Below are 144,179 nucleotides of genomic sequence, written 5' to 3'. Positions count from 1 at the left end.
TCATTCTCTGCTATGACATGCAGACTGATTCTCTGCTGACATGAAGACAGATTCTCTGTTACGGGACCTCCCTCCTCTGCCTGGGTGCTGGGCCTAAATATATGCCAATGGACTGTTGCAGTGGTGGCTGACGTGAAGCCTCATTCTCTGCTATGACATGCAGACTAATTCTCTGCTGACATGAAGCCAGATTGTCTGTTACGGGACCTCTCTCCTCTGCCTGGGTGCTGGGCCTAAATATATGCCAATGGACTGTTGCAGTGGTGGCTGACGTGAAGCCTCATTCTCTGCTATGACATGCAGACTGATTCTCTGCTGACATGAAGCCAGATTGTCTGTTACGGGACCTCTCTCCTCTGCCTGGGTGCTGGGTAGTGTTGAGCGCGAATATTCGAAAAGCAAATTTTTTTCGCGAATATCGCAACTTCGCGATTTCGCGAATATTTCGAATATAGTGCTATATATTCGTAAAAACGAATATTCGTTTTTTGTTTTTCCCCCCCCCCCACAAAATTACAGTACACATATAATTGATTGTTTCCCAAAGGTCCAACAGCTCAGATCTTACTCACATTGCCTAGAAAGTGATTGAGGCGCGAATCTTCGTAAGGCGATTTTATTAGCGCACATGCGAATATCGGCACGTCCCAGAACAGAGGCAAAGGGCTTTGCATTCATACATTAGTGAATTGAGTTGCGAATCTTCGTAAGGCGATTTTATTAGCGCACATGCGAATATCTACACTTGTCCCAGAACAGAGGCAAAGGGCTTTGCATTCATACATTAGTGATTGAATTGAGCTGCGAATCTTCGTAAGGCGATTTTATTAACGCAAATGCAAATATCTACACTTGTCCCCAGAACAGAGAGGCAAAGGCCTGTGCATTCATATAGTATAGCACCATATTCGCGAATACGTAGAACTTCGTAAAATTCGATTTACGAATATTCGTATTTTTTATTTTACTTTCCACCTTACAGATTACATTGATCTGTACTCTGTCAACTACTGTCATCACCCCCCACTGTATCTCGATTGATTCCCAAAAGTCTCACATTCCCTAGAAAGTGATTGAGGTGCGAATCTTCGTAAGGCGATTTTATTAGCGCACATGCGAATATCTACACTTGTCCCAGAACAGAGGCAAAGGGCATTGCATTCATACATTAGTGATTGAATTGAGTTGCGAATCTTCGTAAGGCGATTTCATTAGCGCACATGTGAATTTTGCATAGCATATGTATTATGCGATGCGAAAATTCGAATTATCGCATATGCGAAATAATAACGAATTTGAATAATCGCGAATATTTTACGAATATTCTTTCGAATATTTACAAAATTTCGCGAATTCGAATATGGGACATGCCGCTCAACACTAGTGCTGGGCCTAAATTTATGACAATGGACTGTTGCAGTGGTGGGTGACGTGAAGCCTGATTCTCTGCTATGACATGCAGACTGATTCTCTGCTGACATGAAGCCAGATTGTCTGTTACGGGACCTCTCTCCTCTGCCTGGGTGCTGGGCCTAAATATATGCCAATGGACTGTTGCAGTGGTGGCTGACGTGAAGCCTCATTCTCTGCTATGACATGCAGACTAATTCTCTGCTGACATGAAGACAGATTCTCTGTTACGGGACCTCTCTCCTCTGCCTGGGTGCCGGGGCCTAAATATCTGAGAATGGACTGTTCCAGTGGTGGGTGACGGGAAGCCAGATTCTCTGCTATGGAACCTCTCTCCAATTGATTTTGGTTAATTTTTATTTATTTAATTTTTATTTTAATTCATTTCCCTATCCACATTTGTTTGCAGGGGATTTACCTCCATGTTGCTGCCTTTTGCAGCCCTCTAGCTCTTTCCTGGGCTGTTTTACAGCCTTTTTAGTGCCGAAAAGTTCGGGTCCCCATTGACTTCAATGGGGTTCGGGTTCGGGACGAAGTTCGGATCGGGTTCGGATCCCGAACCCGAACATTTCCGGGATGTTCGGCCGAACTTCTCGAACCCGAACATCCAGGTGTTCGCTCAACTCTAGTTAGAATAAATCCCAGTGCCTCACCAATGAATTCACAGAACATACGGCTCTTTCCCAAATTGGTCACGATGTCAAGGACCGCCTCTACACCAGAAGCATGAGGTATGCGGGTGTAGAGGCTTTCCACATCGAGGGACACCAACTGTTGGATACTGGGTCCCCCCGTTCCCTTTCATAAGTGCGTACATCCCCCAGTTGCCTGAGGGCTTCACTCACATAGTATTCCCTTGACATTAGTACCACATTGCCCCCCTTGTCCGCCGGTTTCACCACTATAGCACTCTTAGAGCTAAGCCAATGCAAGGCTTTCTGCTCCTCATAACTAATGTTAACCTGAGCTTTAGAATATATAACAGCCCGAACATCTCTCATGACCTGATGTTGAAAGATATCAATGCTACTACTGGGGGGCAAACAGTGGACTTAACACCACCTTTGAATGGCTCTCCCAGATCACTCATTGGACAATCCCCAGTGAGTATATTCCCAGTGAGGAATTCCAAACAAGCCAACTCCTCATCAAACTTCGTCGATATATTGAAGCCGACAGGATTAGGGCATAATGGTATCTCCCCCTGAGTTCGGGGAACAACTGATTGTGGCGTGTCCTTAAACATTTTGTGAAGTTGAAGCTTTCTAGTTGCTTTAAACAAATCGATTTCAAACGTTACAGGGTCAAACTTCTCAGTCAGGCTGTATCCGAGCCCTCGACTAAGGACTGGGATGCAGCCCGGTGGCAGGACATAACCCGTAAGATTCACCACCAAGTTCGCATTCAACGGCATGGGGGTAGTTATCTCCTCCAGGACACTTGTTTCTTTGCCCTCTCTGATTTTCTGACTCCTTTTCGTCTTGGCTTTTCTGCGGCCCCTTCTAATGTGTTTCCTAAAGGGTCACTTGCCTCTTTTGTAACATCAGTTGCCACTTGGTTAGGTTCATCTGACACGCTTGAGTCTGTCATCCAATAATCACTATTTTGGCGACGGCTCGGTTTTCTTTTCTGTTGTCTCACTCTCCTGCCAATATTCCAGTCAAAGATGTGCCCCGACTCATAATCTAGTTTGTTTCTCACAAATTTATCTTTCTTTCTCTCCTTCACTTCGGCTTGGACCACAATTCCAGGATTGCAAGTTCACTGAATAAAGCATCAAGTCAAAACTACACACTGGTGAATGCCGCTGATTATTTTCTCCTTCGATATACTTTTTATAATATCAGCGGTGGCACAAAAGTCTATTCTACAAGAATAATTATCCCCCAACCCACCCTCTCAGAGACTCTTTTAAAAAAAAAATATTTTTGTGTTCCCCATGGATTGGATCAATGCCTCCCTACAAAAAGAACGTAAGGTCCAGGATTTCTATACTTTGGGAGTCCTTTATATAAATGCCACCTCCTAGAATAAAGAACAAATTAAGTACCTGCTTTTAGTTTACCACCTGGTATTGGGAACAGTCTCTTAGACCTGATCCACCAGTATGATTATAATTTTTTTCTGTCCTTAGAGTAAAGCATCATTCATACCCCAGTATTCCACATACAGTATGTGTGCCGTACATGTTCTCCACAGACAAGTACCCATTCATTTTAACGTTTGTATTCAGACATCAGTTTTTTACCACAGTCTGTGGGTCCGTGTTTTTAGCACGCATACTGTACATGCTCTATTATGTCCGTGTTCACAGATCCATCATGCCCATTATAGTCTATAGGTCCATGAAAACCATGGATGCCATCCGTGTTTAATGGATCATTACGAAGAGATGCTTTGAAAATTATTTTTCAGCTGTGCAGTGTCAGTGAAACACGGATGACACACGGACAGCAAAAAAACGGACACACGGATCCATCACGGACATCTTCACAGAGGCATCACTGACGGTCTTTTCACAGATTTTAGCACAAACGTGTGAATGAGGCTTAATACTTGGTGTCTATTAACTGCCAAATCCACTAGCCATAAAGGTTCTGTTTTTTGTACCCTCCTCACCTTTCCCCCCTATCCCCTGATTCCTTTTCCCATCCCCAGAAATTTGGCGATACTGCAAATCTTAGACTTTTGTCGCTTTCACTTTTGTTTTATTGCTATTGTATGAATATGTCTTTTAGATCTTTAGACCATTCTGGACTGATACTCCATTTGACAAGTTCCTGAATTCTGTGAGTCCTTGTGCTAGAAGTTAGTAGGTCTGAGTTCCTGAAGTCTGTCTGTCGACTGCCAGTGCTCCTTGTTTTGTCTCTTGCCTGTAATTTGTGTGTGCCTTGGATTTGCCTGTATTCTGCATGGTTCATAGTATCATAGAATGTGTCGGCAGATAAGAACCATTTGGCCCATCTAGTCTGCCCAATAAACAGGGTTCCGTATTAGTTCCATGCCCGTGTCTCTGGTGTTTTCACTAGTGTCTCTGACCTCAGTTGGTCAGCTGCCAAGTACAGCGAGAACAAAGCAAACTAGGGCGGCGGGAATAATAAATAACTAAAACATAACTTTTAATAGATCAGTGATAAAATCCAGCAAAAAAGGCACTCAATGACAGGTACTCAATAATAGGCAACCCCCTGTTTAGCATAGCAAAAACAAGGGGGATACAACATAGATGGGTCTTATCAGTTAAGCCGTGTCAGTGATCGTTGTGCCTGGTAAGACCAAAATATCCAGATGAGGTTGGATGTATCTTATAGAATCCAAGGCTGGGACGCAGGGGTTACAGTGATGCTGGAAGGCAAATAAATTGAGGTGTTATTATACCTATTGCACCTTAAAAGATTGTAGGGGAAGGGGCTTGTAACACCCTGCCTAACAATTACAGAGCATCCGCCCCCGATAGGGGCGACCCTGTCAGAATCCTGACCCTCATGCGACCGTATCCCTAAACTAGTCCCTCACACCTTTCCCAACATGGCTTTTTTTATTCCATAAATTGGGAATCATCTGAGGATCATAGGTGTCTATTGGAGACAAACAAATAAACAGTATCCAGTAGTGTGTAACAGCTAAAGGAATATCTCGGCCAGTAAGCAATAGAAGATGCAAATTCATAATTTAGTTACCCTTTGTCAGATAGCTAAAGGCCTATGTCCAGGAGCTGACCAGGAGAACCGTGATTCCCTCACCAACAGCTGTGGCGGTTCCATGTGGTAAACACCGATTATCACGTGGAACAGCCGCCACTATTAGCCATAGGCCGACAAAGGGAAACTGAAATGATCATAGATTTATTTATTATACTCATTTATTTAGCGCTGACATATTCCGCAGCGCTTTACAGACATTAGCATCATGCTGTCTCCAATGGGGCTCACAATCTATGCTCCCGATCAGTATGTCTTTGAAGTGTGGGAAGAAACCGGAGAACCGGGAGGAAACCCACTCCAACACGGGGAGAACATACAAACTCCATGCAGATGTTGTCCTTGGCACCAGTGCTAACCACTCAAAGTTATGTTTTAGTTATTTTCTATTCCAGCCCCCTAGTTGATTTCTTTTGATTTTTGGTCTGGGGGGATATTCCACCTTTTATACTTTGGACATGGTACCCTTTGGTTAATAAAAGTACAGGGAGACCATCCCAGGAGGTAGCGGTCTTGTTGCTAACCCGCATTGAAGTCCACATCCCTGTACAGAGGTCAAAGAGGGAATACCAGGGAGGTGCCAGAATAATGTCCCTAGGGTTTAGCCCAACGTCAAACTGGTTACGTCGTACAGTGGTTCCACATCTATTGTCCATAACAGTTCTACCATGTTCCAGTGTAGTGCATGAAATAACGGTAAAATTCTGCTCGCAGTCACCACTAGGGGGAGCTTAGAAGCTCACTGCATTTTGTTTATACATTAACCTAGTCATGCCATAGTTTTTTGTTTGTTTTGTTTTTTTTCTATCCGATTTCCGAGAGCCATAACTATTTTGCTTTTCGATTCAAGTCATATAGGGTTTTATGATCAAGACATATGAGAACATGGTTCGATCCCAGTCATTTAATCCACTCAGATTCCATAGTTAACTGCGACCACTGCATCTCAGAGGTTAGTAAGAGATAGGGGACTACCTCTGACATCTCATTTGGCACCTCCCCCCCTTACCGCCATGGCAAGTAGTAGGGTGCTGTGGCAGCGTAGACCCTTGTGAAGGCTCTCATGTCTGCCATAGAAAACTGCCTATTAAACCCTGCCAGCAGCAATGCTTAACAGGTAAGGGCTCATGCACACAAATGTATTTGTTTTTCCGCGTTTGTTCCGTTTTTTTGCGTCCTGTATGTGGAACCATTCACTTAGATGGGGGTGCAAAAAAACGAAAAAACATAGAACATGTCCTATTATTGTCCACATTATGGACAAGGATAAGACTGTTCTAGTAGAGTTATCCATGTTTTGCAGATCTGCAATTTGGGGACCGCAAAACATCCAATGGTCATGTGCATGAGCCCTAACCTTGTTAAAATTTCATAGATAGTACGCTATCACAATCTATGGAATAACGATCAAATGATTGTCTTCGGGGGACTAAAAACAGTAAAAAAAAAATTGGAAATATTTTCAAAAACTATTTAAAAAATGCAAGAGAATTAAAAATACAAACCATCCTCTTCACTATTTTTGTACATAAAAATATGTAAACTATAAAAATAAAGATCATGTCCATTATTAAAATATAAAGATTTTATCCGATATGATGAAAGCAGTAACAGGAAAAAAAAAATCTAAATGCCCAAATTTCCATTTTTGGTCACCTTGTCCCCGGAATTTTTTTTTTTAACAAAAAGTGATCAAAAAGTTGTATGCACTCAAAATGGTGCGAATGCAAACTACAGCTCACCCTGCCAAAAAATGAGCCCTCATCCTATGAGAAAGTTTGGATGTCAGAATATGGCGATGAAAAAAAATAAATATAAAAATGTGAGTTCTTCAAAGATTTTAATTTTCTTAAACGTAGTGAAACACAATAAGGCTACTTTCACACCTGCGTTCAGGTGTCCGCTCGTGAGCTCCGTTTGAAGGGGCGCACGAGCGGCCCTGAACGCAGCCGTCTGGCCCTAATGCATTCTCAGTGGAGACGGATCCACTGAGAATGCATCCGCCTGCCAGCGCTCAGCCTCCGCTCCGCTCAGTGAGCGGACACCTGAACGCTGCAAGCAGCGTTCGGGTGTCCGCCTGGCCGTGCGGAGGCGAGCGGATCCGTTCCGACTTACAATGTAAGTCAATGGGGACGGATCCGCTTGAAGATGACACCATATGGCTTAATCTTCAAGCGGATCCGTCCCCCATTGACTTTCAATGTAAAGTCGGAACGGATCCGCTCAGGCTACTTTCACACTTAGAAAATTTTTCTAAGTTCTAATGCAGACGGATCCGTTCTGAACGGAGCCACCGTCTGCATTAATATGAGCGGATCCGTTCAGAACGGATCCGATCGAACGCAGGTGTGAAAGTAGCCTAAAAACAAAATACGCTTGGTATCACTGTAATGGTACCGACCCACAGAATAAGATTATCAAGTCATTTGTGCACTTTTGGATTAGTGGGTCTCGCAGACCATGGGACAGGTCAGGTAAGGCACCTCATTCTAAAGGGCTCATGCACACGACCGTACTGGCCCCTAACGGAACAGTCCTATCCTTGTCCGTTATGCATACAATGATAGAAAATGTTCTGTTTTCTTGCGGAACGGACATGCGGACATATGGAAATGGAATGCACACTGAGTAACCTCCATTTTTTTGCGCGGACCCATTGAAATGAATGGTTTCGCAAAAAAAAATGGAACGGACACGAAAATAAATTACATTCGTACAGTATGTGCAACAGAAAAGGTACTACCAGTGGTCCCTTAAAGTGAAATAGTTCCTTGCCTGTTGGGACGCCACTTGGTTTGCAGCGGGCGGTTGCCAGCGTTTAAGAAGTTTTTACGATATGTCCCTCTGATAAAGCAAGTTGTCGTAACGCCAGTTGCATTTCAGCAACGAGGACATGGAGTCCCCTTTAAGTATAGTGGTGTTGGTACCCAAATGTTGGATTACCAGAGTGGTGTAAAGTGACCTACAATCTCCCTGAAGGTGTTGTATGCACGTGTCATGGTGCTCCTACCTGAATATCCTTGGATCCCAGACGTGGTCGTCCGAAGCAGTGCAAAAGGGGTGATTAACTCGGATGATGAATATAGTTCCTATGCAGCTTTACTTGAATAAATGTGTTCCAAAACAATCCACAGAACTCATCTTGGTTCCCAATATGTTTTAACATGGATTTGGCAAGCAAACAACTTCTGCAACAAACTTCTCTACGCTGTACCTTTAGTGAGTAGCTTTTTCAGCTCTGCTCTGTCAACTATATTAGATAGGAATCTTTTCCTTTTGCTTGCTTTCTGTTGCATCTTTTAACTTATCTGTAGTCTGACACTCACTATAACTTCTTCCTGGCTTCAAGCTTCCTCAGCTTGGATTTAGGCAATGCGAGCTCAGGAGGGGACATGCAACAATTTAGAACTCACAGGCAGGGCCTGTCCAGTAGGGACAAGGCCTGATTCCATTCCCTAGCAGGGGGGGTAAGCTAGACACACAACCTCTCCCCAGGAGGGGTAGGCTGGAACTGAAAGAAGATTCCATCCTCTGCTAACCAGCACTGCCAAGTGTGGCTGCCACCTACTGGTGAACCAGGAACATTACACTTTAACAGTTATTTGCAAGGAAATATATATACACATTATGCAGGAAATGGTATTACATATTCGAGATGACACAGGGTGCACCATTAAAGATAGTGGGGGCCAGACAAAGGTGGTAAGACCACTCTGGGGCGTTACATATGCATGAACCCTAATGAATGGTTGGAGTGGAGTCCCAAGGGTGGAGCCCCCAGCAATCAGACATTTATCACCTATCCTGTGCTTCTTGACGGCTATTATAAATTGATCCGGCCAGCACATGAGCCGTGTACGGACAGGACGCAGAAAATAGAGGGAGTCTGCAGAGAGCAGTAGAGATGAACGAAGTGTACAAAAATTAGATTTGGTTGCTTCGCTGAATTTCACAAAGAAATTTGCATTGTGACAAATTACTTCATCATGAAGCGCATTTCTTTGCCACTCCCTGTCATTGTACCCGTCAGATGCCGTGTTCAGTGCTGATCGCTGCATCTGAGATGAAAGATGAGGGCTTTCAGGGGTTAGTCAGTAAAAAAAAAATATATACTCACCTTATGCATTTGAGCACGAAGAGGCCGCCGCGGCCATATTAATTGAAGATCCCATGCGAAGTCTCACATGGTGCACGATGACGTCATCACACTTGGCCAGTGTGGTGACGTAATATGTTACGGCACACAAGATTTCTTTTTTGTACCGCTGTGAGTTGGGGAAACAGCTCACATTGAAAATTGTGTTTGTTTAAATGAAGTTAAATGTTCTGGACTGACGTTCTACTGTTTGGCCATAAGATGCTGCCGTTTCCCAGGCACAGCTGACTTACTGCATATATATTTCCATATTCATAAGTGGTGTGGTTTGAGAACTTGCTAGAGGAAGCTGTCGCCATCTTGGGAGAGCTGAGAAGCCGTGTGTGAGCAGAAAAGCTAATCGATCCAAGAGTGAGAGGACCTTCTCTGTGACCACAGCTGCAGCTGAGTGAAGCTGATTGTCGTCCAAGACCCATTGCCTGTCCAGGGAGAGGAGGATTGTTTACAGGAAGGCTGACAAGATCTAAAGAACAAGCTGCATACCCTGTGGGAACTCGTGTTTGCTGGAGAGACTGGTTGTTTGGTTCAAAGACATCAGTGGATAAAGAGCAAACCCGGGTCGGTAAGATCGTGCACGCATCTCACTGCAGTTTGGCGCCTAGAGACTTAAACCAAACCTGTAGTTAGATAGTTAGGGTCTCTGCTTTGTGTCAGGCCTAGAGAGTTGCTACAGTACTACACGGTCTCTATTACTAAAAGGGACATTGCACATTTGGGAGCTGATAAACACCCCCTTGAATTCTATACAGTACAGAGTTTTGCTCAGGAGTAATAATCAGGCACGTGCTGCCTGACTAGTTGTGGGAGGGGGAATAATATAGAGCACAGTAAGATTGTGAACTGCTGTGTTGTACCGCAGGCCAGCCTGTACTAAGCACCCAACCAATTGTTCGTGTTTGTTTCAGGGTAATAATAGGTACGGTGAGGCAGTTTTAGTTGTGCCGGCCAGTAGGTAAATTACCGCAAAATTTCAGCTGGCATCCATCAGGGGGCGCCTTGCTGTGCAACACAGGGGTCTCAGCCTTTGGGCTGGGTGTATGTACATTTATTTAATGTTCTCAGCATTTGTGGTTGTGTTTATTATCACGTGTTAGTAAAAATTCAGTTTTTTAAAAGCTGGTGTCAGAGTTGCTTTCTTCGTTCGTGACTTCGCTGTATCCTGGGGAGCCCACCCCGGTACAAGGCTTACACTGCCATTTAAATGAAAAGTGAGTCGTTACCATTACCACAAATAATGAGGTAATTCAGCTTCTCAGCGAACTGAATTTTCCCTGAAATTCGGATCGAAGTTCACTTCAGATACTTCGATTCGCCAAAGATTAGAGAGCAGCCCGGGCAGAAAGCAGCTTTTTCTTCTGCTCACCAAAGCTCCTCTCCACTCCAGGGATGAGACAGATAGCTCATATAGCAGCACTTTATATTTATGCAGTATAGTTTATGTATGTTTCATTATATTTCATGGAGATTAGGGTCATCGTTTTCCTTTAGGGAAGAAATGCCTGCATTGGGTGCTGCACTATAAAGATCACTAGCAATGACACCTTCTGGCATCCTCTGGGCATATGACTGGTAAATCAGTTTATTCCATTGGCACTGCAGGCATTTTTCTTTTTTTCTTTTTTTACCTTTTTCCTTCCACATCGCTGTATGAGAGTTTTTTTCTTTTCTGGGAGACAAGTTGTATATTTTTAACTATTTTACAATAATTTTACAAATTTTTTTATGTATTGAAATAGTTACACATTTTTGGGGTGAAAACAGTAAAAAGTTCTTCTGCCATAGTTTGTAGGGGTTTGCTTTTTAGGCTGCTTCCACACTTGCGCTTAACTTTTCCGGTATTAAGATCTGGCAGAGGATCTCAATAGCGGAGAAAAGCGCTTCCGTTCGGTCCCTATTCATTCTCAATGGGGACAAAACTGAACTGGACAGAACGAAATGCTCCAAAATGCATTCCGTTCCGTTTGGTTGCATTCTCATACCGGAGAGCAAACTGCAGCATGCTGTGGTTTTCTTTCTGCGATGGGATGCGGAGCAAAACGAATCCGGCTTGACCCACAATGTGTCACGAATGTAGTAGGGGAGAAACACCAATAAGACAACAAGAGGGAGGGGGAAAGACACTAGGCCTAACCGCTAGGCAAGGAAAAGGGTCACCACCTATAAAACCCTGTTCCTGGCCCTAACTCCTATCCGTATGGGCACTCTTTGATGGTAGAGATGCCCATACACTGGAACCTAGAAAACCCTGAAGACCCTCGAATGCCCTAAAGGTAATGACAGGGCAGAGACAATCCGCTCCTTTCCAGGTGAAGGAGCCAGCGTCTCGCTGAGGACTAGTAAACAACAACCAGGGGGATAAGACAAAACACAACAAGCGAAACACTTAACTTCAAAGGATGATGGATGAACAGGACTTCAATGAGCTCCACACTTCAGCTCTTCCAAGACCAACTGAAACTATCCAGAGCAAGGATAGATGGGTAAAGTCAGACTAAATAGGGGGAGGTAAAGGTCACATGATCCACACCTGAACAGGAGGTTTGGACATAGCAACACACAGACAAAGTGAAACCTTAAGAGGCTTTCAGATCACTAATGTGCAGTCCAATCAGTCTTTCAGACCTTCTAACACCTGTCACAGGTGTGACACAATGCAAGTCACCCCGCAGTCCTTCAGTGGTGGTCCTGCTTGCACACTATAGGAAAAATGCGTCGGCCTCTCTGGTGGCCGGAACCATGGGAGCTGGCATAGGCTAGTGCTTTTTCCTATAGTGTGCAAGCACGACCACTGTTACTGGATTGCAGGGTGGTCTGTAACCATGGAAACGGGCAGTGTCTAATGTGATGGGGAAAAAATCCAGCAAGCAAATAAGGCAATATGGACAATTACAATACATTAGTAAGTGCATTGTATTAACTTTCTCTACATGATAAATGCCACTTGCTGAAGTGAGACAATCCCTTTAAGCCTGCTTTATAACCTCTTCTGGCATTATGGGGCAAATGTGTCTAAGATGTTGCGAAAGAGATAATAATAATAAAAATGCTATTGCATGGAAGAAAACTGAATAAGTCAGGTGACTCCTCCCACATACAATTATATATCTGAGCCAAATTTAGTTTCAATCTGAAAGAATCTCACAGGTTTTCAGGTAAGAGGTCCTATAGTGTGCAGCAGGGCTGGGGTAAGGGGTAAACCGGGGGTGAGTGCAATTTACAGGTTACAAAATGCTCCTCAGCTGTGAAACCAATTGATTCTGTGTCTATATATAACATATGAGAGGTGAAGGAAAAAGGCTGCAGGCTCCGGGGTCCTTTTATAAGCTGCTACGGTGTGGAGAGTAATGAGGGGTAGGTGTTGGGGTATATTCACAAGTGGCAGACTGGTTGCAGATAATTCTGCTCCATACATGTGAATGCGGTTGTTTCTGCAGCAGTTGAATGCATTTCTGCAAACCCCATCCAGATGACTAGGAGAGAAGCAGAAATGTCTTCAATCCTTGTAGATAACAAGAATAAGGACTGTGGGGGAAAAGGGGCAACTAAACCAAGTGAAAGGGGGCAAATTGAATCCCCTGCTCTGGGCACTGAGAGAACTTCCCTACCCCTGGGCTCCAGCACCTTTAGTCCATATGATGTCTCCTAATATTCTTTAAATTGACCATATCTATATTTAGGAATATACCATATAGAAAACTGTGAAGCATTAGGATTTTTTCACTTTGTATTATCGTCTGTCAATGTTGTAGTTGTTGTTGAAAAAAAGGGTTGCTAATCCAAAATGAGTCCCTGTACAGCAAGGGTGCACAACGTTTTCTGGTTGGGGACCACATTTGCCAGACTGAACCAATTGCGAGGGCCAAAGATAACATTTAAAGGGTATGAACAACTGAAATACTGTATTTATGTCATATGGAATATGGAATACTCGCTTTAATGAGCAGTCATACATAGGTGTGGCGAGTAACCTCTTCCACTCCTGGGGTCTCCCTTACTCCTTTCTTACACCCCAATACAGGGGAAGGAGAGAGGGGGGAGAATTCAGGTAAGGTCACACATGAAACTGCTATCAGGAGTTAGGTGTGACGAGTGACCTCCTTCACTTCTGGGGTCTCCCCTTGTTCTTTTCTTACACCCCTAAGCGGGGGACAGAGAAAGGGGAGGAATGCACATAAGGTTACACACACACAACTGCTATCGGGAGGTAGGTGTGGAGATTGTATAAAGTTGTATTGAGGGGCTCACACTAAGACGTGATGGGTCACCCAGTCCCAGTATGTAAAGAATTATAAAAATGAGAAAAAAGGTTACCTACCAACCTTTTTCTCAGGTGTCGAGATTGACCTCTTCCACTCCCGGGGTCTCCCCTTACTCCATACTTACACCCTAATATGGGGGAAGAGAGGGGGGAGAATGCATGTAAGGTCACACACGCAACTGCTATCGGGAGGTAGGTGTAGCGAGTGACCTCTTCCACTCCTGGGGTGTCCCCTTACTCTTTTCCTACACCACAATATGGGGGAAGGAGGGGGGGATGCACGTAAGGTCACACACACAACTGCTTTCGGGAGTTGGTGTGGCGTAGACCTCTTCCACTCCTGAGGTTTTCCCTTGCTCCTTTCTTACACCCCCAAGCGGGGGAAGGAGAATGAGGATAAAGTACAGACAGATAACACATACACACTCCTATCAGAACTTATGTGTGGAAAAAGACCTCTTCCACTACTGGGGTCTCCCTTTGCTCCTTTCTTACACCCCTAAACGGGGGAAGAAGAAAGGGGGAGAATGTACACGCACTTCTATCAGGAGGTAGATCCTGTAGGTCTGTTAGTTAGCAAGCACTAACCCATGCCAGAGGTGAAATAGTGGTTCCCTTCCTAAAATAAGATTATCAACCCACTTATTAAGTCCCCTTTAGGGACCCTTTTTCCAAAGGTTCTTTTGTAGTTATTTTTTTATTTTTTTTGTCGGATATTTTTTTGCCATATTAGTTGGCTACATATACATTAAAATGGTACAAGCATCTCATTTGTATTTTCTATAAGTGATACTCGGATTCCTTGGCTCTGTATATGTTTTTTTATTGTATTTGGAAAAATATTAACCCTAGTATACCGGAGGTTTTTGCGTTTTAATTTTTCTTCCCTTGAGCCATAACTTTTTTATATTTTCGTTCACATAGCTGTATGAGGGCTTATTTTTTTCCAGGACAAGTTGTACTTCCCAAAGCCACCATTAATTATGGCATACAATGTAGTGGGAAGCGGTAAAAATATTCCAAATGGGGTGAAATTCGAAAAAAAAAAAGCAATTCCTCACTCGTTTTACAGGTTTTGTTCCCACGGCATTCCATTTGCGGCAAAACTGACCCATGCCCTTCATTCTCTGGATCAGTACAATTAGAACGATGCCCCATATGTATAGGTTTTCATGTCTAAATACTGTAAAAAACAAATTGAAACTTTGAATATTTTTTTTTTTTTTACATCATCATATTCTGACCTCTATAACTTTTTTTATAGTTATATCTACTGAGCTGTGTGGGGGGGGCTTAGTTTTTAGCGGGATAATCTGTAGTTTTTATTCATACCATTTTGGAGTGTGTGACTTTTTGATCACATTTTATAAAAAAAATGTGGGTAAGAGAAGCAATGAAAAAATGGCAAATTGGCCATTTTGACCCTTTTTTCCGTTACGCCATTGGCCATATTGGAAAAATATTTTTATATTTTAATAGTACGGGTGTTTTTGGTCACGGTAATACCCATGATGTTTATATTTTTTGTTATTTAGGTGTTTATTTTTTTATTATACGGAAAGGGAGGTGATTTAAACTTTCATATTTTTTTAATATTTAAAAAAATTTTTTTTTTGCTTTTTTGTAATGATTTTAAAGCTCATACATGAGCATGCAAAATCCATATTTTTTTTTTGAACAATCAGGGATTTTTAAAATGCATTTATTACTGACTATTGCTCAGTTCTTATGTTGACCTAATATGCGCATTTAAATGAATTACCAGCATCCTCATTGGCCACTGAGGATGCCGGTAACAAGCCTGGAAACGCGAGCTTCCGGGTTTTTGACCCTTTAGATGCCGTGATCTCACTTGATCACGGCATCTAAAGGCTTTAATTACGGTGATTGGCATTATTGAAACAGCAGAGACCTACCAGCCATGACGCCCGCTGCATGTTCAAGCAGGCAGCGCTGTACATGTACGGCGCTGGTAGCGAAATGGTTAATAAAAATTACAGTTCTATAAAAAAAATTATCGAACAAGCAAACGAAATGCAACAGGTATCATTTGTGCCCATCCACCGCAGCAAGGTGATCCCACTCTGGATTGGAACTTACTGTTGTAGTTTCGGCCTCGTGCACCTCTGCATCTACTTCATTTTACAGGGTGTGCTGTATACGTTAGAATATAAAGCCCCACCTAGTGGCACCGCAGTATTCTAATTATATTATATTTGCTGTACTTACAGATTGTCTCGTCCAGTACAGTTATCACCTGTCTCCCTTTTTGTGGGCACAATGTTAATCTATCTACTGGTCCTCCTTAGTTTAGGTAAGTACTGACGTTATCTAATATTCTTTTGCAAACTGCACAGATGTAAATACCTTGCAGAAGATGACAGGTAAGTACAGAAACATAGGATCATAGAAATGCCTTATTCCTTGTAAACTAATTCACTACAGTAGAAAACTTAGGTCAGCTTAAAGAGGCTCTGTCAGCATGATCAACCCTATTAAACCATACCATATTGCCTGGTAGGGATCATCAGGCTGATTAAAACAATACCTTTCTTTTGCCTGTATGCTATACAGCTGCAGAGATATCTGTGTTTTATTCATATGCAAATGAGCAAGTTGGAACCCCAGGGGGTGGAGCTGAATCCTCGGAGCACTGCTTTTGTAACACCCTTGTGCTCTGCACACTTTCTCCTCCCCTTGATTGACAGGGATATACATCAGTAAGCTGAGGACAGAGGTGTGTCCTAGCAGGTAACTATCATATACACTACTTACTGTAACCATACCACAGGCACAATATATGATTTTAATGAAACCAGTCGTATGTATTAGCTTTCTAAGTATAGAAAACACAGTCCTCAATATGATAAGGCTGTAGCCTGAAGGTAAGTGGTCAGCTTTGCATGTAGAGATCATAGGTTTGAATATTAAGAGAGACTTTCAGAGTTTTTTTCTTCTTCATTTAACCCATAATGTCTATAGCCTTATCATATAAGTATTGTTAATAATATTTTCATGCTTAAAAAGCTAATATATATTGCTGGAATCTTTATAATCCTATATTGTGCCTGTGAGTGCCTGTGAATAAACCAGTAATATGTTGTAGGTTTCTAAGCATAAAAACACTATTCTTGATATAGTAAGGCTATAGCCTTTTATTATGGGCTAAATGAGAGAGAGAAAAAATAATACAAAAAAAACATATATAAGTCTCTCTTGGGACTTGAACTTAGGCTCTCTATATACAAGGCTGACCACTTATCACCAAGATATAGCCTTACAACATAGAGATAATTTTTCTTTCTATAGTTAGAAAGCTAATACATATTATTTGTATCTTTATAATTATATATTGTGCTTTTGAATTTAGCAGTAATATGTATTAGCTTTCTAAACATAGAAATCCACTCTCGTTGGGTAAGGCTATAGTGCATATCAAATACAAAGTATATGATAGGACACAGCTTTGCCCTCAGCATGCTGATATCTAGCTCTGTCACTTAAGGGGAGAGGGAGTGCGCAGAGCACCGGGGGTGTTACAAAAGCAGTGCTCCAAGAATTCAGCCCTGCCTGATGGTGCTCCAATTTGCTCATTTGCATATGAATAAAAACACAGATATCTCTGCAGCTGTTTAGCATATAGACAAAACAAAGGTATTATTTTAATCAGTATCATGAGCCCTACCAGGCAGTATGCTATGTTTAATAGGGTTGATCATGCTGACAGAGGCTCTTTAATATATCTGTAATAGGTATATCCACATGGGACATGTACTGGAATTACACCCAGAAAGACTGCATACTTTTACAGTAGCAACAAAGTGATCACCCAGTGATCACACGAATGGGGGCTCTGTATCCTGCAGTGCCCCCAGAAATGAATGGAGCTGCAGGTTCAGCAAGTGCACTGCAGCTTCATTCATCTCTATGGGACTTACTGGAAATAATCTTCTGCAGTTCCATGATGAATGGAGAGACAGTTGATCAACATGTTGCTCTGTTCATTTCAGGGAACTTGAAATTACTTGAATACCCCTTTAACCAAGCCTCATCCACATGCTGCCATAAAAAGTGCAGCATAAATTGACATGTGGCATGGATATTAAATGAGCAGTATGCCAATTTATGCTGTGGATTTCACCTTTTCCTGACCAGCTCTGAACTAGTATGCCACTGGCCGGGTAATTTAACACGACCATGACTATTGACCACGGCATCCAAACGTGCGAAAACGAGGAAGCACGCACTTCCAGGTATGCTCCGTCTCCCTCCAGCGGCGATCTGAGAAACTGAAGAGTGTTTGCAGCAGCCCCTATCATTGAGAATGACAGGAGGCTACTGCATAGTGTTTCCTATGGCGCCCCAGCCGGTAGCAGGGCTCCATAGGAAACTAGAAAATCTCTCATAGACTCCAATGACAATTTAAAAGAATAGCAATCTAATGATCCTATGGGCACTATAAAAAAAAAAGTGCAAAAAAATTAATTATATAAAAATTCAAATCACTCTCCCCCCCCCCCCCCCAAAAAAATAAAAAATACACATCATGGGTATCACCACGTGCGAAAACGCCTATACTATAAAAATATAATAATATTTTCCCCATATGGCAAAAGGCAAAATGTGATGGTGGGAGCACATGGCCGGGGCCTGCATATTGCAGACCTGCTGTTTGCGGACTTCAATACGACCACGGCCGGGCAACGGCCGTGTGCATGAGGCCTCAAAAAGCAAGAAAAACGACACATATAAAGGTGTCGCCAGATTTGTGCTGACCTGGAAAATGAAAATGGTCGGTTTTATTTCATATTGAATATCGTAAATAAGAAAAACATGTAAAACTGTGGAGGAATTGCTTTTTTTTTTCCAATTCCACCCCAATTGGAATTTTTTTTCCTGCTTGCCACTACATCCTATGCAATAATAAATTGTGGCATTGGAAAGTACAACTTGTGCCACAAAAAACAAGCCTTAATACGGCTATGTGGGAAGGCAGAGAACGCAAAATGAAAACGCAAAAACGAAAAAACCTCCGGGGTAGAAAGGGTTCAAATCTGCTGCAAATTCACAGAATTTAGGCAACAATATCTGCTAGGTTTGGTGCATATTTTGTCATCGAGGCTTCCGGTCACATAATCTGCAGATTCTCCATTGTCGCTTGATACCAACCATATAGGGAATCTTAAAGGGGTTGAATCCGGACATACCCATATTTTCACCCAGGCAGCCCTCCTGATGTTAACATCGGAGCATCTCATGTCCGATGCGCTCCCTTGCCCTGCACTAGATCGCGCAGGGCACGGGCTCTGATGGGCGTGCTTTAGCGCTGCCCTAGCCGTTTTACAGGCTAGGGCAGCGCTAAAGCCCGCCCATCATTGCCGGTGTCGTCACGGGGCTTCCTGGCAGCCCCATGGAGAGCCCCGGTACGTCACCGGAACGGAACTCCAAAAAATGCCTTAGCCCTGTGCGATTTAGCGCAGGGCAAAGGAGAGCATCGGAGAATGAACTGCTCCAATGCACAAGTCAGGGGGGCTGCCGGGGGGAAAATGGGGGTATATCCGGGTTCAACTCTGAACCTGGACAACCCCTTTAAAGATTTCTAGTTCTGTACATGGTGCCAATGTCCTTCTCTAATACTTGACTTTTTGGTAATAGGAATATAACAGAGGAAAACTCCTTAATTCAGATATTAGGCTACATTGTGACTGCGCCGGCTGCCATTAGGAAGTCTCAGTGTCACATACGAGACATTGCTGAATTCTCTTTTTTTTAGTATCTGCAGAGGGACTAAGTAATTTGGAAGGCATGGTTTATGCGGTGTTGAAAAGACGGTACTCCGATTTTAACTTCTATGGCTGCCAGTGTGGAATACTGGTATATGGTGAACAGATTGTGGATGAAATTGATAGGTAAGTGGCCTGATGTCCTATCATAGAAGATTATATGTATATGTGGATATGTAGAACAGCCGAAAATGTAACACCGCAGATAACACAGTGATAATTCTCTGAGTACAGAGAATGTAGTAGATGTCACCTGCAGTCCTATGTAACACCACAGATAACACAGTGATAACTCTCTGAGTACAGAGAATGTAGTAGATGTCACCTGCAGTCCTATGTAACACCACAGATAATAAAGTGATAACTCTCTGAATATAGATAATGTACATGTCACCTGCAGTCCTATGTAACACCACAGATAACAACAGTGATAGCTCTCTAAGTACAGATAATGTAGTAGATGTCACCTGCAGTCCTATGTAACACCACAGATAACACAGTGATAACTCTCTGAGAACAGATAATGTAGTAGATGTCACCTGCAGTCCTATGTAACACCACAGATAACACAGCAATTACTCTCTGACTACAGATAATGTAGTATATATCACTTGCAGTCCTATGTAACACCACAGTTAACACAGTGATAACGCTCTGAGTACAAATAATGTAGTAGATGTCACCTGCAGTCCCATGTAACACCAGAGATAATAAAGTGATATCTCTCTGAATATAGATAATGTAGATGTCACCTGCAGTCCTGTGTAACACCACAGATAACAACAGTGATAGCTCTCTAAGTACAGATAATGTAGTAGATGTCACCTGCAGTCCTATGTAACACCACAGATAACACAGTGATAACTCTCTGAGTACAGATAATGTAGTAGTCACCTGCAGTCCTATGTAACACCACAGATAACACAGTGATAACTCTCTGAGTACAGATAATGTAGTAGATGTCACCTGCAGTCCCATGTAACACCAGAGATAATAAAGTGATAACTCTCTGAATATAGATAATGTACATGTCACCTGCAGTCCTATGTAACACCACAGATAACAACAGTGATATCTCTCTAAGTACAGATAATGTAGTAGATGTCACCTGCAGTCCCATGTAACACCACAGATAACACAGTGATAACTCTCTGAGTACAGATAATGTAGTAGATGTCACCTGCAGTCCTATGTAACACCACAGATAACAAAGCAATTACTCTCTGACTACAGATAATGTAGTATATATCACTTGCAGTAATATGTAACACCACAGTTAACACAGTGATAGCGCTCTGAGTACAAATAATGTAGTAGATGTCACCTGCAGTCCCATGTAACACCAGAGATAATAAAGTAATAACTCTCTGAATATAGATAATGTAGATGTCACCTGCAGTCCTATGTAACACCACAGATAACAACAGTGATAGCTCTCTGAGTACAGATAATGTAGTAGATGTCACCTGCAGTCCTATGTAACAGGCACTTTCAGTACTCTCACCTTGTCTCTTTCCCTCAGGTGCTGTTATGAACATTATTGCGGCTATAAACGGATCCGGAGTCAGACCTGTCACCCATGGTCAGTAGGTTACTATTTCACGTACAGTAATGGGACCATCACTTGTGGTGAGTCTGGAGCTTTTCCCTCAGGACATTTGGTAACTTTTTACTAAGAACTTTTTTGGGGGTTTCTCTGTGTTGTATGAATGACGTGAAGCAGGACACAGCTGAGCACGTTTAGTGGGGCTCATTTATTAGGACCGTCATTGTTTGACAACCTTTTTACTACCATTTACACCGGCGTTGCTACTAGAAGATGCTCCTAATTCAAGACGGGGCGTGCACCTCATCAGAGATTAGACGCATCTTTGGTAGTCCGTGTGTCTGGAGTGAGAACTACTCCAGGCCCTGGGTGTCGTTTTTCGGCAAAGTTTACGCCTTTTTTCTGGCTTGGTGACAGCCACGCCCCAACAATCACCACTCCGTCGACACTCCGTTGTGCCGAAGGTGGCGTAAAAATTTACATTTAAAAAGTTACAAAAAAGGGGTCATGTAAAGATTTAACTCCAAAAAAGGGTGTAAAACTGTTAGTAAATGATCCCCACTGACCGTGTAAAGCGGCCCGACATAAACCGCAGAGATCTGGAACATGGCGAGAAACTGATAAAACTTCTGCATTCAACATGGAAACCGTTCTTATCTCGGACGTGTTATTCCGTAGACCTCCTGTCGGTGGTGAGGCTCCTGGGTCTCACGTATCGCACTGATTGCTCATGGATGATAAATGACGCATTTTTCTGTTTTTCCCTCAGATAATAACGAGTTCAACTGCGCCAGACAAACCTGTGAGTGCGACCGGCAAACCGTGCTCTGTTTCATGAGCCATCCCTTTATAAGGGCATATGCAAAATATAAACTTCGGGGAAAGTGTAAGGGAAGACAACCGCCCTGCCAAATCTGAGTGCACCTCTACAGTAAACGAATCCCCAACACATGCTTGAGCCGTTCTCTTGTGCACCTCCCCGATACTGAGCCACTTCTCAGCTGGGAAAGCTGAGTGATAACCAAGTCTTACTTACCCTGTACTGATCCTGGGATATATCCTACATTATACTCCAGAGCTAAATTCACTATTCTGCTGGTGGCATACAATCCTCATCAAACATATTAGAAAGGTTATCTGACATAATTTGAGGTGTTTATTAAATCTATTACTTCTAAGTAGATCGTTTTCTGGACATCTTCTGTTTTTCACGTATAATTAAACATGATCTGAGCATTATTATTTTTTTGAGTGTCACAAAATTCTTTGACTTCTTTGATATTAAAAGACTGACAAGTCCTTTGCGGACACCTACTGTACTCAAGAGTGCAGACCACATTTCTCTTCAGCTATTCTGCTGGTGCAGTCACTGTGTACATACATTACTTATCCTGTACTGATCCTGAGTTATATCCTGTATTATACTCCAGAGCTGCACTCACTATTCTGCTGGTGGAGTCACTGTGTACATACATTACTTATCCTGTACTGATCCTGAGTCACATCCTGTATTATACTCCAGAGCTGCACTCACTATTCTGCTGGTGCAGTCACTGTGAGCATACATACATTACTTATCCTGTACTGATCCTGAGTTATATCCTGTATTATACTCCAGAGCTGCACTCACTATTCTGCTGGTGGAGTCACTGTGTACATACATTACTTATCCTGTACTGATCCTGAGTCACATCCTGTATTATACTCCAGAGCTGCACTCACTATTCTGCTGGTGCAGTCACTGTGTACATACATTACTTATCCTGTACTGATCCTGAGTCACATCCTGTATTATACTCCAGAGCTGCACTCACTATTCTGCTGGTGGAGTCACTGTGTACATACATTACTTATCCTGTACTGATCCTGAGTTACATCCAGTATTATACTCCAGAGCTGCACTCACTATTCTGCTGGTGCAGTCACTGTGTACATACATTACTTATCCTGTACTGATCCTGAGTTACATCCTGTATTATACCCCAGAGCTGCGCTCACTATTCTGCTGGTGCAGTCACTGTGTACATACATTACATTACTTATCCTGTACTGATCCTGAGTTACATCCTGTATTATACTCCGGAGCTGCACTCACTATTCTGCTGGTGCAGTCACTGTGTACATACATTACTTATCCTGTACTGATCCTGAGTCACATCCTGTATTATACTCCAGAGCTGCACTCACTATTCTGCTGGTGGAGTCACTGTGTACATACATTACTTATCCTGTACTGATCCTGAGTTACATCCAGTATTATACTCCAGAGCTGCACTCACTATTCTGCTGGTGCAGTCACTGTGTACATACATTACTTATCCTGTACTGATCCTGAGTTACATCCTGTATTATACCCCAGAGCTGCGCTCACTATTCTGCTGGTGCAGTCACTGTGTACATACATTACATTACTTATCCTGTACTGATCCTGAGTTACATCCTGTATTATACTCCAGAGCTGCACTCACTATTCTGCTGGTGCAGTCACTGTATACATACATTACATTACTTATCCTGTACTGATCCTGAGTTACATCCTGTATTATATTCCAGAGCTGCACTCACTATTCTGCTGGTGCAGTCACTGTGTACATACATTACATTACTTATCCTGTACTGATCCTGAGTTACATCCTGTATTATACTCCAGAGCTGCACTCACTATTCTGCTGGTGCAGTCACTGTATACATACATTACATTACTTATCCTGTACTGATCCTGAGTTACATCCTGTATTATACTCCAGAGCTGCACTCACTATTCTGCTGGTGCAGTCACTGTGTACATACATTACATTACTTATCCTGTACTGATCCTGAGTTACATCCTGTATTATACCCCAGAGCTGCACTCACTATTCTGCTGGTGCAGTCACTGTGTACATACATTACATTACTTATCCTGCACTGATCCTGAGTTACATCCTGTATTATACTCCAGAGCTGCACTCACTATTCTGCTGGTGCAGTCACTGTGTGCATACATTACATTGCTTATCCTGTACTGATCCTAAGTTACACCCTGTATTATACTCCAGAGCTGCATTCACTATTCTGCTGGTGCAGTCACTGTGTACATACATTACTTATCCTGTACTGATCCTGAGTTACATCCTGTATTATACTCCAGAGCTGCACTCACTATTCTGCTGGTGCAGTCACTGTGTACATACATTACATTACTTATCCTGTACTGATCCTGAGTTACATCCTGTATTATACCCCAGAGCTGCACTCACTATTCTGCTGGTGCAGTCACTGTGTACATACATTACATTACTTATCCTGCACTGATCCTGAGTTACATCCTGTATTATACTCCAGAGCTGCACTCACTATTCTGCTGGTGGAGTCACTGTGTACATACATTACTTATCCTGTACTGATCCTCAGTTACATCCTGTATTAATACTCCAGAGCTGCACTCACTATTCTGCTGGTGCAGTCACTGTGTGCATACATTACATTGCTTATCCTGTACTGATCCTGAGTTACATCCTGTATTATACTCCAGAGCTGCACTCACTATTCTGCTGGTGCAGTCACTGTGTACATACATTACATTACTTATCCTGTGTTACATCCTGTATTATACTCCAGAGCTGCACTCACTATTCTGCTGGTGCAGTCACTGTGTACATACATTACATTACTTATCCTGCACTGATCCTGAGTTACATCCTGTATTATACCCCAGAGCTGCACTCACTATTCTGCTGGTGCAGTCACTGTGTACATACATTACATTACTTATCCTGCACTGATCCTGAGTTATCTCCTGTATTATACTCCAGAGCTGCACTCACTATTCTGCTGGTGCAGTCACTGTGTACATACATTACATTACTTATCCTGTACTGATCCTGAGTTACATCCTGTATTATACTCCACAGCTGCACTCACTATTCTGCTGGTGCAGTCACTGTGTACATACATTACTTATCCTGTACTGATCCTGAGTTACATCCTGTATTATACTCCGGAGCTGCACTCACTATTCTGCTGGTGGAGTCACTATGTACATACATTACTTATCCTGTACTGATCCTGAGTTACATCCTGTATTATACTCCGGAGCTGCACTCACTATTCTGCTGGTGCAGTCACTGTGTACATACATTACTTATCCTCTACTGATCCTGAGTTACATCCTGTATTATACTCCAGAGCTGCACTCACTATTCTGCTGGTGCAGTCACTGTGTACATACATTACATTACTTATCCTGTGTTACATCCTGTATTATACTCCAGAGCTGCACTCACTATTCTGCTGGTGCAGTCACTGTGTACATTCATTACATTACTTATCCTGTACTGATCCTGAGTTACATCCTGTATTATACGCCACAGCTGCACTCACTATTCTGCTGGTGCAGTCACTGTACATACATTACTTATCCTATACTGATCCTGAGTTACATCCTGTATTATACTCCGGAGCTGCACTCACTATTCTGCTGGTGGAGTCACTATGTACATACATTACTTATCCTGTACTGATCCTGAGTTACATCCTGTATTATACTCCGGAGCTGCACTCACTATTCTGCTGGTGCAGTCACTGTGTACATACATTACTTATCCTCTCTGATCCTGAGTTATATCCTGTATTATACTCCAGAGCTGCACTCACTGTTCTGCTGGTGGAGTCACTGTGTACATAGATTACATTACTTATCCTGTACTGATCCTGAGTTACACCCTGTATTATGCTCCAGAGCTGCACTCACTATTCTGCTGGTGCAGTCACTGTGTACATACATTACTTATCCTGTACTGATCCTGAGTTACATCCTGTATTATACTCCAGAGCTGCACTCACTATTCTGCTGGTGCAGTCACTGTGTACATACATTACTTATCCTGTACTGACCCTGAGTTACATCCTATATTATACTCTAGAGCTGCACTCACTATTCTGCTGGTGGAGTCACTGTGTACATACATTACTTATCCTGTACTGATCCTGAGTTACATCCTGTATTATACTCCAGAGCTGCACTCACTATTCTGCTGGTGGAGTCACTGTGTACATACATTACTTATCCTGTACTGATCCTGAGTTACATCCTGTATTATGCTCCAGAGCTGCACTCACTATTCTGCTGGTGCAGTCACTGTGTACATACATTACTTATCCTGTACTGATCCTGAGTTACATCCTGTATTATACTCCAGAGCTGCACTCACTATTCTGCTGGTGCAGTCACTGTGTACATACATTACTTATCCTGTACTGATCCTGAGTTACATCCTGTATTATGCTATGGCGAAATACAGATACAAATGCAATCGCACTCTGCAACCAGCACTCTGCCCTGCCTCTATGCTGGATGTTGAATACGGCATTGGTGTACATTTTGGCCAAAGCGTAATAAGCCATTCACCACGTCAAGGTTGCCTTCATGTACTGATCCTGAGTTACATCCTGTATTATACTCCAGAGCTGCACTCACTATTCTGCTGGTGCAGTCACTGTGTACATACATTACATTGCTTATCCTGTAATGATCCTGTGTTACATCCTGTATTATACTCCAGAGCTGCACTCACTATTCTGCTGGTGCAGTCACTGTGTACATTCATTACATTACTTATCCTGTACTGATCCTGAGTTACATCCTGTATTATACTCCACAGCTGCACTCACTATTCTGCTGGTGCAGTCACTGTGTACATACATTACTTATCCTGTACTGATCCTGAGTTACATCCTGTATTATACTCCGGAGCTGCACTCACTATTCTGCTGGTGGAGTCACTATGTACATACATTACTTATCCTGTACTGATCCTGAGTTACATCCTGTATTATACTCCGGAGCTGCACTCACTATTCTGCTGGTGCAGTCACTGTGTACATACATTACTTATCCTCTACTGATCCTGAGTTATATCCTGTATTATACTCCAGAGCTGCACTCACTGTTCTGCTGGTGGAGTCACTATGTACATACATTACATTACTTATCCTGTACTGATCCTGAGTTACATCCTGTATTATACTCCAGAGCTGCACTCACTATTCTGCTGGTGCAGTCACTGTGTACATACATTACATTACTTATCCTGTGTTACATCCTGTATTATACTCCAGAGCTGCACTCACTATTCTGCTGGTGCAGTCACTGTGTACATACATTACATTACTTATCCTGTACTGATCCTGAGTTACATCCTGTATTATACGCCACAGCTGCACTCGCTATTCTGCTGGTGCAGTCACTGTGTACATACATTACTTATCCTATACTGATCCTGAGTTACATCCTGTATTATACTCCGGAGCTGCACTCACTATTCTGCTGGTGGAGTCACTATGTACATACATTACTTATCCTGTACTGATCCTAAATTACATCCTGTATTATACTCCGGAGCTGCACTCACTATTCTGCTGGTGCAGTCACTGTGTACATACATTACTTATCCTCTACTGATCCTGAGTTATATCCTGTATTATACTCCAGAGCTGCACTCACTGTTCTGCTGGTGGAGTCACTGTGTACATACATTACATTACTTATCCTGTACTGATCCTGAGTTACACCCTGTATTATGCTCCAGAGCTGCACTCACTATTCTGCTGGTGCAGTCACTGTGTACATACATTACTTATCCTGTACTGATCCTGAGTTACATCCTGTATTATACTCCAGAGCTGCACTCACTATTCTGCTGGTGCAGTCACTGTGTACATACATTACTTATCCTGTACTGATCCTGAGTTACATCCTGTATTATGCTCCAGAGCTGCACTCACTATTCTGCTGGTGCAGTCACTGTGTACATACATTACTTATCCTGTACTGATCCTGAGTTACATCCTGTATTATGCTCCAGAGCTGCACTCACTATTCTGCTGGTGCAGTCACTGTGTACATACATTACTTATCCTGTACTGATCCTGAGTTACATCCTGTATTATGCTCCAGAGCTGCACTCACTATTCTGCTGGTGCAGTCACTGTGTACATACATTACATTACTTACCCTGTACTGATCCTTAGTTACATCCTGTATTATACTCCAGAGCTGCACTCACTATTCTGCTGGTGCAGTCACTGTGTACATACATTACATTACTTATCCTGTACTGATCCTGAGTTACATCCTCTATTATACTCCAGAGCTGCACTCACTATTCTGCTGGTGGAGTCACTGTGTACATACATGACTTATCCTGTACTGATCCTGAGTTACATCCTGTATTATACTCCAGAGCTGCACTCACTATTCTGCTGGTGCAGTCACTGTGTACATACATTACATTACTTATCCTGTACTGATCCTGAGTTACATCCTGTATTATACTCCAGAGCTGCACTCACTATTCTGCTGGTGCAGTCACAGTGTACATACATTACATTACTTATCCTGTACTGATCCTGAGTTACATCCTGTATTAATACTCCAGAGCTGCACTCACTATTCTGCTGGTGGAGTCACTGTGTACATACATTACTTATCCTGTACTGATCCTTAGTTTTACAGCAAGACACGGAGGCTTCGTATTGCTATCTCCTTCTTTACTTAACCACCAATAGCAGCAAAGAGCACAAAAATTTACATACAAGGAACCATAGCAACCAAGGTCCCTCCCCACTGGCCCCTATAATAGGCCGCTCTTCCTCTGTAACTTCCTCTTTCTTTGCTGCTGCCACCAAGTTAAGTACATCTTCTTTTATGCTTGTGTCATTGATATTTGGTGTCTTTGCGCTGTTTACCCCAGGGTGACTAACCCTGCGTGCTCGCAGCGCTCCCCTTTGCCTCATGCGTTCGGCTTATTGCTGGGGTGGATTGTTTTATTTGCATTGTTTTATTTGCATTGCGCTTATCACCGCGCTGGGTTGTTTCGGTTGCCGTTTCCTGCGTCCCCCCCCCCCACCCCCCTTAGTTTCCCCTCACCCTTAGCTCCGGGGGGGTTCTCTGCCCTAGCCAGTGGTTTTTTTGGCACTTTGAGAGCCCTACCCTTTGATCGCTTAGGTCCCCGGCATCTGGTGGGCGGATCCTCCGTCCCTGTTGATGGCAGCTTCGTTCCTGGTGCTTGCTGTGCGGTGGGACAGCGAGATCTCGCGAGATCTCGGCGGCCATCTTGCGATTGGCTGCCGCGATTCGCTGGCTTTTGGGGGCGGAGCTACAGCGTCTCCTGCTCCTTCCGGCCAGTCGCTTTCTACTTACAGCACGGTCGGCGGCTCCTGCTGCTCCCTCTGCCTTTCTAGCATCCAGCGTTCTCCTCAGGCATCTCCGCTCTTGACAGTGAGTTACTTTCACCGGGTAGCACTTTAGCCAGGCCAGTTGCAGTTATGTCTGTACCTACTTCCCCTCAGTCTGCCGGCAGGCCCCCCTCCCCCCCTGAGAGATCCGGCCCCTCTCATGTGGATGCTCAGGCGCTGGCTCTACAGCGATCAGTGTCGGATGCGATCATGGCAGCCATGGGCTCCATGTCATCCATCCTTTCTCAGACCATTACCCAGGCCCTATCCGTCCCACCTTCCAATGTACCTTTGCAGGACCCCATTGCCACTCCGCAGCCTACCTCAAATGACTCTCCTATTGCAGAGGAGGTTTTGACTGGTGCGCATATTGCCACCCCAGAGACCGTGCTTAGACCACGGAAGAGGGCCCTTTCCCGCCGGGCAGAACGGGCGCGGACATGGAAAAGCGCAAGAGCGCAATCTCCGGAATTGTCTGGCTCTGACAGAGCTTCAGACGAGGAGGCATTCGCGGATATGGATTATGAGGCGGAGGAGGATGTCACCCCCCCAGTTCAGGGCCCCTCGGCTGCCGTTGCAGCTACCTCCTCTGCCAGGGATGTGGTGTCCCCTTGTACCGCTTCCCAATCTGTGGCGGTTCTGGATGATTCGGGAGAACCTATGTTTGACCCCGAATCTTTGCACCACCCGCGTTCGGCGGAATGGCTCCCCTCCCCTCATGTAGGGGCTTATTTGGAGCACTGGGTGCGTCACTCGCTTTCCCGCGAATCACGCAACAAACTCAGGGCTGAGTGTCCCAGGCCATTGGTTCCTAATAAGGTGTGCGAGACCCCAATAGTGGATCCCAAGATGGCTCAGTTTCTGGCCAAAACTGGCTGGAACTCTAAAAAGGGTCTGGATTCAGCTCTTCGCAGCTGCCAGGACAAGGATTCTAGATGTCCTCGGCCCACTGACCAAGATCTTGGAGATGGCCGAATCAGCCAGGAGTGAGGGATCCCCAATAGACCACGAGGAGTTACGGGGCTGGGCCCAGAGGGCCATTTGCCTTACCGGCAACGCCAATACTTCAGTGGCGATTGAGAGGCGCAAGTCTATCCTATTCAAGATAGACCCTAAGTTAGCTAACTTGGCGCTCACTGAGGCGGGAAAGGTAGCCCAGGGCCTCCTTTTCGGTGAGTCCTTCATTAAGGACATGGGCCGTTTTGTGGGCACCTTTACTGCGCTTGACAAGGCCCAGAGTTCGATGCGCAGGGTGTTTCACGGACGGGTCTCTCATCAGGCCGGCAGTGGTAGGGGCCGCCTGTCCGGCCGTGCTAGTTTCCAGGCCCGCGGAGCAAATAGAGGTGCCGGTGGACAAAGACCACCTTTCCAGGACCAACGTAATCCGTCTCCCTTCTTCGCATCCAGAGGACATCAGTGGCGTTCTCGCTCCTTCCGGGGCAACCCAAGCCATCGCAGACCCCTGGGTAAGTCTTCCCCGCATCGGGGATTCTACGGTACCTTGTGTAGGGGGCCGACTCCGGCTCTTTTTTCATGTTTGGGGCCTCATCACCTCAGATCCGTGGGTGCTGACCACGGTCAGGGGATTTCGCATAGAACTCACGGGGTCTCCCTACCTTGTTCCCTCCCCCCCCCGCTAATCCCCCTGTCGCGCACGGATTGCGCCCTGGTGGACGCGGAGCTACGCTCCCTCAGACAAAAGTGGGCTATCGAAAGAGCGTCCCCGGCGCAGGGGGCTGTGATCAGCAATATATTCCTCGTTCAAAAGAAAGGCGGGCAGATGAGGCCAGTCATCAATCTTCGCGCGCTGAATGCGGTGGTTCGCTACCGTCATTTCAAGATGGAGGGGATCCATCTCCTACGGGACTTACTAGTGCCTGGGGACTGGATGGTAAAGCTCGACCTGAAGGATGCTTACCTGACGGTCCCAGTGGCCAATTGTTCCAGGGACTTGCTCCAGTTCAAGTGGAATGGAGAGGTCTGGAGGTTCACTTGTCTGCCATTCGGTCTGTCGTCAGCTCCTTGGTGCTTCACCAAGTTGCTGCGTCCGGTCGTGTCCTGGTTGAGGACTCGGGGCGTCCGCCTCATCATTTACCTGGACGACATCCTTCTGATGCACGAATCCAGGGTGGGGTTACTGGAACATCTCCAGTGGACGTCAGATTTGCTGTTGGATCTCGGATTCCTCCTCAACTGTAGAAAAGTCCTGCCTCATCCCGGCTCAGAGGATAGAGTTCCTGGGATTCACGGTGGACTCGCTCTCGGAGTCCCTCAGTCTGCCGACGGCGAAGTTGCGGACGATCCGCAGGGAATTGAGGCATGCGCTCCGCTTGCCCCATCTCTCATTACGCCACCTGGCCCGCATCATTGGGCTTTTGGCCTCGTCCATTCAGGCGGTGTTTCCGGCTCCGTTACATTACCGGGCGCTCCAACGACTGAAGATCGCCCATCTTCGGACCGGTGCTTCTTTTGCGGACGCGGTGCTTCTGGACGCGGAGGCCCGGGAGGAGTTGCGTTGGTGGATTGCCAATCTGGAGGCGTGGAACGGCAGAGCGATCTTCGGTTTCTTGCCGGAGCTGACGATAGAATCAGATGCGAGCCTCCAGGGTTGGGGTGCCCATTGCAATGGCGTTTCCACGGGGGGCCCCTGGTCGGCGGAGGAGTCCCTCTTACACATCAATGCGTTGGAGCTCCTTGCGGGATCCTTTGCGGTCAGGAGTTTCTCCAACGGGATCGCCAACGCGTGCATCAAGCTACGGATGGACAATATATCGGCAGTCCAGTATGTCAACCGGTTGGGAGGTACCCGCTCGGCTACTTTAGCTCGTTTGGCCAAGGATTTTTGGTCCTTTTGCTTGGCCAGGGACATCATGGTGCAGGCGGAGTATTTGCCGGGGCTGAACAACGTCCAGGCGGATTGGAATTCGCGCTACCTGTCGGATGGCAGCGATTGGCGGTTGGATCCTCGGGTCTTCTCAGCAATTTCGGAATTGTGGGGTCCGATGTCCATCGATCTATTCGCATCACGTCTGAACAGACAGCTCACCCAGTTTTTCAGCTGGCGTCCGGATCCGGAGGCTTTAGCAGTGGATGCGTTTCTTCAGGATTGGTCGGTGTCCCGCCTGTACGCGTTTCCTCCTTTCTCGATGATCCCGAGGACACTCTTGCAGGTGATTCGTCATCAGGCGGACCTGGTTCTGGTGGTCCCATTCTGGGGGTCTCAGGTCTGGTTCCCCTCGCTGCTGAGGATTCTGGTGGAGATCCCTGTTCTTCTCCCGACCCGGTCGGATCTCCTCCGCAACCCTCTGGGTCTACAACACCCCCTTCTACTGGACGGATCCCTGCGGCTGCTGGCAGTGCCGGATCTCAGGACACCTGGATCGTTCGAGGGAGTTTCGGCAGCAACTCGACAGCTATTGGACAGTGCATGGGCTCCCGGCACCAGGAAGTCGTATCGGGCGGCCTGGAGAACTTGGGCTAACTGGTGCGTGGAACGGGACTTGGATCCCGTTTCGGCTCCTGTAGGCCACTTGCTAGATTTTCTCACCTCTCTTTTTGAGGCGGGTAAGGCATATCGGACCATTAACCTTTTCAGGTCCGCTATTTCCTCTACCCACGCGGGCTTTGAGGGCGTCGCGGCTGGCCAACACCCTTCGGTGTCCCGCCTCTTGCGGGGGGCTCGCTTGTCTCGTCCCCCGCGGCCTCGTTTTTCTACTACGTGGGACGTTTCCCTGGTTCTTACCTTCTTGGCCTCTTGGCCCGGGAATTCTGATCTCACACTTAGGCAATTGTCAGCGAAACTGTTGGCGTTGTTTTGCCTCATTTCATGCAAGAGGGTCTCGGATGTGAGGGCGCTTGATCATGATGCACGTTCCTTTACCCCGGAGGGGGTTACCTTTAACATCTCGCGTCGCAACAAGACAAGCATCCGTTTTGTATCCTATCCCAGTTTCCCTTCCTCTCCGGTCTTATGCCCAGTGTTGTGCCTTAAGGAATACGAGTCCAGGACTCTGGCACATCGGTCTCCGACCAGTTCTCAGTTGTTCATTTCTGTACGTCATCCGTTTGGACCGGTTTCTAGCCCTACGCTAGCACGTTGGCTTAAATGGGTTATGTCGTTGGCGGGTGTTGACGTTTCTGTCTTCACGGCCCATTCTGCGCGTGGGGCCTCTGCCACCGCCTTGGCAGTTTCGGGGGCCAGATTGGAGGATGTTATGCGTCTGGCTGATTGGTCCAATGTTACCACGTTCAGGGAGTTCTATTTTCGTCCTCCACCTAATTTGTTTTCTTCAATCATAGACAGGGCTTTGAACTTGCAATACGAAGCCTCCGTGTCTTGCTGTAAAACTAAATGATTTTCCTATTTCATGACGTAAAGTCATAGTTTTATTAAAGACACGGAGGACGAGTATTGCCCACCCTATTCCCTCCCTTGGGGTTTTGATTACGGGGGTCATGTATCATTGCCTCTAGGTATTATTGTCCTTTACATTGTTTTACTTAGGTTTTTATTGTCCTAATGTTTCTGTCATTGCCATTGTATAGCATGTTATTTATTACAATTCTTATTGTTCTCTGTACTTGGTCGCCTGTTGACTCAGTGGCGTAAATGGCGTCCGGACATTCTGTCCTGATATGTTGTTTCACCTAGGCCTATGGTCTGTTTTATTTTCCAGGATGAAGTCGTTACGTGTCAAGATGCCGTATTACCGGTGGATGTGTTCTACAGTTTAGCCAGGTTGGCTTGTTGATTGCGCTTCATGGGCGTTGGACTTTCCGTTCCAGTTAAAGTTTGGAGTTATCGTTGGGATGTTCGGGATGTCAGCACCAGAGTGTCAAAGAAAGAGGAAGTTACAGAGGAAGAGCGGCCTATTATAAGGGCCAGTGGGGAGGGACCTTGGTTGCTATGGTTCCTTGTATGTAAATTTTTGTGCTCTTTGCTGCTATTGGTGGTTAAGTAAAGAAGGAGATAGCAATACTCGCCCCGTGTCTTTAATAAAACTATGACTTTACGTCATGAAATAGGAAAATCATTAAGTTACATCCTGTATTATACTCCAGAGCTGCACTCACTATTCTGCTGGTGCAGTCACTGTGTACATACATTACTTATTCTGTACTGATCCTCAGTTACATCCTCTATTATACTCCAGAGCTGCACTCACTATTCTGCTGGTGCAGTCACTGTGTACATACATTACTTATCCTGTACTGATCCTGAGTTACATCCTGTATTATGCTCCAGAGCTGCACTCACTATTCTGCTGGTGCAGTCACTGTGTACATACATTACTTATCCTGTACTGATCCTGAGTTACATCCTGTATTATGCTCCAGAGCTGCACTCACTATTCTGCTGGTGCAGTCACTGTGTACATACATTACTTATCCTGTACTGATCCTGAGTTACATCCTGTATTATGCTATGGCGAAATACAGATACAAACGCAAAAACACAAATGCAATCGCACTCTGCAACCAGCACTCTGCCCTGCCTTTATGCTGGATGTTGAATAAGGCATTGGTGTACATTTTGGCCAAAGCGTAATAAGCCACTCACCACGTCAAGGTCGCCTTAATCAGTGGTCCCTAACACTAGTTCCTACCTTTTATGGGCCACGACAGCCACACAAAGTCCAGGGAGCGCAGGTACAGTATGCACGCCAAGCACTTTCTGCTTTTAACCCCGTCCGGTGCCATTACAGCTTTCATCGGATGCAGGGATGCAAGTACCAACATGCATGCTGAGCCCACTATATACTTCTCCTGGAGCCAAATGGCTACTGGTAGGTGCTATATAAGCAGACTCAGTTTTATACTGACTTTAAAACCAGCCTCCAGGGCAGATTAACTGGTCAGGTGTGCATGACTGCATGGAGATCGCCACACCTCCAATATATACTACAAAGAAAAAATATGGGGGATTCAGCCCGCACAACCCTATGCAGGTGCAGATTGCTATGGCAAAATACAGATACAAACGCAAAAACACAAATGCAATCGCACTCTGCAACCAGCACTCTGCCCTGCCTCTATGCTGGATGTTGAATAAGGCATTGGTGTACATTTTGGCCAAAGCGTAATAAGCCACTCACCACGTCAAGGTTGCCTTCATGTACTGATCCTGAGTTACATCCTGTATTATACTCCAGAGCTGTACTCACTATTCTGCTGGTGCAGTCACTGTGTACATACATTACATTACTTATTCTATACTGATCCTGAGTTACATCCTGTATTATACTCCAGAGCTGCACTCACTATTCTGCTGGTGCAGTCACTGTGTACATACATTACTTATCCTGTACTGATCCTGAGTTACATCCTGTATTATACTCCAGAGCTGCACTCACTATTCTGCTGGTGGAGTCACTGTGTACATACATTACTTATCCTGTACTGATCCTGAGTTACATCCTGTATTATACTCCAGAGCTGCACTCACTATTCTGCTGGTGCAGTCACTGTGTACATACATTACATTACTTATCCTGTACTGATCCTGAGTTTTACAGCAAGACACGGAGGCGAGTATTGCTATCTCCTTCTTTACTTTCCACCAATAGCAGCAAAGAAGAAATTTACATAATCATAACAATAAAGGACCCTCCCCTGATAGATCCTATAATAAGCAGTGTCCTCTTTATCAACTTCCTCTTTCTTTGCTGCTCCACCAAGATAAGTAACCTCTATTTGCTATATGCTTATTGCTTGTTTGCTGTAGTTATAGGATTGATTTTTCTGGGCTTTAGTTCGCTCAGAATTCCATATTGTATGCGCTTTGCTTATTGGGATTCTTGTCCCATGGCCCTTATCTTATTTTATCTTATCTTATTTTATTTGTCTTGGGGCCTTGTATCTTTCTGGTCCTTCTAGGCCAGTTTTGCCTCCTTGGGGGGTCCCCCCCCCCTTTTTACCCATCCTTGTTTTCTCCCCTATCTTGGGGTGCCGGTTCCTCCGGCTGTGATTTGTGTCTGACGGTTCCCCCGTTTGTCGCTCCGCTTGCCTGTGGCCGGGTCCTGTGTTCGGAAGTGCTCCCCAGGCCCTGGTATTTACCCCTCTTACCTGCTGCGTTCCACGGCTTTGCGTTGCTCGGCACAGGTCCCGATTTGTTTTCCCGCGGCCGCGAGATCTCACGAGATCTCGGCGGCCATTTTGGGTGTGCTCCGTGCGTACTCTCGCGGGATTTCGGCTCTGCATCGGCTACGGACGGCAGCGCTTCCTTCTCCCTGCGGCTCCTGGGGTGACTAACCCCTCGTCGATTAGTTGCGGTTTGTTTAGCATCCCCTTGCTCCAATTAGGTTCCCCTTAGCTTCGCAGGGTGCCTTATTGTCATTTTACAACTATCATGTCATCCGACCGTTCCCCATCTGGGCCTACCCCTCCCCCATCTGGGGACCCTGGAAGGTCTGATACGAGCATGCAGGCCCTAGAATTACAGCGCTCTGTATCCAGCGCAATCATTGAGGCCATGGGATCCATGTCATCCATGATTTCCCAAACAATTGCCCAGGCCTTATCTGCCCATGCCCCTGGCCCCTCTAGTCTGTCGCCTATAACCCATCCGCAGCCTGCCGCTGGTGAGACTCCTCATGTACAGGAGAAACAGACCGGTGTGATCTCAGCCACCATTGATAGCGCGCATAGATCGCGCAAAAGAGCCTTGCCGCGCCAGGCAGAAAGGGCGCGTACATGGAAAAGTGCTAGAGCACTACTCAGTGATATAGAATCAGAGTTGGATTCTGATGCGGAGGCTAACGCGGAGGCGAGCGGCCACTCTGAGGAGGAGATGGATTATGACATCCCTGGCACTACTGACCCTGTGCCTTCCACCTCTGGGTCTGCGGCTCCTGCCGCCACCGCCCCTAGGGCGGCTCCTTCCCTGGTGGATCCCTCTGGCAACCCCTTGTTTGACCCTGATGCCCTTCACCACCCCAGGTCATCAGAATGGCTGCCAACGGCCCACGTGAGCACCTATCTGGAGCACTGGGTGCGTCGTCCTCTCAGTAAGGAGGGGCGCAGTAAGCTTAGGTCCGAATGTCCCAGACCCTTAGTACCAAGCAAGGTCTGTGAGACGCCTTCGGTGGATCCGAAGATGACCCAGTTCCTGGCCAAAACCGGCTGGAATCCCCGTAAAGGGTTAGATTCAGCGCTGAGGAGTTGCCAGGACAAGCTCCTAGACATCTTTGGTCCTCTGGCCAAAATTTTTGAAATGGCCGAATCGGCCAGAATTGACGGTTCTCCAATAGACCCGGAGGAGCTTTCCGGGTGGATACAGAGAGCCATCTGTATCGCGGGCAGCTCTAACTCATCCCTGGCCATTGAACGGCGCAAAGCCATACTTTTTAAGATCGACCCGAAACTGGCTAATCTGGCTCTTACCGAGGCAGGAAAGGACGCTAATGGTCTACTTTTCGGGGACTCCTTTATCAAGGACCTCGGTAGATATGTGGGGGCATTTACGGCACTGGACAAGGCCCAATCCTCCATGCGTAGGGTGTTCCGGGGTCGGGTCTCCACCAGGGCCGGCAGTGGTAGGGGCCGTCTGTCCGGCCGTTCAGCATTCCAAGCCCGCAGTTCGGGCAGAGGCTCCTATTCGCAAGGACGACCTTTCCAGGAGCAGAGAAGCCCTCCTCCTCCATTTTTCCCGGCCAGAGGCGGCCAATGGCGATCAAGGTCGTTTCGAGGAAACCAGAACCCTCGCAAATCCTTTGGTAAGTCTATCCCCAGTGGGGATTTCTTTGGATTCTTGTGTCGGGGGCAGACTCCGTCATTTTTCCCATGTTTGGTCCACGGTTACGTCAGACCCATGGGTACTGACTACGGTGAGGGGGTTTCACATAGAGCTCACAGACTCCCCAGGGCTCATCCTTCCTCCCCCGCCACTGGGTCTGGCCCAACCACACAGAGAACTCGTAGACATCGAGCTCCGGTCCCTTTTCCAAAAGAGGGCAATAGAGAGGGCTCCCCCTACCTCCGGGGGTGTCCTCAGCAGCATTTTTCTGGTCCAGAAAAAGGGCGGCCAGATGCGTCCTGTGATAAATCTCCGCGCCCTGAACTCTGTGGTGCGATATCGCCATTTCAAAATGGAGGGGATTCACCTCCTTCGGGACTTATTAGTTCCAGGGGACTGGATGGTAAAATTGGACCTCAAGGATGCGTACCTGACGGTCCCGATTGCCGCGGCATCCAGAGATCTCCTGCGTTTCCGTTGGGGGGACGACGTGTGGCGTTTCACGTGCCTCCCGTTCGGCCTGTCGTCAGCACCTTGGTGCTTTACCAAACTGTTGCGTCCGGTCATGGCCTGGCTGCGGTGTCGGGGTGTGCGTCTAATCGTCTATCTGGACGACATCCTCGTTATGCATCAATGTCACTCGACACTGCTGCAACACCTTCAGTGGACCTCACAACTCTTGACAGACCTGGGTTTCCTGCTGAACCCCGAGAAGTCGATCCTCACGCCATCTCGTCAGATGGATTTCCTGGGCTTTACAGTGGACTCGGTTTCGGAGTCCCTCAGCCTCCCGATGGCGAAATTGCGGGCGATCCGCAAGGAGTTGAGACATGCTCTCGCGGCTACCTCCCTGTCGCTGCGCCATCTGGCCCGCATCATTGGCCTGTTGGCATCTTCGATCCAAGCGGTGTTCCCGGCGCCTCTCTACTATCGGGCTCTACAACGACTGAAGATCGCCCATCTTCGGGCCGGTGCCACCTTTGCGGATCTGTGGTCATGGATCAGGAGGCTCGGGAGGAGCTCCGGTGGTGGATAGAGAACTTGGAGGCGTGGAACGGCAGATCGGTCTTCGGTTTCCAACCGGATTTCGTGGTGGAATCGGACGCGAGTCTCAAGGGCTGGGGTGCCCACTGCCAAGGCATTTCCACGGGTGGTCGATGGTCAGAGGAAGAGAGCCGTCTTCACATCAACGCGTTGGAACTTCTGGCGGGTTCGTTCGCAATCCGGAGTTTCTCCAATGGCATGGCCCATGCGTGTATCCGTTTGCGCATGGACAATGTGTCGGCGGTCCGCTATGTCAATCACCTGGGCGGCACTCAGTCGGCTACTTTGGCTCGCCTCGCGAAGGAATTCTGGTCCTACTGTCTCTCCAGGGACCTCATGGTGCAGGCGGAATATCTCCCGGGTCTTCACAACTACAGAGCGGATTGGAGTTCCCGGTACTTCACGGACGGCAGCGACTGGAGGCTCGCTCCAGAGACGTTCTGCTCGATTTCGGCCATCTGGGGCCCTTGCACCATAGACCTCTTTGCGTCGCGGCTCAATACCCACCTTCCCAGGTTCTTCAGCTGGCGCCCGGATCCGGAAGCGGAGGCGGTGGATGCGTTTCTCCAGGACTGGACTTCGGCTCTGCACTATGCGTTTCCACCCTTTGCCATGATCCCGAGGATGCTGCTTCAGACTCGTCGTCAGATGGCGGAGTTGGTAGTGGTGGTCCCCTTCTGGGGGACTCAGGCCTGGTACCCGATGCTCCTGGAACTCCTGGTGGATGTACCTCTCCTCCTCCCGGGTCGGACGGATCTCCTCCAGGGCCCTCTGGGCGTGCCCCACCCCCTACTGGTCGACGGATCCCATCAGCATCTGGCGTGCCGGATCTCGGGTCTCCCGGAGAGGTCGTGGGAGTTTCGGAGGCGACTAGACGCCTCCTGGATAACGCTTGGGCTCCCGGCACCCGAAAATCTTACCGGGCAGCTTGGCGATCTTGGGTTAACTGGTGCGTGGAACGGAACCTTGATCCCGTTTCGGCGCCTGTGACCCATTTATTGCAGTTCCTTACGTCTCTTTTTGAGGCGGGAAAGGCGTATCGGACCATTAATCTGTTCCGTTCTGCAATTTCTTCGACCCACTTGGGTTTTGATGGTGTTCCGGCGGGTCAGCACCCTTTGGTGTCGCGCTTGCTGCGTGGGTCTCGTTTGGCTCGGCCTCCTCGGCCGCGCTTCACTACCACTTGGGACGTTTCGCTGATCCTCTCTTTCCTCACTGCGTGGCCTGAGAACGCGTCTCTTTCCCTCCGTCAGCTTTCGGCCAAGTTGTTGACCCTCTTTTGCCTTATTTCCTGTAAGCGGGTTTCTGACGTCAGGGCTCTGGACCATGATGCTCGGTCCTTTTCTCCTGAGGGCGTCACCTTTAACATTACGCGGCGCACCAAGACCAATATTCGGTCTGTCTCTTATCCCTGTTTCCCGTCTTCCCCGGCGCTATGTCCTGTGGCTTGCTTGCGTGAATATGAGTTGCGCACGCGAGCTCACCGCTCTGTGGCCGTTCCACAGTTGTTCCTCTCTATTCGCCATCCTTTTGGCCCTGTGTCTAGCCCCACTTTGGCGCGCTGGATGAAGTGGGTCATGTCCCTTGCTGGGATTGATACTACGGTATTTACCGCTCATTCGGCCAGGGGCGCGGCTGCCACCGCCCTGGCGGTTTCGGGGGCTCGTTTGGAGGACATTTTGCGTTTGGCGGATTGGTCTAGGGCCTCCACATTTCGGGAATTTTATTTCCGACCACCTCCTCATGTGTTCTCCTCCATTATTGGTCAACTTTGAACTTGCAATATGAGCCTCCGTGTCTTGATGTAAAACTAAATGATTTTCCTATTTCATGACGTAAAGTCATAGTTTTATTAAAGACACGGAGGCGAGTATTGCCCGCCCTGGATTTCTTCTGCCCGCCCTTTTTTGTGGGGTGTTATTGTTGGACTGTTTACATTGTCTTTAGTTGATATTTATGTATATATATATTTGATGTATATCATGTATTATTTATTGTCCTATGTTTTTCACCGACCTGGCTGTGTGCTTCTGTTTCCAGGGTCGTTTTCGTTCATTACCTGACCAGTTTCTCACACTGGCTATATTGTTTGCTCTGTTTCAGGCTGAATTCTCCACGGTGTTTGGTCTGTTCCATGGTTCCAGGTTTCCTGAGGTGTTAGCCCGGTTGGCTTGATCCTGCTGTTCGGGGATCCCGTTGATCGCAGTTCTCGGGTCCAGTTCCGGTTCCGGTTCCAGTTGCAGTTGGTGTCGCGGTTGTCAAGAAAGAGGAAGTTGATAAAGAGGACACTGCTTATTATAGGATCTATCAGGGGAGGGTCCTTTATTGTTATGATTATGTAAATTTCTTCTTTGCTGCTATTGGTGGAAAGTAAAGAAGGAGATAGCAATACTCGCCTCCGTGTCTTTAATAAAACTATGACTTTACGTCATGAAATAGGAAAATCATTTAGTTACATCCTGTATTATACTCCAGAGCTGCACTCACTATTCTGCTGGTGCAGTCACAGTGTACATACATTACATTACTTATCCTGTACTGATCCTGAGTTACATCCTGTATTATACTCCAGAGCTGCACTCACTATTCTGCTGGTGCAGTCACTGTGTACATACATTACATTACTTATCCTGTACTGATACTTAGTTACATCCTGTATTAAACTCCAGAGGTGCACTCACTATTCTGCTGGTGCAGTCACTGTGTACATACATTACATTACTTATCCTGTACTGATCCTGAGTTACATCCTCTATTATACTCCAGAGCTGCACTCACTATTCTGCTGGTGGAGTCACTGTGTACATACATTACTTATCCTGTACTGATCCTGAGTTACATCCAATATTATACTCCAGAGCTGCACTCACTATTCTGCTGGTGCAGTCACTGTGTACATACACTACTTATCCTGTACTGATCCTGAGTTACATCCTGTATTATACTCCAGAGCTGCACTCACTATTCTGCTGGTGCAGTCACTGTGTACATACATTACTTATCCTGTACTGATCCTCAGTTACATCCTGTATTATACTCCAGAGCTGCACTCACTATTCTGCTGGTGCAGTCACTGTGTACATACATTACTTGTGGTCGTGGCAACCAAGTACGTGTCTGTCCTACCTGGGCTACCCTACCCCTAGGCGGTCAGAGTTGTGCCGTGACCGTGTCGTGGAGGGACGCCTGAAAGAGGGCATCCCCTTTGAGAGTAACAGGAGAAAGGGGTGGGTGGGAGGACTCTGCACTACGTACGCTTGTGGGAGGGCGCCGGCCGTTGAAGTAGGTGGCCAAGCCCCTCCCACAAATACAGGCCAATGAATCGGCCTTTACACTTGTGGTCGTGGCAACCAAGTACGTGTCTGTCCTACCTGGGCTACCCTACCCCTAGGCGGTCAGAGTTGTGCCGTGACCGTGTCGTGGAGGGACGCCTGAAAGAGGGCAAAAGACATACGGGTAGGCAGAAGTAATTTATTGCAAAGTCGTTACAAAGCTAAAGTTTGAAAGGCTGCCGACATCTCGGTTTCGGGGTGTGGTATGTAACGGTTGAAACAAGACGAGTGCAAACGCCCCAGTTTCTGAATGACATGCGCAGGTACTCTGTTCTTAGAGGCCGCGGATGCCGCGCCTATGCGGAACGAATGGCCCGAAATGGTGGCAGGGTCGCCGCCCGTGCTGGCCACTAGTGACCTTACGTGGGATATGAACTGCTGGGTGGTGAGCGGAACCACCCCGAAGGGTAACAAAGGACTGTTCGGTCCGGCCCCGGACAAGGCGGACCGTAACCGACGAAGCACCGTGACGGGACACCATTGATGTGCTGTGGGAAAGTAGGATACCTGGACAGGGGGTCCCAACTGGGAGGTCTTAGACGTCTTGAGCAGTAATGTGAACCCGTCGGAGTTTTGGACCAGTTGGTTGACCGTGAGGAAACTGTTGCTGCCTGGCGAACAGGTAAACTCCCCAGGTCTCAGGAAGCCGTAGAAGGCTAAGTAGATGGCGGATTTAAGTACCAAGCTGGCCAAAACCCCGAAAAGATTACCGTCCAAGGCGTCGGACAGTTTGCGGAAAAGAGGGCCGGTGACCGGCTGCCTGCGTACTTGGCTTTGAGGCCCGCACTTGCTCAAACCCTTGAGGGCGGCTTTGACAGCGTGTATGGTGAACACTGATGCTAGTTCGGGATGGCTAACGGAGAGGAAGTGTTGCACTCCCGCCAGGTACGACCTCACTGTAGCGTGGGAGAGCTTGCGTACTGAGTGGCAATAACCAATGAACGCCAGGATGTAATCTGGAAAACTGGAGTCCTCCTGAGGACATTCTCTTCGAAACCTGCAGAACGTCTTCCACCCGGTGTTGTATGCCCTGGTCGTGTTAGGCGAGAGGGAATGGCGTATTAGAGCGTGGGCCGTCTCAAGGTGGTCGGTTACACTAGCCTTAAGGACTCGAGAGGAGGGATGGTGGCGCCTGTCGCATCTGCCTCTGGCATGATCTGGAAAAAACGGGAGAAGTTAGCCCTCGACAAGGCGTCAGCAGCCCCGTTTTGCGCACCTGGCACATGCGCACTAAAGACATGAAAGTGGTGTAGCAGGGAGAGCTGCACTAACCGTCTGAGAAAACACATGACTGGGCTAGATTTCGACAGCCCACTGTTGAGAATGTCCACTACAGCTGTGTTGTCAGTAACGAACAGAACAGACTGACGTGCCCAAAATTTGCCCCAAATGTGGGCGGCCACCACGATGGGGTACAGCTCGAACAGCGCCGAGGTCTGGAGGAAGCCCGGGATTTGTCCCACCTCGGCAGGCCATGCGTCTGCCACCCAGTGGGTGCCAAAAATGGCGGCAAACCCTGAGCCCGCAGCTGCATCTGAGAAGACTGTAGGCGACTGACACGACAGCTCGGGTACAAATAAGGAGACCCCGTTCCACTGGCTCAGGAAATGGTCCCACATGTGGAGGTCCGCTAGGGCTAGACTGTCCAAGCACACCGGGCTGTCCTGTTCTGGGGCGGAACTCAAGAGCGCGAGTAGGCGGGATATGAACGCTCTGCCCTGCGGGATGATGCGCATGGCGAAGTTCAACATGCCTAGTAGAGACTGGAGGTCAGCCTTAGTGACCACGGTCGTGACCGTGAACCTGTGAATGACTCCTCTGATCCTAGTTAACTTGTCTGCCGGCAATCTAGCTAGCATATGCTGGGAGTCTAACTCGATGCCCAGAAAGGTGATGACTGTGGCCGGGCCTTCTACTTTCTTGGGGGACACCGGGACATCTAACTGGGAAAAGCACCTGAGTAACTTGCCCAGCCCTAGGGGGAGTGCCCCTGGCCTCTCAATCAGCAGGAAGTCATCCAAGTAGTGGATGACAAACTCACAGAGGACTACGTGTTCCAAGATCCAGTGGAGTGCCTGAGCCAACTGATCGAAGAGCCAGGGGCTACTCTTGGAACCGAAGGTGAGCTTAGTGGAGAAATAGTACAGTCCTTTCCACTTGATGCCGTGCCACTGCCAGAGGGCTGGCATGATGGGAAGCAACTTGAAGGCATCCGATATGTCGGCTTTGGATAACCAGGACCCTGGGCCCGTTTTCATGATGTTAGCGATAGCCTGGTCGATCGAAGCATATCTCATGCCCACTTCCTCCGAAGGAATGAGGGAGTTGAGGCTGGGGACCTGGGAGCCGTGTGGGGCCGACAAGTCAATGATGAGTCTTTCCTTCCCGCTGAACTTGCCTGTGACTACCCCTACGGGACTGACTCTCCAGCGTTGAAAGGGGGGCACACCAAAGGGACCGATTAGGAACCCCTTGCTCAACTCGGCTTCTATTAGTGCGTCTACCGAGGCGGGATTTCTTTCGGCTGACTGAAGGTTTTTGCACTCGTGTGTGGACTCTGGAGTCGTGATCAGTCCCGTGTGGAAGCCCTCGTGAAATCCTGTCACCAGGAACTGTACAAACCCAGGGTTGTGGTGACCTTGCAAGGAATTCTTGTAGACGGCTGATATTGACCACACTCATGTAATTTCTTACCGATTTTAATGAGCATGCTACTCGGGGGTGGGCCCTAAAACAATTGGTACAGATATGCAACAACCGGCACTGCCCAAAATTACAAGAGGCGTAATTAAAGTTGTTGCATATCTGTGCCCTTCCTAGCTGAATGATGGGCCGACCCAGCTTGTCTACTGAGCTGGGGGGCCTGAAGACCTCCAGAGGACCAGCTGTGGAGCTGGAGGGGTAGGACGCCGTGCTGACGGCGGACTTATCGCACCACTCGACCGAGTGGAAGATAGACTGACAGGCGGAACAGGAGGGAGCCTTCAGACCTGCAAAGTGTCTGCAGAAAAGCTCAGTGTCCAGGTTGGACCAGTCAGTGACGTGTTGGAACTGGGAGAGAGCCGCTGCCGCTGCGAACGAACAGTGGTAGTCGTAGAACGCGGTTCCTCCATACCTATGACCCAACTCTGTGACCCTTAAGAGATAAAGGTCTAGTTCCTCCCTCCTGTCCGGCCTGGCAGTGCAAATGACATCCCTGAAAAGACTAAATGCCATGACGAATTCTGGGATGGACAATTTGCGGTTGAGCCGGTGGTCAATGCTCCTTAGTACCACTGACACTTCCCCACAGGCTATAACCTTGTTGTCAGAAAGGTCCCTGGAGGCTATGAGTAGAGACGCAAGATTGACATCCCTACCCTCTAGGATGTCCTTCCTGATGATTGAGCGGGACATAGTGGGAGGGAGTCACGTTAGGGACGGACTGGGCAGAACGAATGTCTGCTATGGCAGAGGTGGAGGCGACCGGAACCTCGAGGGAGGAAACTGGTGCGACTGTGCTGCTGAGCCTCGATGGACTCCAACCTCGCCTGCATGGATGTGACAGCCGACGTCAGACTGTTTAGCATGACGTGTATCTGAGTCAGCGATGTTTGCATCGTAGTTGCAGGGGGATCATTGGCGCTGGGTGCCAGGGAGTCTCTCCACAGCCGATATAGCTCTGCTTTCCTGGCGGTTGCCGGAAAAGGGACGCCCCGCTTTGTCAACTCCGCCATCAGCCTAGGAATTGTCCAAGCACGTAGGGACGGTGTACTGCCCCTTTCGGACGTCTGTGCTACGACCTCGTCCACCGACGCGTCGACAATGTCCGATGCACGTGACATTGCGGCTGTGGAAACAGTAACGTAACATGACCGACTAGCCTGGATAATCGCTGGCACCCGTGCAGCTGTCTAGCCACGTAATGAAAAAAGGTGAACAATTCCCGTGAGGTATGCACACTGAACCAGAAGAGCCGTGAAGTAATGGCCAGGAACCGCCACCCGGAAGTCCATGCAAGGAGACCTGACGTACTTACCAACTGAGAATCCCTATGCACTGACTTCCACGGAAGTAAAATGAAATGAAAATGACCTGTACGTTAAAAAAAACCATGAGACCCCAGCCTGAAGGCAGCCACTTCCCATCCCCCGACGTGTACCTCACTACCTTGGTAGCCAAGGAAAATCAATTGAGATCCCACCAACTTCTCTCAGACTAACCACTGTATAGAACCTGGAAAACAACAACGGAACAAATGCAAAAGAACCAGTCAATGCGTGAGGCTCAATTACCAGGACGTGTTCGTGAGGGGAGGTATGGTGACTAGCGGGAGTGGGTGTTTTTTTTTTGTTTTTTTGTTTTTTTTTGACCAGTGCCTGACGTTGACGATGGAAACCCCTACCTATCTAGGCGGCACGGCGGCCCGTGCCAGACTTTAATGTGGGCGAGGAGCGAGCTGTTGCATGCGCCGCCGTGCTCCATGGTAACCGCGTGGGGAACGCGGAGTTCCCTGGTATCATGAACCACGTGGGGATGGATTTTGGCAACGGCTGACACTCCCCGCAAACATGAGACGAGTGCCACGTGGAGAGCTGACGCATGTCCCTGACAGGGTGCTCAGTGCGGGGCCCTCTCTGTCCCAGGGTGGCGCCGTCCGCCGGCTGAGCACTACTGCCGCGTGGGGAGCAGCGCAGCCCTCTGGCATGAGGTCGGCCCAGGGGGGCCCCCGGCGACGAGGGCCCCATCTTGCCGAGACTAAGAGTGCCGCGTGGGGGGCCTCACTGGTCCCTGATGGGGCGCCCAGTGCGGGGGTGCCCCCCCTACTCCACGGGGGGCCGCCTCCCACCGGCTGGGCACCTCCACCGCGTGGGGAAACGGAGCTGCCCCCCTGGCATAGGGGGAGGCCTAATCAGACATGCCTCCCCCCTTCTGTGTGGGACGTGCCACGTGGGGGGCCACCACTCCCTGATGGGGTGCCCAGTGCGGGGGTGCCCCCCTACTCGACGAGGGGCCGCCCCCCGCCGGCTGGGCACCTCCACCGCGTGGGGAGAAAATGTGCCCCCTGGCAGTTTCGGGAAGTGAGGGTTGCCGGCCAGGCGAGGGAGCGAGGCAGGCGCAGGCTGTGTACCGGCCGAGAAGAGGGGGGCGGAAGCGGGCGGGGAGGCGGGGAGGCGGGCGGGGGGTTTGGCCGTCATGTGACCACTGGCTCCGCCCCCCGCCGGAGAGCGGTGCCGGGCGCGAGCCTGGGCGGTGGAGGAGGGGGGTGCCATGTTGGCTCCATGTATCCCCCTTCCAGAGGCTGACGAGGTGCCGCTTGTGAAGCGGGCAGGAGGGGTGAAATCAGGCGCAGCGTATGGCGGCCCCTACGCACCAAAGGGCCGACCACTGCACGCACGCCTGTGCACTTACCCGATCCACCGAAGGAACAGCCAGGTACGAGCGCGCTTCCAAAGGACTCTGCACTACGTACGCTTGTGGGAGGGCGCCGGCCGTTAAAGTAGTAGGTGGCCAAGCCCCTCCCACAAATACAGGCCAATGAATCGGCCTTTACACTTATCCTGTACTGATCCTCAGTTACATCCTGTATTATACTCCAGAGCTGCACTCACTATTCTGCTGGTGCAGTCACTGTGTACATACATTACTTATCCTGTACTGATCCTCAGTTACATCCTGTATTATACTCCAGAGCTGCACTCACTATTCTGCTGGTGCAGTCACTGTGTACACACATTACATTACTTATCCTGTACTGATCCTGAGTTACATACTGTATTATACTCCAGAGCTGCACTCACTATTCTGCTGGTGCAGTCACTGTGTACATACATTACTTATCCTGTACTGATCCTCAGTTACATCCTGTATTATACTCCAGAGCTGCACTCACTATTCTGCTGGTGCAGTCACTGTGTACACACATTACATTACTTATCCTGTACTGATCCTGAGTTACATACTGTATTATACTCCAGAGCTGCACTCACTATTCTGCTGGTGCAGTCACTGTGTACATACATTACTTATCCTGTACTGATCCTCAGTTACATCCTGTATTATACTCCAGAGCTGCACTCACTATTCTGCTGGTGCAGTCACTGTGTACACACATTACATTACTTATCCTGTACTGATCCTGAGTTACATCCTGTATTATACTCCAGAGCTGCCAGTGATGCCACCATCCTATGTCTGGTTCTGCTCTCTCCGTGTGGGGCATGCATGGTACCCACTGTTCAAGCACAGGATTCTGCTCTCATCATGGGATCTCAATGTATCCTGTGCATGTGCTGTTGCGAGATCTTGCTTGAGACCCAGCAATTTAAGCCTATTTTGGGGGCACATATACAGTATTAATTACATTTATTAATGCTTTATGGGAGGGAAAGGGAAAAAACAGGCATTCAACGATTGATTTCATGTTTTAAATGTTGTGCTGTTCATTGTGCAGCATTGTTCTGTCTCTTCTATGGATCAGTATCGGTACGATTATAACTAGGGATGAGCGAATTGACTTCGGATAAAACGTGAAACAAGTCTTGCGAGACTTCGCATACTAACTTCAGAAAATGATTTATACTGTAAAAAACTATTTCCCGAAGTCGATTCGCTCATCCCTAATTATAACTATAACAAATACTTTTAGTTTTTCTTATCTTTATTACTTTTGCGCCAAAATAGTACATCAGACAAAATTATTATTATTTTTTTGTCCTGCCATTCCAAGAGGATTTACTTTTCTATCTTTCAGTTGCTATAGCCATATTAGGGCTTCTTTTTTTGCAGGACGAATTGTATTTTTTGTGACAACATTTTGACATACAGATAAATTATTAACTTTTTGGGGGAAGGTAATAGGGAAAAAAATCTATTCCACCATATATTTTAGAATTTTAAATTTTATGGGCATTTCATGTGGCATAACATAATCATGTTACTTTTATTCTGTAGATCAGTACAATTACAACAATATCAAATCTGTCTAGTTGTATTAGTTTCCATACTAGTTTTGCACAATTATAGCACATCCCATGCAAAAAAAAAATTAATATTTTTTTTTTGTGTTGCTGCATTCCCCACATTTTTTGGTCGATATAGGCCTCCAGCTGCCATGGCAATCCAGTGGCACCCCACAATTATATTCATAAGGGGGAGGAGGGGGCTATGAGGCATAGGGAGAGTCAACTGCCTATATACTTAGATGCCATGATTGCAATTGACCGCAGCATCTAGGTGGTTAAACATCAGGGATTGGAGTCGTCTCCAATCCCTGTCTTCTAAGCAGGAACCTAGCTGTCAGACAGGGCAGGGCTCTCGCTGCAATAATTTGGTCGTAGCTTGTGTGCCTGCATGATCACCATGTAACTGCAAATCATGGAGGCTTAATGGCTTTATAAGCTTTGGTGTCTCCTCTATTGTTGATGTCCACCTCCGGGCAGGACAGTGGCATAAGAAAAAGGAAAGATAAGCTCAGAGGGGGACATTTATCAACCCCTTTATGCCAGAAAACAGGTGTCAGAAAGTATAATAGCCAAAATTTTGCAACTTTTTGGTGGGGTTTAGCACCAGACTTGCCACTTTTTAAAAAAGTGGGTGTAGCACAGTGGAGAGTTGGTGGTGCAGAGCGGGGCATAACAAGTCTGCTGGTGTAGATTTAAGTCCTAGTCCTTTCCCTTTATACCCTCCTATTTACAGTAGTGTTGGATACCTATATACAGTGCTGGCCATAATTATTCATACCCCTGGCAAATTTTGACTTGAAATTACTTTGATTCAACCAGCAAGTAATTTTTTGACGAGAAATGACATAGGTGTCTCCCAAAAGATATCAAGACGATGTACAAGAGGCAATATTGTGGAAAACAAATAAAAATTCTCAGCTTTTATTTACATTTGAGCAAAAAATACAAGATGTTCCGCACTGTGGAAAATCTCAGAGGACGTGGTCGGAAGCCAAAAGTGACACCTGTGCTGGCCAGGAGGATAGTTAGAGAGGTGAAAAGGAATCCAAGCATCACCACCAAGGCCATCCTGGTGAACCTGGGCTCTGCTGGTGGCAATGTCTCAAGGCAGACAATCCAACAGAAACTGTACAATGCAGACCAAGGACGCCACTTCTCCAGATAAGGCACACAAAAGCTCGCTTGGCCTTTGCAAAAGCTCATCTGGACAAAGAAGAAGACTTCTGGTCTCCTGTGTTATGGTCAGATGAAGCAAAAATTTAATTGTTTTTGGTCACAATGATGTTTCCTTCATTTGGCGTAAAAAAGGAGAAGCCTTCAACCCAAAGAACACCATCCCCACTGTCAAACATGGTGGTGGGAACCTAATGCTTTGGGGGTGTTTTTCAGCCAATGGACCAGGGAACCTAATCACAGTAAATGGCACCATGAAAAAAGAGCGATACTTGAGGATTCTCAACGACAACATCAGGCAGTCTGCAGAGAAACTTGGCCTTGGGCACCAGTGGACATTTCAGCAGGACAATGACCCAAAACACACAGCAAAAGTGGTGAAGAAATGGTTAGCAGACAACAACATTAACGTTTTGGAGAGGCCCAGCCAGAGTCCAGACTTGGATCCAATTGAGAATCTGTGGAGGGAGCTAAAGATCAGGGTGATGGCAAGAAGACCCTCCAACCGGAAAGATTTGGAGCTCATTGCTAAAGATGAATGGGCAAAAATACCTGTGGAGACATGCAAAAAGCTGGTCTGCAATTATAGCAAGCGTCTGATCGCTGTAATATCCAATAAAGGCTTTCCTATTAATTATTGAGAAGGGTCTGAATAATTTTGGATCTAGGAGGATGTCTAGGGCGGCTCTCCCTCTGGTTGGAGATGGCAAGGTGCTCCAAACTGATGTCACACTCTGTTCACCAAAATCAAATAGTACAAAAGGAAGTGAGTGGGCACTCTTACAAGTGGATTCACATAGACTCAATATATAATGTATCACTAAAATGTATTTATTAAATGGATGTAAATATAAAATATAGCTAGAAATATATAAAATATATATAAAATGTCCGGACAGATATCTCCAAGAAAAATATAAACAAAAAAGGAGAATATATCTAGAGTAAATCAATAGCAGCACCGCGGTTATTCAGTAGAGTATGGATATCAGCTGTAGAACTTGTAGAATAGCTGCTAAAATGCGGGTTCTAAGATCAGGGCAGAGTTCATTCCAGTCTCAAGCAGAAATAGTCTAATAGATCATAAAAGTAATGTCCTGAACAAAAATCCTTATGGCAACATTGTGTAAAAAATATTGTGTAAAAAAATATATAATGTGCCAAATGAAAGAAGGCAAATGCAGGTATCAAAGGTAAATGGGTGAATGAATCCACAAAGTCCAACCAATGTAGAAAATACAATAAATATAAAAATGCAAAGTGTTGCAAAAATAATACAGAGGGTGCAACGAAAATAGAGGTGATATTTCTCTAAAGTGCAGCCGTGCTCATGGAGAAGAAATAGTCAAAGTGACGATATGGACATGCTGCCAAATATATGAAGGAACTCCGCAATAATAATATCAAAGTTATTTCCCTGAAGAGTGTAACTTATAGTTACTAATTAATGTTCATATACAATATTGCAGTCTGGGACTTGGATTCACCGTGTGCTCAAAGTAGGTCAGTGATACACAGTGCAGTTTGCCGAGGGTTATTCCAGTACTCACATGAATGTCGGTGGTGTCCTATTCGTGGCGTCCCACGTGGGGTGAGTTTAGGGTAAGCTTACCTCTGACTTTAGTCTATAGCGGTCTCTATTAGCAGGCTTCACTAGTACCTCACTGCAGCCGATGTAGTCTGTTATGACTGGTAAATGGAGCTTTGCTGTATAACGTAGTTCTTCTTAAGTGGTCCCAGAGTCGGCTCGTGGTGGGGCTCCCTGTAGGTCTTTGGGGTCCCTCGTGTTTCCGACGGTGCCTGTACAGGTAATGGAGCTCAGCTAGCTTCCTGCCACTTCCTGTAGCACGCCAATCACTGCCGTCATTTCTGGGCTCTTTTTGCTTGAAAGCGCTTTCTTTAACATCCGCTAGAAGAGCGATGCTGGATGTCCAGTTGCCGGGTATTATCGTGCCAGATCAAATATATCTTATCTTATACGCCAGACGCGTTTCGAAGACTCTGCTGTCTTCTTCCTCAGTGGCTCTTGTATAGCTGTCTTCCTAAAGGGCTCTGTGGTAAATCTGAAATGGATCTAGTGATGTTAAATAGGATTCTTGTTGGATTGCGGTTCCATTGCGTTTTGTATGCGTCTTTTCGGCACTGATGCGTTAAAAAAAAAAAGGCATCTCTGGTTCTTGTAGAGAGCCTTCTATAGATTATTTTGAACCAGACTCATTGCACTCTTGTTCAATATTAACAATTCTTAGGGAGATATGAAAAAAAAAAAATATATATAAAAAGATATATATATAAAAAATATATATGTAAAAAATAAATGCACATATATCAAAGAGTATAAAAAATATATATAAAAGTTTGGCAGAGTATATAGATATAGGAAGGTGCAGAAACACTCCCACAACAATGATGAAAGTATATATCAGGAGTAAGATATCTCTGTATTGTTTTCTTGCAGAATCAGAACTATATTTCTTATTACAGGAACCTACATCAATATTTGCAATACAGATAATCGTATAGATGTTAGCGTGCCTGACATTGATTTATGCAGCCCTTCTGTTCCTCTTACATTCCCTAAATGCTCATATAGTCATGTGATTACATCAGAGGGTTTGTGGAATAATATTTTCAATGCACAGTAGTGTTCATAGTATGAGTGTATAGGGAATTAACTCTGATACATAAGCAGATCACGTCTGCGCTTCGTTGGGAACTTTTCGCTGTTGTGTGTGCTATATAGAGTATATGTTCTCTATGTATATCTTGGGAACTATCTTCTTTTAATATGTGTCACTCCTAAACCGTCTTATCAAAGAATTATAATTCCATAGGATGTCATGGCCCAGACTGTTGGGGCCAACGTATATATGCATCCCTCAAAATGCCGGCAGATGTTGTCAAAGGGTAGGTGGAATAGGGATGGAGGCCCCCAGGCCAGGGGAGGTCCTAGTGCTGGTAAACAGCCGGACTAGGACCCCTCGTGAGCCGGAGGCATCCACCCCGTTAAAGGAACCCAAAATTTTGTAATTCGGCATTTAGCCCCCCTGGTGCCAGGCTACCAAAGTTGAATATCCTTCTAGATTCGGCTCTGGAGATTCGTGCGATATGGTTGCCTTCCCTCCAATGGCGTTCTATCTGTTCAAATGCTGCAAATGTCAGATATTTAGGATCTTGATTATGAGTTTGTTTAAAATGCTTGGACAGGGAGTGTTTTTCGTATCCTTTTTTTTTATATTGTTTATATGTTCAGCTATTCTGGTCTTGAGGGGTCTTTTGGTTCTACCGATATATTGTTTGGCACATGTACATTCAATGATATAGATGACATTAGAGCTATTACAAGTGAGAAGGTTTTTAATTTCAAAAGAGAACGTGTTTTGTGTTGAATTAATACGTGTAGTCTTCTTAGGGAATGATGTGTTTTTACAATTTATGCCGCATTCACACCTATGGAACCCACTCCTTTTGAGCCATTTGTTGATGGATAAGTTATTCTTTGTACAATGTTTGATAGAGGGGGCTATTTACAGACCTAAATTAGGGGCCTTGGTATAGACTATCTCTGGGAGTGTGGGAATAAGGGGTCCTATGATCTTATCTTTCTGGACCAAATGCCAATGTTTTTTTATAATTTGCTTGATTTTTTTTGTATTGTGCATTATACAGTAGTATTATGCGGAATCTGTCTTCTCCTTGTTTTATCTTATCCTCGATTGGATTTGTTGTGAAAAACTGATTCCTGTCCATTTCTCTAACTTTTTTTAAAGCCTTTTCAATCACATTATCCGGATAATTTTTAGACTGAAATTGTGTTTGCATTTTGATAGCCTCTTCTTCAAAGTTTTCTCCACTTGTGCAGTTCCTCTTGATTCTACGGAACTGCCCCACAGGTATATTCAACAGCCAAGAGGGTAAGTGGCAGCTGGAGAAGAGGATAAAACTATTTCTTGCCACCGTTTTCTAGTAAGTGTTGCATATATATTGGTCTTGTTGGGTAGTAATAAGTATATCTAAAAATTCTGTACAGTCTTGGTTAATATTAGAGGAGAAATGGAGATTGTATGAGTTATGGTTGATTTCTTCTAAAAAAGTATGCAATTGTGTTTCTTCCCCCTGCCAGATAAAGATGACGTCGTCTACGTACCGTTGCCAGAGCACCAGATCCGTCCCCAGCTTGGGTATGATGGTCTCTAGTTCCCCACCTTCCCTTTGACAACATCTGCCGGCATTTTGAGAGATACATATACGTTGTTCCCAACAGTCTGGGCCATGACATCCTATGGAATTATAATTCTTTGATAAGACGGTTTAGGAGTGACACATATTAAAAGAAGATAGTTCCCAAGATATACATAGAGAACATATACTCTATATAGCACACACAACAGCGAAAAGTTCCCAACGAAGCGCAGACGTGATCTGCTTATGTATCAGAGTTAATTCCCTATACACTCATACTATGAACACTACTGTGCATCGAAAATATTATTCCACAAACCCTCTGATGTAATCACATGACTATATGAGCATTTAGGGAATGTAAGAGGAACAGAAGGGCTGCATAAATCAATGTCAGGCACGCTAACATCTATACGATTATCTGTATTGCAAATATTGATGTAGGTTCCTGTAATAAGAAATATAGTTCTGATTCTGCAAGAAAACAATACAGAGATATCTTACTCCTGATCTATACTTTCATCATTGTTGTGGGACTGTTTCTGCACCTTCCTATATCTATATACTCTGCCAAACTTTTATATATATTTTTTTATACTCTTTGATATATGTGCATTTCTTTTTTATATATATATCTTTTTTTTTTTCATATCTCCTTAAGAATTGTTCATATTGAACAAGAGTGCAATGAGTCTGGTTCAAAATAATCTATAGAAGGCTCTCTACAAGAACCAGAGATGCCTATTTGTAAAAAACGCATCAGTGCCGAAAAGACGCATACAAAAAGCAATGGAACCGCAATCCAGCAAGAATCCTATTTAACATCACTCGATCCATTTCAGATTTACCACAGAGCCCTTTAGGAAGACAGCTATACAAGAGCCGGTTTGCCAGACAGATCAAATAGAGCCACTGAGGAAGAAGACAGCAGAGTCTTCGAAACGCGTCTCGCGTATAAGATAACCGGCAACTGGATATCCAGCATCGCTCTTCTAGCGGATGTTAAAGAAAGCGCTTTCAAGCAAAAAGAGCCCAGAAATGACGGCAGTGATTGGCGTGCTACAGGAAGTGGCAGGAAGCTAGCTGAGCTCCATTACCTGTACAGGCACCGCCGGAAACACGAGGGACGCCAAAGACCTACAGGGAGCCCCACTATAAGCCGACTCTGGGACCACTTAAGAAGAACTACGTTATACAGCAAAGCTCCATTTACCAGTCATAACAGACTACATCGGCTGCAGTGAGGTACTAGTGAAGCCTGCTAATAGAGACCGCTATAGACTAAAGTCAGAGGTAAGCTTACCCTAAACTCACCCCACGTGGGACGCCACGAACAGGACACCACCGACATTCATGTGAGTACTGGAATAACCCTCGGCAAACTGCACTGTGTATCACTGACCTACTTTGAGCACGCGGTGAATCCAAGTCCCAGACTGCAGCATTGTATATGAACATTAATTAGTAACTATAAGTTACACTCTTCAGGGAAATAACTTTAAAATTATCATTGCGGAGTTTCTTCATATATTTGGCAGCATGTCCATATCGTCACTTTGACTATGTTTTCTCCATGAGCACGGCTGCACTTTAGAGAAATATCACCTCTATTTTTGTTGCACCATTTTTTTACACAATATTGCCATAAGGATATTTGTTCAGGACATTACTTTTATGATCTATTAGACTATTTCTGCTTGAGACTGGAATGAACTCTGCCCTGATCTTAGAACCCGCATTTTATCAGCTATTCTACAGGTTCTACAGCTGATATCCATACTCTACTGAATAACCGCGGTGCTGCTATTGATTTACTCTAGATACATTCTCCTTTTTTGTTTATATTTTTCTTGGAGATATCTGTCCGGACATTCTATATATATTTTATATATTTCTAGCTATATTTTATATTTACATCCATTTAATAAATACATTTTAGTGATACATTATATATTGAGCCTATGAGAGTGCCCACTCACTTCCTTTTGTACTATGAATAATTTTGGACTGGACACTTTTTGCTCAAATGTAAATAAAAGCTGAGAAATGTTTTTTCCCCACAATAATGCCTCTTGTACATCGTCTTATTATCTTTTGGGAGACACCCATGTCATTTCCCATCAAAAAAATTACTTGCTGGTTGAATAAAAGTAACTTTAAGTCAAAATTTGCCAGGGGTATGAATAATTATGGGCAGCACTGTAAGTCACCATACACATATTGCAATTTTCCCGTGGGAGGGTCCACAGGAAATATTGTACATCACTATTCTCATATTGTTAATTTTTCACATATTTCCATTATATAGTACATATTGTGCTAATAATTTGATGTGAATGATGGTCCGGTCCAGTCTTTTATTTTTTCTAGTTAATTAGTCCGGTCCAGATTTTAGATGAAGAGGTGAACTCAATATAAGGAGTAATCTGTGCCTTTTTTAAAAAAAAATACCACTGAGGAAGAAACCAGTATAGGTTTCGAAACTCGTATGGTGACATTGGCGGCAACACATTGGAATCCAAGTGGAAAAAGAACCCCTGAATTAAACAACAAAGATACTGATATACAGCTAATCGGGCGTCTCGGAACTCTCAGTCCGCCTACGCGATGAAGTAAGTGTCAACACTAGCGCTGAAGACCAGCTACGAGACGAAGCAGCTGTGTCAGACGCGCAGCCACGTATGTATCAGAACACCATATGAACGGGTCCACACGCTGGAAAGCGAGACTACTATTACAAGTGACTCTTGTGGTCAACTGCAAATACAGTGAAGGAGTTTAAGCATGCATGGGATAGGCATAAGGCCATCCTTCATATAAGATAGGGCCAGGGGCTATCCATAGTATTCAGTATATTGGGCAGACTAGATGGGCCAAATGGTTCTTATCTGCCGACACATTCTATGTTTCTATGTGTATACTGATTGATAATATATTGTGTGAAAACTGCACATGCTTGCACACACAGTGGCAATATTATTGGAGGTATCTTAACATCTCGAGGGACTACATTAATCATCCCACAACAGGACATGAAATACTGCAATTGCAGGATTGTCCATGTATATAAGACTGCCATATAAAGAGTAAAAGTAGCTGCATGAGCTCTGCAGAAGCTAGGAGAAAGGGACCGTGACTATCATTCAATGACAGGATTTAAATTGTTTTTATATGTAATCCAAGCCTCGGACCGAGCCAAAGTGGCTTTTCTTATGTCACACCTTTCTGGAGAGGCACTGGCCTGCATCAACCCTCTCTGGGAAAGGAATGACCCGGTCATAATGGATCTACAGGCCTTCCTAGAAGCATTCCGCAGGGTGTTCAACGAGCCAGGACGCACCACCTCAGCCGCATCCTCTATACTGCGGTTGTGTCAAGGTAGTCAATCCGTGGGCCAGTATGCAGTCCAGTTCCGTACGCTGGCCTCTGAACTAGGCTGGAATTATGAGGCACTCGTGGCTCATTTTTGGGAAGGTCTTTGTGGGAAAATTAAGGACGAGCTGGCCGGTCAGGATGTTCCTTCTACCTTGGATGACCTCATCTCCCTGGCTACTCAAATTGATATGTGGTTCCAGCATTGTGCCAGAGAGGTGGCACGTGAGGGGAGACCTTTTCGCCTGGCATCTTCCCTTCAGCAAGCTCCTACCCCTCAGCTTTCCATGTTGTCTGCAGTTCCAGAGCCCATGCAGGTCAACCGAGTCAGGCTGACTGAACAGGAACGTGATCACCGCCATGCTAAAGGACTTTGTTTCTATTGTGGTTCTGATAATTTTCTCCGTGCTTGTCCCCTGAAGCCGGGAAACTCCCGAGCCTAGGGTCTGTTGGAGAGGCGGCCCTAGGTGAAGATAATTCCTCTCTACTGCTGACTCTGCCGGCAACTTTGTCGTTTGGAGATAATCAGTTCACAGAGACGGCTCTTCTGGATTCTGGATCGGCAGGAAACTTCCTGCAGCAAGCCATAGTGGATCGATATTGCATTCCAGTCCGACGCCTGCAGAGACCATTGGTGTCATCTGTCGATGGAAGGGCTCTATCTGAGTCCGTAAAATTTTCTACTGAACCTGTGAAACTACAGGTGGGAGCTCTCCATACGGAAGAAATTTCGTTCTTGATTCTTCCAAGTGTGTCTCATCCTCTTCTTTTGGGGCTACCATGGCTCCGTATCAATGAACCTGTTCTTGATTGGAAGTCCGGAAAATGTCTTTCTCCTGTTCAGCCTGCTCAGTTACCTCGGGTACCACCAAATCTTGAAGATCTGCCTGCAGCATATCACGCCTATGCCGACGTCTTCAATAAAAAGGAGGCTGAGACGTTACCTCCACACAGGCCCTATGATTGTCTTATTGACCTGGTTCCTCGTTCTTCACCTCCCCGTTGTCGTATTTATCCCCTATCGCCAGCAGAGACACAAACCATGTCTGATTATATTAAAGAAAATCTTGATAGAGGATTTATCCAGAAATAATCTTCTCCGGCTGGCGCTGGCTTCTTCTTTGTGAAGAAAAAAGACGGTTCTCTCCAGCCATGCATCGATTAGGGGTCTAAATAAAATCATAGTCAAGAACAAATACCCTCTTTCCCTTATTCCAGAGTTGTTTGACCGCCTCAGAGGAGCTAAGATCTTCTCCAAATTAGATCTGCGTGGGGCCTACAACTTGATCCGAATTCGTCAAGGGGACGAGTGGAAGACCGCCTTTAACACCCATGATGGTCACTATGAATATCTGGTGATGCCCTGCGGGCTAAGCAATGCCCCAGCGGTATTTCAAGAATTCATCAATATCTTCAGAGACTTACTCTATTCCAGTGTTGTGGTCTATTTTGATGATATTCTAATATTCTCTCCCGATTTGGCTACTCACCGGAGGCAGGTTCGTCTGGTTCTTCAAAGACTAAGAGAGAATAATCTGTACGACAAATTAGAAAAATATATCATCGAACACTTGTCGCTTCCATTATTGGGGTACATTATATCTGATACTGGCCTGCAGATGGAGCCTGAGAAGCTGTCTGCGATTTTGAAGTGGCCTCGTCCTTCTGGTTTAAAGGCAATTCAACGTTTCCTGGGATTCACCAACTACTACCGCCTAGACGCGCAAAGGGGCGAATCGCAAAAGTTGGACTGCTGAGGCTGAATCCGCCTTTCAAGCCTTGAAGCAGGCCTTCTCTACGGCTCCAGTACTCCATTCGTCCTGATGCCAGTAAGCAATATTTCTGGAGGTGGATGCATCGTCTATTGGAGCTGGGGTGGTGCTTTTGCAAGGGACTGGGGGATCCGTTGGTTTCCATCCCAGCGTCTGGGGTATCCCTTACCCTTTAAGAGGTTTTTACGATATGTGTCCCTCTGATAGAGCAAGTTGTTGTGACGCCAGTTGCATTTCAGCAACAAGGACATGGAGTCCCCTTTAAGTATAGTGGTGTTGGTACCTAGATGTAGGACTGCCAGAGTGGTGTAAGGGTTGCCTAAAGTGTCCCTTGGGTGTGGCTTTTGCACTTGTTACGGTGCTCCTACCTAGATATCCTTGGATCCCAGACATGGTTGTCCGAAGCAGTGGTAAAAGGGGGTGATTAACTTGGATAGTGAAGGAGTAATGAAGTCGAGACTTTATTAACGTTGAACACAGCTTTACTTGGCATAAACTTGCATAAAGGAACAATCTTCCAACTTTATCTTGGTCATCAGCAGGTTTTGGCATTAGTTTTGGCAGGCAAACACTCTTAGCTCTGCTATATGTGCTCTCTCTCAGCTCTGCTATGTCGGCTGGATTAAATAGTAACTTCTTCTCTTCTGCTGGAAATTAGTTTTGTTGTAGTCTGTCTCTCACTATAATCCTAGGAAGACTTCTTCCTGGCTTCAAGCTTACTTAGCTTGGCTTTAGGCAATGCAAGCCCATGAGGGGACATGCAACAATTGAGAACTCACAGGCAGGGGGGCATGGCCTGGCACGGCATGTAAGAGGACGCTGATACTCGCGCTCCCGGACGAGAATCCTGCAAATCCTCCTGCATCCACACAACATCGTACAGAACGAGTCCCTTGAACGACGATATTGAGTACGGGAAACCGGAGCAGCCAGGAACGAGCAGTATGATGCGCCAGAGTAGGAAGGAGAAGAAGGAGAGGGAGAGCGGACCTGCAGTGCGGGCGAGGCAAGATGGCGCTGGAGCGGGGATAAGGGCAGCAGAGGTGGCAGTGCGACTGGAGAAGTTTGCTAGAGTGGCTCCTGCAGATGCCCCATGTGTCCCTAAGAAATCACAGAGGAGAGACACTGGCCTTTTGGTGCATCCCCCTCTTACCAACTGCAATAACAGTCCAGAAAGTACAGGGGGCCAGGTGGCAGATGACGAGGCCACAATAAATATGGTGGCTGCTGAGGGAGCCAATAGTGCAGTACCAGCACAAGAAGTAACTGAACCCACAATTGCAGATGTCTTCAAAGCTGTCACCAACTGCGGCGCTGCGCTTGTTTCCCTCAATACTTCAATTGGGGAACTTACAAGAGAATATGTGATTATATTAATTCTGAGAGAATTAAAAAAGTAGAAGACCGGGTCAGCTGCTTGGAAGATGCAGTACCTCCTCTAAGAAAAGACCTAGGAAAAGTCGCCCACGATGTTTCATATCTGCTAAGCAAGGCTGATGATCTAGAAAACAGACTCCACAGGAATAATCTGCACCAGAAAAAGCAAAGGGAACAAACGCTGTGGTCTTTTTTGAGCAGTGGCTGACCGCAAAGTTTGGAAAAGACTCTCTGTCTAATATGTTTGCTATTGAAAGAGCTCACAGAGTGACCTTCTGGTCACCATTACCAGGGGCTCCTCCAAGACCGATCCTGATCAAGCTGCTGCATTTCAAAGATAGAGACACCATTCTGCGTAAATCCAAGGATCACGTGGATTTATTGATAGATGGCAGAAAAGTATTCATCTTCCAAGATTTCTCAGCAGAGGTACAAAGGAAAAGAGCAAAATATGTAGAAGTGAAATGTCGTCTGAGGGAACGCCAGCTACCATACTCGATGCTGTACCCATCTAAGCTGAGGGTCGTGGCGGAAGGAAATATCCGCGTCTTTGATACGGCCAACGCTGCGGTGCAATGGCTAGAGTGAACAATCTCGCCTCCATATTCTGCGCCATCTTCTGGATGATCTCCTGATAACTGGAGAATGAGCGGGACTGAATCTGCTGGCGGGGATACCGCTACATCAGATGCTAAGTAACCCAGGGAGAATGTGTCTGAGGGGTTAGGAGGTCTGGGATTCTGCAGTGCAAGTACTAGGAGTCCACATAGTGAAGGGGGAAGAAAGAAAATACAGTAAGAAAGCATTATGTTATATAGAATAGGATGCATATATGCTACTTATATAAAACAAATCAGGGAGAAGAGTGAAATGGAAGGGGAATAGCCTGAGATTGTTTTTTTCCTTTTTATTTCTCCATTATAGGTCTTATATAAGTTCAAGTTGCCCACGGTTGTTGGGCATACTCTAGTTTGTTATTTAGCCCTAATCCCCATGTTGAAAGGGCAATGTGCTTCGTTGATTGTATTCTGTTTGTATGTTCATGAACACACCAGTATCTATTCTTGTGCTACGGGAATGTTCCATAGTTATGTGCCAAAACAGAAGGATATGAGAGATGGGGGGGGGGGGGAGTGTTAAGGAAAATTTATTTCTAGGTTTTGATGATGGCGGTTAATGTGTTAGCCTGGAATGTGAGGGGTCTCGGGGACGCATCCAGGAGATATGCTGTACTTAATTCGATGCAGCAATTTCAACCTGCCATTGTATGCTTATCAGAAACACATATGACAAAGGAATCCATGGGCACTCTCAACCGTTCATGGATAGGATATGCATATCACTCCACGTATTCTACTCATGCTAGGGGGTCAGTGTGCTTATACATAAACAGCTTCCATTTCAGTGTTCTAAGACAAGTATAGACCCTTATGGTAGGGATGTATGCCTGCAATGTACGATATTTCAGACAAAAATTTTAATTGTGGCGATATACTGTACATCCCTCCCCCATACACAGGAGAGGTGTTAAAAACAAGTGACAGTATTTATGGCTGCGTCTCCGGGTGCCCCTACACTTATTTTAAAATGGTGTTTGATTGCAATTGGATCGACACCGGGAGGTTACAAACACGGAAGAGGTTCTGTTATCAAGCATGCCAAAAACACTCATGGAAGCAGAGCTCAGTGACATATGGAGGATGCGTAATCCTAAAGTCAAACAATACTCGTGCTATTCTAGTTCCCATAACACACTGTCCCGAATTGACCTAGCAGTAGGCAACTAGCAGGTAATGAGACTTGTACAAACAATTGAGTATTTACCCAGAAGTATCTCTGACCACTCTCCTTTAAGGGTAGAATTTTGCCTAAATCCTAAAAGCCGTGAGAAACAGAGGCCTATGGAGGTTAAACCCTTTCTGGCTGACAATCTTGAAGGATCCTTTGGGAGTAATGGCAGAAATGCAGGAATTTATGTCCTTTGATATTGGGTCGACATCTCTGATACTAGTCTGGGATGCCTTTAAAGCTTTTGTTAGGGTTTTTTTCATTAAACGTATTGAAAGGCACAAATCTAAAATTAGGGAACTGTTGCAGGATCTGCAGTCCAGAGTCACTGTCACTGAGTGTAAATATATAGAAAACCCCACAGAAGTAAATCGGTCTAATTGGGTTGAGGCACAACTGCTGTATAGAGAACATCAGTTGGAGGTAGCAGATCACAAGAGGTTCTTTTGGAAACAAAAGTACTTTGAGGAGGGAGAAAGTGTGGGACACATGCTGGCTACTATTATTAGGGCTCAACAGGGTTCTTTCTATATAGGGTGTAGCCGAGATACGATGGTTGATTTGATAACGGAAAGTCCAGGCATACTCAAGGTATTCAGTGATTACTATAAACAATTATATTCCACTAGATTGTAACGTAGTGAAAGTGAGATTCAGAACTTTCTCGCGCCTCTGAGACTGCCAGTACTGACAGAAGAACAGAGAGCAAGCCTTGAAGAACCGCTAAGCTTAGAAGAGCTTGAGATGGGGGTGAAGGAACTTCCATATGAGAAGACTCCAGGGTCAGAATTCCTAAAGAAATATAAGGATTTTGTATTGCCACAACTTTTGGCAGTATTTAAACAGGCAAAAACAATAGGCAAATCACCTGACTCCATGGAAGAGGCAATAATAATAGTGTTGCCTAAACCTGGTAAAGATCCTACCTTTCCGGACTCCTATCGGCCCATATCCTTGCTATGTACAGATGTCAAACTTTTGGCCAAAGTCTTGGCTAATAGATTAGTGAGAGCGATCCTTAACCTGGTTCATGGTGATCAAACTGGCTTTATGCCGGGTAAGTCTACAGCCATTAATATCAGGAGACTATATCTCAATCTGCAGATGTCTAGAAGTGAGATAGGGGGACGCGCCATTTTTTCATGGCGTTTGACAGGGTCAAGTGGAAGTTCTTGTGGGGGGTGATGGAGGTGATGGGTTTTGGCCCTAAATTTATTTCTTGGATACAATTGTCGTATGGCCAACCAAGAGCCCGTATACGAACAAACGGGTTGTCCCTTGTCACCCATGCTCTTTGCGCTGGCTATAGAACCCTTGGTCCAGATGATACGTATGGATCCCAAAGTGATGGGTCTAACATATGGAAGTATAAAGGAAAAAATAGCGCTTTATGCTGACGACATGTTGCTATTCTTAGGTAATGTAAAACAATCACTGCCACATGTAATAAAACTAATTAAGGTTTATGGTACTTATTCTGGCTTAAACATAAATTGGGACAAATCAGTGATGCTACCTTTAGACCCTGTGACTGAATCATTCAAAGAGAAGATAGCCCCCTTACAAATAGATACAACCTTCTAAATATTAAGGGGTGCAGGTATCGTCTAGACTGCAAGATTATATTAATATGAACTTGCTTCCATTACTTGACAGAAGCACTAAGAAAGTAGCCAGTTGGTGTAAACTGCAGCTCTCAGTCATTGGACGAGCAAACTTGGTTAAGATGGTGCTGATGCCAGGTGTTCCTCTACATACTACATAATAGTCCTGTGTGGATACCTATGCGCCATTTTTATAAAATTCTGGGTTTGTTTAGATCCCTGATATGGAACAAAAAATCTCAAAGAATCCGTTTAGAAACTCTACAAAGAGATAAGGACAATGGGGGGTTAGCGATTCCTAACCCATGGTTGTACTTTCTAGTGGCACAAGCCCAACAGTGTAAAACTTGAGGTCAACTGGACAGCCTGGGTCCAGTGGGCGAGTTGGTGTCTTATTTATTTGATGGGAGGGAGGCCACCTGGATATACTACAAATTGGCTCGGTAATATGTCCCACCGACAATATCCCAAGTATACATCTCATCTGCAAAGTTTGGCAGAAATTGAAAGACATCACAAAACTTTTGGGATGTCATGCCCTTACTCCACTCTGGAATAATCAAAACTTATCAGAATTAAAGGGATTAACTGGTTTTGGTACTTGGGAGAAAAAAGGAATATATTGGATGTCACAGTTGTACATTAATGGGGCAATTAAAAGTTTTGAGCAAATAAAAGCTGAGTTTGATCTCCCAACCTCTGTTTTCTACCAATAACTACAACTTTGACATGCCTTAACAACACAGAGTAAGGTAACTGACCTTACCATACATACTTCTATGTTGGCAGAACAAATTAGAAGAGGGGAGAAACTAAAGGGGTGATCTATGTTTTTTATAAACTACTGCTGTCGTTTCACCAGGAACGTTTCCCATTATCAGTACGGGAGAAGTGGTCTCGAGATCTGGGTCCCTTAACTGATTCACAGTGGTCGGAGGTGCTATTTATGAGCCACTCGTTATCATTGTGTAAGACACACAGGCTATCACAACTATATTTGATACACAGAGTCTATAAGACGCCCATGTTCCTTCATAGGTTGAGTAGACGTGACACATCTAACTGCCCTAAATGTGGTATTCCTGAGGCACATATAATGCATATGCTTTGGGAATGTACTGCCCTGGGCATTTTCTGGAGTGCAGTACTGGATGTTATTTTTGAGGTATATAAAATAAGACTCTCGGCTGAACCGTTAATATGTATACTGGGCCTACTACAAGAGGATTCCTCAGAGGGACCTAGCATTAGCATAAGTAGACTACTATATCAGGCTAGGAAATTAATAGCCAAATATTGGATTAGTAACACCATACCAACCAAAGAGGAGTTCATAGCGCGTATGACTGTGATAATAGGGCTAGAGAGAGGAGTATACTATAAAAGAGGCACTATTAAAAAGTTTGACTCCATATGGGGACCATGGTTTATGGTACCGGGAATGCCATCCAGACGCCTTCTTTCCTATCAAATAGAGGGGAGTACTAGTAGGTAAAGGTAAGATGGTGATATTCTAGCTTTGTTGGAATGTGGGACTTAACTGTGGCAGGCTGTATATTATTGCAGGTCGAAAAAGTAGGGGAGAGGGTATGTGTGTGGTATGGTGCTGTCCAGGGGAGGGTTTAGTTTATTTTATAAGTTCTGTTTTTGACAATTGCTGTACCCAACTGAGTATATATTTATCTTTACAAATGACAATGTGCTACTGTATTATTATTATTTTTTTGTTTATGTATAAAATGAAGAAAATAAATAAAAATTATTTGATTTAAAGAACTCACAGGCAGGGCCTGTCCGGCAGGGATGAGGCCTGCTGCTTCCCCTTACAGGGGGTAACCTAGACTCCGCACAACCTGTCCCCAAGGAGGGGAAGGCTAGACTCACTACCTCTCCCTTAGGAGGGTAGACTAGACATCCTTCACTAGTTAACTTCTCCCTCTCTAGAGAGGGCTGGAGGGAACTAGAAGGTTCCTCTCCAGGTAAACTAACTCTGCAAAGATTGCCGCCATCTGCTGGTGAACCAGGAACAATACACTTTAACAGTTACAAAATCAGGAAATACATACACATTATGCAGGACATGGCAATAAATATATATGAGATGACACAGGATGCACCATTGAAGATAGTGGGGGCTAGAAAAAGGTGGCAATGCCACTCTGGGGTATTACATTCCCCGGCACTTAAGAACCAAGCCGCCCTCGGCTTGTGTTTAGGGTATACATAAGTACCAATATATGCTCTTAGGGTACCAACAAATAATACAAAGTGCTGCATGAAAATGCATACAAAGACTGACATTAAGACGGCTACCACAAGGTCTTTCTGCCCGTATGAGTAGCCTCTCAGGTATTTCTGCCCGTATGAGTAGGGTGTCCGAAAACAGTTTCCCTCTCAGGTATAACCAGAGAACCAAACGATGTGCACAGAGCACTCATTCCTGACTTTACTGTTGAGTATCGGGCCACTAATACCAAAGAAAGCGTGTGGGTGTTTCTACTCTGTATTCCCACCACTATGCAATGAAACGCCTGCAAACAGAAGGGTGGCTTTATCCTGTATTCCCTTCCAACAACAAGGTCTAATTATGCTTTACGTTTCATCACCTTGATGAGTAAAACAGGTAGCTAAACACTTTTCCTTAAGGCGGTGCGCAAAGCCTTAGGACACACTCAACCTTGGCTAAACCAAAGTTCCACTCAAAGCTCTCCAATAAAGACTATTTTAGGAGGAGGAGCCTTTTCTCCTACCACTCCAAACACATATAATAGCAGCTGGTTACCCTTAACGGTGTTAGATCTGCTTGGCACATAACAACTCGGTTCCTTTAAAGATAAGGACCGTTAGTTTTTTTATTGTACTCAGAGGCGATCCATAATGAGCAAGGCGATGTTAGATCTACTTGGAACGTACCATAGATAAACTTCCCAGATTGGAGATGGAAGTTTATCTATGGCTGGATTGCAGGAAGTATTTAAAGGTGCTTCATACCACAGGAAGATGCCTGAGCAACTCATGGTCACTAGCTTGCCTAGTTCCAAGTGTGAAGGTGGTTTTCAAGTTCTGCTTTGCTGTGTACCAGACCCCGCTTTTGTAATTATCGGATTTTGCCTGTTTGCCGCCTGCCTCTGACCTCGGACATCGTTTACACACCTTGCTTGTTTTCCGCCTGCCTCTGACCTCGGACATCGTTTACACACCTTGCTTGTTTTCCGCCTGCCTCTGACCTCGGACTTCGTTTACGGATGTTGCTTGATTTCTGCCTGCCCTGACCACGTACTTACCTTCAGTGCTTGCACCGGTATCTCTGACCCCCTGGTCAGCTGCCACTGACTCGGGGACTGCTCTGGAGTGGCACCTGGCAACTACCCTAACGGCCCAAGCCTATCCTCACCATCAGAGGCTCTAGTCTCTAGGTAGTGGCTTAGTCATGCCCCTCCAGAATATAGCTAGTCAGTGGCGCAGTGGGTCCACACCCGCTTGCATAACAGCTAGATATCAAAATAAATGAGGGAGATTTAAGTCATGGCCTGAAAATACCTCCTCTTTCAAGAGAAAACCAGGCATCCAGAAATCACAGGACTTATGATGCTATCTTGGTCAGACCTCAGGTCGGAGGAAAGCTGAGACTATTCTCTTCCATCTGGTATCAGTTTTCCTCAGACACAGTGGTGTCCTCAACCATTCAGAAAAGACTGGCTCTAGAATTGAGAATTTCCCCTGGAAAAACTTCTCATCAATCAAGCATGTTCCATTATTCTTCATCTCTTACCGAAAATTATAAACATAGGGGCACATTTATTAAGACCGGCATTTTAGACACCGGTCTTTATAAAGCCCCATAGCTGGTGGTGTTTCTGCTGAAGTTATGGAGAGGTACAGGCCTCTCCATAAATTCAGTGCATCGAGCACCAGTTCTAAATGTAAGACAGCTCCCTAAACCATTTTCTACTCCTAAAACAGGTGTAGAAAATGGTAAATGAGATGGGCCTGCCATCCCGTCCCCTTCCCCGCCCACAACTTTAGAACTGGCGTGAGTGGGGCGAAGTCACAGGTAGCACCGCAACTAACCGCTGCGCCGCTATCTGCGCCTTTTATAACGCCTAAGGGTGTGTTCACATTTGCATTCTGGATTCTGTTTATAAAATGGTTATAACAGAAAATAACGGAATCCATAAGACGGAAGGACGGATCCGTTATGCTGCCCTAGACTTGTATTATGACGGAATGCAAAATGGAAGCCTTTAAAAGGCATTCCGTTTTGCTTTCAGTCTTAATAGAAGTCTATGGGGAAGCATAACGGATCCGTCTGGTTTCTGTTATGCAGAACGGAGAAAAATGTCCTGTCGACGAAACTTTGTTTTCCGTCTTGCATAACGGGACCCGGATGGATCTGTTATGATTCTCATAGACTTCTATTAAGATGGATCAAAACGGAATGCCTCTAAAGGCTTCCGTTTTGACTTCCGTCTTATGAATTCTGTTATTTTACGTTATAACCATGTTATAACGGAAAGCCATAACGGAATCCAGATCGCAGATGTGAATCCACCCTAATTTAGGCATTTTTAAGCTCAGTAAAATACCCTCTAAGTGTCAGGATCACAGACTTAGGTCACGCTGGACCTCCCCTCTTTCAGAACTCCGTTATCCGAAACGAACCAATCTTGGCTGCCACCGCTCGTCATATCAGGCTGATGAGACACCTTGTTTTAAGTAACGCCCGTGTACACTCTACAACTGCTAGCATTCACAAGTTATTACCACACTATAGATAATGCTTCTTCTAAGGTCATGGAATCGTTAGAACACAAGTAGGCTCCTCTCTGAATATTTGACCCCACCTTTTATATTATTTCATTATTTGATGCAATTTGGATTTTAGAAATGTCAATATTCAGATAATTGTGCACTAAGAAGACTATTAAAGTTTATAAATATACAGTAAAAATGGACTCTTACACAATGAACCATAAGGCTAGAGTTACTCGGCAAACTGGATTTCTTGCAACTGTTGCGAAGATCCCATTCATTCTATGGGATCACTGTCGCGCCACCTGTGTCGCCGTGTAGTCCTAGCCTAAGTGTCCCTCTTTGATCGTCTGAAAATTTGGGAGGTATGCTTAATACGTTATGCGACGGTTAAGTCCGGTTGCCCGGGGAAGCAGAAATATTGCTTAGTACATCCAGCTAGTGATCACCAAGAAATGACAGTTTCCTTTTCGCCATACATGTTTTAAAAAAGGGTCTGTAGATTCTCCCATAACCCCTACCCTCCACCTGTCATGTCAGAGGTGGACAGGGAGTATGGTAATAATGACCTTTTATGACCATTTAATGTAAACCGGGTATGCCTCAAAATGTATTTTGTATTTAAATATATTTTTAGGCATTTATCCAAGCAACTTCATATTACCTCCATCCACTGTGTCCTAATGTCCCTCACAGGTGCGTACCAAACATGCCCGAGGTAATGGCAGGATGGCTTGAGTTATCAACTTGCTCCCGGTTACTGAGCTGGGATCGATTTGATTTTGATACCGTAGACGCATATACTGAGTTCTCAGAAGAAAGCTTGTGGCCCAAATATGTATATCATGTGTGATCTCGCTGGAAAAGACGCTAGCCTTTTCCTGACCCCTCTAACGGTTCTGGTCTGTGTAAAGCTAGTATATGACCCTCACGCTATCTTTCCATTTTATTATAGGGGTCTCGGATCTCTGTGAAGTGGTTCCATCTTAATGATTTTATGGCTACAATCTCCTGACCTGGCTCCGGGAAGGGAACATGGACAAGGTTATGACCCAATTCTGGAATGTACGGGTTGCCTAATCCTAAGAATAATTTTGATATCTGGATGCCTCTATCACCACACTAAGTAGCCCTGGAATCATCCCCACATCATGAGAAACTGAAAATCATGTACAGTACCTACAGGACCAGTACCATGGGTGCCATTGAGCACTGTAGTGACCAGCTTTTTAATATCTAACTTCTGAACTTTGCTTTATTGTCCAGCTTGATTGTCGGGAAAACGCATTGGGACACCCAAAAGAATGTATAGCGAGGTAATTGGGGCAACTGAGGGTTTAGCCACCGAGAGGTGGGGTCGCCCCTTTCAGTTCGGGTGCTCTGTCTGTAGGCAGGGATAGAGTAAGGGGCATTATAGGGCAAGATACATGTCCTATATGGATTAAAGTAACATCAATTACTCAGAAGAAACAATTGTCTATAATTCGAAGAGCTCAATGGATGGTGTTTACCAATATCAAGAATCATCCAGAGACCTCACCTGTGATGACTTGACGACTTTTTACTATGATTACCAGTCATGGATCATGGGAAACTTTACACAGTGGTCCCTACCTTCATGAAATATATGTCCCCTATGCCTGCAATCTAAGGCTACGGATTAATATTGTTTGTTAATTAATTATATTATTTTTGGGTTATGTTTTAATGGGGGTTAATGTTTAATTCACGGTCATTTCTTCAATAACACCCTCTATAGTAATATTTTTCTTTCGGTGAAAAGCACGTACAGTACTCTTGAATTTGTCCAGTTCTGAAACCAGACAGCAGATGGCACCTAATTACAGACCTGATATGTCTCAAAAAAATCCCAGTGAAGAAGAGATTCAAACTGTTCTATCTGTTCTTCAGCAAGACAGCTTCATGCCATCAAAAGACCTCACAGATACATACTGTATCTTCAGGAAACAAAGGAAATTTTTGAGTGGTGCCATCCGAACCCAGTCAAGGCCTTCTTACCCTTCCAATTCAAGTATCTGTCGTATGGCATTATATCTGCTCCTCATACGATCACAAAGGTTGCAGTGGTCCTTACAGCAGTTTTCTGTCTCCAAGGAGTGTCAATAATCGGGTACCTTGACAACTGGCTGATCATTGCACTATCCAGACAACTACCCTTAGCATGGTATCCTGGTCAACATGCAGAAATCACTACTTCTTCCAGTCCAGATAATAAAATCTCTGGGGTTATTCCTCAATGTATACCATCTGTCAATAAAATTGTCACCAGAGAGGAGGAGGAAGATCTTTACAGGAGTAAATCATCTTGTTTCACTTTCCAGTCATTGTTCATACAGTGTTGAAAGCGCTGGACCCATAAACCTCAGCAATGGATGTGGTACATTGGGCCAAGACTCACATTTGGACTCTACAGGCCAACATTCTTTTATCATGGAACAAAAAGAGGATGTCATGAGACTCCACACATCCTTGAGTGCATACACCAGGTGGGACCTGAGGTGATGGATTCATCCAGACTATCTACAGAGAGATCCCTGACACACCACCAACAGGTAGTCCTCACCACGATGCCTCCTCTTTGAACTGGGGATCGAATGTAGAGGGTTTTTGCTTCCAGCAGGTTTGGTCCTCCCAAGACAAGCTACTGACATCCAATCTAAAATAACTCAGCTTGCCCTAATTCATCCCATCCCACTCTAATGAACCACAATGTTCTCATCCAAAGGGGAACCTGCCATTAGTTTATTATAGAAACAAAGAGGGGAGGGGTATCATGAGTCTATTCTGTCCATCTTTTCTACAGCATAAATGCAGGAATTGCATAGAAATTCCCATTTTCAGAGTAACCTTATTCTCCGTACTATGCCGGTTTTACTGACAAAGTTGTCTTCAATGTCTAATATCAACCAAGAAATTGCACTTCATGTGTTCTTCCTAAAATTAAAAGATGAACAACAAAACATTTTTCAAACCTTAGATGTTACATAGTAACATAGTAACAGTTTGTAAGGCAAAAAAAGACATCTGTCCATCCCGTTCGGCCTGTTATCCTGCAAGTGGATCCAGAGGAAGGCAAAAAAAAACCCTGTGAGGTAGAAGCCAATTTTCCTCACTTTAGAGGAAAAAAAATTCCTTCCCGACTCCAATCAGGCATCAGAATAACTCCCTGGATCCACGACCCCTCTCTAGTAGCTATAGCCTGTAATATTATTACGCTCCAGAAATACATCCAGGCCCCTCTTGAATTCCTTTATTGTACTCACCATCACCACCTCCTCAGGCAGAGAGTTCCATAGTCTCACTGCTCTTACCGTAAAGAATCATCTTCTATGTTAGTGTACAAACCTTCTTTCCTCCAGACGCAGAGGATGTCCCCTCATCACAGTCACAGTCACCGTCCTGGGAATGAATAGATGATGGAAGAGATCTCTGTGCTGACCCCTGATATATTTATACATAGTTATTAGATCTCCCCTCAGTCATCTTTTTTCTAAAGTGAATAACCCTAATGTTGATTATCTTTCAGGGTACTGTAGTTGCCCCATTCCAGTTATTACATTAGTTTCCCTCCTCTGAACCCTCTCCAGCTCTGCTATGTCTGCCTTGTTCACAGGAGCCCAGAACTGTACACAGTCCTCCATGTGTGGTCTGACTAATGATTTGTAAAGTGGTAGGACTATGTTCTCATCACTGGCATCTATGCCCCTCTTGATGCAACCAATTATCTTACTGGCCTTGGCAGCAGCTGCCTGACACTGGTTTCTACAGTTTAGTTAGCTCTTCACTAAAATTCCTAGATCCTTTTCCATGTCAGTGTTACCGAGTGTTTTACGATTTAGTATTGTTGTGCATTTCCATACATATACAATACAGGGAGTGCAGAATTATTAGGCAAGTTGTATTTTTGAGGATTAATTTTATTATTGAACAACAACCATGTTCTCAATGAACCCAAAAAACTCATTAATATCAAAGCTGAATATTTTTGGAAGTAGTTTTTAGTTTGTTTTTAGTTTTAGCTATTTTAGGGGGATATCTGTGTGTGCAGGTGACTATTACTGTGCATAATTATTAGGCAACTTAACAAAAAACAAATATATACCCATTTCAATTATTTATTTTTACCAGTGAAACCAATATAACATCTCAACATTCACAAATATACATTTCTGACATTCAAAAACAAAACAAAAACAAATCAGTCACCAATATTGCCACCTTTCTTTGCAAGGACACTCAAAAGCCTGCCATCCATGGATTCTCTCAGTGTTTTGATCTGTTCACCATCAACATTGCGTGCAGCAGCAACCACAGCCTCCCAGACACTGTTCAGAGAGGTGTACTGTTTTCCCTCCTTGTAAATCTCACATTTGATGATGGACCACAGGTTCTCAATGGGGTTCAGATCAGGTGAACAAAGAGGGCATGTCATTAGATTTTCTTCTTTTATACCCTTTCTTGCCAGCCACGCTGTGGAGTACTTGGACGCGTGTGATGGAGCATTGTCCTACATGAAAATCATGTTTTTCTTGAAGGATGCAGACTTCTTCCTGTACCACTGCTTGAAGAAGGTGTCTTCCAGAAACTGGCAGTAGGACTGGGAGTTGAGCTTGACTCCATCCTCAACCCGAAAAGGCCCCACAAGCTCATCTTTGATGATACCAGCCCAAACCAGTACTCCACCTCCACCTTGCTGGCGTCTGAGTCGGACTGGAGCTCTCTGCCCTTTACCAATCCAGCCACGGGCCCATCCATCTGGCCCATCAAGACTCACTCTCATTTCATCAGTCCATAAAACCTTTGAAAAATCAGTCTTGAGATATTTCTTGGCCCAGTCTTGACGATTCAGCTTGTGTGTCTTGTTCAGTGGTGGTCGTCTTTCAGCCTTTCTTACCTTGGCCATGTCTCTGAGTATTGCACACCTTGTGCTTTTGGGCACTCCAGTGATGTTGCAGCTCTGAAATATGGCCAAACTGGTGGCAAGTGGCATCTTGGCAGCTGCACGCTTGACTTTTCTCAGTTCATGGGCAGTTATTTTGCGCCTTGGTTTTTCCACACGCTTCTTGCGACCCTGTTGACTATTTTGAATGAAACGCTTGATTGTTCGATTATCACGCTTCAGAAGCTTTGCCATTTTAAGAGTGCTGCATCCCTCTGCAAGATATCTCACTATTTTTGACTTTTCTGAGCCTGTCAAGTTCTTCTTTTGACCCATTTTGCCAAAGGAAAGGAAGTTGCCTAATAATTATGCACACCTGATATAGGGTGTTGATGTCATTAGACCACACCCCTTCTCATTACAGAGATGCACATCACCTAATATGCTTAATTGGTAGTAGGCTTTCGAGCCTATACAGCTTGGAGTAAGACAACATGCATAAAGAGGATGATGTGGTCAAAATACTCATTTGCCTAATAATTCTGCACTCCGTGTATTATCTAATGACATTATAACCAAAATGAATGCTCATCTCATTGCCTTTAAGAATAAAATCAGTCTGAACCAAAGTTCTATTATATGACTGAGGAAGCCAAGATGAGTTCATGGCAAGTTCAGTTTATATAAAAATAATTGTGAACATGAACGGACATTGTATTTAAAAGTTAGCGCTAAAGATATGGGTTTATCTATGGGGAGTATACCAACTTCCTAAGACATGTCTGTCTGAAAGGAACAAGGTTGTTTCATGGATAAGCCATGACGTGATAAGGATTCATATCCTTGAGGCACACCTGCTGTATGAGGTTCAATTTATATATTCATAATTATATTATATATATATCTCTATATGGTATATTTAGTTTACAACATATTTTTACCAATAATTCATATAATGTGTTATCTATGTGTTACAATGTATCGATTTATATATATGTTATACCATGTATTTATCATTTAGAATGTATTGTAGAAGGCACAGAAACATTGAAGTAAGTTTATGTTAATTGGATTTATGAGAAGAGTAAATGTTATTTCAAAACAATAGTTATTCATGGATGTAGATAAGTGAAATGTACAAGTTCCGATGCCAAGCATCAAAGCCGGTATATCAAATTTTTATCAAGTCAACATATATTTCAAAAAGATAGGAGAAGACAGTGACTCCAACAAGTCCAGGATATAGGTAATTAAAAGCGTCAGGAAAAGACCTTCCTCCATGATGTATATTAAAAGGTTAAGAAGGTCATGTGAACGTATTATTAGATATTTAGTTTTAATGCTTAAAAGTTGTGATGTTCATCTGCAGTACCACAGTGCCATCTGGAGGCAGATGGACAATATTATATTATTTTATAATTTGTTAGGAGTTAATATGACATCATGATGTTATTAGCATGCGAATACACCCACCTTACCTGATTGGAAATCCCTAATCTAAAGGGGATGGATTCTTAGATACGGTGGGGGATAATTACTCGTGTGCGGCGCAGCAAGAGAGATCCATATTTCCATAGATCCATCCATCCATTCATTCAATCAAAAAGAAAACTTTACCAGAAGAAACTTAGATTATTTTTGGGGATTACTAGGAAAGTTCTTGAGAACTGGTCCCATCTGAACTCTGTCTACCTTTGACCCGGTAACTTATATTTTGTTTACTGCTCATGATATTAATAAGACATTTCTCTCGGTATATAGCCAAGAGTCCCCATACTGTGGGAACATATAGTCTTAGGTGCCTCCATAATGCTGATTATTCTCTTAGCAAAGATGCATATTGTTAATGGAAGATCTGACATTATTTGAAACGAGTACTAAGCCCATGGAAAGTTATTTTCCATAGTCTGATTGCCGAGCTGAATATTTTATCATATTAATATCACATATTTTTGATTGGTCATAGGAAAACAGAGTCAAGGGATAATTATAACAGTTATTTTCCTGTATAATCCGTGTTTTTTTGCTATAGCCTGTTTGATAAACAGAAGATCCTAAGTTTCTCTTGGTATATGAGTCCGTTTGTTAAAAGTATGACACTGGTTGTCTGTCATAAATCACTAAGTCACACTGTGCTGATCAGATAGGGGTGTGTTAGGGTGTATTTTGTAACTTCATCATTTGTTTTGCAATTGTATTGATTTTATATTCTCTGTTTTATAATAAACGATATATATATATTTTTGCATATACAATTGTCCCTTTGTTTCACTGCTTGCACAAATCAAATTAAGATACTCGATAAAAAGAACTTAGAGGCGATTAGAGGCTTTTATATGAAGATTATTTTTATATAGAAGATATATGACAGTATGTACGGGTGACTTGCATTATTCCTTCCCATGTGCATAACCTTACATTTGTCAGTGTTAAACCTCATCTGCCACTTATCTGCCCAAGCCTCCAATCTATCCAGATCCCTCTGTAGTAGTATACTGTCCTCTTCAGTGTTAATTACTTTACACAGTTTAGTGTCATCTGCAAAAATTTATATTTTACTGTGCAAGCCTTCTACAAGATCATTAATAAATATATTGAGGATACGTAGAACCCTCAACGCAGGAGGAGGAAATCAGTTGAGGAGGTGACGTGTTATGTGATGTCTTAGGGTATGCTCACACAGAGTTTGTTTCTGTGCTGAAAGAAAAAACTGATGCAGAATTTACTTTTTAGGATAAGGATTTCATTCCGATAGGTTTTTGACGTTGTTTTTCGTCCACATGGAACCTGCATCAAGAACAGACATGCCAGCTAGTTTTTCTGCTGAGGGTTTTTAAAACCACAAGTGGAAAAAAAAGAGCCATATAAATTCACAAGTGTATTCTCCATTTAATTTAATGGAGACAAATTGCAAGCGTTTTTTGCACGGTTTTTTAGTGCAGAATTCTTTCCGAATTCCATGTTGAACATACCTAAGCATTCTTCATTGTCGATTTTAGCTCCTCAAAGGTTGAAGATAATTATTGTTTAAACCACGTGAAAAATAATCTGGTCTCAGACTGGAGTGAGGTAGAGATTCTGGAAATAAAAAGCCTGTGCTAATGCCAAAGGGCAAATCATCAGCAAGAAGCTGTTGGCATCTCCTGCAAACATGACATTCTTTCTATCTTAAGAAATTCATCTAGTGAGGAAAGGTTTTATAAAAGCCATTATACATGGCAATAGGGCCAACAATAACACAATGCAGATGGAAAATAACGTACGTGGCACACCAGGCAGCAATAATAAGAACCGGAACAGACCTGCATAACAGGTGGCTAGGAAAAAGATGTCTGCTTAAGGTCTCATGTACACGACAAGTTATAGAACATGTTCTATTCTGGTCCATTTTGATGAGAAGAATTGCCCTTTCTATTGCTGGGACAGAGAAAAACATGGAATTAATATTGAAGTATATTTATTTGGCAGACCTGTTGTTTTCGGACCAAAATACAGACACGATTGCGTGCATGAGGCCTAACCAGTGGTTACAAAACATATACAATGTGTTGGGAAAGTCTTCACACCCTTTCTTCCATAATGAGAAAGTGAGAACAGAAGGTTAGAAATCTCAGCTAATTTATTGAAAAGGAAAAACAAAAATCTTGCATTGACATACGTCTTCAGCCCCTTTTGTATTACCACCTTTGCACCTTGCTACTATCTCCTATGGCTACTATCTCTTATGGTTAACCTCATGTCACCCTATCTATTAATTTCCAGGTCGTGCAAAATGTGTATTCATATTTCTTATTTTATAACTGTTCAAGTGTAATTTGCCTGGTTCACCAGCAGGTGGCAGCATCAATGGCAGAGCTACAGGTACAGGGAATGGAGCTTTCTATTCCATTATAGCCCCCATCTGTGGTGTGGTGAGCGTGTCCCACTTGCTGCAGGGAGGGAGGAGTTGTAGTTTAGAGAGTTCAGTTTACCCCCGGCTAGGGGAAGGTGTAGTTGACACCCTGCTGGATGAGCCCTGTCTAGACCAGCTTGAGCACCTTCAGCTCAGCTTGATCTGGAGGCCAAAGCCAGAAGCCTCCGCAACCAGGAGTAAAGTTACCTGGACAAAGTTAGAGACAGACCAGCCCACAGAAAGTGAAGTACAGCATACAGAAGAAGCTGAGTTCTATAGCCAGCCTGTTAGCACAGCAGAGCCAGAGAGCAACAGAAGTAGCAAAGAGGAGTTTGCCTGCCACAGTTAATGCCAACGGCTGCTGGAACCAAGACACTGTTGGAGAAACGTTTATTCAAGTAAAGTTGCTGTTCCACTATATTCAAGGTCTGGACTCAATAATTTCTTCAAATCCCTCAACTATTCCCCCTATTTGCTGTGCTTCGGACGACAACGCCTGTGGTCCAGCGTATCCAGGTAGAAGCACCGTGACACATGCTTAACACCTAAAGAGACATTATAGCCCACCCTACACCACTCTGGCATTCCTACACCTGGGTAGCTACTACATCACTAAAAAGGGGCCCTGTGCCCTTGTTGCTTCACTGCAACTGGCGTCACGACAAACTTTCACTAAAAGGGACCCTTACTGCTGTCGTGTGTCGCACTTTACCAAGGACTTAGTTGAAGCCCTTTTGGCAGTGACTCCAGTCTTCTTGGGAATGATGCCAAAAGGTTTGCACACCTGGATTTAGGGATTTATTTGCCATTCTTCTCTGCAGATCCTCTGTCAGGTTTGATGGGGACCGTTGGTGGACAGTGAACAGTTCTCTCCACAGAAGTCAGGGCTCTGGCTGGATCACTCAAGGACATTTACAGAGATGTCCCTAAGCCGCTCCTGTGTTGTCTTGGCTGTGTGCTCAGGGTCATTGTCTTGTTGGAAGGTGAAACTTCAGCCCAGTCAGAGGTCCAGAGCTCTTAGATTTGGTTTTTTATTAAGAAACCAGTTTCCCTGTCTCCTAGCATGATGCTTCAATGTAGGGATGGTACTGGGCAGGTAATGAGCAGGGCCTGCTTTCCTCCAGATATGATTCCTACAATTGAAGCCAAAAAGTTAATCTTGGTTTCCTCAGACCAGAGAATCTTGTTTTTCACAGTCTGAGAGTCCTTAAGGTGCTTTTTTTTGTAAACTCCAGGGAGCTTTCATGTTTCTTTTACTGAGAAGAGGCTTCTTTCTGGCCATAAAGCTAGACTGGTGGATTCTGCAGTGATGGTTGACCTTCTGGAAGTTTCTCCCATCTGCACACAGGATCTTTGGAGCTCAGTCAGAGTGATTATTGGGTTCTTGGTCACCTCTCTTACCAAGGTCCTTTCCCCCAGATTACATAGTTTGATGGGGCAGCCAGCTATAAGAATAGTCCTGGTTGTTCCAAACCCCTTCCCTGTAAGAATTATGGAGGCCACTGTGGGAACTTTCAGTGCAGCAGAAATGTTTTTGTCCCCTTTTCCAGATCTGTGCCTCCACACAATCCTGTCTCTGAGCTCTACAGGCAGTTCTTTCCTCCTCATGGCTTTGTTTTGCTATTGAAATGCATTGTCAGCTGTGTGTCCAATCAACTAAATTTACCACAGGCAGACTCCAATCAAGGTGTGGTAACATCTCAAAGATGATCCAGAGAAATAGGAGGCCAGAGCAAAATGTTGTGTCGTAGCAAAGGGTCTGAATACTGTAGAATTTTAATTTTATTTTATAAATTCGCAAACATTCATGCTTGCTTCCTTCCCGACAATCGGCTGTTCTTCGCATCATCTGAATGCGCCTTAGGTCTACACGCCTGGTCCTGCCAGACAAAGAGGTGGGGGCGCTGCATGTAGAGAGTGAGCCGTGCAACAGAAACGCCCTTGTTGCACCCAGGGACTAATGACGTTTTTAATGCTCTGTATTGTGAGTAACCAGTGCAGGACATTTTTTGTAAAGTTTACAGTAAACTAGAGAAGTTACACTGGCGTGCGCTTTTGTCCGTTTTTTTTTTTCTGCTGTTCCGGGGTAATATTGCGCTTTATATCGCTGTATACATTCTAGTTCTTCAGGACAAGTGGAAGAAAGAGGGGGGAACTTTTTGATTTTGTAACTTCCAGAGAAGCCGTGACATTTCCAGTCAATCCACCTGCCTGAAAGCCGGTAATTTGGCAGCGTGCCCTTTCACAATCCAGGATGAGCAGGAGGATCTTTACACATATCAGATGTGGCCATATTGAACTTGTTAATCCCTACGGGCATATGATTCCTTTTAGCTTCCATTATAATGAGGTGGCAGCTCCAGTAGGACAGGCAGAGATCGCTGAGACACAACACAGGTAACAGTACTGCGCTCGGCAGAACTTCAGAGCAATGGCAGTCCTACATTCTGACACTGCCTCATGAGGTATGACTGATGATGTATGACTGATGCTCCTGCCTGCCTGACTGTAAGGTATGACTGACCCTGACTTATGACTGACTCTGATGTGATGTATGATTGAAACGGTTGCCTGACTGTAATTTAAGGGCTCATGCACACGACCGTATGTATTTTCGAGTCTGCGAAAAACGGATCCGCAAAAAATACGGATGACGTTCGTGTGAATTCCGGAACAGAACAGCTGGCCCCTAATAGAACATTACTATCCTCGTCCGTAATGCGGAGAATAATAGGACATATTCTATTTTTTTGCTGAACTTTTGGGAACTTTCAGTGCAGCAGAAATGTTTTTGTCCCCTTCTCCAGATCTGTGCCTCCACACAATCCTGTCTCTGAGCTCTACAGGCTGTTCTTTCCTCCTCATGGCTTTGTTTTGCTATTGAAATGCATTGTCAGCTGTGTGTCCAATCAACTGAATTTAGCACAGGTGGACTCCAATCAAGGTGTGGTAACATCTCAAAGATGATCCAGAGAAATGGGAGGCCAGAGCAAAATGTTGTGTCGTAGCAAAGGGTCTGAATACTGTAGATTTTTTTGATTTTTTTTTGTTTTATAAATTCGCAAACATTCATGCTTGCTTCCTTCCCGACAATCGGCTGTTCTTCGCATCATCTGAATGCGCCTTAGGTCTACACGCCTGGCCCTGTCAGACAAAGAGGAGGTGGTGCTGCATGTAGAGAGTGAGCCGTGCAACAGAAACGCCCTTGTTGCACCCAGGGACTAATGAAAAAGCTGTGTTCTCTGCAATAAGGCCACGGATCGACATGGGAGCAAGAACATTAGATTCATCTGGCAAGGGCTCATCGGACATGTAAGCTGGTTGTAATAAGATGGATTTCATGACAGATTCCGTCTAAGCTTTGGCTGTGCATTATTTTCTCCATTGTCAGGATCACCGACTAAGATTCAGGATGGGAGCCTGCATGGTCACGCTGGACCTCCCTCTGTCGGCTCTCCATCATCTGAAACTAATCAATTTTAGCTGCCACCACTCGTCATATCAGGCGACTTCATATTACCTCCATCCACTCCGTCCTAACGTCCCACAAACTTGCGTACCAAACATGGCGGAGGTAATGGCAGGATGAAGGGAGTTATCTAATTGGGCAGGAGGACATGGAGGAGGTGATGGCCCAATACCGGAATGTTAAGGGACTTCTCGACCAGGTTTCCATGTAACCTAAGGCCGCCCCTGCTTGCACAGTTTTTAATGCTCTGTATTGTGAGTAACCAGTGCAGCTAGGACATTTTTTGTAAAGTTTACAGTAAACTAGAGAAGTTACACTGGCGTGCGCTTTTGTCCGTTTTTTTACTCCGGGGTAATATTGCGCTTTATATCGCTGTATACATTCTAGTTCTTCAGGACAAGTGGAAGAAAGAAGGGGAAACTTTTTGATTTTGTAACTTCCAGAGAAGCCGTGACATTTCCAGTGAATCCACCTGCCAGGCAGCCGGTAATTTGGCAGCGTGCCCTTTCACGATCCAGGATGAGCAGGAGGATCTTTACACTTGTTAATCCCTACGGGCATATGATTCCTTTTAGCTTTGGCGTCCATTATAATGAGGTGGCAGCTCCAGTAGGACAGGCAGAGATCGCTGAGACACAGGTAACAGTACTGCGCTCGGCAATGGCAGTCCTACATTCTGACACTGCCTCATGACTCTGAGGTATGACTGATGCTCCTGCTGCCTGTAAGGTATGACTGACCCTGACTTATGACTGACTCTGATGGGATGTATGATTGAAACGGTTGCCTGACTCTAATTTAAGGGCTCATGCACACGACCATATGTATTTTCGAGTCTGCAAAAAACGGATCCGCAAAAAATACGGATGACGTTCGTGTGAATTCCGGAACAGAACAGCTGGCCCCTAATAGAACATTACTATCCTTGTCCGTACTGCGGACAATAATAGGATATGTTTGATTATTTTGCAGAATGGAAATACGGACATACGGAAACGGAATGCACACTGAGTATCTTCCGTTTTTTTTTTGCGGACCCATTGAAATGAATGGTTCCGTGTACAGTCCTCAAAAAAACCCGGATTGAACACGGAAAGAAAATACTTTTGTGTGCATGAGCCCTATGACGGACTCTGCCATAGGACTGACGCGGTTATATGACTGACAGCGTTTGATGGACACTGCTGCGTGACTCCTACTTTCACATCTGCGTTTTTAATTCAGGTTTTGACATCCGGCAGAGGATCTCAAAACCTGAATTGCGCTACTTTCACACTAGCGTTGTTACTGGATCCGGCAGGGTTCAGCAAAAACGCTTCCGTTACTGATAATACAACCGTCTTCATCCGGTATGAACGGATCCGGTTGTATTATTTTTAACATCGCCAAGACAGCGAACTACAACATGTTGCGGTTTGCTCTCCAGTATGGGAATAAACGGAACGCAATGCACTTTGGAGCGCTCAGTTCTGTTCGGATCCGTTTAATTCCGCTATTGAGATCCTCTGCCGGACCTCAATAGCGGAATTACAAACACAAGTGTGAAAGTAGCCTTACATTGATTGTCATGCCTGATCAGGTATGGCTACTTTCACACTAGCGTTTCTATTTTCCGGTATTGAGATCCGTCATAGGGTCTCAAAACCGGAAAAAAAAACTTCAGTTTTGTCCCCATTGATTGTCAATGGGGACAAAACGTAACAGAACGGAACGCTCCAAAATGCCGTTTCGTTTTCTCGGACACAATATCTGACACAATAGAAAAGGGATCCGTCCCCCATTGACTTTCAGTGGAGTTCATGGTGGATCCGTCTTGGAAATGCTAAAGATAATACAACCGGATCAGTTCATAACGGATGCAGACGGTTGTATTATCAGTAACGGAAGCGTTTTTGCTGAGCCCTGCCGGATGCAGTAAAACCGCTAGTGTGAAAGTAGTCTGTTCAGATTTGAAAACCGGACACAAAAACGCTGCTTGCAGTGTCCGGCCCCAAAACACGACTGAGCTGAATGATGCATGCTGATCAGCTTTGTCCCTGATGACAATGAATTGAGACAACACTGATCAGGTCACTTCAGGTTTTGCGGTCCTCTGCCCGATCTCAAAACCTGAATTAAAAATGCAGATGTGAAAGTAGCCTTAGGGCCTCTTTCACACGGCCGTGTGCTGGCTGTGCCCGTGCTGCGGTCCGCAACGCACGGGCACCGACCGTGGGACAGCCGCATGCGGATCGCGTACCCATTCACTTGAATGGGGTCCACGATCCGTCGGTTCCGCAAAAAGATAGAACAAGTTCTATATTTTTGGGGAACGGAAGCACAAAATACCATGGAAGCACTCCGTAGTGCTTCTGTGGGGTTCCGTTCCGCACCGCACTTCCGGATTTGCGGACCCATTCAAGTGGATGGGTTCGCATCCGTGATGCGGAATGCACACGGCTGGTGCCCCATGTATTGCGGAACCGCCATATGGCCCGCGATACGGCCACGGGAGCACTACGACCATGTGAAAGAGGCCTAAGTCTAATGTATAAATGACGCTGACATTGCTTTATGACTGAATCTGATATATGACTGACTATGATGTATGAATGACACTGACTTGCAGCTGACTCTGATGTAGGACTTATATTATTGTATGACTGACATTCCTATAATACTGCCCCTGCTGTTGACTGACATTCCTATAATACTGCCCCTGCTGTTGACTGACATTCCTATAATACTGCCCCTGCTGTTGACTGACATTCCTATAATACTGCCCCTGCTGTTGACTGACATTCCTATAATACTGCCCCTGTGTCACGAGGGTATCGAGAACCACGCCTGACTCCGTTATACCCGGGGTCAGGAAGTCGCAGCGGTTGGCTGCACGCTCTATTTAAGATAGGGCTGTTTTCCTTATAGTAGCTTTCTGGGTTTGCTTTGCAAACCCTTTTGGCTCACTCAGGGATCCGTAGTCCTTCTCCTCAGCTGTTCCTTGTCCAGCACTCCCAAACCTCCTTATATTCCTCTCTCACACTTCTCTGGTTGCCAGAGATAGAGCTTCCTGCCTGGACTTCTATTCTGACCCACTGGAGCTGTGTTGCTGCGTTCTCAGATGGTTGTTTCAGAACGCTACCCTCCTGGATCCCTGTTGGACCTTTGTGGACTGCTGTGGTCGCCCACCTGGGTGTTTGTGTTTGTTTGTATTTGTCTGTCCTCTCCCTGGTGTTTCCCTCTTAGTGCAGTGGTGCGGACTAGTGATCCCACCGGCCCGTTCACTATCTAGGGCTCATTTCAGGGAAAGCCAGGGTTTAGGCACGTGATCGCCGCACGGGTGAGGAACCCGTCTAGGGACGTCAGGGCAGTCAGGTGCCAGACGCAAGGTGAGTTAGGGGTCACCACCTTTCCCTCTCCCTTGGGCAGGGCTTTCCCTGTTTTCCTCCCTGTGTGTGACGCCGGTCATTACATTATCTCTGGCCATTATTTTGTGTAGGTAAAAAAAAAAAAAAAAAAAAAAATTTTTTTTTTTTACCTACTTAGAATCCAGTATGGATCAAATTGCTGCTCTGTCCAAACAATTTCGTGGCCTGTCTTTGGAGGTGGTAGAATTGAAGGCGTCGGTCCTCCAGCAACAGCAGCAATTACAACTGACCGCAAGCCCAGCGGTTGCTACTGGTAACCAGGTTGTTGCGGAACCCAAGGCCCCTCTCCCTGACAGATTTTCTGGGGGAAGGGACAAGTTTTTGACGTTCCGTGAGGCCTGTAAATTATACTTTAAACTGCGCCCTTACTCCTCTGGTAATGAAGATCAGCGGGTGGGGGTTGTTATTTCCCTGCTGCAGGGGGACCCGCAGTCCTGGGCTTTCTCTTTACCTACTGATTCCCAGGCTCTTCGGTCAGTGGATGAGTTTTTCGGGGCCTTGGGTCTCATATATGACGACCCTGACCGAGTAGCACTGGCTGAATCAAGATTACGGAGACTCTTACAAGGAGAGCGGCCGGTAGAGGAGTATTGCTCTGAATTCCGTAGGTGGGCTACGGATACCCAATGGAACGACCCGGCTCTCAGGAGTCAGTTCTGCTCTGGGTTATCCGAAAGGGTTAAGGATGCGCTTGCATTATATGAGACCCCCGTTTCCCTTGATGCGGTTATGTCCCTTTCTATCCGTATAGAGAGACGCCTTAGGGACAGGTTGAAAGAACCGGAGAAATTGGTAACCCCTCCCAAGCAGCAGTTAGTCTGTACGGACTTAGACGAGCCTATGCAGCTAGGAGGAACTACTCAGTCAGGTCCGTCCTCCTGAGGCTCGCCGTAGGCGTGGGGTTTGTTTTTTTTGTGGGGAGAGGGGTCATTTCATTAATGTCTGTCCTTCTTTCCTCAGAAACAAAAGACCGTCGGAAAAACTACTAACCCCAGGCTGTGTGGAGGATGTCAGCCGGGGGGTATACGTCTCCTCCATACGTACATCGCAATTTGTGTTGCCAGCGGTTATTGTTTTTGGTGATAAGACAGAGACTGTTTTCTTTCTAGACAGTGGAGCAGGGGTAAATTTGATAGATGCCAATTTTGCCCGCTCTTTGGGTTTGTCTCTCTGTACGTTACAGAGACCCATTCCCATATTCGCTATTGATTCTGCTCCCCTGTCTCAGAGAAACCTCACCCACATCGTTCATAATTTACACCTTCGGGTAGGGGACCACCATAATGAGATGCTTTCAGGTTATGTTCTGGAGGGGCTTCCCACTCCGGTGGTGCTGGGCCTTCCCTGGTTGGTAGCGCACAATCCAGTGGTGGATTGGCAGGCCAGGGAGATATTGGAGTGGAGTGAGCAGTGCAGAGAAAATTGCTTAAATAGCAATTGCTTAGTCGCCTCCATAACTACCCTACCTACATTTATTTCGGATTTTGAGGATGTTTTTTCTGAAAAGGGTTGTCAGAAGTTACCACCTCATCGTCCTTATGATTGCCCGGTTAACCTTATTCCCGGCGCAAAATTACCCAAGACCAGGTTATATAATCTTTCGGGTCCAGAGAGACAAGCCATGAAAGATTATATCTCCGAGAGCTTGGCTAAGGGACACATCAGACCCTCTTCTTCACCCGTGGCTGCAGGGTTTTTCTTCGTTAAAAAGAAAGATGGGGGCCTGCGTCCTTGCTTAGATTTTCGCGAATTAAATCGGATAACCATCCGAGACCCATACCCTCTTCCTCTCATTCCTGACCTGTTTAATCAGATTGCGGGTGCTAGGTGGTTCTCCAAACTTGATCTTAGGGGGGCCTACAATCTGATTCGTATTAAGGAGGGGGATGAGTGGAAGACAGCGTTTAACACACCTGAGGGGCATTATGAAAATCTAGTTATGCCTTTCGGTCTGACCAATGCTCCTGCCGTCTTTCAACATTTCGTTAATGACATTTTTAGTCATCTAATCGGCAGGTTTGTGGTAATATACCTAGATGATATTTTAATTTATTCGTCTGATCTGAAAACACATGAGGTGCATGTCAGACAAGTACTGCAGGTCCTACGGACGAATGAATTATATGCTAAGATTGAAAAATGTGTCTTCGCCGTTCAGGAGATACAATTCCTGGGTTATTTTTTATCTGCGTCAGGTTTCCGTATGGATCCTAGGAAGGTCCAGGCAATTTTAGATTGGGATCTTCCTGAGAACCTCAAAGCACTACAACGGTTCTTGGGCTTCGCGAATTTCTATAGGAAATTCATTAAAGATTATTCACTTATTGTAAAACCCCTTACTGACATGACTAGGAAGGGGACTGATTTTTCTAAATGGTCTGACGCCGCTAAAGTTGCTTTTTCCTCTCTAAAAGAGAGGTTTACCTCAGCACCTGTACTAGTCCAACCTGATGTCTCTCAGCCTTTTATTGTTGAAGTCGATGCGTCAGAGGTGGGAGTGGGGGCTGTACTGTCTCAGGGTCCGTCTCCTGGCAAATGGCGTCCTTGTGCTTTCTTTTCTAAAAAACTATCTGCAGCAGAAAAGAACTACGATATTGGCAATAGGGAACTATTAGCTATTAAACTTGCGTTTGAGGAGTGGCGTCACTTCTTAGAGGGGGCAGTCCACCCCGTCACTGTGATTACGGACCACAAAAATCTCCTGTACCTCGAATCAGCTAAGCGTCTCACCCCTAGACAGGCTAGGTGGTCGCTATTTTTTACCAGGTTTAACTTTGTGATTACCTATCGTCCTGGGGCAAAGAACACCAAGGCTGATGCACTAGTCTCAGTTGTTTCCCTGGAGGGGGTACTAGTGAGTGATCCGGTGCCCATTCTACAAAGAGGAGTGGTTGTCTCTGCGGTACACTCTGTTTTGGAGGGGAAGGTGCTAGAGGCCCAGGGGGACGCCCCGGTCTCTTGCCCCTCAGAGAAATTGTTTGTACCGTTGAACCTACGTTTCGAATTATTAAAGGAACATCATAATTCAGCACTTGCTGGGCACCCGGGTAGTAAAGCAACCTTGGAAGCTATTGTCTCGTCGTTTTTGGTGGCCAAGGTTGCGTCAGGATGTATTAGATTTTGTGTCTTCTTGTTCTACCTGTGCGCGCGCAAAAGTTTCACATACACGTCCTGCAGGGTCTCTATTACCACTCGTCATTCCCAATAGACCAGTGGACACATCTGTCAATGGATTTTATCACTGACTTACCTTTGTCTGCGGGTAAAACAGTTATTTTGGTAGTAGTGGACAGGTTTAGCAAAATGGTACACTTCATTGCGTTACCCGCACTACCTAATGCTAAGACTCTTGCTCAGGTATTCGTCAGTGAAATCGTGAAGCTTCACGGGGTCCCCTCCGATGTTGTTTCGGATCGGGGTACCCAGTTTATTTCTAAATTTTGGAAAGCTTTTTGTTCCCGTTTGGGGGTACACTTGTCCTTTTCCTCAGCTTTCCATCCTCAGTCGAATGGACAGACTGAGCGTACCAACCAAAACCTTGAGACATATCTAAGATGTTTTGTATCTGAAAACCAAGAGTTGTGGTCATCATATTTACCGTTAGCTGAGTTTGCCATAAATAATCGCCGTCAGGAATCCACTGGCAAGTCACCATTTCTTGGTGCATATGGTTTTCATCCCCAATTCTGTACTTTCAAAGAGGGGGGGTCTTCTGGGGTTCCCGAAGAGGAACGTTTTTCGTCATCTCTTTCATCGGTATGGCAGAAGGTGCAAGCTAACTTGAAAAATATGGGAGGTAAATACAAATGCATGGCTGATAAGAGACGGTCGCCAGGTCCGGACCTAGGAGTGAATGACTATGTGTGGTTGTCTACTAGGAATATTAAATTGAAGGTTCCCTCTTGGAAACTGGGTCCTAGGTTTATTGGCCCTTACAAAATTGTAGCCATCATCAACCCCGTGGCTTTTCGCCTGGAGTTACCTCAGACTTTTAAAATTCATAATGTTTTTCATAAGTCGTTACTCAAAAAATATGTTCCACCTCTAGAACCATCACCGCTGCCACCCCCTCCTGTTGTCGTGGATGGTAATCTAGAATTTCAGATATCCAAAATTGTTAATTCTCGTCGGGTCCGCCGCTCTCTTCAATATCTGGTGCATTGGAGAGGTTACGGTCCCGAGGAAAGAATGTGGGTTCCTGCGTCTGAGGTAAATGCCGACAGGTTAGTTCGGGTTTTTCATGCCTCTCATCCTGAGAGACCTGGTCCTGAGTGTCCGGAGGCCCCTCGTAGAGAGGGGGGTACTGTCACGAGGGTATCGAGAACCACGCCTGACTCCATTATACCCGGGGTCAGGAAGTCGCAGCGGTTGGCTGCACGCTCTATTTAAGATAGGGCTGTTTTCCTTATAGTAGCTTTCTGGGTTTGCTTTGCAAACCCTTTTGGCTCACTCAGGGATCCGTAGTCCTTCTCCTCAGCTGTTCCTTGTCCAGCACTCCCAAACCTCCTTATATTCCTCTCTCACACTTCTCTGGTTGCCAGATATAGAGCTTCCTGCCTGGACTTCTATACTGACCCACTGGAGCTGTGTTGCTGCGTTCTCTGGTTGTTGGTCCAGAACGTTTCCCTCCAGATCCCTGTTGGACCTTTGTGGTCTGCTGTGGTCGCCCACCTGGGTGTTTGTGTTTGTTTGTATTTGTCTGTCCTCTCCCTGGTGTTTCCCTCTTAGTGCAGTGGTGCGGACTAGTGATCCCACCGGCCCGTTCACTATCCAGGGCTCATTTCAGGGAAAGCCAGGGTTTAGGCACGTGATCGCCGCACGGGTGAGGAACCCGTCTAGGGACGTCAGGGCAGTCAGGTGCCAGACGCAAGGTGAGTTAGGGGTCACCACCTTTCCCTCTCCCTTGGGCAGGGCTTTCCCTGTTTTCCTCCCTGTGTGTGACGCCGGTCATTACACCCTGGTGTTGACTGACATTCTTATAATACTGCCCCTGGTGTTGACTGATATTCCTATAATACTGCCCCTGCTATTGACTGACAGTCCTGTAATACGGACACTGCTGTTGACTGATATTCCTATAATACGGACACTGCTATTGACTGACATTCCTGTAATACTGACACTGCTGTTGACTGACCGTGCTTTGGTATACTGCTTTGCCCTTTAGTAACAATGCACATCACCATCATTTTAGTTTATTTCCCATTCTCACAGAAATTGTCCTGCAGCCTCCTTCTATCTGTTGCAACAGTGACTGGTGCAGTATGGCGTCTGCCCTGCTCGCCCTCCTAGGAACCTGTGAGTACAGCCATGTGGTAGTGGGGTAGAGGGATTCTGTATGGCACTATTAATAAAGTTAATTGAAAAGAATACATGCCCTCGGCAATCATTTTGTATGGCACTATAAATAAAGTTATTTGCAGAGAACAGATTGCCCTAAGGAACCAATCAGAGTTCAGCTGTCATTTTGTTAAACTGCTCTGAAAAAATGGAAACCGCTCTGTGATTGGTTACTATGGGCAACAGGGCCTGGCTTGATTAATGAAACTAGCGTGTGTAGTAGGGTGGCCACTTGCAGAACCCCAAAAAGGAGGACATCATACCGGGGACAGTGGAGCACAATAGTTCAATACTACAGCATGCACAATACTACATTATACAGATACTATTGTGAACAGAATGTAAACATTCTACCAGCATGCTCCATATCACTATATACAAGACGATGTATAACTTATACCAGCTGTACATATATAATTATATACAGGAGATGCCCAGGTTATACCAGCATGCTCCATATCACTATATACAAGACGATGTATAACTTATACCAGCTGTACATATACAATTATATACAGGAGATACCCAGGTTATACCAGCATGCTCCATATCACTATATACAAGAAGATGTATAACTTATACCAGCTGTACATATATAATTATATACAGGAGATGCCCAGGTTATACCAGCATGGTCCATATCACTATATACAAGAAGATGTATAACTTATACCAGCTGTACATATATAATTATATACAGGAGATGCCCAGGTTATACCAGCATGGTCCATATCACTATATACAAGACGATGTATAACTTATACCAGCTGTACATATATAATTATATACAGGAGATGCCCAGGTTATACCGGCATGCTCCATATCACTATATACAAGAAGATGTATAACTTATACCAGCTGTACATATATATAATTATACACAGGAGATGCCCAGGTTATACCAGCATGGTCCATATCACTATATACAAGACGATGTATAACTTATACCAGCTGTACATATATAATTATATACAGGAGATGCCCAGGTTATACCGGCATGCTCCATATCACTATATACAAGAAGATGTGTAACTTATACCAGCTGTACATATATAATTATATACAGGAGATGCCCAGGTTATACCAGCATGCTCCACATCACTATATACAAGAAGATGTATAACCTTTACCAGCTGTACATATATAATTATATACAGGGGATGCCCAGGTTATACCGGCATGCTCCATATCACTATATACAAGAAGATGTATAACTTATACCAGCTGTACATATATATAATTATACACAGGAGATGCCCAGGTTATACCAGCATGGTCCATATCACTATATACAAGAAGATGTATAACTTATACCAGCTGTACATATATAATTATATACAGGGGATGCCCAGGTTATACCAGCATGCTCCATATCACTATATACAAGAAGATGTATAACTTATACCAGCTGTATATAGTGATATGGGCCATGCTGGTATAACCTGGGCATCTCCTGTATATAATTATATATATACAGCTGGTATAAGTTATACATCCTCTTGTATATAGTGGTATGGACCATGCTGGTATAACCTGGGCATCCCCTGTATATAGTTATATATGTACAGCTGGTATAAGTTATACATATTCTGTATATAGTGATATGGACAATGCTGGTATAACCTGGGCATCTCCTGTATATAATTATATATGTACAGCTGGTGTAAGTTATACATCTTCTTGTATATAGTGATATGGAGCATGCTGGTATAACCTGGGTATCTCCTGTATATAATTATATATGTACAGCTGGTGTAAGTTATACATCTTCTTGTATATAGTGATATGGAGCATGCTGGTATAACCTGGGTATCTCCTGTATATAATTATATATGTACAGCTGGTATAAGTTATACATCTTCTGGTACCAGGCAGGTTGGGCTCAGTGTGGGCCGGCGGCAGGTTGGGCTCAGTGTGGGCCGGCGGCAGGTTGGGCTCAGTGTGGGCCGGCGGCAGGTTGGGCTCAGTGTGGGCCGGCGGCAGGCTGGGTTGTGGGCTGGAGGGAGGCTGGGCTCAGTGTGGGCTGGCGGCAGGCTGGGCTTAGTGTGGGCTGGCGGCAGGCTGAGTCCAGGGAGGCTGGCTGAGTGCCTGGACCTGGCTGGCTAGCAAGGGTGGTTTCAGCAGCCGGGTGAGTGTCTGAGTGTGTGTACACTGTACTGTAGTCTGTACAGACTTTGTAGATAGAGACTGGGCAAGTGGGCAGTGTGGCAGTGGCGGCACCCGCGGTCTCTCCACGTCCCGCGCTCCTCTGTTCCCGCCTGTAAAAAAACAGAATTGGCTGGTGCTGCGTGCAGCAGCTGCAGTGCTGATGACATCACAATACAGCGTACTGTGATCTGTACTCGCTGCCAGGCCCTGCCTCCTGTCAGGAATACTTAAAGTGACCATGTCTGAGCCGGAGGCCACCGGCTGTCAGCTTAACCACAAAAAAGGAGGACTTCTGTCCCTCTGTCCTGGCCTTGCGCCGGACAAGGGACCAGAAGTATGAAAACTGGACGTCTGGCAACCCTAGTGTGTATCCATGGTAAAGGAAACTTTATTTAGAATGTTCTGTTGTTCACATTTAAAATAAATCTGTCACCAGAAACTTCCTTATCTTACTGTTTGCATAGACACGTCTCTGTGGTTCACCTTAGTTGCTCTTGTTGCACCCAAGCTCCACTCCGTTTTGTAGTCAGCCCCTCTTTCGTTGCTCTGCCACTGTCTGTCCCTGTCATTAAAAGCAGCCACAGAGGGGCTGGCCCCAGAAATAAGTGGAGCTTGGGTGCAACAAGAGCAACGGTTTTAATCAGAGCAATGGTGACACCCTCATTGCGCTCACGCTGCCCCCCCCCCCCCAGTCTTTGAACCCCTTAGATGCCTCATTCAACACTGATTGCGGCATCTGACAGTCACATTAAAGCCTTTAGGGGTTAATAAAAAAAAAACAATACATACTCATGTAATCTACTTGCTCGTGCAGAGGCCGTTGTGGCCATCTTGATTGAATAAAACGCTCATAATCTCACGCGCGTTGATGTGATGATGTCACTATCTCCTCACTCTGGGGGGAGGCGATGATGTCATTACTGATTTGGAGCGTTTTCTTTAATGAAGATGGCTGCAACGGCCTCTCCATGAGCAAATGGATGAGGTGAGTACGTATTTTTTAGTTTTTTATTGCCACATCAGAAAATATGTATTTGTTACCATGAAGTGCGAGGAAATTCGGCTTTGTGACGAATTAAATTTTTCCTGAAATTTGGATTGAAGTCAATTCATTTTACTTCTATTCGCTCAACACTAATTAAGACAAAGTATCATAACTCGGGAATGGAGCTTCAGATCAACAAAAGAAAAACAATGTTTTGATCAGGGGAACCACAGCTATGAGTCTATGGAAACAGTAAGATAACGATATACGGGCCACGGACGTTTTTGCATCGCATCACGGATGCAGACCTATTCACATGAATGGGTCTACAATCCAGAAGGTGAGGTGCGGAACGGAGGCATGGAATCTCTCCGTACTTCCGCACCGCAAAACAATAGAACATGTTCTATGAGCCCTTATGTACATTATCTACATCAATCTCCACATGATCCTTATCACCTTCACATATTATGATCCCCAGAGACTTGTCATTTTGTCCTTCCGTTTTCTGGTCCTTTGGTCGTAGTATTTCACCTTGACATAATCATACTCCAATTAAAGGGACTGGCCCATCTCCCACTTTGGTGGCATATCGCCAGGATGCCCTCCATTCGCTTCTATGGGAATTCCTAAATTTCCAGAACTAACGTAAACAGAGAGCACACTGGGCAAGCGCGGCCACCTCTTCATTCACCTATATGGGAGTTCCGGAAATAGCCAAACCGATGCTCAGCTATATTTGGCACTCCCATAAAAGTGAATGGAGAGTGGCCACGCTTGCGCAGTGTGCGCTCATTCACTTTAGGGGCCCCATTTAAAGATAAGTGCGAGCCCCAGAGGTGGGACCCGTACCCATCAGACTTTGGGGCCATATCCTGGCAATATGATAACAAAGTGCCAGGTAGGCTCATGCACACGACCAGGATTGGCCCAAGAAATAAGCCGTGTGCCGACCACAGCTTCCCTGACCTCACTGCAGCATAGTTATTGATGATACAGTCCATTTGTATCTGATCGCGGTGCTATTGCATCATGACATCATCATGTAAGTACACTGCAATAGCCGCTCGATCAGTTAAAGACTGGCTGTATCGTCAATAACTAGGATAGTCATTTTGGGTCAGGGAAGCCGCTTTTGGCCAAGGAGTTGCAGCCGACACACGATTCCTAAATCTATAGATGGAGTTACATGGGACGATTACACGTTCCTTCCCAACAGTCGGCTGCTCGTACAGTGAAGGAGACTGCTGTGTTTACATGCAGTGATCTCCTTCACAGTATGAGGGCGAACGGCTTGAATATGCTATTCAGAAATCTGGGAAAGTTAGTTGACAAACAATATGGCCTCTGTTACTGCTCTAAAAGTGGTTGTCAGCCAGCTCTCTAGGCCTTTGTTGTCTGGGTCTGACCCCGCTATCTCTCTCTCTCTCATGTCTAGTCGTGATGATGGTGGGAACAGAAGCCGGTATCCTAGAGTTTGGACAGATGGTGGAATACTTGACCGATAGGCCTCCTCTGCAGTCCTACGCCTTCTACGGATGCTATTGTGGGCTCGGAGGGTGGGGTTGGCCAGTAGACGAGATTGACCGGTGAGTTTCATCGCCGATGAGAGTTGTCAGCGACATATCACACCTTGTATTCTCCGGCTTTAGTCATTCATCATCTTATTCTACCAGAAACTGAAAGTTTAGGAAAAGGAGCATAGGAGCTGGGTTGCCAGACAGCGCCCTGGGCCATAGCGGTGACCTACAGGCCATACAGAGTACAGCGGTGTCTATATGAGCCTTTATATCTCATACAGGATGCCTGGTGATGTCTGACAACTGAAAGGTACTGAGCACAGAGACGGCGGCTGCAGCCTTCCCTCTGTGTAACATATGGTATATGATGGGAGGATCTGTACAGGCGGCTGCTGCTGTTGGCCACGTTGTTATCAAGTTACCAAGTAAACCCCAGTGTTGACTTTGTGAATATTTTCCACATCCTGGAGTCTTCACAGCGCAGCCGCAGGTGGCGGCAGATCACACAGGGGTTGTTTACTTTAGAAGGCAAATCAGGAGGAAATTAATCTCAGGGAGTAAAGAGGAAGCTATATAGTGATACCCGCATCCTGGTCAATATGTATGATCTAATATGGTACAGCTCAGCAGACGGTATCACACACGACAGGGCGAGATACATGGCTCAGCAGACGGTATCACACACGACAGGGCGAGATACATGGCTCAGCAGACGGTATCACACACGACAGGGCGAGATACATGGCTCAGCAGACGGTATCACACATGACAGGGCGAGATACATGGCTCAGCAGACGGTATCACACATGACAGGGTGAGGTACGTGGCTCAGCAGACGGTATCACACATGACAGGGTGAGGTACGTGGCTCAGCAGACGGTATCACACATGACAGGGTGAGGTACGTGGCTCAGCAGACGGTATCACACATGACAGGGCGAGATACGTGGCTCAGCAGACGGTATCACACATGACAGGGTGAGATACATGGCTCAGCAGACGGTATCACACATGACAGGGTGAGATACATGGCTCAGCAGACGGTATCACACATGACAGGGCGAGATACATGGCTCAGCAGACGGTATCACACATGACAGGGCGAGATACATGGCTCAGCAGACGGTATCACACATGACAGGGTGAGGTACGTGGCTCAGCAGACGGTATCACACATGACAGGGTGAGGTACGTGGCTCAGCAGACGGTATCACACATGACAGGGCGAGATACATGGCTCAGCAGACGGTATCACACATGACAGGGCGAGATACATGGCTCAGCAGACGGTATCACACATGACAGGGTGAGATACATGGCTCAGCAGACGGTATCACACATGACAGGGCGAGATACATGGCTCAGCAGACGGTATCACACATGACAGGGCGAGATACATGGCTCAGCAGACGGTATCACACATGACAGGGCGAGATACATGGCTCAGCAGACGGTATCACACATGACAGGGTGAGGTACGTGGCTCAGCAGACGGTATCACACATGACAGGGTGAGGTACGTGGCTCAGCAGACGGTATCACACATGACAGGGCGAGATACATGGCTCAGCAGACGGTATCACACATGACAGGGTGAGATACATGGCTCAGCAGACGGTATCACACATGACAGGGTGAGATACATGGCTCAGCAGACAGTATCACACATGACAGGGCGAGATACATGGTGCAGCAGACGGTATCACACATGACAGAGCGAGATACATGGTGCAGCAGGCGGTATCACACATGACAGGGCGAGATACATGGTGCAGCAGGCGGTATCACACATGACAGGGCGAGATACATGGTGCAGCAGGTTGTATCACACATGACTGGCTGAGATGCACCGGCCAGAAAAAACAACATGATAGGATTAGATAGAGCGGCTGAGCAGAGTATATCATACAAGCAAGGCTTAAATACACTGGCTAGTAGATAGTAGCAGATATAATAAGCTTAGATACACGAGCTCAGGAGATGGTTTCACACATGATGAGCTTAGATACAGCAGCTCAGCAGACAGTATCACACAAGATAGGCTTGGATACAGCAGCTCTGCAGGCAGTATCACACATGATAAGCTTAGGCTAGGGCTACATGGCAACATGTGTCAGACGACAAAAAGGGTACAACGACACTGCAACTTCTGTTGTGCAACATTTATTGTAATGATAGTCAATTGTGTCGCACTGCAACTGTGACATCACAGTCACACAAAAATCCAACATGGATGACATTTTTTGCGACTGTCGTGTCACAGGGCAACACCGTTGACTATCATTATAAAAAATGTCATGGGACACACGTCGCCGTGTAGCCCCAGCCGAGCACAGTATCACACGACATATCACGTGGCAAGGTCTCTCAACATTTTATGTAATTTTTGTCAAAGGTGTCACAATGTGATTTTTTGCAACTACGACCAGGGGTGCACCTAACTTTTTCTGCTGTTGCCTGAAGCAAAAACCGAAATGCACCCCCCCCCCCCCCCCCCCGCCCCATGCCAATTTCTTAACCTAACCCTTTTGTCAGAATAAAAGTGCAGATTGCCAATGGGGGGGGGGGGGGGGGGCATATCTCAGATATTTCAGAAACTGTACCATTAATTTCCTACCGGTCCAGGACAAGCTTGGGATCCCGAACCAGGAGGTGTTGGTATGAACTCAAGGAGAAGAAAGAACCCTCCCAATGAAACCAGACCAACCGAGAACCCACCTGCCCGCATAGCTTCAGGGTCAGAGGCAGTCTTAAAGGGAACCTGTCACCGGGATTTTGTGTATAGAGGTGAGGACGTGGGTTGCTAGATGGCCGCTAGCACATCCGCAATACAGTCCCCATAGCTCTGTGTGCTTTTATTGTGTAAAAAAAAACCAGATTTGATACATATGCAAATTAACCTGAGATGAGTCAGGGACAGGACTCATCTCAGGTTAATTTGCATATATATATCAAATCAGTTTTTTTTTTTACACAATAAAAGCACACAGAGCTATGGGGACTGGGTATTGCGGATGTGCTAGCGGCCATCTAGCAACCCACGTCCTCAGCTCTATACACAAAATCCCGGTGACAGGTTCCCTTTAAGGGTTTCACAAGCTCTTTACTTGGCCCTAGCCCGGAGACACAGGGACTGAGGAGAGGCGAAAGGTTACAGGACCCGTGCAGCGTACATAGCCGCAGCTTATCTGTGTGAGCGCGGCTGTAATGTGAATGTGGACAGAGGAATGCACAGTCTCCATTGCCGTTTTGTAGCTCCCTGGGTTGGCCTGCAGTGAGGGGAGTCTCCTTCCTGGAGGCCGATGGAGGTGCCCTTGAGGTTATGGGTATTAGGTACAATAAAGGCAGGGTCCCTAATGTTCTTGACATCAGCACCCTTAGGTGCAATTAGATAGAATAACAGAGAAAGTTTAGTTGGGCATAAGTTGTTCCTTAAAACTTCAGGCTGACTCTATACTATCTCCAGGTGTAGAGTATACTATACCCTATCAATCACATGGCCGGTACAAATATGTGTCTTGTACTCCTTGAATAAATCCCATTTCTATTAATATTGTCCATGGAGGAATGTGGCTCCTAATACAGCTTTGCGCTAAACTGTAGATGGTGAATAGGCACTGTAGGCGACTCCACTCCCCAAATTATAGAGTGCATAGATTCAACTACCTATCATCTCCCCAAGGCTTTCTCTAATCTTTCTGTTGCCCTGAGTTTAGGACCCCTATAACTTTAACTTAACTCCTGCCACCTACCTAGTTACTTTTATGTGTCAGGGCGCCAGTAGGAGGCAAGCGGCGGCAGGCCAGGCACCGAGGCAAGCGGCGGCAGGCCAGGCACCGAGGCACAGAAACAACAAGCTAGGCACAGAAGCTCTGAGGCGGCACTCCAGGCACCAAGGCCAAAAGGCGGCACGTCAGGCTAGTATATATTTCTCCTAGATAAGGGAACAAGTCAGACATAATTAAGCCAGGTTGCTAAACCTGAAAGATTTAAGACGGCGACCTTGTCAATTGAATGCAGCCTGAAATTTTAAATCCAGTTCAGTCCTCATTAAAACAAAAAACAGGTGATTCTATTATCGCCGAGATCACATTCAGATCCGCACACAGATTCTCAAAAAGGTAATTAGAACTGGTGAGGTAATCCAGCTGGTTAAACACAAGCCTGGTTTACTTACCTGACAAATAGTTTACTTACCAATTGGGAGTATGTGCTGCCAAAGCAAGCGCCAATAATGTCATGCAGCTTCTGCCAACACTTGCATACGGAGCGTTGGTAAGAAGAGGAGAAAAGGCCCCCTTCTAGCTGCTGACTGCTTTAGGTGCACTGAGGGGCGATCCTGCTGAACTTAAGGAACAGCGGATCTAAGCTTCCCCCAGCAGCCTTTTAGGACAGGTCGCACATTGCCCAGTTTTCCTTTGTGTATCAGGTGGGACCTGCGTCCTCTCTCTCTTACTCAGCCGAAGGGGGAAGAGAGAGAGAGACAGATTCCTATAGTCCGCTCTATCTTGCTGGACAAACAGGGCAGGGAGTGTAACTTACATCTGTACCGGCCTCCTGCTTTCCAGATACCTGGACCTCCATGATGTACAACTGACCACCTCAGCCAACATACATACAGGTCCTTCTAAAAAAAATTAGCATATTGTGATAAAGTTCATTATTTTCTGTAATGTACTGATAAACATTAGACTTTCATATATTTTAGATTCATTACACACCAACTGAAGTAGTTCAAGCCTTTTATTGTTTTAATATTGATGATTTTGGCATACAGCTCATGAAAACCCCAATTTCCTATCTCAAAAAAATTGCATATTTCATCCGACCAATAAAAGAAAAGTGTTTTTAGTGTTGAATCTATTTTTATTGTATAGAAAAACAAGTCAGACAAACAGCCGCCATGACATTGTATGCGAAAGACATCTCCATTTCCAGAATCACATGAGACATATAATATAGTATACAAATGGATTTAGAGAACAACATTTCTCCCTGAGCCACAACGATGTGGACCAAAGAAGACAATTACCACAAAATCAGGCTGAATAAGCGATTCTACGTTGAGAAATACAAAAAGAGTAACTCGAAATACCTTGACTTCTGAAAGAGAAAAGTGTTTTTAATACAAAAAAAAGTCAACCTTCAAATAATTATGTTCAGTTCTGCACTCAATACTTGGTCGGGAATCCTTTTGCAGAAATGACTGCTTCAATGCGGCGTGGCATGGAGGCAATCAGCCTGTGGCACTGCTGAGGTGTTATGGAGGCCCAGGAGGCTTCAATGCGGCGTGGCATGGAGGCAATCAGCCTGTGGCACTGCTGAGGTGTTATGGAGGCCCAGGATGCTTCGATAGCGGCCTTAAGCTCATCCAGAGTGTTGGGTCTTGCGTCTCTCAACTTTCTCTTCCCAATATCCCACAGATTCTCTATGGGGTTCAGGTCAGGAGAGTTGGCAGGCCAATTGAGCACAGTAATACCATGGTCAGTAAACCAGTTACCAGTGGTGTTGGCACTGTGAGCAGGTGCCAGGTCGTGCTGAAAAATGACATCTTCATCTCCATAAAGCTTTTCAGCAGATGGAAGCATGAAGTGCTCCAAAATCTCCTGATAGCGGCTGCATTGACCCTGCCCTTGATAAAACACAGTGGACCAACACCAGCAGCTGACATGGCACCCCAGACCATCACTGACTGTGGGTACTTGACACTGGACTTCAGGCATTTTGGCATTTCCCTCTCCCCAGTCTTCCTCCAGACTCTGGCACCTTGATTTCCGAATGACATGCAACAGTCCAGTGCTGCTTCTCTGTGGCCCAGGTCAGGTGCTTTTGCCGCTGTTTCTGGTTCAAAAGTGGCTTGACCTGGGGAATGCGGCACCTGTAGCCCATTTCCTGCACACGCCTGTACACGGTGGCTCTGGATGTTTCTACTCCAGACTCGGTCCACTGCTTCCGCAGGTCCCCCAAGGTCTGGAATCGGTCCTTCTCCACAATCTTCCTCAGGGTCCGGTCACCTCTTCTTGTTGTGCAGCGTTTTCTGCCACACTTTTTCCTTCCCACAGACTTCCCACTGAGGGGCCTTGATACAGCACTCTGGGAACAGCCTATTCCTTCAGAAATTTCTTTCTGTGTCTCACCCTCTTGCTTGAGGGTGTCAATGATGGCCTTCTGGACAGCAGTCAGGTCGGCAGTCTTACCCATGATTGCGGTTTGGAGTAATGAACCAGGCTGGGAGTTTTTAAAAGCCTCAGGAATCTTTTGCAGGTGTTTAGAGTTAATTAGTTGATTCAGATGATTAGGTTAATGGCTCGTTTAGAGAACCTTTTCATGATATGCTAATTTTTTAAGATAGGAATTTGGGGTTTTCATGAGCTGTATGCCAAAATCATCAATATTAAAACAATAAAAGGCTTGAACTACTTCAGTTGTGTGTAATGAATCTAAAATATATGAAAGTCTAATGTTTATCAGTACATTACAGAAAATAATGAACTTTATCACAATATGCAATTTTTTTTAGAAGGACCTGTAAGTGGACTTACCCCATTTGGTCCACCCCCGCACTGCTCCTGCTTCCTTTTCCTGGGGGACTCATTCCAAGGAAGAGTCGTCCCCCATGCAAGGCCTCCGAATACCAAGGCCTACAGTATGCAATAATGTGCGCCGGAAGAAGATCTTCTTCCGGCTCACACATCGGGAAGCGCATCTAGAGGAGCGTAGGAGCTGCAGCCGAGCCCAGCGCTCCCACAGGAGAAGCGGCAACAGCTTCCCCGATACCGCGGCGACGCATGCTGTACCAGCTCTTTCACAGAAGGGGCTCCAGCCCTCTAAGGTACCGGGGAAGAGCTAGGGAACCCCTTCCCAGAGAGGTGCTAGCCTAGACCACCAGAGGCTGAGAGGAGAGGCATAACCCCCAACCCAGCCTCAGCCATTCCTAATCTTTCTTCAAGCTACATCTCTGAGCAGGACTCTCTCTGCTCCCTATCCCCGTAGGGACAGGAAGAACACTGGTGGGTGGAGGTGGAAGGGACCTTTTAACCTCTCTGCTTTCTGTCCCAAGAAGGTCAAAGGGGAACATACTCCATGTTGTGCTGTCCTGAGGGATGGAAATATATTTTTTCATCAGATCCCAGATCAGATGTCCAAGCTCAACCAGCCTCACATCAGACCCTCAGGACGCGGTGCAGAGCAGTGCCCGGAAGAAGAACAGGGAGGGCAGCGTTCACCTCCAGCATAGTGGAAGCGGTCATTAGCATTCAGACTGTAAAATTCACCGCCATTTTTCCCCTCACTTTTGGAAGAAAAAAGTGCGTCTTAGAAAAATACAATATATTGAGTAAATTTGAATGACTGGAATCATTAAAAATATCAAATGAAACCGTTTTATTCCTCAATTACTCGTCTGTTAGCGGGTGGAATGTCTTTAAGGAAATGTGTTTCAAATAAAGAAATCCAGAATATAAATTTATGAAGTACAGATTTTAAGGGGAAAAAAAAATATTAATTGCATATGGGGGATGCATATGGGGGTGTCTGGAGCATAACATCAGTCACTCAGCATTGTAAGTGGACTAAACTGATGTTCTGAGGTCAACAGCGTGTGGTCGGTTGATAACAGGAAACAATACACTGCATTCTACTGAACAGCAGACAGACTGTGGTGTACTGTCCCTTTAAGAAGGTTTTGCATAGATCAGTAAACCTGGGAGAAATCCTTCAATTCTCAGATTTAAAAACAGAATCACTCACTCCCTGGCTCCCCCTACAGTCAGTCGAGTAGTCCAGCACCTGGCACCACATGCTGGGACTCGTAGTTCCTCGCGTCGTCTAACCAATGCTCTAGATAACCGGATTTGGTGCCAGCTCCCATCACGCACCACAAACACTGCCCATCGCCCGGAGAGCAGAGACAAGGCACCGCCGGGGGAGGGGATGAGAGGTCTCTTTGGATGTGGATGCAACTAACTGGTATGATAAGCAGGAGGGAAGAGCATCAGATGTTGAGAGTAGAGAGCGTCTTCACAATGGTCACGCTGGAGGCATCCTCCTCCTGCCGGTTATTGTCTGTGGTATTGCTCCGCTGCTCCTGCACCTTCTGCCGGTGTCTTTCCTCCTGCCGTTTCTTCTTCTCCAGCCGCTGCTGCTCTTTCCTCTGCTTATTGCTGACCTGGAAAATTCCAGCAAAACAAAACATAATGGTGCATAAAAAGAAGACTTCCCCTTTAAAATAAAATTATAATTTTACATTTTCTATAAAGTTTCTGCGGTATCACTCAGCTTTCCCAGACCTCTGAATATCAAATCTGCCTAGTTATGCAGTCACCCCAGGGCCGGGTATCCCTGCATGACTAGGGGGAGCTTTTCTGTTCAGGATTCTTAGAAACCCAAGTGATGGGCCCCCTGAGGAAAAACTGTAAGGATGGCAGCAGATCTGACCACCATTTCAGCCCCCCAAGGGGATCATCACCATGCGGGGGTTGAAAATAAAAATTAGACTGGACGTTCAGCTATAAAAGGAGGAACGGGACCCCTGTTCTGGGGATTGATGAGGGTCCCAGCAGTTGGACCCCCACTAATCGGGTTAGGGATCAATCAGACGGCCGTATGCTGTCCGCAAAAATGCAGATCCGTTTTTTGGCGGAAGGTTCAGCATATCTGCAAAAAAACTGATTGCATTCCGTTTTTTTGCTGATCCATAGACTTCAATAGGGCCATGTCCTGATTTTCACGGACAAGTATAGGACATGTTTAAATTTTTGCTGAGCCGTGCAATGGAAGAAAAAAAAAGGGCCCCATAGAGGTGAATGGGACAGCATCTAATCCACCAAAAAACAGATCCGCATTTTTACGGACAGCATACGTCCGTCTGAATGAGCCCTTATCCTGTAGTAACAGGAATAACCTTTCAACTAGCCATGCAGGGATACATTCCTGGCTCATATAGGACCGCAGGTTTGTTATTCAGAAATCAATCCAGCTTTCCACAATCTCAGAATGTCAAGTACATGTGTGTTCCAGCTTTCCCTGTGCGAGTGTCTTCGCTGCGCTTTTCCTGGATCAGATGCCTTGGCTGCCGGATTGTGGCGTGCGGTGGATTGTACAGCAGTTTTCACCCTATCAATCACCTACATTGACAAGCTGTGGATTTTAAATCCTCACCACAGGTCGAGTTCTGCGCAAATTCGGCTGCAAAAACTTTCCGCAACGTGTAGTTTAAAAAAAAAAGTTATTCTCTCCACTTCTTCTAGAAATATCCTGCAGATTTTCCACATGAAAAAAACTAAACAAAAAAAAAAAAAAACACAACAACTGACGTCCAATTTTGAGACCAGTGGCCACAAATGGGGCTATATCCACATCAGCGACATGTACAAATGCAAAGGCTCAGACTCTGACTTCTTCCATGCAGTCCTGCAGAGTACCGGCCTATTGTACAGTATATAGGCGGAAAACCCCTTTACCTTCTGGCTGCTGTTTTTCTTATTCTGCTCCTGTGTGTCCTCCTTGGGCCTGAGCGGGCGGCTCTGCTTCCTGTGCTCAGTGGATTCTTGCTGCGGGGTCTGGGGTCTTTTTTGAGGGTCTACTCCTTCGCAGTCACTTGGCTCCCAGGTTGCTGATGAGTACGAGCAGTCGCTTCCCTCTGCATAGTCGGCATCACCGTCACCTTAAGACAACAGACATGAAGAGGAACGTCACGGGGCTCTCGGACCCAAAAGTTTATGGTCTCCCTTGTGGAGGGGCCCATGCTAAGTCTTTACCTGCACTGATACACTGTAACAACCTACCACTGGACAAGTCTGCCCAATCATCTGAGCGCCTGTGACCGGCTTTACTTTTTATTCCTCAGTCCTTCTTTGAGTCATGTTTGATCTTTAGGGTTTGTCGCAGGGGCGTACTCACCGATATGCTTCAGCTCCTCGATCTGAAGAACGACTTGAATCGCTGACTCGATGTCGTAGTTCTCAGCTTCTAAACACTGCAGGATGAGGCGGACGTCCTACAAAGGAACAGTGTGAGGTATGACATAAGAAAGAACAGGAAAGCGGGGGGGGTCACAAATTAAAGGGCCAGTATCATTTAAATAGGACACGCCTAGTGTCTGCTTTCAACTTCCATTTCCAGTATAAAAAGCCACAATTCTTTGGGGGAAATTCATCAATCACCCTTTGGCTTTATTTGTTTTTGGCTCCTCTCAGACATTGGTAGTATATGGCAAGGATAGGCCACCAATGTCAGATAGGTGCAGGTCCCACATCCATCTCTAGAACAGGGGCCCCAAAGTGAACGAGAGCACACCACCCTCCATTCACTTTGGGGGCCCTATTCTAGAGACAGGTGTAGGATCCAGAGGTGGGATCCACACCTATCTGACATTGGTGCCAAATCTAGCAACGTCTGATGAGCCAACTTCTGGGCGCAAAACCATTAAGCCGTTTTTTTCTTTTTTCTTGCAACTGGCATTTTACATCGCCCTCGCCAGGAGTACGAAAAAGGGGTGTGCTGAGAGCGGGGCTTTATTATTTATGCCAAAAACTGGCATTAATTATAACTGGAATCTACAACGGTTCTGGCACATGGACTGTCGGAGGAGACCTGCGCCTTCATAAGTTACATGCCTCCTCAAGCATCGCAGGCCCTATCAAGACCGCCGGCTCAGCGCCATTCTTTTCTGCCTGGGGGCGGAATTGTTGATTCACTATCATGGCGCTCATACTGTATAACCTTACCGCACAGCCGGTGGCATTCCGGACTTTCTGCACCGCGTCCCCTTGCTGCTCTGCCTGCTCGTCTGATACCTTAGACTTCAATTTACCCGTCCGGTTGGAGACGTCTTTGGAAAGCATCTGCACACAGATCACAAGCAGGGATCAGAGGACAGCAGAATGCTCCCAGATTGCTGCCATGGATTATTAATCTGGTCTCTAGGGTCTACAAATGTAAAGTGCAGCAGCTGGGAAGTGTAGAGAAAAGGATTTGTTGGTGTCCGGAAACCATGAGCAAGTAGGTCAAGCAATGCCGACTTTGAACTTCTGTAATCCTTCAAGGGGTTGTCCTAATTACACAACCTCTTTTTAAACGCCACACTATGTCATATGGAGTCCAGCTTGTGACCTTTTATCAGGAAAGAGCGGTGCGAGTGCGCCGTTTATGCCCCAAAATTTAAAGGGCCTGTTCCGATGACCGATCCTACAAAATGTATATAGGTATATTAATATATTATACATAGCCTGCACATAAAGCTGCACCGCTTCTAACTTTCTCATATGGATTTGTTTGTGAAATGTCAGTCTTGACTGTCATGCTGGCATTTAATTCATAAACCAAGTGCGGGGGATGCAGTGCAGGTAAAGGGCATGATGCGCGTTTTGAGGGGAGGGGTAACATTTGGGATGAGATTTGGATACACTTCATACAATGTTATTTGTTACTGTCTCTGATGATACATTGTTCTCCTTGGGCCGGTCACCTCTGTCTGCAGATGGGCCGGAGCCTCCGTGTTGTCGTGGATGGAGCGGACGCTGTCGTAGTGTTCTCCATAGCGGTAGGCAATGTGCAGCTCTCGGGCATTGGCCTTGTCGGAGCCTCGGATCTGTGTGGAGAGGAGAACCCTCAGCGCTGTGCACTTGGCACTTCCCCTGTAATCCCTGCGTTTGTTTGCTTGCTTTGGCAGAACATTCAAAGCCAAGAGGGCAAAGAGTTGTGTAGTGCGCCAAACGGGAGACAGAAACCGCTCTGGTCAATTAACCTGGAGCCATTAGCAGCTTCTGCCGTAACGTCACCTTCATATATAAAAGTCGTTCTGTCAGGTGATCACTAAGCTGGGTAACAACAAACATGGCCGCCATTGCAAGTCTCATAGGGGTTGTCACTCAGCTTTCCTGCAGCTGTTAAAAGCAAATCAAACACACTTGCCATGCAGTAAAGCTGCGTGACAACCACTCTGAGTCAGCTGTAAACATAGTTATATTGGTTGTCACCCCGCTTTTCCAGATCCAAATACACACAGATGATGGGTTATCTATTTTTGTTAAAGCGGTTCGACCATCTTGAACATTGATAGCATATCATAGATTAAGCCATCATTGTCAGACAGGTGGGTCCCACCTCTAGGACCCACTCTAATCTACAGAATGGGCCCCCGAAGTGAAGGCGAGTGCACCATGCCTAAGCAGCATGGTCTTCATGCAACACTATGGGAGCTCCGAAAATAGCTGAGCGAGTCCACTCCAGCTATTTTTGGGAGTTCCAAAGCAGTGAATGAAGAGTGCAACATGCAAGCGCAGCCACCTCTCTATTCAGCCCTATGGGACTCCCAAAAACAGCCGGGGGCACTCGCTCAGCTATTTTTGGAGAACATGCCGCCTATGCATGGTGTGCTCTGCTTCACTTCAGGGGTCCTGTTCTGTAAATTAGAGCAGGTCCCAGTTGTGGGACCCACACCTATCTGACATATCCTAGTCATATGCCATCAATATCCAAGATGGGAATATCCCTTTAATCCAGCACGACAATCATTACAGGGAATCTGTCGCACAGCTTTCCCGGAATCCTGAATGGCAAATCTGCCGACCAGCAGAGGTAAATGTGGCAGTTGGGTCTCTAAGAAAGTTGACTCACAAGCCCTGAGGAATAGCCATAATGGTCGTCACCCAGCCGTCCACAAACAGATGTTATTGTAGTTATTCGTGTATTATTAGCAACGCTCCTGGATAGACCGTATATTCTATTCTGAGCAGAGTAGAGATTTATTACCTGCCACAGAGGATTGTTCAGCTGGTGAATCACTACATCCACTTGGTTGTTGCGCGCAAATGACACGATCGCATCGTTACCGGCAAAGGTTCCTGGTTGTGCCAGGTTCTCAACTAGAGGAACAGAAACAAGATTTTATTGCCAGAGCAACTAACAATGAGGAGGAGACAGGTCAACGAGAAAGACGACGGGGGGAGCGAGGAGGCAGGTCAGCGAGAAAGACGACGGGGGGAGCGAGGAGGCGGGTCAGCGAGAAAGACGACGGGGGAGCGAGGAGGCGGGTCAACGAGAAAGACGACGGGGGGAGCGAGGAGGCGGGTCAGCGAGAAAGACTACGGGGGAGCGAGGAGGCGGGTCAACGAGAAAGACGACGGGGGAGCGAGGAGGCGGGTCAACGAGAAAGACGACGGGGGGAGCGAGGAGGCGGGTCAACGAGAAAGACGACGGGTAGGAGCGAGGAGGCGGGTCAACGAGAAAGACGACGGGGGGAGCGAGGAGGCGGGTCAACGAGAAAGACGACGGGGGGAGCGAGGAGGCGGGTCAACGAGAAAGACGACGGGGGGAGCGAGGAGGCGGGTCAACGAGAAAGACGGGGGGAGCGAGGAGGCGGGTCAACGAGAAAGACGACGGGGGGAGCGAGGAGGCGGGTCAACGAGAAAGACGACGGGGGGAGCGAGGAGGCGGGTCAACGAGAAAACGATGATGATGAGGAGGAAGAGGTACAATGAGAAAGAAGACGAGGAGGCAGTGCAATGAGAAAGGAAATGAAAAGGATGCAAAGAGAAAGAAGATGAGAAAAACAGACGAGGAGAAGGAGGCAACAAGACAGAAGACAAGAAAAGATGACAAGAAGGAGGCCGGGAAACAAAAAAGACAAAGGGGAGACAGGGCAACTATAATGAAGACAAAGTAGGAGGTGGAGCAATTAAAAAAAAAAAAAAAAAAAGGCAAAGAGGCGGAATCTGCGTAACAAAGAAGATGAATAGGAAGAGGTGGAGCAATAATGTCAAGAGAGAAATGAAACAGTGGATGGCACTCCAAGGCACATACATGGCGACAGCCTTTCTCAACCACAAGTGCTGCCCTCTATTCTTTCTATGGACGAGGCTCCTACCATGTCTGTCAAACGGAATGTCATCCTCTACAAAGGGCTCAAAATCGTTGCGGTGCTTCACCATGTAGTCCACGGTCTCCTGCCGATGCTTCAGGTGATTCCGGGAATGTCCTTCTAGCTGATCCCCCAGAGCACGGAACAGACAATTACTATAGGGAGAAGGAGAAAAGAATGTGAGAACCAAGACAGTATCAGGGCTGATGTTCTAAATCAGGGGTGCGCAACCTTCGGCCCATGGGATGCACGCAGCCCGAGTCCTCCTGGACAGAAACACGGCAGATTCTCTGCATGTACAATCAGCTGTGTTTCTGAGCGCAGCACCACTGGGCACTGGATTCAGACTCCGGCAGGTCGAGTCCATGGCTGTCTTCTGTGCTTAGCACTAGGCCGTCTCGGGGGCAGAGCAGAAGGCTCTTAGTAGACCCTGATCAGCTCTGCCTGTGTACAATGCCCCCATACGACAGTTTTTTCCCTGTAATTGGTTCTTTTTTGGATGCCCTAGTTTCGGGCCTCATGCACACGGCTGTTGTGTGGCCATTCCGTGCGGTGGCCGGGACGGATCAAGACTTATTCAACTTGAATGGTTCAGTGAACTGTCCGCACCGCAAAAAAATAAGAACATGTTCTATTTTTTTTGCAGTGCGGAGGCAAGTGTCAGTAACCTCCAGAGGTTTTTATAATGACCTCTTGAAGGACATGTAATGCACGAAAAATTCTAAAATAAGTAAAATAATACAAAACAAAAAAAAATATTTTTTTATGCAGTTTTCCCAAAATAAAAAAACAAACATTCCTTAAAGGGGTATTCCCATCTCAGACAATGGGGGCATATCGCTAGGATATTCGCCCATTGTCCGATAGGTGCGGGTCCCACAGCTAGGACCCGCACTAGGGCTGCAGTAAACGATTATTATAGTAATCGAGTATTCTATTGATTATTTTTTACGATTAATCGAGTAATCTAATAAGAAAAAAATAATAGACTGTTTTCCTTTAAAAAAACTCATCAGACCCCCTGCCATCAGTCCCCAACACCCTTTGTTCCCCACTGTGCGATCAGCCCAAGTGCATCAGTTCCACTATCCCCCAGTGCCATCAGCTCTCCCCACACAGTGCCCCCAGCTCTGCCCCCACACAGTGCCCCCACGCTCCTCCTGACACCCGAATTGCACAGCGTCACTGGTTTCTATGACGCTGTGCACTCCAGGTGCCTGGCCTTAGTTGCGCCCCACCCCCTCTGTTTCACCAACTTACCTTTCCAGCAGGGGCGCTGCCGACACTCCATCGCCCTGCGCTGCTCTGCTCCTGACGTCACACAGTGCGTCAGGTCACGGCGTGCGTACGTCAGGAGGTCAGAGCAGCGCAGGACCATGGACGTACTGTGGAGTGTCCGGAGGCCGCCTGCTGGAAAGGTGAGTATTGCAGGCCAGCGGGAGACCACGGAGCGGTGAGTAATAGCAAGCGCTTCACTCCCGCTCCGTGGTCACATGACACAAACGAATCTTCGATGCTAAAAATTTGCATCGAGGATTTTTTTGTGTCTAATTACTCGATTTAATCGAGTAATCGTTTCAGCCCTAACCCGCACCTACAACTAGAACTGAGCAGGGAGAGCTGTGGCTCCACCACAAGGCGCAGCTGCCCGCCTCTCCCACTTAAGTGAACGGAAGCGCACCGCGCATGCGTGACCACTGCTCCCATTCATTTCTATGGGGCAGAATGAATGGAGGGCAACTGCGCATGCGCAGTGCGCCCTCAGTTCATTTCCCCGCCCTGTTCTCATTGTAGTTGCGGGACCCGCACCTATCAGACAATGGGGGCATATCCTAGCAATACGCCCCTCACTGTCTGAGATGGGAAAACTCGTTTAACCCCTTCCAGACATCCGCCATACAAAGATGGCAACCGCTCCGGAGTGGAGCGAGCACTATAGCTGCTAGGTGCCTGCCGTTTCATTCAGTAAGTACCCGCAGCTATGGTCTGCGATTGGGGGTAATGCTGACATCGAAGATTTAACCCCCTAGATGCTGTGGTCACATTTGAGAAGGCCAAAACCTGGAAGCTTGCTTACGATTGAGGTACATTTCCCCCCAGCAGAGATCGGGGAAAGTGCCCTGTTTTTATAACGAGCCAGAGCCTGTACTAGGCTTCCAGGCTCATTATTAGTATATCCCAGTTCAGGCCACTAGATGGCAGCACTGAACCGCGATATAGTGAGCCACCACAAGTCTCCATATTCATAACAATCAAAAAGTTATGGGGGTCAGAATATTTTGATAAAAAAAAAAAAAAAAAAAGGTATATATATTTCCAGTTTTTACCCCCAGCATTAAAACGCAATCAAAACTATACATATGAGCTATTGCCGTATTCGTACTGAGCTGGAAATTGAAGAGCACAAGTCAGTTTTACCGCATAGTGGCTGTTGTAAAACGTTTTTCAATTCCACCCCATTTGTGATGTTTCCCACTTCTCATTATATCATATGCAATATTAAATGGTGGCATTAGAAAGTGCAAAAAACAAGCCCTCATATGGCTATGTGAACAGAAAAATAAAAAGTTATGGCTCTAGGAAGGCAGGGAGCAAAAAATGTTAAACCACGACTTGTGCTAAATCACCGAAACAAGTGCCTGGTCATTAAAGGGGTTGTCTCACTTCTCATGTAGAGAAAGTTAATACAAGGCACTTACTAATGTATTGCGATTGTCCATATTGCCTCCTTTGCTGGCTGGATTCATTTTTCCATCACATTATACACGGCTCGTATGAAGGGGTTACGACCACTGCTGCAGAGCAGATACAAGGTGGCCGGGAGTGTACCTAAGTGCGCCCCCCCGGTCCCGGCCACCAGAGAGGATGATGCTTTTTCCTATAGTGTGCAAGCACGACCACCATTGATGCATTGCAGGGTGCTCGTAACCATGGAAACGAGCAGTGTAGAATGTGATGGAAAAATGAATCCAGCCAGCAAGAGGCAATATGGACAATCACAGTACATTAGTAAGTGGCTTGTATTAACTTTCTCTACATGATCGCTGTAGGACAGGAGGCGGTAATACCCAACCCAGTGAGCGCCGCTGTGAAGGAAAGGATGGGGGGAAAGGTCGCCTACTACACCAATTACTGGGAACAAGTCTTCATAACAGCGCTTGTCCTATCTCCTCATAGATTGTAAGCTCTTGCGCGCAGGGCCCTCATGCCTATCGTTTTAGTTGACCCGTTTGCTGCTGTTATCTAGGACTCTGTACTTCAGCCCTCTGACTGTAAAGCGCTGTGGAATAGGTTGGTGCTATATGAAGATTATTATTACGATCGCCTAGCTTGGTTGTTGGCTGACTGGCATGTGTCATCAGGATGAAAGCCGTACCGTTACCAGCAGCACATCCCCCTGTATAACCAGCAGAACTGAATGAGGAGGGGGGGGCTAGCCGCTGCGGTGGTCTCATTCCTCCCACACTCACCTTACGTCAGCCTCTGTAATAGGCCGATGCAAACGAGCACCAACAAAAAAAATAATTGTGGCTCCTTGAACTAGAACAGCGTGTCAATGTGGTCCCCAGACCAAAAGAGACTGTGCAATCCTGTTCTAGATGTCACTGCTAATTTATCAACACAGTTCTAGTTGTTGCCTGGATAGTCTGGAGCACCAACATGGTTCTAGGTGCTGTTACCATCCCTGTTGGTATCTAGATTATTCTTAGAGATTAAAGCTGCTCCTGGGATATCATAACATTTTCAAGTTGAAAAGTCAGGGATCATTACGTCATGTTCTAGGCGTTTCCAGTATTGGACGCCATCATTACGTCATGTTCTAGGCGTTTCCAGTATTGGACGCCATCATTACGTCATGTTCTAGGCGTTTCCAGTATTGGACGCCATCATTACGTCATGTTCTAGGCGTTTCCAGTATTGGACGCCATCATTACGTCATGTTCTAGGCGTTTCCAGTATTGGACGCCATCATTACGTCATGTTCTAGGCGTTTCCAGTATTGGACGCCATCATTACGTCATGTTCTAGGCGTTTCCAGTATTGGACGCCATCATTACGTCATGTTCTAGGCGTTTCCAGTATTGGACGCCATCATTACGTCATGTTCTAGGCGTTTCCAGTATTGGACGCCATCATTACGTCATGTTCTAGGCGTTTCCAGTATTGGACGCCATCATTACGTCATGTTCTAGGCGTTTCCAGTATTGGACGCCATCATTACGTCATGTTCTAGGCGTTTCCAGTATTGGACGCCATCATTACGTCATGTTCTAGGCGTTTCCAGTATTGGACGCCATCATTACGTCATGTTCTAGGCGTTTCCAGTATTGGACGCCATCATTACGTCATGTTCTAGGCGTTCCTAGTATTGGACGCCATCATTACTTCATGTTCTAGGCGTTTCTAGTATTGGACAATGTCATTAAAGGAGTTTTCTGAGATTTTTATACCCTGGATAGGTCATCAGTATCTGATTGGTGAGGGTCTGACACCTGGGAACCCGCCGATCAGCTGTTTGAGAAGGCACCAATGCCGTGAGTGCCAATGCTTTCCCTAGACCCAGTGACGACAAGTTCATCAGTCAGATGGCCTAGGAGCAGCTGAGCCTCATAGAAGTGAATGGGGCTGAGCTGCAATACCAAGCACGGCCACTATACAATGTACAGCGCTGTGCTTGGTGAGCAAGGAGAAGACCACCGAGCTCACAGGATAGGTCATCAGTTATAAAATCTTGGAAAACCTTTTTAACCCCTTAGTGACCACCTATACGCCTTTTTACGGCGGTCACTAAGAGGTATTAAGCTGGGCCACCGTCTTTTCACAGCGGTCCGTGCAGTGAAGAGCAGGGGCTTGACTCACATGAGAGCAGCACTCCTGCTCTAGCAGCCCAGGCCAGCAGAAGTGTTTAACCTCTTACATGCCACTGGCAATGGTGCCTGCCGCATGTAAACAGTGACAGAGGGAGTCTCCCTGCAAATGCGATCGCAGGGTGCAGACGTGTGTAAATGGTGGCTGGGGCCTGATATAGGCCCCAAGCCTGCCTTGAGTGTACTCCAGCAGGCTGTACCCTCTCCGGCGCAGCCTGCTGGTCAATGTCAGTAAAGCACTCACATTAAAATGCAATGCACTATAGGGATAAGTGCATTGTATTTAAAAGCAATCAAAATGTTGTCCGTTCTAGTCCCCTTGTGTGACTATTAAGGAGTTTAAAAATAAATATATATTTTTTTAAAAATTGCAATAAAAAAATTTCAATAAAAAAGTTCTAAAAATAAAATCTCCCCCATGTTTGGCATTGCCGCGTCAACAACCACACGATATGTTTCTACTATCAGACGCCATCATCGCTTTACGTTCTAGGTGTTTCTACTATCAGACGCCATCATCGCTTTACGTTCTAGGTGTTTCTACTATCAGACGCCATCATCGCTTTACGTTCTAGGTTTTTCTACTATCAGACGCCATCATCGCTTTACGTTCTAGGTTTTTCTACTATCAGACGCCATCATCGCTTTACGTTCTAGGTTTTTCTACCATCAGACGCCATCATCACTTTACGTTCTAGGTTTTCATACTATCTGACGCCATCATCACTTTACGTTCTAGGTTTTTCTACTATCAGACGCCATCGTCGCTTTACGTTCTAGGTATTTCTACTATCAGACGCCATCGTCGCTTTACGTTCTAGGTATTTCTACTATCAGACGCCATCGTTGCTTTACGTTTTTCTACTATCAGACGCCATCATTGCTTTACGTTCTAGGTTTTTCTACTATCAGACGCCGTCATTACTTTACGTTCTAGGTTTTTCTACTATCTGACGCCATCATTACTTTACATTCTAGGTTTTTCTACTATCTGACGCCATCATTACTTTACGTTCTAGGTTTTTCTACTATTGGATTCCATCATTACTTTTGTTCTAGGTGTTTCTAGTATTGGGCTATTTTAGTTGTAGGCACTGGTAATGTAAGCTGCAGCTCCTGCATGAATACCATGGCTGTCACTGGGACCATGTGCGGGACGGAGTCAGGTTCTGAGAGCCGCTCACTGCTCAGGTTCTTGGTACTTTTGACAGGGTGAGAGTACCAAGATGGCGCCGGGAGCAGTAACATGTCAGCCCCTCCAGTGCTCACCCGTCTCCCGGCACTTCCCGCAGCCGCAGTCCCAACACTTGAAGTTGATTTGCGAAACTGAGGAACTCCTCCTGGTCCCCGGCCTCTCCGGCCCGGTTCCGACGTTCTTTAGCTAGGGCTCTCCGCGCGGCCCTTTCGTCCCTCTTCCGCTCCAAATCGGCCTTCTTCCCGGGCCGGGAGCGGACACCCTGCTTCCTGGACATGACGTGCCAGCCTCAGAGAAACCGGAGCCCAACGGCAGGCAAGACACTTCCGGCATTCAAAGGGCACGTGATAGGCGAGTGACCATAGAGTGGCGAGGAGACGTGCCAGACACGCCCACCCGTCTCGTCGCTCAGTCCTCCTTGTCGCTCTGAAAGAGACAGAAACTGAGGTACATGAGAATTTATAGGGTGAGATGTGATAATCCGGAGGTTTCTCTTAGGCGCTTGATAAATACATTACTTTTGAACAGTTTGGCCCCATTTTTACACTCTGTGTTCCAGAGCATTCACAGTTCAGTGGTTGTTCTTGGAAACAGTCAGCAAGCAGGTGGGACACACTGATACAGCCGGGCTCAGATACAGTGGGGTCAGTATGAAGTGGAAATAAAACACACCATAACACAGGCACTGAAAAAGCAGAGAATCCTGGGAAATGTCAGCTCTGGAGTATAATACAGGGTTAGTAATGTCTGTACACAGTGACTGCACCAGCAGAATAGTGAGTGCAGCTCTGGAGTATAATACAGGATGTAACTCAGGATCAGTACAGGATAAGTAATGTAATGTATGTACACAGTGACTGCACCAGCAGAATAGTGAGTGCAGCTCTGGAGTATAATACAGGATGTAACTCAGGATCAGTACAGGATAAGTAATGTAATGTATGTACACAGTGACTGCACCAGCAGAATAGTGAGTGCAGCTCTGGAGTATAATACAGGATGTAATGCAGGATCACTACAGGATAAGTAATGTAATGTATGTGCACAGTGACTGCACCAGCAGAATAGTGAGTGCAGCTCTGGAGTATAATACAGGATGTAACTCAGGATCAATACGGGATAAGTAATGTATGTACACAGTGACTCCACCAGCAGAATAGTGAGTGCAGCTCTGGAGTATAATACAGGATGCAACTCAGGATCAGTACAGGATAAGTAATGTATGTACACAGTGACTGCACCAGCAGAATAGTGAGTGCAGCTCTGGAGTATAATACAGGATGTAACTCAGGATCAGTACAGGATAAGTAATGTAATGTATGTACACAGTGACTGCACCAGCAGAATAGTGAGTGCAGCTCTGGAGTATAATACAGGATGTAACTCAGGATCAGTACGGGATAAGTAATGTATGTACACAGTGACTGCACCAGCAGAATAGTGAGTGCAGCTCTGGAGTATAATACAGGATGTAACTCTGGATCAGTACAGGATAAGTAATGTAATGTATGTACACAGTGACTGCACCAGCAGAATAGTGAGTGCAGCTCTGGAGTATAATACAGGATGTAACTCTGGATCAGTACAGGATAAGTAATGTAATGTATGTACACAGTGACTGCACCAGCAGAATAGTGAGTGCAGCTCTGGAGTATAATACAGGATGTAACTCAGGATCAGTACAGGATAAGTAATGTAATGTATGTACACAGTGACTGCACCAGCAGAATAGTGAGTGCAGCTCTGGAGTATAATACAGGATGTAACTCAGGATCAGTACGGGATAAGTAATGTAATGTATGTACACAGTGACTGCACCAGCAGAATAGTGAGTGCAGCTCTGGAGTATAATACAGGATGTAACTCAGGATCAGTACAGGATAAGTAATGTATGTACACAGTGACTGCACCAGCAGAATAGTGAGTGCAGCTCTGGAGTATAATACAGGATGTAACTCAGGATCAGTACAGGATAAGTAATGTAATGTATGTACACAGTGACTCCACCAGCAGAATAGTGAGTGCAGCTCTGGAGTATAATACAGGATGTAGCTCTGAACCCGGACAACCCCTTTTACTTACAGGTGTTGCTATTGTGGTCATTTAACGTTCCCTAATTATAGTTGTCTCTCCCACAATGCTGTGCGGTTTATAATCTCAGTTGGACCTGTGGATAGTTGGTGTTTGGATCTCGGCTGAGTTCCTGGTGTTGCGTTTCTTTGTTGTTTTGTATTAGGCCTTAGGGAGGCTCCCGTTCGTCCTTTCTTTTGAAGGAACAGGATGTCTCAGTCCTGACATTAGTACCCGGGTCCTTTAGGGTTAGATAGGACACTAGGTATTCCTGAGTATGAACTCACCTACCTCTGGGGTCTGTTCATACTGGTAGTCAGTCAGGGCTTTGATTAGGGTTTTCACTAGCAGGTGTCCATCTTCCTTCCCTAGTTTTCAGGCCTGATTTCCTTTCCCGGTTCCCTCCTATGTTCAGTGTGGGGTTTTCCTCCCACATTAGAGCAAAAGTGTGAGGTTTGTAGTCATGTATTTGGATGACATACTAATTTATTCTCCAGACGTGGAGACACATCAGGATCACGTTAGACAGGTGTTACAGATCCTAAGGGTTAATAAATTGTACGCAAAATTAGAGCAGTGTGTTTTTGCTGTACACGAGGTGCAGTTCTTGGGCTACCTGTTGTCGTCTTAGGGTTTTCGAATGGATCCGGAGAAAGTCCGTGCTGTATTGGACTGAGAACAACCCGAAAATCTGAAGGCTCTTATGCGGTTTTTGGGGTTCCCCAACTATTACCGAAAATGTATTCAGAACTATTCGACAGTGGTAAAACCCTTAAGGCCTCGTTCACACTTCAGTGTTTAGTCAGTGATTTCCATCAGTGATTTGTGAGCCAAAACCAGGTGCAACTCTAAACACAGAACAGGAGCAGATATTTCCCTTCTACCTCATGTCTGTGGAGGCTCCACTTCTGGTTTTGGCTCACAAATCACTGATGGAAATCACTGACCAAACACTGAAGTGTGAACGAGGCCTAACTGACATGACTAATAAAAGGGACGGATGTTTCACTGTGGTCTGATTCGGCGCTGCAAGGGGTTGTCCGAGTTATGTTTTTTAATTCTTTCTATGTTCCTAACTGGGCAAATGTAACAGCTTTCCAATTAACTCACTTTATCTGCAGTGCCTGGTTTCTCAGATTTCATTGAGGGTCACATGACCTGTGATGTCAGGTTCTCTCCCTGCTCTGATAATGTGCACAAGCCTGAGAGATCTGTATGGGAGACATCACCGTGCTGGCCACGCCCCCCTGCACTGCCAGCTGCTGCTTATTGCTCTCTCCCAGGATTCTTAACCCCTTCAGCTGCACAGACTCAGAGCTGAAGTGTTTGCTGTGTCGCTGCAGGCAGCGAGGAGACAAATGCTGGGCACAGGAGCTGAAAGAGAAGTTCTGCAGAGCATTGCAGGTAGGGGGAAGATCCTGTGTGTATCAGCAGTGTCATTGTACAGCTGGGACTTGTAGTTCTATACATACAACATGCTGCTGAGTCTCCCAGCACTCAGGGCAGCACTTGTATTCACGCCCTTAGCAGTGTCATTACACAGCTGGGACTTGTAGTTCTACAAATACAACATGCTGCTGAGTCTCCCAGCAGGCAGACATGTCACTCAGGGAAGCACTTGTATTCAGTGATGGTCAGTTCGCAGTGTTCGCCAGCGAACACATGCGGGCTGCAATCTTGACTCACCCGTCCGGCGATGCACAGGTAAGGGCTTACCTGTGCCGGGAGCCGGTCTGAAATCAAATGCAGTCACCGGGAGCAGGCAGTTCCGAGAACAGCCCGATGAAGGCCCCCCGGCGGCTGTTCTCGGAACTGCCTGCTCCTGGTGACTGCATTTGATTTCAGACCGGCTCCCGGCACAGGTAAGGGCTTACCTCTACATTGCCGGACGGGTGAGTCAAGATGGCAGCCCTTGCGAACTGACCATCACTGCTTGTATTCACTCCCTTAGCCGGGGGGGGGGGGGCAGAGATTGTTTTTATTGCAAGTAAACAAAGGGCCAGAAGAGAACCACGGAAATGAGGAAATAGATATTTTTTTGCCAAAAACTTGCTTAGCTTAGTTATATATCGCTGACCATCAGATTTACAGTGCTATGTATATTTTTTCCATAACTCGGACAACCCCTTTAAGGAATGCTTCTCTTCTGCCCCTATATTGGTGCAGCCGGATGTATCACAACCTTTCATTGTGGAACGTCCGAGGTGGGGGTAGGAGCAGTTTTATCTCAGGGTCCGTCACCTGGTAAAAACAAAACTCTGCCGCAGAGAGAAATTATGATGTGGGTAACAGAGAGTTGCTGGCCATTAAGTTGGCTTTCGAGGAGTGATGTCATTGGTTGGAAGGAGCGATTTATCCGATGACAAAAATCTGGCTTACCTGGAGTCGGCCAAATGACTTAACCCGAGGCAGGCCAAGTGGTCTTTGTTTTTCACCAGATTCAATTTCACTGTCACCTATCGTCCTGGGGTTAAGAACGTCAAGCAGATGCCTTGTCACATAGTTCTCCTGGAGGTGGTGATCTATCAGAAGAGGTGGTGATATCTGCTCTTTACCCTGACCTAGAGGTGAAGGTGTTAGAGGCCCAGGGAGATGCACCGGAGTCTTGCCCCTCTGGGAAACTGTTTGTTCCATCGGAATTGCGTCACAAGGTGTTTGGGGAACATCACTGTACAGTTCTTACGAGACACCCTGGAAGTAGATCCACTGCCGACCTCATCTCTCATAGATTCTGGTGGCTGGGGTTGCGTAAGTGTGTTGAGGACTATGTGACGGCCTGTAGTATCTGTGCACGCACTAAGGTGACACATACTTGATCTTCTGGATCTCTACTTCGGTTGCTAGGGGTGCACCGAAATTTCGGCGGCCGAAAATATCGGCCGAGAATGCACCTAATCTGTTTCTGCCGATATTTTTACATATCGGCCGGAAATAGCGGGGAGGGACTGGGAGGAGGAGCTGGGGGCCGGTGCGTTCACTGTGCTCCGGCCCCCAGCTCCAGTAGTTATAAAATGTTGTACAATTAATAAGCATTCTATTCATGAGGCCCCCTCTGCAGTATTACATTCAATACAGCCACATCCTACTCACAGGGCTGTCATCTTAATGCTGGCCGGCCGGGCAGACGAGCGGCAACGTCACCACTGACGTCACATGCCTGCGCCGCCTCCTTCATTCAGAAAGTAGGCCGGGCACATGACGTCAGTTGTGACGCTGCAGCTCCTCTGCCCGGCCGGCCAGCATTAAGATGACAGCCCTGTGAGTAGGATGTGGCTGTATTGAATGTAATACTGCAGAGGGGGCCTCATGAATAGAATGCTTATTAATTGTACAACATTTTATAACTACTGGAGCTGGGGGCCGGAGCACAGTGAACGCACCGGCCCCCAGCTCCTCCTCCCAGTCCCTCCCCGCTATTTTCTATTAATCTATTAATTGTACAATGGGGGCTGTGGATGGCACTGTTATGGGGTGGGGGGTCTGTGGATGGCACTGTTATGGGGTGGGTGGGGGTCTGTGGATGGCACTGTTATGGGGTGGGTGGGGGTCTGTGGATGGCACTGTTATGGGGTGGGTGGGGGTCTGTGGATGTCACTGTTATGAGGTGGGGGGTCTGTGGATGGCACTGTTATGGGGTGGGTGGGGGTCTGTGGATGGCACTGTTATGAGGTGGGGGGGTCTGTGGATGGCACTGTTATGGGGTGGGGGGTCTTTTAAAAGTATCTTGGCAAAAAGGCAGTTTCGGTTTCGGTCAAGGGGTATCCTGAATTTTCGGTTTCGGACCAGAATTTTCATTTCGGTGCACCCCTATCGGTTGCCCATCCCGTTCAGACCGTGGACTCACTTATCCATGGATTTTTATCACTGATCTGCCTAATTTGTTAGGAAAGACAGTTATTCTGGTGGTAGTTGATCGTTTTAGGGTACTTTCACACTTGCGGCAGGACGGATCCGACAGGCTGTTCACCATGTCGGATCCATCCTGCAGCTATTTTGCCGTGCCGCCGGACCGCCGCTCCGTCCTCATTGACTATAATGGGGACGGGGGCGGAGCTCCGGCGCAGCACGGTGGTGCACAGCGAAAGCCGCCAGACTAAAAAGTCGGACATGCAGGACTTTTTAGTCCGGCGGCTTTCGCCGTACACCGCCGTGCTGCGCCAGAGCTCCGCCCCCGTCCCCATTATAGTCAATGAGGACGGAGCGGCGGTCCGGCGGCAGGGCAAAATAGCCGCAGGACGGATCCGACATGGTGAACAGCCTGTCGGATCCGTCCTGCCGCAAGTGTGAAAGTAGCCTTAGTAAAAGGGAGCACTTTATAGTGTTGCCGGCTCTACTTAATGCTAAAACACTTGCTCAAGTGTTTGGTGACAACATTGTGAAACTTCATGGCCTTCCCTCTGACGTGGTCTTGGATCGTGGGACTTAGTTTGTGTCCAGATTAGGGCTGCAGCTAACGATTATTTGAATAATCGATTAGTTGTCGATAATTTCATCAATTAATCGTGAAAAAACACCAAAATGACAAAAAAAGGGGTTATATGATTTTACTTGAAAAATTATGTTCAAAGGCCATATTAAAACAAATTTTGAATGGCACTGTTATGGGGGATCTGTGGATGGCACTGTTATGGAGGGGTTCTGTGGATGGCACTGTTATTGGGGATCTGTGGATGGCACTTATGGGGGGGATCTGTGGATGGCACTTATGGGGGGGATCTGTGGATGGCACTTATGGAGGGGATCTGTGGATGGCACTGTTATTGGGGATCTGTGGATGGCACTGTTATTGGGGATCTGTGGATGGCGCTGTTATTGGGGATCTGTGGATGGCGCTGTTATTGGGGATCTGTGGATGGCGCTGTTATTGGGGATCTGTGGATGGCGCTGTTATTGGGGATCTGTGGATGGCGCTGTTATGGGGGATCTGTGGATGGCGCTGTTATGGGGGATCTGTGGATGGCGCTGTTATGGGGGATCTGTGGATGGCACTGTTATGGGGGATCTGTAGCATCTTATGCTATATGTGTCATCCACAGATCTCCCCCATAGCAGTGCCACCCACAGATCCCCTCCATAACAGTGCCATCCACAGATCCCCCTCCCCATAACAGCCCTGGCCCGCAGTAACTTTTACTTTAAATCACCGCATCTTCTTTTACCTTACAATGAAGCTCCAGTAACAGGCAGAGCGGGCGGCGGCGTAACGTCACTTACTCACGTGACCCGCCTGCTTCATAAAGTAGGCGGAGCAGGCACGTCACATGAGTAAGTGACGTTACGCCGCCGCCCGCTCTGCCTGTTACTGGAGCTTCATTGTAAGGTAAAAGAAGATGCGGTGATCTAAAGTTCAAGGACCGCAGGCATAGAGCCTGACCTCCCGCTCCCCCCCGCATAGCAATGAATCGGCCCGTTATTGAATATTATCGATAACGTCGATTAATCGTTACAGCCCTAGTCCAGATTCTGGAAGGCATTCTGTACTCGACTGTGGGTACAACTGTCTTTTTCTTCGGCTTTTCATCTTCAGTCGAACGGACAGACGGAGCGCACTAATCAGAGTCTGGAGACTTAGGGCTCTTTCACACTTGCGTTGTCCGGATCCGGCGTGTACTCCATTTGCCGGAAGTGCCCGCCGGATCCGTAACACTGCAAGTGAACTGAAAGCATTTGAAGACTGATCCGTCTTCAAAATGCGTTCAGTGTTACTATGGCAGCCAGGACGCTATTAAAGTCCTGGTTGCCATAGTAGTAGTGGGGAGCGGTATACTTACAGTCCGTGCGACTCCCGGGGCGCTCCAGAATGACGTCAGAGCGCCCCATGCGCATGGATGACGTCCCTGGCCTGTTATACAACCTGCAAGGGTACCTGACCACACCACCAGGCACAGACACCATTGTCTTGGGCCAGGGAGCATCTGCGCCTCAGTGCTGTTCAGTGATGAAAGTCGATTCACGCTGAGCAGAAATGATGGCCGCCAACGATGTTGGAGATGTCAAGGAGAGCGCTATGCATCAGCCACTGTTGTCACCAGATGAGCCTTTGGTGGTGGTGGTGTTACAGGGAGGGCAGCAGGGCCGGGCCAACACAGAGGCTGGGGAGGCTCCAGCCTCAGGGTGCAGGCCAGCTCCCCAGCCTCTGGGCGGCAGGCAGGCCACTGACCACGTCACTGCTGCTGCCGCGCCTGCTGGGCTGCCGGCCGCGCTGGAGGACGGAGGGAGTAGTGAGCACTTGGGGTGGATGATGATTAGAGCTGCAGGAATAAATAACATCTAAATGTCTGGTGGGGGGGGGTCGAGGGCTGATGGGGGGAGGGGGGGTTAGATGATCTAACCCAGCCCCCCTTCCTCCATCAGCCCTTGTCCTACCACCCCATCTACCCGTACCCCTGCAAAACTTGTTAGTTTTTATTCTGTCTTGTTGACAGGATTATGTTTATTTGGGGGGGGGGGCGCACTTGGGCAGCTCAGCCTCTGTTGGTGGTGGACCTTGTCCCAGCCCTGGTGGGCAGGTGTGTCTCGTCAGTACAGAACTGCCCTACACTTTGTGAATGGTCCAGTGACAAGCCCATACTACTTGAGTAACATCATTAATCCAGTCATTGTGCCTCTGCAGGAACAACACAGGCCTAATGTCATCTTCATGGATGACAATGCGCCAGGTCATCGAGGTCGCATCATTAGGGAACGGCTGCTGGAGACTGGGGGACCTCAAATGGAGGTGGTCTGCACTTTCTCCAGACCTGAATCCCATTGAAAACCTATGGGATCAGCTGAGTCGCCGTGTAGAGGCTCATAACTCTGTACCCCAGAACCTCAATGACCTGAGGGCCGCTCTTCAAGAAGAGTGGGATGCCGTGGTTCAGCAGACAATAAGGCGACTTGTCAACAGCAGGAGACGTCGTTGTCAAGCTGGTATTGATGCTCAGGGCCACATGACAAGTTATAGAGACACTGACATTTTTGTGGAGGTATACCCACCACTGGTGTGGGCTTCTGTGTCAATAAATAGTTTGAGATGAGGACATCACCATTGCTGTTTCTACTTAACTGCCCGACTTTCATAATATAATATCACTGAAGCGGGAACATTTTACATTTTCCATAAATTTCACCTGAAAGCCAAATATCCCTAACTTTTTGTGTGTAGTGTGTATATATACAATATATAGAAAAAAATTAAACTGGATTTGAATGTGTTGTGTGGTCCTTCTATGTTGGTGCTTTCATTACAGTCAATAAGGCTAGGGCTACACCACGACATTTGTCTCACCAATGTCGCGTGACAATTTTTATAATGATAGTCTATGGTGTCGCACTGCAACACGACAGTCGCAAAAAAACATTTTTTGTTAGATTTTGTGCTGCATGTCGCTTGTGACATTTCTCCCATAGGCTTCAATACAAGTCGTGTGCGACTGCGACTTCACTGAGATAAAACTTTGTTTAGATGTCTGGTTTTTGACCCAGACAAAGTTATAAAAAGCCCTAATGTGCTCAACTTTCTGCAGATGCCATTTTTGGAGTATGATGTTCATGCCGGGCTTCTTCCCTGAGGAATTTTCCAATTCAACTGTGCCAGGCATTTATTGTGCTCCTTATTTAAATTTTTAAATACCATGATTCTTCAAAAATTGGTATATTACATGAATTGCACATTAGTTGTTATTTCTGTAAGTGATATTTTAATGTTGAGCCACTTATATTTACAGGTATGACGTGTCTTTCTTTCATCTATAGAACTTTTTTTCAAATTGAAAAACAGACTGTGTATTCCATATTCTGCAGCATATACAGGTCCCATTGTGTTTCTTTCCATGTATTTGGCTGGGATTTTTGGGTGATATATAAGGTTGTCTTGGAGCTGCAAGTCTATATAATTGAGAAGTATATGCAGTGGTGCTGGATGTGTGTGTGTAGTTGAGGAGTTTATTCAGTGGTGCTATGTGTGTGTAGTTGAGAAGTGGTGCTGTGTGTGTAGTTCAGCAGTGTATGCAGTGGTGCTGGATGTGTGTGTGTAGTTGAGCAGATTATGCAGTGGTGCTGTGTATGTAGTTGAGCAGTGGTGCTGTGTGTGTAGTTGAGCAGTGGTGCTGTGTGTGTGTGTAGATGAGCAGTGGTGCTGTGTGTGTGTGTGTAGATGAGCAGTGGTGCCATGTGTGTGTAGTTGAGCAGTGGTGCCATGTGTGTGTAGTTGAGCAGTGGTGCCATGTGTGTGTAGTTGAGCAGTGGTGCCGTGTGTGTGTAGTTGAGCAGTGGTGCCGTGTGTGTGTAGTTGAGCAGTGGTGCCATGTGTGTGTAGTTGAGCAGTGGTGCCATGTGTGTGTAGTTGAGCAGTGGTGCCATGTGTGTGTAGTTGAGCAGTGGTGCCATGTGTGTGTAGTTGAGCAGTGGTGCCGTGTGTGTGTAGATGAGCAGTGGTGCCGTGTGTGTGTAGATGAGCAGTGGTGCTGTGTGTGTGTAGATGAGCAGTGGTGCCATGTGTGTGTAGTTGAGCAGTGGTGCCGTGTGTGTGTAGATGAGCAGTGGTGCCATGTGTGTGTAGATGAGCAGTGGTGCCGTGTGTGTGTAGATGAGCAGTGGTGCCATGTGTGTGTAGATGAGCAGTGGTGCCATGTGTGTGTAGTTGAGCAGTGGTGCCATGTGTGTGTAGTTGAGCAGTGGTGCCATGTGTGTGTAGATGAGCAGTGGTGCCATGTGTGTGTAGATGAGCAGTGGTGCCATGTGTGTGTAGATGAGCAGTGGTGCCATGTGTGTGTAGATGAGCAGTGGTGCCGTGTGTGTGTAGATGAGCAGTGGTGCCATGTGTGTGTAGTTGAGCAGTGGTGCCATGTGTGTGTAGTTGAGCAGTGGTGCCATGTGTGTGTAGTTGAGCAGTGGTGCTGTGTGTGTGTGTAGATGAGCAGTGGTGCCATGTGTGTGTAGTTGAGCAGTGGTGCTGTGTGTGTGTGTAGTTGAGCAGTGGTGCCATGTGTGTGTAGTTGAGCAGTGGTGCCATGTGTGTGTAGTTGAGCAGTGGTGCTGTGTGTGTAGTTGAGCAGTGGTGCTGTGGTGCTGGGTGTGTGTAGTGGTGTTTAAATGTTGTGATTGGAATTGTCATAGTGTCTTATGTTCATTCCTTCTAAAATGTGGCTTGTCATTAGGTTCCAGAATGGCTGCCTCCCACTTAGATGTGGACGAGGAAATTCTAATAGGTGCCGTCCAGCAAAGGTCTTGCATATGGGACAGCAGGGATGTCGCTTATGCAGATCGTGGCCAAAAAAATAAAGCTTGGGACGAAGTTGTTACTGCTGTGTTACCGGAATGGCCCTCACTGTCACCCAGCCAACAAATTATAAAAAGTAAGATTTCAAGTAACATTTTATCTTGTAATTACTGTGTTTTCAGAGATTTCGTGTGTTTACTCCCAGGGTGTACTTTAAAATTAAAGAGGACCTCTCCCCGCTCCTGACATGTCTGTTATCATAGCTTCATGCATTCCCCGTGTAATAACAATTCTGGAACATCTATTCTTATGTCTCTATGTTGTGTCATCCCTTTATTATTTCTACTAGAAGTTATGAATGAATTGCTAGCAGTCTGCAGTAAGGGTACAGAGGGGAGGTAACCAGTTGGGGGGGGGGGGGTGTACCTGCCCAGTTTGACTCTATCCAATCAGTGCTGCCAGTTTCAGACTGTGCAGGTACACACCCCCAACTGGTTACCGCCCCTCTGTACCCTTACTGAAGGCTGCTGGCAATTCATTCATAACTTCTAGTAGAAATAATAGAGGAATGGCACAACATGCAGACATAAGAGAAGATGCTGCAGAATTATCACATGGGGAATGCATGAAGCTATTAAAACAGGCGTGTCAGGAGCGGTGAAAGGTCCTCTTTAAAGAGGCCCTGGCCCCCCTAAACTATACATGACCCCATGTAGTAGGCTTGTAGTAGACTTTAGTCAGGGCCATAAATAACATACTGCTGCACAAAATAACACCCCAGCAGAGCAAAATACCTCAGTGCTACGCCATAAGCTTTCCAAACCACAGTGCAACGCCAAATAATGTCACCATAAGCACAAATTACCAACTCAGGAGCTGCTCCTCTGTGGTGTTCAGCGCCATCTTCAACATTCTGTCCTCCTACTCCTGGTGTCTAAGGGTTCATTCACATGTCCGTAGTGCATTGCAAATCTGCAATACGCCCAGCCGGCACCCCCCATAGAAATGCGGACAAGAATAGGACATGTTCTATTTTTTTCCGGAGCCGCGGACCAGAATATCGGAGACGCGCTCCGGAAATGCGGATGTGGAAAGCACACTGTGTGCAGTCCGCATCCATTCCTGCCCTATAGAGAATGAATGGGTCCGCACCCGTTCCGAAATTTGCGGAACGGATGCGGACCCATTATTATGGACGTGTGAATGGAGCCTAAATATGGCAATACTGTGTCATTAAGGAATTTGGAGTGCATCTATGGTAGCTGGCCAGTTATATAACTACTTCACAAATCCAACGTGGGACCAACACATTATTACTTATCTGCCTGACGGCTGTGAGGAATCCTCTGCCCTCTGGCCATCTGGAGTCTCCGCAATTTGCCGGTGTAGTCTATGGTCAGTCTGCCCATGTGAATGGGTAGGACCACATTATCGGCTTAAGCCCCTACTCCAATAGCATTTGCTCGCTAAGATCATCGCTTCAAAGTGTTTGTATGAACGCTCTTTAGCCATGATTTTGCGGGCTAAGGGCATTTTCACACTAGCGTTTTTCTTTTCCGGCATTGAATTCCGTCCTAGGGGCTCTATACAGAAAAAGAACTGATCAGTGTTATCCTAATGCCTTCTGAATGGAGAGCGATCCGTTCAGGATGCATCAGGATGTCTTCAGTTCAGTCTTTTTTTGCCTTTTCAGGACGGAGATAATACCGCAGCATGCTGCGGTTTTATCTCCGTCCAAAATTCCGCAACACTTGCCGGAATGCCGACTCTACCATTTTTTCCCATTGAAATGCATTAATGCTGGGTCCGGCTCCGAGTGTTCCGGCAAAACGGATCCGGCATTGCGGTCTGCCCATGCTCAGACCGCAAAAAATTTGAAAATAAATAAATGCCGGATACGTTTTTCCAGATGACACAGGAGCGACGGATCCGGCATTTCAATGCATTTGTCATACGGATCAGGATCCTGAGCAGGCAAATGCCTTGCTCCCGTCAATCGTCTGTACCATGCATGCTCAACCTGCGGCCCTCCAGCTGTTGCAAAACTACAACTCCCAGCATGCCCGAACAGACTTCAGCTATCAGCCTACAGCAGGGCATTGTGGGAGTTGTAGTTTTACAACAGCTGGAGGGCCGCAGGTTGAGCATCCCTGGTCTGTACTATCGGCCCTTGTAATAGGGCTGTTGGTGTTGTGGCAACACCAGGGCCCTTCCTTTGATGCGTTATTGTTTTGATACCACGGTTCCAATTAGAATTCAAACAAGCTGCAGGAGCGGGTGTTTGGACAAGGCCAACTTGAAACTCAAAGTGCATTTTCCGAGTAGGTGAAAGTTTAACTTATTTGCAAAAAAATAAAAACTTGGCAAAAACCTCCTAAGCACTAAAATAAGGTACTGGATGCTGCACTAATTAAACATTGTCCTTCCAAACAAAAAGTAAACGCTGTTCATAATGTTACATTTGTCGAAATACAGGGAAGGCGGTGCAAACACGTTGGCGATCTCTAAAGGACTGCTACACCTGGGAGTTGCGCCAAATAAGAGACGTTGGAAGAAGTGGAAGTTCGCCGTCTAAGCGCAAACAATACATTTATTTTGATCAACTTGATTTTTTGAGACCAGTACTGGAAACAAGAAGGTGAATGATTATATTATATTGTTTATTGGATCTGTTTTTGCCTCCTAATTTACATGTCATTGATTTTGGTCAGTGATCGGCGTGGAGGAAAAGATCTGCACCTGTTCTGTGTTTAGAGCCTCGCCTTGTTTGGGCTCACAATCACTGACCGAACACTGACGTGTGAATGAGGCATTATTTTGAGAAAATATTTATTTTGCAGTACCAGCGGGAATCTGCAAAGATCGAGTGGTCCAGAACCTGACCATGGCAGCCCACCAGAGTCAGCAGCTGAGGCCCCTTCTGCTATTTCTCTTCGAAGACGAAGGAGACGGCCCAATGAGCCCAACATTTCACTATCAGGCCGGTTAAGCTCGCTTCTGGATGAGCACAGGGGACTAATGCATGATCCCAACTACCATTTCTCAATGTTTGCCTTCACTGTCCTTAAAAAGCTACCAAAAGATAAAATGGATGCGTGTCGCAAAGAGTTATGGGAGATTCTAAATAAATATATTTCAATGTCTGAACAAACACAGGGAAACCCTAATAATCCAACACAAACAACTACCTTACCACAAACCCAATTTCCAACTTCTGCACCACTCCATTCCTACCCTGCACCACCAAACACCCACCAAACAACAAACCCACACAGCCGCCAATATAACCCACCACCTGCTGATTTTTAAACTATGCAGCAAACCCCATATGCTCCAGACCTCCAAACTAACCCATATCCAAGCCAATATCAAACATACCGTGCACAGTACTCGGCACCATTACCAAACACAATGCCACAAACATCCGCCACTGTTCCACCACCCAGCATTCGATCATTTCCGCCACAACAGCAATTTGAGCCCATCCAGCTAAATCAGCAGTACAATCAAGCCAGCCTTGGAGCCAAGCCTCAGCTCAAGAGACCCGTCCTTCCTCCGGACACTCCACAGCTGCCGGGTCACATTCATCTGTTGGCCAATCGCGGACATCATCCACACATAGCACCCCTGAGCCAGATTTTGCACAGTTTTCAGATTGAAGGTAACCCACAATATTACATAACATGCAATTGACATGTACTAACACTTCATGTTTGGAAAAGTCTGGGCCCCTGTAGTAACTAATGGCTGTATTTTACAATTGTCTGGAGGGACGTGTTCCCTCATGGCAAATGCGTAATAAAATCTGGCACTTACATGTAGGGATTTCAAACTCCACATGGGGAGGAGTGATCGCTACGCCACCGCTTGTCTTAATGCTGTCCAGCGTCCATGCAGCAATAAGCAATGATTGCAGCACATTGTGATTTTTTTAAACATGCTTTAAACTGTAAAAACATATGTTTCAATATCCACCAGTATCATTGCTCTCTGCTGCCAGAACGCTGCTGGACATCATGGAGATGATCAATGGCAGAGTGATTGCTCCTCACTATTAGGGCTTGTTCACATGGAACGTAAGGGCTCCGCACTCGTGCTGTGGACCGCAAATTGCGGCCCTCAATGAACAGGCACCGACCATAGGCCAGCCGCATGCGGATCGCGGACCCATTCACTTGAATGAGGTCACTTGAATTGAGGCACGGAACCCCATGGAAGCACTTTGTAGTGGTTCCGTTCCGCACCGCATCTCTGGATTTGTGGACCCATTAAAGTGAATGGGTCTGCATCCGTGATGCGGACTGCAGACAGCCGGTGCCCCGTGTATTGCGGACCCGCCGCATGCGGAGGGGCAACGGCCGTGTGAACGAGCCCTTATGTGTCTGAAATTCCTACATGTAATAGCAGGGTGATTGACTGCAGGAAACGCTTCACACGCGACAGCCACCAAAAAAAGATACTATTGTACAGAAATGGCTACAAAAAGCTCAAATAGAATATAATTTTTATTCAATGCGTAGATATAATCTAACATGATTAACAGAGATGTTAAAACCACCATAGAAAAAGTGTGGTCCCCCGGAAGGGTGGTACGGCAGTGTAATAATAATCTATATAATGTAGTAGTAACAATAGGAGGCCGTTGTAAGAGGTAACAGGTAATTTGTCCTGTATGCCATAAGCAAATAATTGGTAAGTGCTAGTAAAGTGCAGGTGCCAGGACATATTGGCATCAAACTCATATTAATTGAGCCAAAATAAACTCCTACATAACCAGAGGAAGGCTGTGCTGAAACTTGCGTTGGGCTGTGTGGTTCGCCCGAGGGGACTGTGCTCTGATGGGTATGTAGTTACTGTGGTACCTGTGATCTCTTGTTTATTTATCTTTTTTTTTGGTTATGTAGGAGTTTATTTTGGCTCAATTAATATGAGTTTGATGCCAATATGTCCTGGCACCTGCACTTTACTAGTACTTATGACATACAGGATTACACTGCCGTACCACCCCTCCGGGGGACCACACTTTTTCTATGGTGGTTTCAACATCTCTGTTAATCATGTTAGATTATATCTACTCATTTAATATAAATGTTATTCTATTTGAGCTGTCAATACTCTGGAGTCTTTTGGTAGCTATTTGGATTGGTCTAGAGTTGGCTCTATTTGAGTTTTTTTTTTTGGAGTTCCTTTTAGATTAATACTTTTGTGTAGAATCTTCTTGTAATAATATTGTAGAGAAATGTTGACATTTTCACCTAAACATAACTGTGGAATGTAGTACAATTCACCAAAGACTAATTGGGTCATTTATCAAAAGGGTGTACAGTAGAGCTGCCTTAGTTGCCCATAGCTGTCCAAAATGAAGGGTGGAATCTGATTGGTTGCTATGGGCAACTGAGCCAGTTCTACTTTACATTAGTTTGATTAAGTCCCCTTGCAGACGAGCGTTCCTCCCGCAGCGAGTCCGCATCGCAGCTCCCGGCCTGACCTCCCGGCGCTGCCGTGGGTCACATAGCATTATATTGATTTATCATGCTATGTAACCCTTACACTTCTGGAATGTATTGGATAACACTGACATAATGCTTCCAGTGTTATCCAATACATTCCAGAACTGTAAGGGTTACATAGCATCATAAATCAATATAATGCTATGTGAATTTCGTCAGGGCTGGGAGGTCAGGGCGGGTGCTGCGATGCGGACTCGCTGCGGGAGGAACGCTCGTCTGCCAGGGATAAAAGGGATCATGCTGTGTTGAAAGAGCCATTTGGCCAGATATAATGTTAAACAGGTTCAATACCTAAAGTTACAAAGTATGCAAAACAGACAACACCAAAGAAAACCAAAAAAGGTACTTTTTTTTTAAATTAAATGAAAAGGGAGCTTACAGCACATAACGCGCTTAGTTGACACGCTGACTACATAATGTATAACTGTCAAAATCATTTAGTTTATTTGATGTTAAAAGGAAATTGGTGAAAAGTGTCCGCTCCTATACCTTCGGAATAAATGTGTTTGCACATCCAAAAAGTGTATGAGCATTATTGTTGCTAAAAAGACACATGGGTCCAGTACACTACAAGATCAAATAAATGTGACGGACCATGTGATGAATGTAGTGACGTCATCAAAGGTCCTATTCCTCACAGAACAAGACAGAAGAGATGCCGGCTGCGCGAACAAGTGGATTAAGGTGAGTTAAATTATTATTTATTTATTTTTTTAACCCCTCCAGCTACAATGCACCGGGACGCATCTGGACCCTATCCGAACACGCTCGTCTGCAAGGGGCCTATGGGTGATGTAATCCTGGGAAGGGAATAGTTAAAGTTTCTGAATCCTGGACTTCATCAAGAAGGTGCAACAAATTGTGCAAGCACATTTCACAATAATTTACATTAACAGCAGAAACATTTATGGCAGTGTGAAAAAAATCAGCCATTTAGCGGCTAATATCGAAAATGCACATTCAACAACCCTACGTGCACGACATAACCTATAGTTAAATACACACTTTACCACAGAGAGGGGCGCATTAGATGTTCGGATAATGCAAAGGCCCAGCAAAAAAAGAAAAAAGGCATTGGTGGCCCCAACGTCCCTGGTAGAGCAGCATTTGGCGGAATGTTAAGGGAACCTTCCTGGAGACGACTTCCGAAGGCAGATAGACTCAGAAGATTGGAGTCGCTACTACTGCCAAATCCCCCCAACTTCAATCACTGTAAGGGCTCATGCACACGACCGTATGTATTTTGCGGTCCGCAAAAAATACGGATGACATCGATGTGCATTCCGTATTTTGCGGAACGGAACAGCCGGCATCTAATAGAACAGTACTATCCTTGTCCGTAATGCAGACAATAACAGGACATGTTTTATTTTTTTGGCGGAACAGAAATACGGACATAAGGAAAACGGAATGCACACGGAGTAACTTCTGTTGTTTTTGCGAACCCATTGAAGAGAATGGTTCTGCATACGGTCCGTAAAAAAAAATATTGAACGGACACGGAAAGAAAATATGTTCGTGTGCATGAGCCCTAAAACAGTAGTTGCCGTCCACCAGGGCCAGAAGAACAATTGAAAAATATTTTTTACATTTATAGAATCGAGAACCACTTAACCACTTCAGCCCCGCTAGCTGAAACCCCCTTCATGACCAGAGCACTTTTTACACTTCTGCACTACACTCCTTTCACCGTTTATCGCTCGGTCATGCAACTTACCACCCAAATGAATTTTACCTCCTTTTCTTCTCACTAATGGAGCTTTCATTTGGTGGTATTTTATTGCTGCTGACATTTTTACTTTTTTTGTTATTAATCGAAATGTAACGATTTTTTTGCAAAAAAATGACATTTTTCACTTTCAGCTGTAAAATTTTGCAAAAAAAACGACATCCATATATCAATTTTTCGCTAAATTTATAGTTCTACATGTCTTTGATAAAAAAAAAATGTTTGGGCAAAAAAAAAAAAATGGTTTGGGTAAAAGTTATAGCATTTACAAACTATGGTACAAAAATGTGAATTTCCGTTTTTTGAAACAGCTCTGACTTTCTGAGCACCTGTCATGATTCCTGAGGTTCTACAATGCCCAGACAGTAGAAAAACCCCACAAATGACCCCATTTCGGAAAGTAGACACCCTAAGGTATTCACTGATGGGCATAGTGAGTTCATAGAACTTTTTATTTTTAGCGGAAAATGATGATGATTTTTTGTTTTTATTTTTTTCTTACAAAGTCTCATATTCCACTAACTTGCGACAAAAAATAAAAAATTCTAGGAACTCGCCATGCCCCTCACGGAATACCTTGGGGTGTCTTCTTTCCAAAATGGGGTCACTTGTGGCGTAGTTATACTGCCCTGGCAATTTAGGGGCCCAAATGTGTGAGAAGAACTTTGCAATCGAAATGTGTAAAAAATGACCGGTGAAATCCGAAAGGTGCACTTTGGAATATGTGCCCCTTTGCCCACCTTGGCTGCAAAAAAGTGTCACACATCTGGTATCGCCGTACTCAGGAGAAGTTGGGCAATGTGTTTTGGGGTGTCATTTTACATATACCCATGCTGGGTGAGAGAAATATCTTGGCAAAAGACAACTTTTACAATTTTTTTATACAAAGTTGGCATTTGACCAAGATATTTTTCTCACCCAGCATGGGTATATGTAAAATGACACCCCAAAACACATTCCCCAACTTCTCCTGAGTACGGCGATACCAGATGTGTGACACTTTTTTGCAGCCAAGGTGGGCAAAGGGGCACATATTCCAAAGTGCACCTTTCGGATTTTGCAGGGCATTTTTTACACATTTTGATTGCAAAGTTCTTCTCACACATTTGGGCCCCTGAATTGCCAGGGCAGTATAACTACGCCACAAGTGACCCCATTTTGGAAAGAAGACACCCCAAGGTATTCCGTGAGGGGCATGGCGAGTTCCTAGAATTTTTTATTTTTTGTCGCAAGTTAGTGGAATATGAGACTTTGTAAGGAAAAAAGAAAAAAAAAAGAAAAATCATCATTTTCCGCTAACTTGTGACAAAAAATAAAAAATTCTAGGAACTCGCCGTGCCCCTCACGGAATACCTTGGGGTGTCTTCTTTCCAAAATGGGGTCACTTGTGGCGTAGTTATACTGCCCTGGCAATTTAGGGGCCCAAATGTGTAAGAAGTACCTTGCAATCAAAATGTGTAAAAAATGGCCTGCGAAATCCGAAAGGTGCACTTTGGAATATGTGCCCCTTTGCCCACCTTGGCAGCAAATAAGTGTCACACATCTGGTATCGCCGTACTCAGGAGAAGTTGGGCAATGTGTTTTGGGGTGTCATTTTACATATACCCATGCTGGGTGAGAGAAATATCTTGGCAAAAGATAACTTTTCTTTTAAGTTGGCATTTGACCAAGATATTTTTCTCACCCAGCATGGGTATATGTAAAATGACACCCCAAAACACATTCCCCAACTTCTCCTGAGTACGGCGATACCACATGTGTGACACTTTTTTGCAGCCTAGATGCGCAAAGGGGCCCAAATTCCTTTTAGGAGGGCATTTTTAGACATTTGGATCCCAGACTTCTTCTCACACTTTCGGGCCCCTAAAAAGCCAGGGCAGTATAAATACCCCACATGTGACCCCACTTTGGAAAGAAGACACCCCAAGGTATTCAATGAGGGGCATGGCGAGTTCCTAGAAATTTTTTTTTTTTTTTGCATAAGTTAGCGGAAATTGATTTTTTTTTTGTTTTTTTTCTCACAAAGTCTCACTTTCCGCTAACTTAGGACAAAAATTTCAATCTTTCATGGTCTCAATATGCCCCTCACGGAATACCTTGGGGTGTCTTCTTTCCGAAATGGGGTCACATGTGGGGTATTTATACTGCCCTGGCTTTTTAGGGGCCCTAAAGCGTGAGAAGAAGTCTGGAATATAAATGTCTAAAAATGTTTACGCATTTGGATTCCGTGAGGGGTATGGTGCGTCCATGTGAGATTTTATTTTTTGACACAAGTTAGTGGAATATGAGACTTAGTAAGAAAAAACAAAAACAAACAAAAAATTTCCGCTAACTTGGGCCAAAAAAATGTCTGAATGGAGCCTTACAGGGGGGGGGGGTGATCAATGACAGGGGGGGTGATCAATGACAGGGGGGGTGATCAATGACAGGGGGGTGATCAATGACAGGGGGGTGATCACCCATATAGACTCCCTGATCACCCCCCTGTTACTGATCACCCCCCCCTGTAAGGCTCCATTCAGACGTCCGCATGATTTTTATGGATCCATGGATACATGGATCGGATCCGCAAAACACATGCGGACGTCTGAATGGAGCCTTACAGGGGGGTGATCAATGTCAGGGGGGTGATCAGGGAGTGTATATGGGTGATCACCCGCCTGTCATTGATCACCCCCTGTAAGGCTCCATTCAGACGTCCGCATGTGTTTTGCGGATCCGATCCATGTATCCATGGATCCGTAAAAATCATGCGGACGTCTGAATGGAGCCTGACAGGGGGGTGATCAATGACAGGGGGGTGATCAATGACAGGGGGTGATCAGGGAGTGTATATGGGTGATCACCCGCCTGTCATTGATCACCCCCCTGTAAGGCTCCATTCAGACGTCCGTATGCGTTTTGCGGATCCGATCCGTGGATCCGTAAAAATCATACGGACGTCTGAACGGAGCCTGACAGGGGGGTGATCAATGACAGGGGGGTGATCAGGGAGTTTATATGGGGTGATCATGGGTGATCAGGGGTTTATAAGGGGTTAATAAGTGACGGGGGGGGTGTAGTGTAGTGTAGTGTGGTGTTTGGTGCGACTGTACTGACCTACCTGAGTCCTCTGGCGGTCGATCCTAACAAAAGGGACCACCAGAGGACCAGGTAGCAGGTATATTAGACGCTGTTATCAAAACAGCGTCTAATATACCTGTTAGGGGTTAAAAAATTCAGATCTCCAGCCTGCCAGCGAGCGATCGCCGCTGGCAGGCTGGAGATCCACTCGCTTACCTTCCGTTCCTGTGAGCGCGCGCGCCTGTTCACAGGAAATCCCGGCCCTCGCGAGATGACGCGTATATGCGTCGTCGTGAGCAGGGCTGCCGCCTCCGGAACGCACATCTGCGTTAGGCCTCATGCACATGACCGTTGTGTGCATCCGTGGCCGTTGTGCCGTTTTCCGTTTTTTTTCGCGGACCCATTGACTTTCAATGGGTCCGTGGAAAAATCGGAAAATGCACCGTTTTGCAGCCGAGGCCGTGATCCGTGTATCCTGTCCGTCAAAAAAATATGACCTGTCCTATTTTTTTGACGGACAACGGTTCACGGACCCATTCAAGTCAATGGGTCCGTGAAAGAACACGGATGCACACAAGATTGGCATCCGTGTCCGTGATCCGTGGCCGTAGGTTGCTTTCATACAGACGGATCCGAAGATCCGTCTGCATAATAAAAGCTTTTTCTGATCTAAGTTTTCACTCCGTGAAAACTCATTTCCGACAGTATATTCTAACACAGAAGCGTTCCCATGGTGATGGGGACGCTTCTAGTTAGAATACACTGCAAACTTGGTACAAGACTGCCCCCTGCTGCCTGGCAGCACCCGATCTCTTACAGGGGGATATGATAGCACAATTAACCCCTTCAGGTGCGGCATCATATCCCCCTGTAAGAGATCAGGGCTGCCAGGCAGCAGGGGGCAGACCCCCCCCCCCCCTCCCCAGTTTGAATATCGTTGGTGGCATAGTGTGCCCCCACCATCGCCCCCCCTCCCTCCCTCTATTGTATTAAATCGTTGGTGGCACAGTGTGCCAACCACCATCGGCCCCCCTCCCTCCCTCTATTGTATTAAATCGTTGGTGGCACAGTGTGCCAACCACCATCGCCCCCCCCCCCCCCCCTCTATAGCAGTAACATTGGTGGCAGTGTGCGGTCTCAACAGTAGAAGATTCATACTTACCTGCTTGCTGCTGCGATGTCTGTGAACGGCCGGGAGCTCCTCCTACTGGTAAGTGACAGTTCTTTAGCAATGCGCCGCACAGACCTTTCACTTACCAGTAGGTGGAGCTCCCGGCCGGACACAGACATCGCAGCAGCAAGAAGCAGGTAAGTATGAATCTTCTACTGTTGAGACCGCGCACTGCCACCAATGTTACTGCTATAGAGGGAGGGAGGGGGGGGGGGGGGCGATGGTGGTTGGCACACTGTGCCACCAACGATTTAATACAATAGAGGGAGGGAGGGGGGCCGATGGTGGTTGGCACACTGTGCCACCAACGATTTAATACAATAGAGGGAGGGAGGGGGGGGGGCACACTGTGCCACCAACGATATTCAAACTGGGGAGGGGGGGGGGGCTGCCCCCTGCTGCCTGGCAGCCCTTATCTCTTACAGGGGAATATGATAGTACAATTAACCCCTTTAGGTGCCGCACTTAAAGGGGTTAATTGTGCTATCATATCCCCCAGTAAGAGATCGGGTGCTGCCAGGCAGCAGGGGGCAGTCTTGTACAAAGTTTGTAGTGTATTCTAACCTGAAGCGTCCCCATCACCATGGGAACGCCTTTGTGTTAGAATATACTGTCGGATTTGAGGTTCACGAAGTAGCTCATATCCGACAGTATATTCTAACATAGAGGCGTTCCCATGGTGATGGGGACGCTTCAAGTTAAAATATACCATCGGATTGGAGAAAACTCCAATCCGATGGTATAAAAGAACTCCAGACTTTACATTGAAAGTCAATGGGGACGGATCCGTTTGAAATGGCACCATATTGTGTCAACATCAAACGGATCCGTCCCCATTGACTTGCATTGTAATTCAGGACGGATCCGTTTGGCTCCGCACGGCCAGGCGGACGCCAAAACGACTTTTTTTTCATGTCCGTGGATCCTCCAAAAATCAAGGAAGACCCACGGACGAAAAAACGGTCACGGATCACGGACCCACGGACCCCGTTTTTGCGGGCCGTGAAAAAAAACTGTCGTGTGCATGAGGCCTTAGGCGGTCCGGAGGCGGTTAATAGCGGTTTTTGAAGTCTAATGTGTTTCCCATCGAAGGCCCCCAGACAATTTGGATAATCACCTGCAGCTTTCTCCAACCACATTGCTTCAGTGGGCTCAGGCACAGCAACATCTTTCAAGTTCCGCCATATAGCCTCACTCGTTTCCTTTACAATAACACGAATTGTGGATTTGCCGCAGAGATACGTAAAATGTAATGACGAGAAACTCATTCCAGCAGCTAAATACCTGTTGGTTGAAAAAAACACGGATCTCAGAATTAGAATGCATAAATAAACTAAAATAATATAAAAAAGTTACCGCAAAGTAAGGGCTCATTCACACGAACGTAAGGGCTCCGTGTCCGTGCACCGGCCGTGGGGCAGCCGCATGCAGATCGCAGACCCCTTCACTTGAATGGGATCCGCGATCTGTCCGTTCCGCAAAAAGATAGAACTTGTTCTATCTTTTTGCGGAACGGAACACCACAGAAGAGCTCCGTAGTGTTTCCGTGGGGTTCCGTTCTGTGCTTCCGTTCCGCACCGCATCTCCCGATTTGCAGACCAATTCAAGTGAATGGGTCCGCATCGGTGATGCGGAATGCACACGGCTGGTGACCCGTGTATTGCGGAACCGCCATATGTGGCCCGCAGCACGGGCACGGAGCCCTTACGTTCGTGTGAATGAGCCCTGAGGAGAAATAGGCGGCCACATATTAGTCTCTTGCCGTGTCAAATGCACACAGAGAAAATCTAGCAAATAGTCAAAGAGTGTAATGTGCATACGATAATAATTTGGAAATTTCTGTGGATAACGGCGTAAATCACTAAATAGCAACTGAAAATGCGCTTGAGTTAAAACTCGGTTGATAGTTTAGAGCAGGGTTGCTCAACCTGCGGCCCTCCAGCTGTTGCAAAACTACAACTCCCACAATGCCCTGCTGTAGGATGATAGCTGTAGCCTGTTCGGGCATGCTGGGAGTTGTAGTTTTGCAACAGCTAGAGGGCCGCAGGTTGAGCATGCCTGGTTTAGAGGATGTACCCAAATGTGTCCCTTCAAAGCTCGCCTCCTTCCACTTGCAAGGTAGTCAGGCACTAGACAGGCATCATTTTTTAACTGAGCAAAGTGGTTTGTCTCGCGACAAAAAAAAGGGAAAAATATTTAATTTATATAAGTATGCAAGTCGCGCAACAAATGTCGTCGTGTAGCCCTAGCCTAATGTGTCTTCAGCCTCATGACTGCATCTAGTTGCCCACTAGGTGGCAGCACTGGTCCACACTGGTGACAGACACCATAACAATCCCGGGACTTAGTCTGATACGTTTTCCCTGCACTGATACATTGTAACAACTAGAGATGTGTACTGCTGTTATGTTTAGCAATGCGAACGGGCGTGACAAATTTACGATAGCCTAAACCAGAAGATGGTGTAAGGTAAACCTGAAATCTGCACCAGCAGACAAGCCTTGTACTAGTAATGGATTGAATAACGCTGGGTTCACACCTGAGCGTTTTACAGCGCGTTCCTACGCGCTGTAAAACGCACAACAGGCAAGAACCAATGATTCCCTATGGGAATGGTTCACACCTGGGCGTTTTACAGCGCGTACGATCGCGCTGTAAAACGCCCGACGCTCAAACAAGTACAGGAGCTTTTTTTGGCGCGTTTGACGCACGTTTGGGCCATAGACTCTTTGGACAACACTGCTGTCAATCACCCAAACGCGCGTCAAACGCGCGTCAAACGCGCGTTTACTATTACAAAAATCGCACATAAAAACGCGCGTTTGCGAAACGCTTAGGTGTGAACCCAGCGTAAAGGAATTTTAAATGAATTCATACAAATAAATATTATTCAGTAGATATGGCAGATACGCAAATGGCCAAGCTCTGCCCACTCGCATCAGCCACCGCAGGGAGGTTCTGCCGTACTGTGTGGTGTTGGTCTGGCAACTGGGTTCTATGGTGACCCAAGTTCGATTTAGGCCTCGTGCACACGACCGTGTCTGTATTGCGGTCCTCAAACCTCGGATCTGCAAACTACAAATGCCTTCCGTGTGGGATCTGCGTTTTTCTCACTCCCATCACTAGAAATGACTATTTTTGTCTGCAAAATGGACAAGAAGGGGACATGTTCTATACGGATGCTGATGGAACATGGTTGGTGTCCGTGTGCTGTTGTTGTTTTTTTTGCGGACCCATGGAAATAAATGGGTCCGTGTGCGATCCGCAAGACAATGTGGATCGGACATGGATGCAAAATACAGCCATGTGCAAGAAGACTTGGTTGAATTTCAGGAGGCTGCATGCTGCCGCTCTAATGTAGACATTAACCCTGGGTTCACACCTGAGCGTTTCTCAAACGCGCGTTTTACGCGTTTTTATGCGCGTTTTTTGTAATAGTAAACGCGCGTTTGTGTAATTGACTGCAGTGTCCTATGGCCACAAACGCGCGTCAAAACGCCCCAAAGAAGCTCAAGTACTTGATTATGCGTCGGGCGTTTTACAGTGCGATCGTACGCGCTGTAAAACGCCCAGGTGAGAACCATTCCCATAGGGAAGCATTGGTTTCCATGTGTTGAGCGTTTTACAGCGCGTTTGAACGCGCTGTAAAACGCTCAGGTGTGAACCCAGCCTTAGGGTACGGCTACATGGCAATGAATGGGGTCGCAATGCAACTCGCACGTTTGCTACGACCACAACACGTGATATTTTTTTTTGCGATTCACGTGTCGCAGCAAAAATGCAAGTAGCACTGCGACCATTTTAATTCATTCGGCAGCCCCACGGCCAAAATCGCTGTGTAGCTGAAACCTAAAACAAGCATAGCTGCAGTGTAAGGCTGGGTTCACACCTGAGCGTTTTACAGCGCGTTCCTACTCGCTGTAAAACGCTCAACAAGGAGAAACCAATGCTTCCCTATGGGAATGGTTCTCACCTGGGCGTTTTACAGCGCGTACGAACGCGCTGTAAAACGCCCGACGCTCAAAAAAGTACATGAGCGACTTTGGGGCGTCTTGTCGCGCGTTCCCGTACATAGACTTCCGGGAACGCGCGACAATGGGCGTTCGCATACTACTGGAGCCGCGTAGGTGAGACGCCGGAGAATCGCGCATACACAGCGCTCAGGTCAGGACGCTCAGGTGTGAACCCAGCCTAAAGCAGGATGGACAGATTAGAGTAGTAAAACAAAACTATATGAATTTGGTATTGCTGTAATCCTACTGACCCAGAGAATAAAGATATTATATTATTTATACCAAAAAATGAACGCTGTAAAATGTATAGCATAATAACAGTGGCATTATTGCTGTTTTTCCCATCTCACTCCTAGAAAGAGTTAATAAACGTTAATCAGAAAGTTATGTGTACCCCAACATGGCGCCATTAAAACTACAACTTGTCCCGCAAAAACAAGCCCTCATACAGCTGTATAGACTGAAAAATAAAAAAGTTCTAGCTCTTGGAAGGCGATGAAAAAAGGAAGAAAAACACTTGGTCAGTAAGGCCCAAAACCGGCTGGTCACTAAGGGGTTAAAGCAGCACCCATTAACTTGCATATCATCAATCAGTGCTCATTATTAGCTCGTCATCTGGCCCTGTAAGAAGACCCAGAGCTGGAATTACTGATCACAGCACAGCACAGTACTGTCCTGATAGAGCAGTGCTGCAGTGTAAAGCACTGAGGGAGGACCAGAGCAGCAGTGTGAGCCCGTATTTAGGCAGATTTCAGACTGGAATGGCTGATCATCGCTGTGCCTTCATAGATCAGAACTAAAGAGCAGCCGAGGGAGAGGTAATAAATGGCAGGTTATCGGGGGCTCCGACCGACACCCAAATCACAGGGCCAATCAGTGTCGCAGGGCCCCTACACTAATATGTGAGTGCATTCGTGGGGCGCTGGGCGAGATCTGCGGCTGCACAATGCAACACACTGTTATTAATAGACTTTGGCCGTTATTTATTGCCCTGTTTTCCAATTAATATATTGCTTTCTCAGCAAAATACCCGAGCTTACCGCCCCTTCACAGACCTCCAACGCTCTGCTTGCTGTCAGTGAAATACAGCACTCATTACATAACTCTTGTCACATGGACAGAAGTTGTCTGCAGCAAGTCGCAATGTTTTGGAGCTGTGCAGGTTTGACTTCCTCATATCAGCAGCAGAGGTCAGTTTGAACAAGCAGAGCTGCAGTGTAAAGCACGATGGAGGGACAGTGCAGCAGCCTAAATATCTGATGAGACAAGAGTCAGATTTCAGAGCACCTGAGACTTTAGAGGCAAGTCAAGTCTGAGCCCTGGGTTTGGCGTATGTGCGGGGAAAAGCCCCTGACGTATAGACGCTAAACATATATATGGAGCTCCATGCATCCGACAAAGAGATCATAGCTGTGCCCTAAAGGAGCGAAGCTGCAGTGTAAAGCATTAGGAACAGATAGAGCAGCAGCCTATAGATGTACTGATAATAGTACAAGCCTACACCTAGTGCAGCCGGATGAGCGGCTGTGGGATTCCCAAAACGTGTTACCATCTTGTACTTACACGTCCTGCAGAGAGAGGAGGGGGCCCCTCCTGGTGCTGGCTCCTGCGTCATGCAGGGGGGTTACCTCCTTACTCCTTTCACCAATCTGACATTTTCTCTCCTCTATTTACTAAGAAACATCAATTCCCATAGACCGTCAGCAGGGGGCGACGATGAGTTCAGGAGAAAGCTCCGCCCAGAGATGCGGCAATATGAAAACTGCAACGCAAAGCATGATGGGAGAGACCTTCAGACTGAAATCACCGTAAATGATTTAGAGGAGCGGTGGCGGGATTTAATGGTACCGGTTATTTATTTATTTATTTTTTTACTATTTTATTCCATGCTTCTAAGCAAATTTCACAAAATCATGGACATCTCTTTTAGGGCTCATGCACACAATCGTATGCATTTTGCGATCCGCAAAAAATATGGATGACGTTCGTGTGCATTCCGTATTTTGCAGAACGGAACAGCTGGCCCCTAATAGAACGGACCTATCCTTGTCCGTAATGCAGACAATAGGACGTGTTCTATTTTTTTGCGGAATGTGCAGCGACAGGGTCCGCAGGGGCAACACGTGAGGCACGGTGGGCCGATGGGGGTAGCAATTAATTTACTCACGGTTAGTGGAGCCTCCCTGGGCCGGCGTGCAGTGATGGGAAGGACAGCACCAGTTCCTTCGGGGCACTCTCTGTTTGTCCAGGGACTCCCGCCAGATGGTGTTCAAGGTGCCCTGAGTGGTATGGGTTTTTGTTAAGGTGCCTTGGCGGCAGGGTCCCTGGTGTTCGTGACGCCAGCACCGTTAGGTGCAAAAGAAAAGTAATAAACTGAGTCCAGACCTTGAGTGAAGTTCAACAGCAGCTTTACTTTGGTAAACGTTTCTCCAACAGTTTACAGACTTTATCTTGGTTCCAGCAGGTGTTAGCATTAACTCTGGCAGGCAAACTCGTCTCTGCTACATCTGTTGCTCTCTGGCTCTGCTGTGCTGACAGGCTCAAATGGAATCTTTGCTTTAGCTGTATGCTGCAACTTCTCTCTCTGTAGTCTGACTCTAGCTTAATCCAGTGAACTTTTCCTCCTGGATTCAGAGGCTTCGGTCTTTGGCCTCTGTGTCTAGCAGAGCTGAAGTTGCTCTAGCTGGCTTA

General features: G+C 46.1%; 3 protein-coding genes across 4 annotated transcripts; 2 read left to right on the top strand and 1 right to left on the bottom strand.

The window, feature by feature from the left end:
• The first annotated feature begins 90,026 nt into the window (after positions 1-90,026).
• LOC122929054 (basic phospholipase A2 PLA-B'-like) lies at positions 90,027-102,071 on the top strand. The gene is made up of 3 exons (XM_044282497.1): positions 90,027-90,111; positions 94,725-94,875; positions 101,933-102,071. The coding sequence occupies exons 1-3, from the start codon at positions 90,078-90,080 to the stop codon at positions 102,057-102,059; spliced, it is 312 nt and encodes a 103-aa protein (XP_044138432.1). The 5' UTR covers positions 90,027-90,077; the 3' UTR covers positions 102,060-102,071.
• Positions 102,072-102,174: 103 nt separating this feature from the next.
• Positions 102,175-115,077, bottom strand: OTUD3 (OTU deubiquitinase 3). The gene is made up of 8 exons (XM_044282495.1): positions 114,805-115,077; positions 108,674-108,822; positions 107,560-107,672; positions 106,274-106,396; positions 105,534-105,650; positions 104,707-104,803; positions 104,268-104,470; positions 102,175-102,973 (listed from the first exon to the last, which is right to left on the bottom strand). Exons 1-8 carry the CDS (start codon positions 115,005-115,007, stop codon positions 102,800-102,802), a joined length of 1,179 nt encoding a protein of 392 aa, XP_044138430.1. The 5' UTR covers positions 115,008-115,077; the 3' UTR covers positions 102,175-102,799.
• Positions 115,042-130,270, top strand: LOC122929053. Of its 2 annotated transcripts, XR_006387952.1 has the most exons (4): positions 115,042-115,177; positions 125,941-126,138; positions 128,478-128,640; positions 128,843-130,270. XR_006387952.1 is itself a non-coding variant. In XM_044282496.1 (3 exons), the coding sequence occupies exons 1-3, from the start codon at positions 125,949-125,951 to the stop codon at positions 129,309-129,311; spliced, it is 822 nt and encodes a 273-aa protein (XP_044138431.1). In that variant the 5' UTR covers positions 125,822-125,948; the 3' UTR covers positions 129,312-130,270. The 2 variants fall into 2 exon arrangements, 1 of the variants encoding a protein (XP_044138431.1); XM_044282496.1 differs by lacking the exon at positions 115,042-115,177 and having other exon boundaries at positions 125,822-126,138.
• Positions 130,271-144,179: the final 13,909 nt, after the last annotated feature.

Source organism: Bufo gargarizans, chromosome 2, assembly GCF_014858855.1.
Source record: "Bufo gargarizans isolate SCDJY-AF-19 chromosome 2, ASM1485885v1, whole genome shotgun sequence".
Taxonomy (NCBI): Eukaryota; Metazoa; Chordata; class Amphibia; order Anura; family Bufonidae; genus Bufo; species Bufo gargarizans.
Note: the sequence above shows the minus strand (reverse complement) of the source record. Positions and strands in the feature narration are given on the sequence as shown.

Coding starts and splice junctions, on each gene's coding strand:
- OTUD3 (XM_044282495.1), bottom strand. CDS start 115,007: ATGTCCAGGAAGCAGGGTGTCCGCTCCCGGCCCGGGAAGAAGGCCGAT. Junction 106,397..107,559: donor TGAACAATCCTCTGTGGCAG/GTAATAAATCTC, acceptor CTCTCCACACAG/ATCCGAGGCTCCGACAAGGC. Junction 104,471..104,706: donor CGAGGAGCTGAAGCATATCG/GTGAGTACGCCC, acceptor TGTTGTCTTAAG/GTGACGGTGATGCCGACTAT.
- LOC122929054 (XM_044282497.1), top strand. CDS start 90,078: ATGGCGTCTGCCCTGCTCGCCCTCCTAGGAACCT. Junction 90,112..94,724: donor GCTCGCCCTCCTAGGAACCT/GTGAGTACAGCC, acceptor TCTCATGTCTAG/TCGTGATGATGGTGGGAACA. Junction 94,876..101,932: donor CCAGTAGACGAGATTGACCG/GTGAGTTTCATC, acceptor TTTTTTCATCAG/ATCCCAGATCAGATGTCCAA.
- LOC122929053 (XM_044282496.1), top strand. CDS start 125,949: ATGGCTGCCTCCCACTTAGATGTGGACGAGGAAATTCTAATAGGTGCC. Junction 126,139..128,477: donor CAGCCAACAAATTATAAAAA/GTAAGATTTCAA, acceptor GTCGAAATACAG/GGAAGGCGGTGCAAACACGT. Junction 128,641..128,842: donor CCAGTACTGGAAACAAGAAG/GTGAATGATTAT, acceptor TTTATTTTGCAG/TACCAGCGGGAATCTGCAAA.